Source organism: Malaclemys terrapin, chromosome 20 (assembly GCF_027887155.1).
Source record: "Malaclemys terrapin pileata isolate rMalTer1 chromosome 20, rMalTer1.hap1, whole genome shotgun sequence".
NCBI classification, from domain to species: Eukaryota; Metazoa; Chordata; order Testudines; family Emydidae; genus Malaclemys; species Malaclemys terrapin.
The window spans coordinates 16,780,632-16,920,009 of NC_071524.1; the positions used below are offsets into that span (position 1 = coordinate 16,780,632).

At 55.5% G+C, this 139,378-nt stretch overlaps 4 protein-coding genes and 1 long non-coding RNA gene across 5 annotated transcripts; 2 read left to right on the forward strand and 3 right to left on the reverse strand.

The window, feature by feature from the left end:
• The first annotated feature begins 7,731 nt into the window (after positions 1–7,731).
• GGN (gametogenetin) lies at positions 7,732–14,834 on the forward strand. The gene is made up of 3 exons (XM_054010227.1): positions 7,732–7,810; positions 11,281–13,624; positions 14,682–14,834. Exons 2-3 carry the CDS (start codon positions 11,295–11,297, stop codon positions 14,809–14,811), a joined length of 2,460 nt encoding a protein of 819 aa, XP_053866202.1. The 5' UTR covers positions 7,732–7,810; positions 11,281–11,294; the 3' UTR covers positions 14,812–14,834.
• A 2,910-nt stretch (positions 14,835–17,744) lies between these two features.
• On the reverse strand, positions 17,745–26,181 carry PSMD8 (proteasome 26S subunit, non-ATPase 8). The gene is made up of 7 exons (XM_054010274.1): positions 26,000–26,181; positions 23,210–23,282; positions 22,706–22,808; positions 21,353–21,518; positions 20,610–20,710; positions 19,124–19,235; positions 17,745–18,448 (listed from the first exon to the last, which is right to left on the reverse strand). Exons 1-7 carry the CDS (start codon positions 26,153–26,155, stop codon positions 18,311–18,313), a joined length of 849 nt encoding a protein of 282 aa, XP_053866249.1. The 5' UTR covers positions 26,156–26,181; the 3' UTR covers positions 17,745–18,310.
• Positions 26,182–27,199: 1,018 nt separating this feature from the next.
• On the forward strand, positions 27,200–68,301 carry CATSPERG (cation channel sperm associated auxiliary subunit gamma). The gene is made up of 30 exons (XM_054010286.1): positions 27,200–27,287; positions 28,664–28,902; positions 30,077–30,130; positions 31,625–31,769; positions 32,692–32,818; positions 33,809–33,878; positions 35,945–36,100; positions 37,279–37,450; positions 37,724–37,861; positions 38,871–38,936; positions 40,868–40,984; positions 42,527–42,577; positions 44,399–44,528; positions 45,602–45,713; positions 46,613–46,771; positions 48,050–48,168; positions 49,262–49,475; positions 49,769–49,831; positions 54,434–54,617; positions 55,525–55,652; positions 58,140–58,220; positions 60,907–60,963; positions 61,680–61,836; positions 62,526–62,589; positions 63,328–63,426; positions 63,500–63,601; positions 64,437–64,529; positions 65,468–65,567; positions 66,245–66,371; positions 67,397–68,301. Exons 2-30 carry the CDS (start codon positions 28,696–28,698, stop codon positions 67,462–67,464), a joined length of 3,360 nt encoding a protein of 1,119 aa, XP_053866261.1. The 5' UTR covers positions 27,200–27,287; positions 28,664–28,695; the 3' UTR covers positions 67,465–68,301.
• Positions 40,704–47,746, reverse strand: LOC128826796 (uncharacterized). Its single transcript, XR_008442888.1, has 3 exons — positions 47,668–47,746; positions 46,400–46,693; positions 40,704–40,923 (listed from the first exon to the last, which is right to left on the reverse strand). It is a non-coding gene; the product is annotated as an uncharacterized LOC128826796 (long non-coding RNA).
• Positions 68,302–82,910: 14,609 nt separating the features above from the next.
• On the reverse strand, positions 82,911–116,778 carry MEIS3 (Meis homeobox 3). The gene is made up of 13 exons (XM_054010268.1): positions 115,982–116,778; positions 113,118–113,320; positions 104,992–105,139; positions 104,293–104,343; positions 103,231–103,281; positions 98,658–98,807; positions 94,605–94,716; positions 89,959–90,104; positions 86,672–86,748; positions 85,471–85,529; positions 84,931–85,017; positions 84,048–84,136; positions 82,911–83,632 (listed from the first exon to the last, which is right to left on the reverse strand). The coding sequence occupies exons 1-12, from the start codon at positions 115,991–115,993 to the stop codon at positions 84,078–84,080; spliced, it is 1,155 nt and encodes a 384-aa protein (XP_053866243.1). The 5' UTR covers positions 115,994–116,778; the 3' UTR covers positions 82,911–83,632; positions 84,048–84,077.
• Between the last annotated feature and the right edge of the window lie 22,600 nt (positions 116,779–139,378).

Sequence of the window (139,378 nt, forward strand, 5' to 3'; positions counted from 1 at the left end):
TTTGTATGTCATCTCCAGCTCTAGCAGGCCAGAACCGGAACTGTGGCCCGGAACATGCCTGAATCAGGGGTTAGATCGGAATTAAATTTCTCATGCAAGAGAAAGGACAGTCCTGTGGGTAAAGAACTGACTGGGACACCAGCGCTCTGGGTTCACTGCCCAGGCGTTGCTACAGACTTGCTGAAGGACAGCGGGCATGTGCTTAAGTAACTTCCTGCATCTGGGCTTGTGTGTGTGCGTCAGTTCCCTAGCTATAAAACCGGGAGAGTGAAGCTAAGTCCCTTCAGAGAGGGAGTGTGAGGATAAACCCATCAGTGTTTCTGAGGCTTGGTTACTATGGTGATGCCAGAGAAGAACCTACCTTGATCCTAATTTTGCAACTCATGAGCCAAACTGGTTTTCCCAGTGGTGGGAAAGTTTGGTTCTAGATCCAGGGTTTGTGCCTAGGACCCTGGTCGCCAGCTCCTGTTATTTTTTTTTTTTTCCAATTGATTGATTTAGTATTAACCCAGATTCTCAGCCCCTCAGGGAATTTAAATTCTAAAAAAACAATCCCCAAACCCTCTTTTCTTTTAAATGCACAAGAAGAACAGGAGGTTTGGTTATTGCCACAACAAGGGTTGAAAGCCCGGGAGAGGGATAAATGAGTGGGACTCGATGTTCCTACTGGGGAACCACATGGATTCACAGGTGTGTGCTTCGAGGAGGCAAAGGATTCAGCCTGGCATTTAACACTGCCCGGGACAATCTGGCTATCTACCCACGGTGCTTATACGAGGAGGCAGGAGACCGGGGTTCTATTCCTAGCACTGGCCTGCTGGGTGACCTTGGGCAAGTCACTTCCTTGTTCTGTGCCTCAGTTTCCCCATCCGTAAAATAGGGATAATAATGCACTTCACAAAGGAGATCAGTATCAGCATCTACTGATAAGGGTTAGGGATTATTACATGTTCCTCCTCTTCCCAACGTACCTGCGCACCTCACAATCTTTAATCTTGTTAGCTTCACAATGCCCCTGGTAGGCAGGACAGAGCTATTATCCCTATTGTACAGATGAGGAAACCGAGGCACAACAAGGTTACAGCTCAGATTTTAAACGGTGTCTTAATGCCTTGCAGATTCAGGAGCCTGTATCTCATTATCGTGTTGGCACTTAGGAGCCTATATCCAGTCCTCTAGGCCTTGCAACACCTAAATACCTTTAAAAATCTGGGCTTGAAGGACCTGGTCAAGGTCATACCGGTGGTCTACAGCAGGGCAGAGAATCCAAGGCCGGCCTCCCAAGTCCCAGGCTAACGACTTTCCCCAAGCGGCTGCACTTTCCCTGGACCTACGTCCCCGGTGTGGCTCCCCAGCCCAGCCAGCATGCAGCTAACGCCTCACCGCAGTCAGCAGCTCTGCCTGGCCAGATTTAGGAACAAGCCCTGGTCTTGGCTGGGGTGGAAAGCTTCTGTGCATGGTGCCCTGGGGGCTGCATGGGATGTGGCGAGGGGGCAGGGGCAGAAGGCTCATTGTACGGGGGGGGGGGCTCAGTAATGTGGAGGAGTGGGAGGGGATGGTTCTGGGGAAGGGGGGCAGGGTGTAGTTGGCTGGAAGGGGTGGATTTTACACTGTGAGAGGGCTCTCCTGTCCCTGGTGCCCAAGGAAAGGCAGATGCAGGGGGACTGCACTGGACTTCAGGGGGGTCAGTCTCATTGTATAGGGGGATGCACCTGGTCCTGGGATGGGGGTGTCTGTACTGTGGGGGAACAAGAGGGGGGTGCACCTACCTGGAAGGCGGGAGTCATCTTCCAGGAAGGGCAGACAGATGCGCTGTGCTGGTGGGGAGGGGGCAACGTCTGGCATTTGGGGAGAGGAAATACTTAGGGGGTGGAGGAAGGAAGATACTGGGGGGAGGTCTGCATCTGCCCCCACAGGGAGAAGGTGCTCCAGGGGATGCCGTGGGTGGGGAACACTGGAGTTGAGCAGGAGTCACATGAGGGGCAACTGTGCCCCTCAAGGGGTGGGGAGGATACACGGGGGGGCAGAGGCTGGCTGTGCCCTGGGGGCTCCATGGAAGGGGGCACTCTAGCCTGGGAGGGGGTTGCATGGAGGGGGGTTCTGAGGATGGGGGGGAGGGGGGAGAGTCTGGACCAGGAGGATCATAGGAGGGGCTCTGGCTCAGGCGTGTTGCATGAAAGGGGGGCTCTGGGGATGTGTGGGGGGGGGCTCTGGCCTCGGTGGTGTACAGGGGATTCTGAAGCGGTGAGGGAGCCAGGGAGGGGAGATTTTGAGGGGGCTCTAGAGGCAGGGGGCGCTTGTGGGGGCAGAGGTGTTCTGATGGGGGGACTTGCGGGGATTCGGAGGGGGCAGGGCTGGAAGGACATGGGGGGCCTGAGGGGGTAGGGGGCTTGTGGGGGCTCTGAGAGGGCGGGGCTCACTGGACGTGGGGGATTCTGAGGGGGCAGAACTAGCAGGACACGGGAGGTTCTCGGGAGGGTTGCGGGGGGCTGTGAGAGGGTGGGGCTCAAAGGACATGGGGGTTCAAAGGGGGCTATGGGGGGCTGAGAGGGGGCAGGGGGCTCGCAGGGGTTCTGAGGGGGCGGGGCTTGAAGGATGCGCGGGATTCGAAGTGGGGCTGAGGGGGCACGGGGCTCGAAGGACGCGGGGGGTTCGAAGGGGGGCTGTGAAGGGACAGGGGGCTCGTGGGGGTTCTGAGGGGGCGGGGCTTGAAGGATGCAGGGGGTTTAAAGGGGGGCCGTGAGGGAGCTGTGAGGGGGCGGGGGCTCACGGGGGTTCTGAGGGGGCAGAGCTCCAAGGTCACGGGAGGTTCAAAGGGGGGCCATGTGGGGGGCTGTGAGGGGGCGGGGGGCTCGCGGGGGTTCTGAGGGGGCAGGGTTCAAAGGGGGGTTCTGAGGGGGCAGGGTGCTCATGGGGGTTCTGAAGGGGGCGGGGTTCAAAGGGGGGATGTGGGGGGGTTCTAAGGGGGTGGGGGGCTTGCGGGAGTTCTGAGGGGGCAGGGTTCGAAGGGGGATGTGGGGGAGTTCTGAGGGGGCGGGGGGCTTGTGGGGGTTCTGAGGGGGCGGGGTTCGAAGGGGGCTGTGGGGGGGGTTGTGAGGGCGGGGGGCTCGCGGGGGTTCTGAGGGGGCGGGGTTAGAAGGGGGATGTGGGGGGTTCTGAGGGGGCGGGTTTCAAAGGGGGATGTGGGGGTTCCAAGGGGGCGGGGTTCGAAGGGGGCTGGGGGGGGCTGTGAGGGGCAGGGGGCTCACGGGGGTTCTGAGGGGGCGGGGTTCGAAGGGGGGATGTTGGGGGGTTCTGAGAGGGCGGGGGGCTCATGGGGGTTCTGAGGGGGCGGGGTTCGAAGGGGGGTTCTGAGGGGGCGGGGGGGCTCGCGGCGGTTCTGAGGGGGCGGGGTTCGAAGGGGGCTGTGAGGGGCAGGGGGCTCGCGGGGGTTCTGTGGGGGCAGGGTTCGAAGGGGGCTGTGGGGGGGCTGTGACGGGGCGGGGGGCTCGTGGAGGTTCTGAGGGAGCGGGGTTCGAAGGGGGTTCTGAGGGGGGCGGGGTGCTCGCGGGGGATCTGAGGGGGCGGGGCTCGAAGGGGGGATGTGGGGGGGGCTGTGAGGGGGCGGGGGGCTCGCGGGGGTTCTGAGGGGGCGGGGCTCGAAGGGGGGATGTGTGGGGGGCTGTGAGGGGGCGGGGGGCTCACGGGGGTTCTGAGGGGGCGGGGTTCGAAGGGGGGTTCTGAGGGGGGCGGGGGCTCGCGGGGGTTCTGAGGGGGCGGGGCTCGAAGCGGGGATGTGGGGGGGACTGTGAGGGGGCGGGGGGCTCGTGGGAGTTCTGAGGGGGCGGGGCTCGAAGGGGGAATGTGGGGGGGGTTCTGAGGGGGCAGGGGGCTCGCGGGGGTTCTGAGGGGGCGGGGCTCAAAGGGGGGATGTGGGGGGGCTGTGAGGGGCGGGGGGCTCGCGGGGGTTCTGAGGGGGCGGGGTTCAAAGGGAGGATGTGGGGGGGTTCTGAGGGGGCGGGGTTAGAAGGGGGGATGTGGGGGGGGTTCTGAGGGGGCGGGGTTCGAAGGGGGGATGTGGGGGGGGCTGTGAGGGGGCGGGGGGCTCGCGGGGGTTCTGAGGGGGCGGGGTTCGAAGGGGGCTGTGAGGGGGCAGGAGGCTCGCGGGGGTTCTGAGGGGGCGGGGTTCGAAGGGGAATGTGGGGGGGCTGTGAGGGGGCAGGGGGCTCGCGGGGGTTCTGAGGGGGCGGGGTTCGAAGGGGGGTTCTGAGGGGGCGGGGCTCGAAGGGGTGATGTGGTGGGGCTGTGAGGGGGCGGGGGGCTCGCGGGGGTTCTGAGGGGGCGGGGCTCGAAGGGGGGTTCTGAGGGGGCGGGGTTCGAAGGGGGGATGGGGGGGTTCTGAGGGGGCGGGGGGCTCGCGGGGGTTCTGAGGGGGCGGGGTTAGAAGGAGGGATGTGGGGGGGGCTGTGAGGGGGCGGGGGGCTCGCGGGGGTTCTGAGGGGGCGGGGTTCGAAGGAGGGATGTGGGGGGGGCTGTGAGGGGGCGGGGGGCTCGCGGGGGTTCTGAGGGGGCGGGGCTCGAAGGGAGGTTCTGAGGGGGCGGGGTTCGAAGGGGCTCGCGGGGGTTCTGAGGGGGCGGGGTTAGAAGGAGGGATGTGGGGGGGGCTGTGAGGGGGCGGGGGGCTCGCGGGGGTTCTGAGGGGGCGGGGTTCGAAGGAGGGATGTGGGGGGGGCTGTGAGGGGGCGGGGGGCTCGCGGGGGTTCTGAGGGGGCGGGGTTCGAAGGGGGGGATGTGGGGGGGCTGTGAGGGGGCGGGGGGCTCGCGGGGGTTCTGAGGGGGCGGGGCTCGAAGGGGGGTTCTGAGGGGGCGGGGTTCGAAGGAGGGATGTGGGGGGGCTGTGAGGGGGCGGGGGGCTCGCGGGGGTTCTGAGGGGGCGAGGTTCGAAGGAGGGATGTGGGGGGGCTGTGAGGGGGCGGGGGGCTCGCGGGGGTTCTGAGGGGGCGGGGTTCGAAGGGGGGATGTGGGTGGGGCTGTGAGGGGGCGGGGGCTCGTGGGGGTTCTGAGGGGGCGGGGCTCGAAGGGGGGATGTGTGGGGGGCTGTGAGGGGGCGGGGGGCTCACGGGGGTTCTGAGGGGGCGGGGTTCGAAGGGGGGTTCTGAGGGGGGCGGGGGCTCGCGGGGGTTCTGAGGGGGCGGGGCTCGAAGCGGGGATGTGGGGGGGGCTGTGAGGGGCGGGGGGCTCGCGGGAGTTCTGAGGGGGCGGGGCTCGAAGGGGGGATGTGGGGGGGTTCTGAGGGGGCAGGGGGCTCGCGGGGGTTCTGAGGGGGCGGGGCTCAAAGGGGGGATGTGGGGGGGCTGTGAGGGGCGGGGGGCTCGCGGGGGTTCTGAGGGGGCGGGGTTCAAAGGGAGGATGTGGGGGGGTTCTGAGGGGGCGGGGTTAGAAGGGGGGATGTGGGGGGGGTTCTGAGGGGGCGGGGCTCGAAGGGGGGATGGGGGGGGCTGTGAGGGGCGGGGTTCGAAGGGGGGTTCTGAGGGGGCGGGGTTCGAAGGGGGGATGTGGGGGGAGGCTGTGAGGGGGCGGGGGGCTCGCGGGGGTTTTGAGGGGGCGGGGCTCGAAGGGGGGTTCTGAGGGGGCGGGGTTCGAAGGGGGGATGTGGGGGGGGCTATGAGGGGGCAGGGGGCTCGCGGGGGTTCTGAGGGGGCGGGGTTCGAAGGGGGGATGTGGGGGGGGGCTGTGAGGGGGCGGGGGGTTCGCGGGGGTTCTGAGGGGGCGGGGTTCGAAGGGGGCTGTGAGGGGGCGGGGGGCTCGCGGGGGTTCTGAGTGGGCGGGGTTCGAAGGGGGGATGTGGGGGGGGCTGTGAGGGGGCGGGGGGCTCGCGGGGGTTCTGAGGGGACGGGGTTCGAAGGGGGGATGTGGGGGGGGCTGTGAGGGGGCGGGGGGCTCGCGGGGGTTCTGAGGGGGCGGGGTTCGAAGGGGGGATGTGGGGGGGGGCTGTGAGGGGGCGGGGGGCTCGCGGGGGTTCTGAGGGGGCGGGGTTCGAAGGGGGCTGTGAGGGGGCGGGAGGCTCGCGGGGGTTCTGAGGGGGCGGGGTTCGAAGGGGGGATGTGGGGGGGCTGTGAGGGGGCAGGGGGCTCGCGGGGGTTCTGAGGGGGCGGGGTTCGAAGGGGGGTTCTGAGGGGGCGGGGCTCGAAGGGGTGATGTGGTGGGGCTGTGAGGGGGCGGGGGGCTCGCGGGGGTTCTGAGGGGGCGGGGCTCGAAGGGGGGTTCTGAGGGGGCGGGGCTCGAAGGGGGGTTCTGAGGGGGCGGGGTTCGAAAGGGGGATGGGGGGGTTCTGAGGGGGCGGGGGGCTCGCGGGGGTTCTGAGGGGGCGGGGTTAGAAGGAGGGATGTGGGGGGGGCTGTGAGGGGGCGGGGGGCTCGCGGGGGTTCTGAGGGGGCGGGGTTCGAAGGGGGGGATGTGGGGGGGGCTGTGAGGGGGCGGGGGGCTCGCGGGGGTTCTGAGGGGGCGGGGCTCGAAGGGGGGTTCTGAGGGGGCGGGGTTCGAAAGGGGGATGGGGGGGTTCTGAGGGGGCGGGGGGCTCGCGGGGGTTCTGAGGGGGCGGGGTTCGAAGGAGGGATGTGGGGGGGGCTGTGAGGGGGCGGGGGGCTCGCGGGGGTTCTGAGGGGGCGGGGCTCGAAGGGGGGTTCTGAGGGGGCGGGGTTCGAAAGGGGGATGGGGGGGTTCTGAGGGGGCGGGGGGCTCGCGGGGGTTCTGAGGGGGCGGGGTTAGAAGGAGGGATGTGGGGGGGGCTGTGAGGGGGCGGGGGGCTCGCGGGGGTTCTGAGGGGGCGGGGTTCGAAGGGGGGGATGTGGGGGGGGCTGTGAGGGGGCGGGGGGCTCGCGGGGGTTCTGAGGGGGCGGGGCTCGAAGGGGGGTTCTGAGGGGGCGGGGTTCGAAAGGGGGATGGGGGGGTTCTGAGGGGGCGGGGGGCTCGCGGGGGTTCTGAGGGGGCGGGGTTCGAAGGAGGGATGTGGGGGGGGCTGTGAGGGGGCGGGGGGCTCGCGGGGGTTCTGAGGGGGCGGGGTTCGAAGGGGGGCTGTGGGGGGGGCTGTGAGGGGGCGGGGTTCGAAGGGGGGCTGTGGGGGGGGCTGTGAGGGGGCGGGGTTCGAAGGAGGGATGTGGGGGGGGCTGTGAGGGGGCGGGGGGCTCGCGGGGGTTCTGAGGGGGCGGGGTTCGAAGGGGGGGATGTGGGGGGGGCTGTGAGGGGGCGGGGTTCGAAGGGGGGCTGTGGGGGGGGCTGTGAGGGGGCGGGGTTCGAAGGGGGGATGTGGGGGGGGCTGTGAGGGGGCGGGGTTCGAAGGGGGGCTGTGGGGGGGGCTGTGAGGGGGCGGGGTTCGAAGGGGGGCTGTGGGGGGGGCTGTGAGGGGGCGGGGTTCGAAGGGGGGCTGTGGGGGGGGCTGTGAGGGGGCGGGGTTCGAAGGGGGGGATGTGGGGGGGGCTGTGAGGGGGCGGGGTTCGAAGGGGGGCTGTGGGGGGGGCTGTGAGGGGGCGGGGTTCGAAGGGGGGGATGTGGGGGGGGCTGTGAGGGGGCGGGGTTCGAAGGGGGGCTGTGGGGGGGGCTGTGAGGGGGCGGGGTTCGAAGGGGGGCTGTGGGGGGGGCTGTGAGGGGGCGGGGTTCGAAGGGGGGCTGTGGGGGGGGCTGTGAGGGGGCGGGGTTCGAAGGGGGGCTGTGGGGGGGGCTGTGAGGGGGCGGGGTTCGGAGGGGGCTCGCGGCCGTTGGGTTCCAGCCTCCCGGCGGTTCCGGCCCGACCCGGCCGCTCCCTGCGGCCCCGGACAGAGCCCCCGGCCGGGCGGTGAGTGCGGGCTGGGGCCAGAGCGGAGGGGTCAGGGGCCATTAACCGGGTGGAGGGGTCAGAGGGGAGAGGTTGGAGGGGAAAGGTCAGGGGGCATTAACTGGGGGAGGGGCCAGAGGGGAGGGGTCAGGGGCCATTAACCGGGTGGAGGGGTCAGAGGGGAGAGGTTGGAGGGGAAAGGTCAGGGGGCATTAACTGGGGGAGGGGCCAGAGGGGAGGGGTCAGGGGCATTAACCACAGGAGGGGTCAGAGGGGAGGGGTCAGGGGGCATTAACTGGGGGAGGGGTCAGAGGGGAGGGGTTAGGGGGCATTAACCAGAGAAGGGGTTGGAGGGGAGGGGTCAGAGGTCATTTACTGGCAGAGGGGTCGGACGGAAGGGGTTGGGGCAGTAACCGGGGGAGATGTTGGAGGGGAGGGGTTGGAGGGCATTAATTGAGGGAGGGGGCGGGGACATTATTCTGTTAGGGCAGGAAGGGGACATTACCTGGAGAGGGAGTTGGGGGTACTAACGGGGGGGGGGGTCGGAGGTTATGAGCCAGGGCAGGGATCTGGGGGCAGTCTGCGTTTGGGGCAGTACCCAGGTGGCAGGCAGCAGAAGCATTAAGCTTGAAGTTGGGGGGTGGTTCCAAGGCTGTTTCCCTGTTTATTTGGGGGCAGAGGCAGCTCGCTCAGGAACAAGCGGCTGGGGTAGATACGGGTGGCTGGAGGAAAAGGCATTTCTTACCCCGGGGGGATGTGCGTTCATCAGTAGGTGGCACTCTAGTCCCCAGCATTTTCAACCCTGGTGTCAAGACAGGAGAACGATGGAGAGCCAGACTTATAGAATGATCCAATAATAATTAGCGTTCAGTGACTCAGGACTCCTGGGTTCTATTCCCAGGTCTGTCACTGACATACTGGGTGCCCTAGCATGTCCCTCACCTCTCTGTGCCTCAGTTTTCCCTCCCACCCTTTGTCTCTTTAGCTTGTAAGTTCTTGGGGGGCTGGGACTGTCTCTTACCCTGTAGCACCCATCCCAATGGGTTCCCCATCTCTGTTGGCCTAGAATACACATAATAGGAGTCAATACATTCATAATAATTCAGATTGATATTTAAAAGGTAAAATATGGGTTAACACAGGGAGTGGAGGGGTTGGTTAAAAACCAGCTTTTCAGAACCTAAGCCTCAGCAGAAATTGTTCCCATTATATTATTGTTTATTTGTATCACTGTCGTGCCTAGGAATCTCTGGCACTGAACAAACACACAACAAACACATGGGCCTTGCCCCAAAGGACTCTCAATGTAAGAGACAGCAGGTGGAGACAGACAGACAGACAGGAGAGTACAAGGAAACAGACCACAGTGGTCTGAGTGACGACCAGTGGTCCCAGCACACTAGCGGCCTAATTGTTGCCAGGTTTAATTTTAATCACCAAACTTCTCCAGTTTCTTTTTGTAAACAAGTAACCTTTCTCCCCCCATTGGCAGTGCAGCTCAGCTGCCCCCTCGTGGGAGAACCCCGAGACAAAAGGTCTCTACCAAGCAAAGAGAAATGCGAACAACAGACAAACCATCACCTCTTCCCCAGGTTAAAAAAAAAAATGGCTTGAAGAAAGGTGAGGATTGGGGGTGGGGGAAGAAATTAGATTTTTAATTTGTAACAATCTAGGATGTTAATTGCCCATAACAATCCCTAGCTTGTATGTCGTGCTGTACAAAAGCACTCTCACTATACCTAAAACGCTCATTATCCCATTTTACAGATGGGGAAACCGAGGCACAAGAGAGGGAAAGTAACTTGCCCCAGGGCACCCGGCAAGCCAGAGCTGGGAATAAAACCCAGGTGTCCTGACTCCCAGGGCAGGGTTCTATCCACTAGGCAACACTGCCTCCCTATCTTTCACCAGCTCCTGTGATGATTATATAGGGGGCTTGATTATCATTTCCCTTATGCTGGGTTTACACCTGTGTAACTTGACTGCAGTGGAGTCACTCCTGTGCTACATCAGTGTAATTTAGGGTAGAATCGAACTTGCTTTTTTTAACCCAATATTGACCCTAAAAGGTTTCTCTTTATAAAATATCCTTTGCACCCCAAACCAGGGGTGGAACCCCATTTGTAAATTCTTTGGGGGGCAGGGACCATCTTTTTGTTGTGTATTTGTACAGCACCTAGCGCAGTGGGGTTCCGGTACATGTCTGGGGCTCCTTGGTGCTACCATAATACACCTAATAGCCAATGGGTCCTGGTCCATGCCTAGAGCTCCCAGGAGCTACCATAATACACCTAATAAGAATAACAGGAATCCCCTTTGCTAGAGGGAGTTAGTTTAAAAATCTGCCTTTGAAATAGGCAAAATGAGCAACCCTGGGGATGGTGACTCTGCCTGGGCCTCATCCAGTGGCCACTGAGGTCAATGGAAAGTTTCCCCTGGATTTGAATAGGCTTCGGATCCTGCCCCATGTCTGTGTCTAACCTTCCTACCGTCTCATAGTACCTGAGTGACAGTTTTGCTGTCTTCTCTCGAGCAAGTTGGTTCACCCCATTTTCCCCCTCTGTAAACTGGGGGTAGCTGTTGTGACCCGGGTGGCATAATTCATTACTATTTATAGCTTCTAAGGCCAGGAGTCGGACCTCCTGCATAGCCCAGGGCATAGGGCGGCCCTGGATTAATTCCTCTTTGAACTAGATCCGATCCTTTAGAAAAACAGCCAGTCTTGATTTCAAAATGGCCAGGGATGGAGAATCCGCCTTGACCCTTGGTAAATTGTTCCACTGGCTAATTGCCTTTCCTGTTAAAAATGTGCCCCTTCTTTCTCTATGAGGTGCTCAGCTGGAACAGTTGTCTACTAGCATTGTAATTCTTGTGTATATTCCAGAAGGGCGTATTCGCTCCGCCCAAGAGAAGAAGGGTTGCCCAAGCGTTAGGGCAAAAGCCTGGGACTTGGGAGACCTGAGTTTGAGTCTCTGCTCTACCACAGAGGCTCTGTGTGACCTTGGGGTCACTTAGGGCCAGATCCTCAAAGGGATTTAGGGGCCTTAACTCCTACTGAACTGAAATCCCTGTGAGAATCTATCTGGGTCTTAGCCATGGCGTGCCTCAGTTTTCCCATCTGTACAATGAGGTGTTGGGAGGATAAATCCATTAAAGATGGCAAGGGGCTCAGATGCAGTGGGGCAGGGCTCATATAAGTACCTTCGGTAGATAGATAAATAACCAGCCCTCCGGGCCCAATTGTGCTAGGAAGAGACAGTCTCTGCCCACAAGATTCACAGAGCTTATGGCCAGAAGGGACCCATTAGATCAAGAGTTAATAATCTAACTAGACAAGGGCAGGGAGGGGAATCAGAAGCCGGGAGAGGAGAAGCTACAGTACTTAGGCAAGGTCACCTGACAGGCCAGTGGCAGAGGTGAGACTCGATTGCACACCTCCCAAGTCTTCGTCTGCTAGGCCACGCTGTCATTCTCTCTTCTCCCGCTCACAGGATGAACGTCGAAAATGGGCAACGTGCAGTCGGAAGCATCCCAAGATGTAGACCCTGCGCAGGGCAAAGACAAGGAAGGCAAGCCAGGAGCAGACGATGGGTGCTTGGCTGGCACGCCGAGCGGGGCCGGGAGCGAATCGGGAGCCCTCCCACCTCGTCCCGAAACCTTTGCAGCAAAAGAGCCTTCCCAGCCACGCAACAGAGAGCCAGGGAGAAGAGGAAAGCAGGCGGAATCCTCAGAGATGTGCAAGAGTTGCTCCAAGAAATCCAAACTCAAGCTGTCTTCCATGTGGGTTCAGAATTCCAGCAGCCTCAGCAGAGATCCAGGCCTTGGAGACAATGACTCCGCTCCGGAATTGGGGCGAGGGAAGGCAGGGGAAGCCGGATTGACCTGCCTAAGTGGTGATGCCAGCTTGGGCAAGGAGCCGAACCCAGCACTGGCTATTCCAGGCACCCACCAAGGGGAACCCAAGGGCCAGAAGGCGACATCCGGGTCTCAAAACCCGCCCCCCGAGCAAGACTTGCTGAGGTCCAAAAAGACAGCGCCCAAGGGGAAGAGCAAAGGAGAGACCGTTTCCATCATGAAGCAAGGAGGCCAGGGCGACCTTCCAGGCAAGAGTGCCGCTGCCTCAGTGCTGCTGGAGCGGGCACAGGAGATCGGCGCGCCCAAGGGCACGTCGGGACCAGAGGGCTGCAGCCAACCAGCCCTGACCAAGACACAGACACAGAGTTCAGTCCTGGACAGCCCCGCCCGTTCGGATGCTCCGAAGCCCAATGACGAGGGCGGGCCTAACGATGCAGCAGAAAGGAACCCGACCAGGACAGCTCCCCCAAGGCCCCTGGCTGTGTCAGGAGGGAAGAGACAGCCCCCGCCTCATGAGGAAGGCTCACCCGGCAGCCACGGCGACTCAAAGGCGCCCACCAGTCCCTGCCAATCGCCCACCGGCCAGGCCAAGACCCGGGGCAGCAGAGCAAAGGAGCCCCCGGGGAGTGAGGAGGATGGGGTGAATGCAGAGGGGGTGCAGGCCCTCCTGGAACATGGCCTGAGCTTCCTGTACAAGGTCACCATCCAGCCTGGGCAGCGGCCGCCCAGTGTCAAGGCGATAAAGCAGCGGGCCGGCCTGATCTCCTCCGGCATCTCCTATGCCGACGCCCTGAAGCAGTGTCCCCAGAAGAAGGCCCCGTCCAGTGTCTCTGGGTCGCCCAAGGTGGCTGAGAAGCTGCCGTCGCTCAAGGGGCTGGAAAGGAGAGATCAGGAGGATCTCAGCTCCTTGACCCAGGCCTTTTTGGAGCAGTTCCAGAAAATGGGCACTAAGGAGCAGGCCTCACCCACCACCCAGCCCCAGAGCCAGGCCAAGCAGCAGCTGCATCTGGTCAAGATCCTGGACGACCTCACCTCCTTCAACTTCAGGAGCCTGGAGGGTCAGAAGCCCAGAGTGCCAACCCCGTACCCGCAGCGGCGCAAAGGCCAGGGCAGAAATAGCCCCAGGTTCGGATCAGACGTGTCTCGGCTGGTGTCCTTCTTGGGCAATGCCCCCAAGCTGGACGAGCTGAGGCAGGACGAGGGCCACCCGCAGCCCGTCAGGGCCTGGCTGGCTGACGATACTAGGAAGGACCCAGGTCCCAACGGAGAACCCCCCGGAGAACCCCCTCAACTTAGCCCTGCCTTCGTGGGGGAGCCGGAGCAGCTAACACAAGCTGGAGCGACCCAGCCGCGGAAGCCAGAGACACCCTCCCCAGAGGCAAATCCACCAGCGAGGGCTCCTGGTCTACCCACACCAGACTCGCCTGCTTTGCCTTCGGCAGAGGCTGCAGCCGCCAGCACAGTCCAGCCTGGCAAAGGGGAGGACCAACCCATGGCCTTGCCTGGGCAGGAGGCCATTCCTCCCACCCCTGCCCCTCCGGTGCCGACGTGCCCTGCGGGAGCTCAGCGCCAGGCAGTGTTGGAGCAGAGCAGCGCCTCCAAAGGGGCGCCAGGCCACGTCAGGACGAAGGCAAGGAAACAGGCCACGACTAAGCTGCAGTCCCGGTCCACGTGGCAGCCCAAGGTGGCAGCTAGCCCCACCCAGAAGCCGCAGGAGAAGCTCAAGGCCCACGGACAGCCGAAGGCCAAAGCGCAGAAGATCAAGTCGCAGAGGCAGGGGCGGGAAGCCCCGGAGCCACAGGTTGCCCCAGCTGAGCCCTGCCTGGACGCAGCCTCAGAGCAGGGTCCGGATGGCTCTCATGACAAGCCCCAGGCTTCCGCTCGCCACTGGCCGCCGTTCCAGATCATGGATTCGTGCCCCAGGAAGTGCTACTGCAAGCACCAGGATCAGAGGAAGCTGCCCAGGAACATCTCTGCGTGGTGAGTGGGCGTGGGGTCTAGATCCCAGACACCCCCAGCGCTCGGAGCCGGCTGTTCCAAGCCCTGCCTCCATAAGTGACCCGGGCCCCACATCCTCAAAGCCAAGGGGAGGCAGGGCCGGCTCCAGGGTTTTGGCTGCCCCAAGCAGCCAAAAAAAAAAAAGCCGCGATCGTGATCTGCGGCGGCAATTCGGCGGAAGGTCCTTCACTCCGAGCCGGAGTGAGGGACCGTCCGCCGAATTGCCGCCGAATAGCTGAACGTGCCGCCCCTCTCCGGAGCAGCCGCCCCAAGCACCTGCTTGACAAGCTGGTGCCTGGAGCCGGCCCTGATGGGAAGTAGGTGCCTAAATACCTGAGGACCTGAGCCTTGGAGACTGGGGAACCCATAACCTCTAGGTCGCCCATTCAGATCCAGCCCAGGGGGGTCGTGGTTGAAAATCCCAGGTAAATAATTTCACACACTGAGATAGCTCTAGTTTTCAGCCACCATGGAGCTTGGCTGGACTTGAATAGGAGGATGGTCAGGGAGCCAGTCCCCCGAAATTCTGGCACTGGTCACCGTCAGAGACAGGATGTGGGGCTAGATGGACCATTGGTCTGCCCCAGTATGGCCGTTCTTACGTTCTAAGGCTCACTAGCCCGTTAGCAATCCCTTCGAGCCACACGCTAGCAGAGAAGCAGCCTGGACTGCTTTACAATGGGCTAGCCGGACAAGCAGCCCCCCCGATAGCTGGGGAGTGGAAATCTTGTCTTGCCTGTCTCTGGCACTCTGATCCTGACGATACCGCCCCGCCTTGATGGGGAGCGGGACCAGGCCTGCACCAGGAAAGCTTTGCCGATAGAGCTCGACCGGCAAACCCTCCTGCTGGAGAGGCAGCTCCCGCTGGCAAAAATGTGTGTTTGCCGACGTGGCTTGTGCCAGTGCCCCGAATGGAAAAAGCTGCCAGAGGTGGTGGAACTGGGGGTTGGGTGCCTGGGGACAGATCAGCGATGACTGAGTGCCCGCCCTATCCAAACCACTGCCCCTGCCTGTCCTCTCGTTTAACCCTTCAATGTAGGCTGACTCCCTCCGCCAACCACCTGGCTGAGCCGCCCTGGGTCTCCACTGCCATCCTGGCTGGATCACTGGTTGCCGGCACCAGGTTCTTCCTGGATTCATATGAGCAGCAGACAGGAGACGACGACTGAGAATCCCCCCGTTTTCCCGTCAATAAACCACGTTGGGCCAGCTCTGTGGATTGGCTTCATTCACACGCCCATCCGCGCCGGAGCAGCAGCAGGCTGGACAGACCTTGGGTGAATTCCCCCTCACGTGACTTTCCTACCCCAGAGACAGCCGGCCCGATTCTCAGCTACAGTGGCCCCCCTGGGCCGCTCCTGGCCATATAAAGGGGCCCTAAAGTGGGTGGAAACAGCCCCCTGGCAATCCTCACCCCTTATGATGCCATGTGGGGGGGACGATGACACAGAGGAACGCTGGCCTGGGGAAGGGCTGCACACAGAGGCTCTGGGGGGGGGAGTGGACATGGGGGATACAGCCTGTGCCATGGGAAGATGGGGGCACACACAGCCCCTGGGGACATGGGGCAGTGCAGGGAGTCCTTGAAATAGAGGGGGAATGGAGGGTGGTGCCCAGGGGGCTTGTGGGGGGAATGGAGGGTTGGGAGGATCCCCAGGTGCATGCAATGCGCTCGGCTGACAGACACCACAAAGCGTGGGTCCCCCCAGTGGGAGGTGCTGGAATGTGAATTGAAGGTGCATTGGCAGAGCCGACCAGGCAGGAACGGCGTAACAGGGACGTTTTGGGGCCCAGGACTGGCGTAGCCGGGGCTGCGTGTTGGGAGCGGAAGCTTGCCCGGCTGCGCCCAGCTCTAGGCAAGGGCAAGCTCCAGTCTTGCTGTCCCCCGCCTGCTAAAACCACCTCTCAGCCCAGCACAAGTTCCTGGATGGCCTAGGCAGGAGTTCCAGCTGTTCTCCACCCAGGAAGCAGCCCGCCCCAGCAGCAAGGAGGGAAAACGCAACGGCCCAGGGCAAACCTCCATGTTAAACATTCAGGCCTCATGTTGCAGTTTGGGTTAAGATCTTGAAAAGGGCCTGAATTTTCAAAGCACGTGTCCACCCAGAGAGATTTCCCAGCACAAACATAGAAAAATAGTTCTTCTGCTATTGCTGTTCCCTCTCCAGTGCGGGCGCTGCTCCAGAATGAAAGCAGAGTCGGTACTCCAGGCTAAGTGACTTTATTCCAGACTAACGGCCCAGCTGCCAGGGGCACTGTGCCCCGCTACCCCTACGATAGTTATACCAGGAGATTCTCCCCAGCTGTGAGGCTGTAATAAATACATTAGACTGTCAAGCGCTTCGAGAGCTACTGCTGAGAAGTGCTAGATACGAGCGAGGCATTATTTCAGTTGCTCAGTCCCAGGCCAGCCAGCTACGGCCGCTAGGACCCCGGCGTGCTAGTACAAACACAGACCAAGGAGAAACGCCCCATCCCGAATGAACTTACCTCCTTACGTTTCACATTTTCAGTCTTAAAGGTCACTGAAAAATGGGGGGGGGGGGAGTTGAAGTTTTTCTTTGCAGCATCGTGCAACAGCTTCAGGGGAGTGGGAAGCAGTTCTCCGGTGCAGTCACTGACACCCGTGCAAAAAGCGTGACTTCTGACCACATAGCATTTCACACCCGCTTTGCCAGGTCCATGCTGTGAAAATCCTGCTAACCTCTGGGCCTCGCTACTTCCACATAGCGGTGAGTTCCAAAGTTTAGCTAAACGTTTGCATTGCTCCGTTCAGTGAAGTTTCTGCCTCAGCAGGACGCCTGACTTTTAACAGCTGCAATTTGTGTTTGCTCCGTCGCAGTCACAGACAGCAGTACCTGAGTGGCAGAGGCGCCCGTGCAAAGGTGCTTTAGAGAGACAGGGAGCTAATAAACGAAAGGTCCTTCGAAACCGCCCTCACAGGGAAGCAGGAGGATGGCTGGTTTGTTCCCCTTCTGTTAATGATGATGACAGCTCACAATCATCTTCAGACTCAAGGTGAAATTCAGTCGTGGAGGAACCAGCTTTTGTCTGGGCAAGGTGCGCACCTGGGGACGGCTCCTGTGGTGTCTGGCCTTCACCCCAGTGTATGCCGGGTGGGTGCAGCCCTGTACAGCCTCCCCCGGGGAGCTCTGCAGCTGGACACAGCAGCCCCTACACGCACCAAGGCTGTAATCTGATGCATGCCGCTTTCCCCTTGCGGGGTATTACCACCCTCCTCAGAACAATTAAGACAACTGCCCGTTGCGTTTGTATTTGATACTGAATTCCAAGGGAAGACAGAGGCCTGGGGCTTGGTACCAAACCCACTCCCTTTGGTCTAGTCAGGTGAAAAACAGAGAAAGGTGACCCAGCAAAGGGGCACCAGCTGAAACTCATGTGTTTTAACTAGGAGGGGGCAAGGTAAGGTCTGGTATTCCTGATGGGAATGTTTTGGGCAGAGCCAGGCTGCCAAACTGTTAAGGAAGCCAGCCAGGACTGCTGGGGGGGTTAGGTTTTAACTCTAGAAGATTTTACAAACACAAATATTTCCAATATTTACTTTATTTTTAAGTCCGACAAAAAAAACTCCTCCAGTCTGTCTGGCTATAAACATGCCCCTGTGTTAGCTGTAGCCAAAGCCTGCAGCCTTGGAGAACCCAGAGAAAGGGCTTAGCTGTCTACAGTACTTACATGGTCCCTGTCACTGTAGTACCGGAGCCCCGCACCACCCCTGAGGCAGGGCAGAGCTGTGATCTCCCTTTTAGAGGGGGAATTGAGGCCCAGCACCTCAAAAGGTGTATTTAGGTGAAGTGGCCAAGGTCACAGAGGGATTCTGTAGCACAGCAGGGAATGAACCTGGGTCTTCCAAGTCCCAGCCAAGCACCTTAACCCCCAGACCATCCTTCCTCTACAGTCTCATTTCATTGCCCAGAGAAACAAGATCAAACAGGGAGCAGCAGAGATTTCCAGCTGACCTTTCACAGCCACCTAAAGTGTTAGATGTCTGCTTCCCAGTCACATTAACTGGGTGCCCAACTCTCTTCAACCTTAACGTTATGCGGTGTTAAGCTCAGGGGGTTCCGTACCACCACAACCGAGGAAATGCATTTGTACAAGAAACGATCGTTTTATTTAAACTGACACAGTCCCTTTAAACTGACACAGTCCCTTTAAATGACTCAACAACTGGAGCAGGGAATACGAAGCAAAACACTTTAATGATGGCTCTTGGGGGCTGCTTAACCATTTGTTGACTAGAATCTGACGTGCCCCCGCTACCCTGCTTGACAGAGGCGCGTAGAATAGAGGCCATCACCCGTACCACAGCATCCAGAACACGGGTGTTAATGGCTGTGGGCTGGAAAGTGGGTCCACCACATGGAGAAGAGTTTGGGTTTAGAAGGGTTTTAAAAAGGGTCTTGCCCTCCACCCATGCTGCTGAACCAGAGAAGCCCAGAGCAGTGTGACCCTTTAGGGCCCTTCCTGCTTATGGGACATTTCTGCATAAAGGAACAAGGCAGCCTGGCTGCTCACACTGTAACTGTGCTGTCCTGGAGAAACCTTTTAAATAGTTTTAAAAACGGACAGGTTGATGGGAACCAGGAGTAAGACACTAAAATAACAAGGGGACCAGGGCGGGGGTGGGGAAAGAGTCCCGGCGGAGCTCAGCTAGACGATCATTTCTAGCTGCCTGGCGTATTCAATGACTTGTTTAGCTAACTCTGTCGACGGGATGGTGGTGTCTTCGGGTTTCTGCTGCTGGCTGCTGAAGCTGTAGTAGTTGTGTGGACCCAGAACCCAACCGCGCTAAAATAAAGGGAAAAACACATTTTATTCGAATTTTAGGAGTTTCAAGCCCTCTCCTGATTTATGGGTTTCAAGGCTGTGCGTTATTTCCTCTTTACAGGGTGGCTTGAAACCCTTCCACCTTCCTGGAGGCGCAGGGCAGAATCCCAGCCAGTTCAACCCTTCCAGATAGGTTACGCCATGGGGATTTCAGATCTTAAGAACCACCGCGTAGTCTGGCTGGACTACATCTCCCATGATACACCACAGCCAGGAACTCCCGCAATTCACCACTCCTTACCAAGAGGGGAGAAGGTGGTGCATCATGGGAGATGTAGTCCAACCAGAAAGCCTGGGTCACAGAGGAGGCGGGGAGCAAAAGACAGGCAAACTACAACTCCCATGAGGCACTGCGGCACTGGTTTTGAATAGAGGGTTTTGGCCCAAGTGTTTTGTGGGGAAAAACAAACAGCCCTGTATTCGCACCAGCTCTAGTGGCTAACCATCCTGCCGATATACGAGCCAGGCTCGAATCTGGCTCAGCCTGCCAGAGCTGTGGCAGCTTTGAAGGACTAGCAGGAATAAAGAGTAGCAGAAATGGACTTGTCAACAAAGCCAGTAGGTCAGACTCTGCTGCCCACACGGCCGCAGGTCAGCTGACAGTGGGGTTCTCTTTAGTGACAGCGGCTCACACACCTTCTTGGCGTATTCCGTCATTTTCTTGGGGGTGTTGAAGAACAGAACCCTGGTGGCTTCGTTGAAGAGGATTTTCTCATAAGCCTTCTCAATGCAGCCAGCGATTTCATCCCTGACACCAGAGGGAAACAAGGTGGTTAGACCTCTGCCTTCGAAAACAGCACGAGACATACAGCAGCAACAGAACTCAACGGGCTGGAAGACTGGATTTCTACAGGCAGGGAGGAAGGCGGCTAGGCCAAGAGGCTCACACACATGGGGTGATTTGGAGAGCCCAACTTGAGACAAGGAAGGATGGCCCAGTGGTTAGGGGATTAGCCTGGGACTCAGGAAACTGGCGTTCAATTCCTTTGAGTCAGAGTCATAGGGTTTAAGGCCAGACGAGACCACTAGATCAGCTGGTCTGACCTGTCTGGCACAGGCCATCAGCCCCACCCAGCACCAGCATGCTAACATGAGACCAAAGTATCTCAGCCCATAGAAGACTAGACTATTGTATGCCAGAGGAGGGCACCAGTGCCCAAGGCCCCTGCAATGGCAGTGAAGTGACTGAGATAGACGCAGATAAACCAGGCCGGGAACCCACACCAGAAAGAGGGGAAAAAAAATCCCTTCCTGACCCGGTGTCTGGCCGAAACACAAGCCACAGACTTGCTGTGTGAACTCGATCACTCAGTGCCTCGGTTTCCCCATTTGTAACAACGGGATAACAGCCCTGCCAGAAGGGGGGATGTGAGGATTAATCCATTACAGCCTGGGAGGTGCTCAGACACTATGATAAAAGGGACCAGAAAAACACCACAGATATGAACAGATATTTTAAAGGGCCCTTTGAAAAGGGGGCTCAGGTGGGTCACCCAGAATCAGTGGGCACTTAGGAGAATTTTTGCCATACTGCTGTGGCAGGATTCACACAGTTACTTTCCAGTCAAAAGTATCTCCCTCCACCCTTGCATTCCAGCCGCTCCTAACTTTCTCAGATCCTAGGTTGTTCCATGCTTGGGCTCCCTGAGGTTAGCCCTTTCTGAGCTGTGGGCATGTGCTGGGCGGGAGGGGATGGTGATTTGGAAAGTGCTAAGAGGTTACAGGAAGTATGTATTACATGCTATTTCCTATGTGAGTTTGTTTCACAGCAGCTAGATTGTATGCTTCTTAGGGCCAGGGGTTTTGTTCTGTGTTTGTACATCTCCTAGCACAGCGATCCATGACTCGGGCGCCTCGGTGCTACCATAATACACCTAATGGAAGAGAAGCCACTTCCATTACAGCGTGCACCTTGCAGCCACTTGGAAAAACTCCAATTTCCCTGACACGTTCCAATGGGAAAATAAATTCCTCTGGACCGATTCATGATGGCAAGACGCCGATGCCCTAGCTTGTTAGCTGCTCTTCATCTTATCAGGTGCTTTCCTGCATGCTCTGGGTTCCCTTTAACAGCCCACGCTGAGGGTGGATCGAAAAAGCCAATAGGAAAAGAAAGACTCACCGAATGGTGTCCAATAAGATGTCGATGAAGAAAGTGTAACTCTCAGCAGGGATGTTTCCTTTGGCCAGGAACACTTTGTTGTAGCTGCCTTCCATCAAGTACTAGCCCAGGAGAGAAACAGAGATTCAAGGAGTTTGTCTTGGGGGTTGGATTAATTGCTCCTGAAGCCAGGCCCACTTTAACCTTACTCCCCAATGCAGTTATGCCATGCATGCACGTGCCTCCACCCACTGCTAAGATGCGACCACCTCTAGGCTGCACCGTGGCTGCTGTTTAACAGCGCACAGCAACACTGGCCCAGAAGCTACGACTCAGTGAAACAGCGAGAGAAGTAGGATGGCACTGTATTTTTCGAGGGGTAACGCTCCAGTTCTACCCAAACGCATGCTGGGAATCTTTCCTAAGCGGTCAGGGCCTGTTTTACAGCTCATCCAAAAAGCTGGCAGCTGTAGCAGCACCGTGTCCCCTAGCCCCAGGCTGGGGTGTTGGCTCACTGCTGCCAGGCAGATGCTACTGGTGTTAGTACCCCTCAGGCTTTCGCTGGATGGCTCCCATCCATGCAGTGACACAGCCACGCACTGAGCCCACCCCACAGTAAGCCGGAAAGGCCAACAATGCATAGAACAGGCACAAACACCAGTAACCCAAAGCCATGGGCAGAAAGGGGGTAGGCCACCAACACTGCAGTGGCAGGGCCAGCGGCAGGCCGAGCAGGCCGCGGTGGGAGCAGCCGAGGGAGCTACCTGCTCTAGCGAGACGGGGTGTTTGATGTACACGTTGGTCTGGATGTCCTTCGCTGGGAGTCTCTCTAGCTCGGTGTGGAACTCAGCCACGCGGTTCTGGGACAGCAGGAAGAGCAGGTTCAGTCCTAGCAGCTGATGCTTGTAAGCGGAGTCCGGTAACTCATCCCTACAAGGAACAGCCGTGTATTCATTTCAATAGAGGCCCAAAGATGTTAACAGACCCAGTCACTGTCTAACATTAAACAAGGATCCCGAGAGCTCAGCCTGCTTAGTACCCTGGCGCACACACCATTAAGCAGCCTGTTACCCTTTTGGTACAGGTAAAAGAAGGAAAAACCCTGAAAAGCCTTGGAAATGTAAAGCATTAAATAAGGGTTTCATTCTAGCAGCATCCCTTGGTCCCTTTCCCTCCAGCCGGCTGACAGAGCAGTGGGTGAGAACGCTCCTTTCTGGGAAAAGCAAAGATGTTCGCTGGAGCCGCCGCTGTTAAAGTCTGATCCTGTTTTATCCCAGGCAGTGGCTGAGGTGGTGCTATTATCTGGCCCCTGTCCCTCGCCTGGCCATCTCTCAGGAGCAGGATGAAGGAGTGCAGAGGTACCAGCTACGATGAAGCTCGCTCCAGTAGCCTCTGTCTGTTTTTGCTTATCCCCCCTTTTCTCCCCCGCCCCCATCTCTTTCTTTAAGGACCAAAAAAAAGAGAATGACAGGTGGAATAGCCCACCCCCTCATTAATTTGGCCACCAATGAGGACTAGTTTCTAACACACCAATTTTGGTTTATTAATTTCGGGCCCATGTTTTCTGGCTCACAGGCATTATTTCAACATAGTCCTTGAGCGATAGCAGGAAGCTTTTGGTTCGGTCTAATTCAGTTTTTCTGTTTGGCTTTTTTGCACCCGTTTAGAACATTCTTTATTAAAAGGGGACTAAGATCTGGGAGACTTACCCGAGGCCTGGGAAAGGATCGCTCCCAGGGAACAGCACGGTGCTGCTAGTTGTGTTGTGCCCGTGCAGTGGTTTTGTTTGGGGCACCTCTCCTGGGCTGCTATCAGAGACAGGATACCTGACTAGAGGGCCCACTGATCTGAGCCATTCACTGCAGCAGGAGATTGGACCAGAGCGTCACCGGGATCCAATCCAGCGTGGCAGGAGACAGGATTTTGGACCAAAGGGGCCACTGGCATCAAATATACCAGACTAGCTGAACCAAACCATGTGTATTCACACTACCAGCAACGAAAGTCTAAGGAGGTCAGTACTCCCAGGTATCGTATGATGGGAACGTCTCCCATCCCACAGGGGTCAGTGGTTACGCTACGAAATGCTGGGGGTCCGAAATGCTGGGGCTACTCACTTGTAGTCAAAGTAGTAGCATTTCAGCTGAGCCATGTATCTCTCGAACGATGGGATGTCTTTCTTCAGAATGCTCCACTGGGCTCCGATTTCCAGAATATCCCCTGGCACAGAGAGAGATGGAAAGGCAGAGTAAGAGAGCTCGACTGGCGGAGAGCAGTGGGGCTTCTCGCCTGACCGAGATCTCAAAAGGCTCCCTTTTCTATTCGCAGCACTGCAGCGACGCCAGGGCTGAACAAATCTCATTCGCCAGGGGCGCGTGGTCAGGAAGGAAACCCCCTCCGCCACATATAGCCAGCCCCCTTCATCAGGGAAGTCTGCCCTTTCACTAGAAGTATCAGTCAGGAGGCGGATATCAGACCCAGTGCATTTTGGCCATTTGCCACGCAACACAGAGACAAACTGCAGCTAAGCTTGCATGGCCTGCTAGTCGGGGGAGGGACGGGGGGGTTGGAGAGACAGGACAGGACAAGCTCCTTCTAGGGAATGCAGAGAGGATACTCACTGGCTAATATAAGCTGCTGCTTCGTCAGTTTCGTGCCTGTAGTAGGCAGGAAGTTGAGCTCCAGCAGGGCTAGCTGGAACAGAAAAGCAGAGCCGCGTTACACGAGACCGGACGCTAGGACAACCAAGACGTAGCATTCCACCAAGGGCCGTGGGGGCCTGAATGCAATGGGGCTCAGTCCAGTTCCTTGCAGCACAGGTGGCCACAATGGGAGACTCCCTCAACACAACTGGGTGGCAGGCTAAGGCTGAGTACACCAGAGTCTTTGGCAACGGAGTTGCCAGGTTGGGCCCCTCTTGGCGGAGGGGGTGGACGGCAGGCGTGCTTACGCTGGCTGTACCTGTCCTGGGGGCAAAGAAGCCTTTGGTATTGCTCAGCTCGCCCCTTTCAGCAGTGCTACGTTCAACCAAAGCGTTAACAAATGCACACTGACGGTGGAGCACCAGCCCTGCTACAGCTGAGGTGCAGAACAGCTCTCGGTTTAAAGCTGGACTTTCCAAAGCGCTCAGTTCTGCCAATTGATCCTAAGCCTCAAACGCTTACAGCAATACCAGGGGTTCCTTCACATCAGCCACTTCTGGGGTGGAATGCTACAGCCACTTACCAGCACCACAATTTTGGGCAGGAAGTGAAGAAGAACCCAACATTTAACCGAGACGGCGGTGGTCAGGAATTTAAGGAGGCAGGATGTAATTAACCCAGTAACTCTGGCTGAATTCCAACCTAGGTAACACCCCAATTCTTACCAACAGTCCCTTGGGATCTTTAACAGGTGGCCTCAACCTTGGGTTCCCCTCAATCCTACCTTAGCATGATGCTGGCGCACTGGGCTGACTAGCGACTTAGCGGGCACGACAGCAGCACTTGAGCAGAGATTTGTAAATATTAAGGCACAAATGGCCCGTGGGAAGCAGACAACACCTTCTGACTCACCAACCCCACCTCCTGCAGGATCCCACGATTCTCTCCCCCACACCATTTCTGACACAGGGGTACAGCTCTAGGGTCCGGCCTGCTCAGGTGGAGACAAAGGTGCCAAGTCTCCTTGGAAAAAAGGCACTTTGAGGATCATTCACCAAATCTCTCAGACATATTTTAAGAAGGAATCAACTGGGCCACGCTCCAGCTCAGATTCCAAGTTCCATCTTGGCCTCCCTAAATTCTGCTCGCCTTCAGTCCGATACAGGATTCTTCTTCACCTCCCATGTCTTAAGCTACCATGCTGCACTGCCATGGGGTCGCTCAACAGCTACCACCCCAGAGGTGGTTGCATTTCAGTGGACTTCGCACACAGTGTTCTGGGATCGTTCCGTCCAAGGGACCCTACAGAAGCACAGGAGATACGGTGTCTTCTGCTGGGACCCAGACTCTGTTCAGGAAGCAGCAGCCACACCAGGGCCAGAGGATTTTACACCACACTGGATGCCCACATTATTATTCTTGCCTGGACCAATGCGTACAAGACATGCCGCCCTCCAATAAGGCTTCTTTCCTACTGTCTCCCGGATGACATTTCCCTCTCCCCAACTAACCCGCAGTCCCAATTCTCCCTGGCCTGCCTGCCATCCAGCCTCACTACTCCGTAGGGACAAGCACCCTGCCAAAGACCGACCAGGATCCCCACCAGCCTCCTACCCTGCCCTGCCCTCCACCGGGGCAGTGGCAAAATCACAGGGGTGAAGCCGAAGGTGGTACAGAGGAGCGAAGCTAAACCCAGGGGATGGAGAGATGCCAGCCCCTAGAGCACGACAACAGGACCCCTAATGGGGAAAAGTGGGGTGAAGGGCTCCCCCTCCAGCAGCAGAATGGTCCCCACCCTCCCCCTCGGCAGAGGAGCGGCCCCTCTCCCTGCGCCAGCCCCATCCTGGGCAGGGGGGTCCAGACCCGACACCCCCCCCCCCGCCCCCAATTCAAGGGATTCCAGCCCCTTCCCCAGCTCCAAAACTCCTCGCCCAGTCAGGCTCCCTATCCCTGCACCCCCCATCTCCCTCTCAACCCCATCCTCCCTCTCAGCTCCTCCCCCCAGCCCACAGCTCCCCCCCGCATCCTCTCTCCCCTCCCAGCTCCTCCCCCACCCCTCATCCTCTCCCCCCAACCCCATCCTCCCTCTCCGCTCCCCCCGGCCCACAGCTCCCCCCCCGCATCCTCTCTCTCCCTCCCCTCACCCCCCATCTCCCCTCCCAGCTCCTCCCCCACCCCTCATCCTCTCCCCCACAACCCCATCCTCCCTCTCCGCTCCCCCCAGCCCACAGCTCCCCCCCGCATCCTCTCTCCCCCTCCCCTCACCCCCCAGCTCCCCTCTCAGCTCCCCCCAGCCCACAGCTCCCCCCCGCATCCTCTCTCTCCCTCCCCTCACCCCCCATCTCCCCTCCCAGCTCCTCCCACACCCCTCATCCTCTCCCCCACAACCCCATCCTCCCTCTCCTCTCCCCCCAGCCCACAGCTCCCCCCCGCATCCTCTCTCCCCCTCCCCTCACCCCCCATCTCCCCTCCCAGCTCCTCCCCCACCCCTCATCCTCTCCCCCCAACCCCATCCTCCCTCTCCGCTCCCCCCCGGCCCACAGCCCCCCCACGTCCTCTCTCCCCCTCCCCTCACCCCCCAGCTCCCCTCTCAGCTCCCCCCAGCCCACAGCTCCCCCCCGCATCCTCTCTCCCCCTCCCCTCCCCTCACCCCCCATCTCCCCTCCCAGCTCCTCCCCCACCCCCCCGACCCTCCCCCCTCGTCCTCCCTCCCGCTTCCCCCCAGCCCCCCCCCATGACCCCGGCCCCAGCTCCCCCCGCCCCCCGCACCTTGAGGCGGCCCAGCGCCTCGCCGCACTTGCTGAGGTTCGGGCTCTTGCGGTTCCACTCGCCCTTGAGCTGCTCGTACATCCCGGCCGCCGCCTTCAGCCCCGCGGCCGCGTCCGCCCCGTTCACCACCAGCCCGGCCGCCGCCATCGCTGCCATGAATCGGCAGCCGCGCCGCGGCGCCGCCCCCTTTACGGCCGCCGGCGCCGCGCTGCTTTACGGCCGTCCCCCCCCATGGCAACCGCGGCCTGCAGCCAACAGGGCGGGCGCGCGCCTCGGTGACGCACCACGAAGCCGCCTGACCGGACGAGGGAGGGCGCGCGCACGACGTCTGACGTCATCAGCAAGGGTCGGGCGGCGCGCGCGCGCCGCCTGAAAGCGGGAAGGCCTTTGCCTTAGGGTGTGTGACATCTTGGGGCAGTGCGTGACGTCAGGAAAACGGAATGCGTGACGTCATAGGGATCGAGGATGGGCCCCCGGGAGGGGAGCGGATGTGACATCATTGGGCGGGAAAGAGGGGGGGAATGATACCCTGAGGGGAACATGAAACCCTAAAGGGGGCGGATGTGACGTCATGAGGGGGTGTGATGTCATGAGGAGATGCGCCGGTGTCAGAAGGGAAGAGGATGTGATGTCATGAGGGGGTGTGATGTCACGAGGAGATGCGCCGGTGTCAGAAGGGAAGAGGCTGTGATGTCATGAGGGGGTGTGATGTCACGAGGAGATGCACCGGTGTCAGAAGGGAAGAGGCTGTGATGTCATGAGGGGGTGTGATGTCACGAGGAGATGCGCCGGTGTCAGAAGGGAAGAGGCTGTGACGTCATGAGGGGGTGTGATGTCACGAGGAGATGCGCCAGTGTCAGAAGGGAAGAGGATGTGATGTCATGAGGGGGTGTGATGTCACGAGGAGATGCGCCGGTGTCAGAAGGGAAGAGGCTGTGATGTCATGAGGGGGTGTGATGTCACGAGGAGATGCACCGGTGTCAGAAGGGAAGAGGCTGTGATGTCATGGGGGAAATGTGGCATGGAAAGGAGGGCGGGTGTGATGTCATGAGGGGAGGGGAAGTGACATCATAGGGCGGCACGGGGCATAATCAGGCTGGGTAATTCCAAAACCGTAAATCCAGCTTCAGAGCATCATGAGATTGTTTGAAATGATAATTACTGGGCTCTCTTCCTTTGCCTGCAGCTTTCTGAGCCTATAGCGGGTGCGCAGGCCACACTTTCCAGCTGTTCTCCACAGGCGAAGGCTAACAATGGGGTTTTTAAAAATGAAAGTGGAGATTCTCCTGTAAGTCCGTTCTTCAGGACCAGGGGCTTTTAATAAATTTATCAGGAGACTCATGATGAAATCGTGAGAATTAGCACAATGGGAAACTGAGGCACACGGGGTGTGTGCGTGTGACTTGCCTTCTCTGGGTCTCTGAGTCCGTGGCAGAGCCAGGAAGAAAACCCAGGAGTACCAGTTCCAACCCTCGGCTCTAACCTGTACAACACGTGCCCTCTTAATCCTGTGCTGTGCCAAATTATTTTGTGAGGTTACATTCCTTAAATGTTTAGAAGGTGTATTGGGTCCCTTGTGGGGGGAGAGGCCGAGGCTATCATTGTAACTACACATTACGGAATCTCCTTTAGGTCTTCCCACTATGGTTTTCCACCAGGTGGCGTCCCATACCTGCCATAACATCAGCCAACCCTGATTCTAGCTGCTCTCCCCACATCCCGTAGAGAAGGTTTCATATAAAACTTCCTATCTTCCAAAACCTAGTGGATTTCACACACTTGTGCTGCTTAGTTATCTCCTGTATTAACACCCTCCAATAGCACAGCACGAGGTTTGTTTCTGATCCCTAGAAAAGAGCCACAAGATTTACGTAGAACTCCAGTTTAGAGCTGGTTTCGGGTCACATGGGCTTGTGATGAGTTTAGATTCACAGCCCCTGAGATTCACGGGGAAGTTTAAGTTCAAATGATCTCAAGACAAAACCCAGCTAGAACTGGTGGTTCTTCATGTTTTTAACACAAACCCCAGTTTGTGTAAATTGACGTAGGTCCATTGCTGTCAATAGAGCAATGCTGATTTACCCCAGTTGAGCAACTGGCCCCAAAACTGAAATCCCTCTGGGGATCCTAGGGAGTGGGAGGCAGTTAATTCCGAATTCAGGCCCAGATGCACAAAAGTATTTAGGTTAAGTGCCTAAAGACTCCTCCAAGCTGTGACCTCCAGTTCACTCTGAAACTCTTCCCTGACTGCATTCCAATTCAGTATTTAAACACTGCCTCCCAAAAATCCTCCTGCAGTTTCAGCTGGATAGAGTGGTATTCTTCTTCACTTCCCATCCCAAACTGCTGTGAATTACTGCTGTGTGCTGGTAAAATCAGCAGCTATGCTCCATCCCAGAGCTGGCTGCATTTCATTGCTGGGAGAGCAACCATGGAAACAGCTACTGCCTTTCATGCCTTTTACTAGTAGATAAAGTGCTCCCTTCTAGAAGAGCTGCCATGTCCCACTCCAGAGGTGGTTGCATTTCGGTGCTGTATGAAGTAATCCCTGTATTTATATCAGTTTCATAGGTAGCTCAGTCAAGTGTTTTACTATATCAGGGTTAAATATGATTATTCTTAATGAAGTGGATAGAAAGCGTCAATGTTTCGTTTATTCTTCAGGGTCCCTGTGTAGAAACCAAGAGACGCAGAATATGCAGCATCCTTTTGCCCTGCTGGTGCCGCTGCACATACAGGTTTGCCTGCTGTTGAAGGACTGCGAGTGGAAAGTTGTGCTCAACGATTTTGACAATCTAGGTGGGGACCAAGCTGTGTTTTTTAGGCAGCGCCCAGTCACTAGCATAGCGTCTGTGTTCCAGAATCTGACAGACTCGGCCATAGACCTGAATGATAAAAATTCGGTGAGTGTGACTTTTTCAGAAGGCTTGGCGGGGGGATGAGGGGTGTAGAACAGGGCTTGATTCTGCTCTCACATCAGCTCTGATCCATTGGGCTCAATACTCCCTTTTTTGTACAGGCAAATTTGCCTGTGTAAGGTTGAGATGGTTTAAACCTTCCCACTAGTAAATTTTACCTACTCGACGCTTGAACAAAGCTGGAGCCTGATTCTTTTCACGCTTATCTTGGCGTAAATCAGGAGTAACTCCACCCAAGTCAATGGAGTTACACTGGTATAAAACCGTCACAGCCCCCGAAAAGTCATTGATTTTGAAAGTTTATTTTTTCGGTGGCAGCATGAAGACGCTTCCCCAATAGTCTTCATGCTTAACAATAGCTGTAGGATCAGTGTGGTCGGGGTCGTTTTTAGATAGGCTTGGAAGGATTAGATTTCCGTTGGTAAATGTCAGCACATGTAAATATCATACACATATAAACTGACAAAAACAGCCATTGATAACCATCGAAATGTACAGATCAGCAGAGTAAGAAAAAAGCTGCTTGAGAACGGATTAGAGTTTGGTGTAAGGCTACACCCTTTGCATAGTTTGACATGTGATGTTGACAGTTTGTGTTTTAACAGCTAGAAAGCTTGAATGTTTTGAATCTCAACATCTACTGTCATTAAGTAATTATTGTCTGACCCGCCCCATTGGCTGACCTCCCGAAATTTCCCGCAGCTGTGAAAATTTAAATCAATAAAAATTTTAAAATGCTTAAAAATCCACATTGATATTATCCGTCAAAATTATCAAAAAAATCAAAATCGAATTCTGCCAAGCCTGTTTTTAGAGCAGGGGACTCCTGGGTTTTGTTTCCTGTTCTGCCACTGGAATGGTGGAAGGTGATCCACTAGAGAAGAGTGTGGTATGCTGGTTGGAACAGGGGAGTAGGATGTATTCGCAGCTCTGGGAAGGAGAGTGGTCCAAGGCAGGGGAATGGGAGTCAGGATTTGCAGGGTCTGTTCCCAGCTCTTCTGATGCTGGGAAGTGGACAGAGAACCAACAGCCAGTTTCACCTCGACTGTTAAACAGCCCTGCGATTTGTCTTTGAACTAGAGGAAAAGTCCTGGTTAGCACCTGTCGACCCAAAGTTTCAAAGCTTTTTTCTGAACTGTCTGCTTCTCCTTTCTGACAGCACTACCTGGGCTTCCCGTACTACTTGAAAATCAATCTAACCTGCATCACTCAGGTACAGTAAAGAGATCGCGTTGCAATTGGAGTGTGCAGCCACCAGGGTCTTCACATGCCACTGCCGTTTTTAAAAATTGGTAGAATTAGTAATAACCGTGTAACATTTGTGGTATAATTCATAGTACATGTTATTCTTTACACTGGAAAAATTTGTTATTTTATTTACATGACACTTCCGGATAACCATGTGACTGGACTCTCACTAGTCTAACATTTTAACTGTCACAACTGCGGCTGCTGGGAATTTGCTATGGCCGCAAAACACCGTGAATCCGGAAATGACTGAAAAAACAGCCCCACCTGGTGTTCTTTGGCGGTATCGGTCTCAGGCCTAGTCTATACTAGAAGTGCTTTGCACCACAGCAGGGGTCGGCAGCCTTTCAGAAGTGCTGTGCCGAGTCTTCATTTCTTCACTGTAATTTAAGGTTTCGCGTGCCAGTCAGACATTTTAACGTGTTTAGAAGGGCTCTTTCTATAAGTCTGTAATATAGAACTAAACTGTTGTTGTCTGTAAAGTCAATAAGATGTTTAAAATGTTTAAGAAGCTTCATTTCAAATTAAATTAAAATGCAGAGCCCCCCGGACCAATGGCCAGGACCCGGGCAGTGTGAGTACCACTGAAAATCAGCGCACGTGTCGCCTTTGGCACGCGTGCCATAGGTTGTCTACTCCTGCAGCACAGTATAGGAATACAGGTCCACAACACCGACAAGGCCCTTGTAGTGTGGAGGCAGCTATACTGGCAGAGCTGTGTTTTGTTACAGTAAACCCACCACCGCCGGTGAGGGAAACAGGCTGTAGTGGGAAGGGCATGGTTTTGTTGGCAGAGCCGTGTCTAAGCTAGGGACTTCTGCTGGCCCAACTCTGTCAGTCAGGGATCACTCCTCTTCCCACCTGCATGGCCTGGCCTCAGGTACTTACATGGTGCCCATCACTGTAGTATCTGAGCATCTCATAATATTTAATGTGTTCATCCCCACAACACCCCTATGAGGTGGGGAAGGGCTGTTTTCCCCATTGTACAGATGGGGGAATTGAGGCACAGAGCGGCTAAGGGACTTGCCCAAGGTCACATAAGGAGTCTGTGGCAGCACCAGGACCAGAACTCATGTCTCCCAAGTCCTAGGTAAGTCCTTTGCCCATACCACTTGGCCCTTCTTCCTCCCCTCATATAATATGCTGCCTCCATCAGTCTCAGGGCATTTTACCAACAAGGGTAAGTGCCTCTATTCTCATCTCATATGTGGGGAAACTGAGGCACAGAGCAGCAACTTGCCCAGTGCCACATAGCAAGGCAGTGGCAGAGCAGGGAATTAACCCCATGACTCCAGCATCCCAGGCTAGCGCCCCCAAGAACTGCACCAGAGGGCGTCAAGCAGCGATTGCATGTGATCCTCCAAGCCGACGAAAGCTGCGCTGGTTCAGTGCTCGGGCGGGGAGCTCAGCCCCTCAGCACGGTAGCTCCTCTCTTTCCTCTCTTCCTTCCCACCAGGACGCGGCGAAGGTCATTCGCAATGCTCACCTGACCGGGCTGAGGCCCATTGTGACCATAACGTTTGAAGCGCCCGTCAACACAGAGCATCAGAAACCCGAGCAGCTGCAGATTGAGATGAAAGGCGCCCCTTACCGGCTCAAGGGTATTCTGCTTCTGTTCCCATTTCAGTGCAAATAACAGGGGTTCCCTCTGCAGGTGATTGCTGGTATTACAGCCTGGCAGGCCCGGGGCTCTACTCTCTTGTTACCTGAGTTACTTTGCTCTAGGGCGTGAAATTACCCTGCCCCTCCCGCCCCCGGGTGCTGAGAGATAGGCCAAGGTTCAGGCACTGCTTAAGTTTCCTTTTGAGGGTTTAAATGGGACTTAAATGGCTCATCAGGTTTTGTGCCAGGCCCCAGAGCCGAGCCCGTAACCTTGCTCTGGGAATCCACCTAGAGAGAAAGGAGTTAGGCACTTCCCTTTAGTCCCTGGCTTCTTCCCTGTTTGTTGGAGGAAGTGAGGAGCTGCTGCAGCCATGAGAGCAAGACAGATGGCTGGGGAGGCAGAGGGGAGGACAGAGAGAAATTGCGGAGGGAAAGACGGAGAGATGTCTGCCTCCACCCATGGCTGTGGTCAGATTCTCGTTTATGGCAAGGCCCTGCTGTGGGGAGCTCTGGCAACATGAAAGGGGCGCTGGGTGGGCAGAAAGAACCCCATGGAGAAGGAATTCTGCAGCTAGTGTAAGGGACCTATACTGGCCTGTCCTACCCGGGTGTAGGGGGCAGATCAAGCCTTTCTGCCCTCCCTTCCTCTCGGATCCAGGGAATGGCCAGAGTGCACTGCGCTATGGCTGTTCTCTGCTGTCATCAGCAGCAGAGCATAAGTCACAGCAGCCCCAAGGCTGCTCTAACTTACCCCAGCGGCTGGGCCAGGCCTGGTGCAGCCCCAGAATATAGGTAGCCCAAAGGGTTTAAAGCCGCCTTTGCCCCGGCCCTGTCCCAAGCGCAGGAGTGGAATGACTGAGAACTCATGTGAGGGTGTCCACGCCTCGTGGGGGTATCTCTTTGTCTCTTGGGCATCGACAGGGCCTTGTGCCAGCGAAGAGGTTTGCCGGATGTGCTGGTACACGCCCATGCCAATGACGAAGAGGAGCGTGGTGATGGAGGTCCTGGTGGAGAGCAATGGCCTGGGCTTTGAGGTGGACAGCAAGAGGTGAGGAGGGCTGGCGCTGCCCAGGGGCAGCCCAGGATCCCCAGGGCTGCCTCAGTAACCTGCAAGGAGTCGGAGAGCTGCCCAAAATGGAGGGAGATGGCAGCTGCCCTCCTCCCTAAAGGGGACCTGCAGAGAGGGAAAATTGGGCTTCTGCCCTTCGACCCTCTGGGATGACTCTGATGTAATCATTTACGGCATGTCACCCCTGTGTGTAGCGCTGTACAGCTGGAATACAGACCTGAGGAGATCCATCCGTCCATCCACACACACACCCCCCGGACATCTGTGTGAGCCGTGGTGGTCTTAGGATAGATAGATAGATAGATAGAGGGGGTGTGTGGGGATAGATAGATAGATAGATAGATAGATAGAGGGGGTGTGTGGGGATAGATAGATAGATAGATAGATAATGTATGGGGCTAGATGGATCTAGCTATATTAGGGGATACATAGATGATAAAATTATTCTATCTATCTATCCCGATACATGGCTTTCTGTCTGTCTGTCCATCCGTCCATGCTCCCTGGACATTTATACTTATCTATCCTGGACATTTATACCACACTTGACTTTAAAGACGGTTGGTGGTACTCAGTTCCTCTGAGGGGTACTCAGAACCTCCCTGGACTGGGCCCTTTGAGGAATATGTGGTGCCCTGAGTTTAGAGAGAGAATACAGCTCAGACCCCTAATACGGCAGCTGGCTGGGGGGCGCGGGGGGGGGGAATCAGCTTTTAGCCTTGCTGTGGTGGTTCTCAGGAGCAAATGTTTGGCCTGTGGAAATCTCCAAACAGCTGGTGATATTAAGACAGGTGGTCCATGGGAAGCAGTTGGGATCTTCCCAGATGTGGGCTAGCCCTGCACCTCAAGATATGACTCCATTCAAGCACAGAAGCATTGTGGGAAACGCCCCTGGCCCGTACAACAATTTTTTAAATAAATCCAGGCAAAGATATTCTTTATAAATCAGTTTTTCTTCGCTGTTTACAGATTTTTTATGAATATTAACGGCTACATGAAGGAAACTGAGACAGGTTTACAGACTTCCCTGGGAGAGAAGGTAAATTGTGGTAAAGGGTTTGTCTTTGCTACAAAAAAAGCGGTGTTCTTAACTCGTGTTACTGAATACGAGATAAAACCCTAGAGAAGACAGAGTAGTTTTAACATGAGCTAGAATAACAACACCAAACTCTTTTATGGTGCTTTTTATCTGTAGTTCTCAAACTGCTTTATCCCCATTTTAGAGATGGGAAACTGAGGCACAGAAGAGGGAATGTGACTTGCCCAAAGTCACCCAGCCGGCCAGGAGCAGAGCCAGGAATAGACTCTAGCTCTGTTAAGTGCCAGTTTAGGGCTCTAACCACTAGGCACCATTGCTTCTCTACCAAGCCTGGTTGGAAGTCTGGGTGTTTACTCAGGCAGCTAGTCAGTTCTGATGCTCATCCTGCCACAGCTTCCCTGCTATTGGTCCCTGTGCTAGCTAGATTACAGCTAGCTGGGGTGTGCTGTGCGAGCTACGGTCACACACCCCGGCTGCGGTGTAGACGCACCATTACGCCACGTCCACATTAGCGACCTTACAGCGGCGCCGCTGTACCGCTGCAGCCGAGCCACCGTCAGACCGCTCATGTAGCTGCTCAATACCGACAGGAGAGAGCTCTCCCATGGACATCATAAACCCACCCCCATGAACGGTGGTAGCCATGTCAGCCGGAGACTCTCGGGGGGGTGTTTCCCCCCCTCCCCCTGAGTGCCCTAAGCAGTAGTGTAGACATGAGCTGAGTGCCAAGGTGAGAAACAAGAAGACATGCACCCTGGCCTTTTCTCCTCTGCTGCCTTTAGCACCTTCTGGGTCAGTGTTTCCTGAACGGTGGGTCCTGACCCACGGGTGGGTCGCGGGAAGGTTCTAGATGGGTAGAGGGCCCGGTGTGAAAGGTGACCCCCAGGGTATGTGCGGGAGGTTGGAGAGCAAGTGTCAGGGATCCACCGGATCAGTGCTAGGCCCCCAGCTTTGCAACAGTCTCTAGGAGGAACCCCTTCGGCGTGCCAGACCCCCACTGGGTCCCACTCCACAGGGGAAGCCACACGGCTTCCCTGCCTCCTTGACCGAACCTCGGGGGCACCGGTCCCCCTACTTCATCCTGTGCGCTCTGCCCAGCAAGTCCAGCTGAGAAAACTGCCTGGTAGAGAGTCGCCCACTCTACAGAGATGAACGCACCTCACCCAGCATTTGCAGTGACACTCAAACGGCTAGGTCCGAACAGCCCAGGAAGTCCTTAGGGCAGCCAGAGAACTGACCCCATGTTCAAGCGCTGTTCTCTCTCTATCAATTCCCCGGGGAAAGCCCCGACTCCTTCCAGCAGCTGCACTTCTCCTACCGCCTCTCCAGTCCTTTGTTCTCCCGCTGGGGGATATTGCCTCGCTGCCCTGCTGAGAGATGGGAAAATCCATCTCCCTCTGTGCTGGGGGTTGCAGGCATCAACGTCCTGTGATTGGATTTGCCTGAGAAGATTTTCCATTGATATGGGGTTAGCCAAGCCTGTCCTTTTGTTAATGACCCATTCATGCTCGGACAGCCAGGCCGCATTCATACCTAGTTGGGGTTGGTCCTGCTTTGAGCAGGGGGTTGAACTAGATACCTCCTGAGGTCTCTTCCAATCCTGATCTTCTGTGATTCTATTCTATGATTCTGTGTCTCTGAACCTGCCCTGAGAGCAAACAGTCCTTTTCCCCCTGACTGCACAGCCATGTGGAATACGAGGGAAACTGAGGCACCCGTCGGCTTCATACAAATATTACAGAAAATTCCCACTTTGTCACAGCAAGCCCACCCTGTATTCACCCCGCAGCAGTGGTTCCTGTGGGCGTTACCACCTAGGTCACGGCCCCGCGCAGGTTTGGCCTGGGCATGTTGGAGGAGCGGCTGGAGTTGCGGTGTCGGGGCAGAGGGTGCTGCCCTTCATCGGGGCGAGGAGGAGGCGGAGGTGGCAGCAAAGGAGAAGAAGGATGCTGGTGTATGATTGTGGGGACCTCCCCCCACAAATTTGGACCCTGTGTGGGTTGCAAAACTAGCCCAAATGCAATTGGTGGGTGACCGTGGTAGAGAGTTTGGAACTGCCGTTCTAGGTTACATCACTGGTGGAGACGATGTCATTTTACAGCTCGTCCCGTCCCATTTGGTCCACCTTCAATCAAGCCCCCGTGCTGATCCTCGCGGGATTCCAGGCTTACAAAATCATCCTGGTTTCAGACTCGGAGTTTGCGGATTTCACTGCAGTGGAGGTAGAGAGCCGGGAACGGGGGCGTTGGGTCGCTTCAGAAGGCAGCCGCAATGGCACCTCTCTTCCAGTTAGGGCTCGATCCCGTTCCCATTGAAGTAGGAGGGACGTCACGGCAGCTTTACACCGGTGGCAGGCACAGAGATCAGAATCAGAGCCCTTGTCTGAACAGTGGTTCCTAGGCTGATAATGCTGCTGTGGCGTCACGTGTCTATGTGCATGCGCTGATTTCACATCAGGGCGGCTCAGTTTACAAGAGAGGGGAGGGGAGATAGAAGCAGGGACAGGGAGTCAGGACTCCAGAGTTCCATTGCTGCTCCTGGAAGGGAGTTCCCTCTAGTAGAGAGCAGGAGTCAGGACTCCTGGGTTCTAGTCCCAGATCCAGCGAGGAATGTGGTATAGTAATGAGAGGCATGTGGTGAAGCACCAGCAGCTAGTAGAACGGCAACCTAGCCTCTGGTCCCTTACTTTTGATTTAACAACAGCAATGTAACATTTATTTATTTTGCCCCTTTCATCCGGAAGCATATTACACACTTCAGTCGATCTTCGCTGCCAGCTCTGGTTCCGCTCTCATTCCCTTTGGCGCGAATCAGGAGATAGGCCCCCTGAAGTCAGTAACGTTGCTCTGGCCTGCAGTTGCCAGGAGGTCGAAATCTGGCCTTCTTTCTACAATGATCGTGTTTCCCAGGGTTGCTGGCTGCAGGGGTGAAAGTCCCTGAATAGGAATCTGGACTGAATGCAACAGGAGTGTTTTGCAACAAGGGATTTACAGCGGTAAAAACCAAGTTAGCCGAAGGGAACAGTCAGAAAAATGGTGCGTGATCACCTCCCTCAAAAGATTACAGAGCTGGGTAGAGAGAGGGGCAGTTAAACAAGACCCAGCCAGTGGGACAGCTAGAGAAGTCTGGTCAGCCCAAGAATTGTGGGCCAGACCCAGGCGGGGTCCCCAGAGGGAGTCTGTGCCTTGTGAATTTCTTTACAGCAGTGCAAAGTGAGCGTGGAATGCTGCCTTTCGGACCTGGGAATGCCCGCTTGGCACTGCTGTCCATGACAAGGCTTGGGGAGACGGAGGAGCAGGCCCGGGGAGCTTTATCGCCAACTGAAATGGGAGCAGGATCGGCCCCTAGCTGAGATCAGGATCGGGTCCGCTGCCCCTCATTTGTCCTCTCTGTGTTTCAGGTGGGGATCGACAGCTGCTGGATCGGGTCCCGGAACTGCGCCGCGAACGTATTCTCCTCCTCTGTTGTCGATGCCATTGCTACAGAAAGCGTGCTCTTCCTTCGCCAGAACCAGCTGGTCTATTACTTCACTGGGAACTATTCGGTCCTTTCTCCTCGTGCGCCGGGATCCAGTAAGAGACGCTGGAGACGGCCAAGACCCAGCAGCTTCCCCACCCAGAGAAGGAGGTCTAGTGATTAGGGAACCAGCCGGGGAGGTGGGAAAGTTTAATTCCCTGCTCTGTCACAGAGTTCTTCTGTTACCTTGGGTGTCACTTAGCTTCTCGGGACCTTAGTTCCCCGTCTGCAACACAGAACTGATAGCGCAGGGGTACCTCGAGGCTCAGCGCATCAAGGACTGGGTGATGGGGCCGTATGACCTAAGACAGTCTCTCTCTTCTCTCTAGGCCTCTGGACCCGTGTGCTGAACAACATCTGCGTGTCACAGTTAAACCCTGTGCACTTCCCCCACAACGGCTCCGAGTATGTGATTGCTCTCGGAGGGGGCCTGCAAGAAGGGAAATTCTTCCTTGGCACTATTCGCGGTATGACGTGCGGGCCAGATCATTCGCCCCGGGAGCAGTGCTGTTTCACACCAGCTGAGGACCTGACTCTGTGTCCCACGAACTGACAGCCGCCCCTTAGAGTGTTTATTGCTCCGTCCTCTTTGCACGGGCAGCAGCTGGTGCAACATTTAGTGCTGGTGAAGGGAGCTGGACTGATAGCCAGGGGAGAGGAGCCCGTCCTGCATACAAATAAGTGGCAGCTGTTAAAGTTTTGCAACTTGCGTTGCCTGAAGGGCCACCTCTGTTATTATGATTGTGTGTATCAGGCCCCTCATTGTGCCAGGCGCTGCACAGACCACATCGGCGATCCGGGCCCCCGTCGTGCTGGGGGCTCACAGACCACAACCGAGATCAGGGACCCTTTGTGCCGGGTGCTGCCCAGACACACACTGAGAGACAAGGCAGACCTGGAAGGGACCATTATCCCCACGTTATAGGTGGGGAACTGAGGCCCTGGTAGATGCAGTGACTAGCCCAGGGTCCTATCTCCTGAGTCCCTGCCTGAACCAGGAGACAGCTAAAGTGCTGAGTAATTGATAGGTACAAGCCAACTGCACGCTAAGGGCGTAGCCACAGGTGGGTCTGGGTGGGCCGTGGCCCGCCCACTTAGAATCCAGGCCCACCCCCCAGCCCCGGCTCTGCTCTGGCCCAAGCACTTGCCCCACTCCGCCTATCTGCCTGGCGCTCCAACCGGGGAGCAGGATCGGGGCACGGGGCTTGCTCCACCTGCCTGGCACTCCTGCCGGGGCTGGGTGGGTGGAGCGGGGCAAGACTCCACACCCTGGCTAGAATGCCAGGCAGGTTGGCGGAGCGGGACATCCAAAGCCGGCTGCAGGGGGTGCGGGGAGGTGGGCCCCCCATTCCTCCTGCCCTCCCAGCCCCCTGTAATTGCTCGCCCACCCAAAGTCAGGGCCCACCCAAATATCCCAGGCTGGCAATGCCACTGGCCCGACTGGCTGAAATCCTGCAGCTCTTTTCTCCCCTCCAGATGGAGTCGTTCAGTTTCGCGAATCACACGGCAGGGGGAGGAAGACAGTGTGCGAACATTTGAAGAGTATGTGCCTTTTGGGTCCTTGTGTTCCTCAGGGTCCCTACTTAACAGATCCCCAGCTGGTATTAATGGGAGTCGCTCCACTGGACTCAGTGGGGCCAGATCCTCATCGGATATAAATTGGCTATAGTGCCATTGAAATAGGCAATGGCTTAGCGCTGTTCTGATTTACATCAGCTGAGGTTCTGGCCCAACGTTTACGTGGTGCTGTGCAGGAGCCTCACAAAATTATAACATTTGGGTCTAGTGGTTGGAGCAGGGGGGCTGGAAGTCAGGACACCTGGGTTCTGTTCCCAGCTCTGGAAAGGGAGTGGGGCCTAGTGGTTGGAGCGGGGCGGGGCTGGAAGTCAGGACACCTGGGTTCTGTTCCCAACTCTGGAAAGGGAGTGGGGCCTAGTGGTTGGAGCAGGGGGGCTGGAAGTCAGGACACCTGGGTTCTGTTCCCAGCTCTGGAAAGGGAGTGGGGCCTAGTGGTTGGAGCGGGGCGGGGCTGGAAGTCAGGACACCTGGGTTCTGTTCCCAACTCTGGAAAGGGAGTGGGGCCTAGTGGTTGGAGCGGGGCGGGGCTGGAAGTCAGGACACCTGGGTTCTGTTCCCAACTCTGGAAAGGGAGTGGGGCCTAGTGGTTGGAGCGGGGGGGCTGGAAGTCAGGACACCTGGGTTCTGTTCCCAACTCTGGAAAGGGAGTGGGGTCTAGTGGTTGGAGCGGGGGGGCTGGAAGTCAGGACACCTGGGTTCTGTTCCCAACTCTGGAAAGGGAGTGGGGCCTAGTGGTTGGAGCGGGGCGGGGCTGGAAGTCAGGACACCTGGGTTCTGTTCCCAACTCTGGAAAGGGAGTGGGGCCTAGTGGTTGGAGCAGGCGGGGCTGGAAGGCCGTCAGGACTCCTGTGTCCATTCTCAGCCCTGCCATTGACTGGCTGTTCGACCTTGGGCTAGAGAGCCTGGCTGTTAAGGTCTGGGGTTCCCGTTGTGTTGGGATTCATTATGGGAGGGGGAGTCTGTTACAGAGAAAAGGCTCGGCTGTGAATCCCCAAACAAATCCATGAACGAAGGCCCCAGCTCCCAGCTGCAGGAGTAAAAAATTATTTAAACCACAAAACGCGAGCCGGCTCATCAGCTGCTGCCGCCTCCCTGAATCAGAGGCGCACAGGACTGCAAGGGGCCTCCTGCCATATCACCCTGGTCAGACACCAATCAAGCTCCATCCTCCAGCCAGTTAGGTTCTTTGCCCCTCACTGCTCCTATCTGAAGGCTGTCCCCTCCTCGGAGGGCTAGACACCTTCTTCTCATCTCCAGCCTCCTGGACATGTTCTCCCCCTCCATTTCCGATGCCACCGCTATGGGAAGCAATCCAATCCTACACTGAATGGCTATGTGTGAAAAACCCACACCCCCAAGAGACCTAGTCCAGGTGACTTCTCCCCCAGTGTAGACAGTGCTAGCTCAAGGGAAGAATTCTTCTTAGCTACCACCTCTGGGGGAGGTGAATTGACTACAGGGACTGGAGAACCCCTCCCATTTTAAGTGTAGACATACCCTCAACCTGCCATTTGCCAGGCAAAACAAGCTCCCTCTCTCCTCTCAAAAGATCGGCTCTCCAGTCCCCTGATTATCCTCTTCTTCTGCACCGGTTCCCATTTGAATCCATCTTTCTTGAGCATGGGTGACCAGAATTGGAGCCAGTGTTCCAGATGACCTCATGTGGAACTCTGGCTCCAATTCTGGAACACTGGTACAATGGAACACTGGTGCAATTCTGGAACACTGATACAGTTCTGGAACACTGGCTCCTCACCTGGAACACTGGTACAATGAAGCAGTGACATGTTATACGAGGAGACTGTTGCTTATTCAAAATCATCGCCACAGAGATGTTTAGAAAAAGCCGTTTGGAAAGATTTTCTGCCTCTCTCTTTCTCTCTCTCCACTTTCAGTTTCTTGCACGATCCTCTGGACTGTCTACATCACGGAAGAGGAGATGATTGTGCTGCTGGTGAAAGGGAAGAAAAAGAACAGCGAGCCCGATTACTACCTCATGGCCTACGATCAAGGTCGGGCTGTCGTTCTGGACCGATACAAGCGTAAAGCCAGCTGCTGTGAATCAGCGTCCTTCCATCAAAGTCCGTGGAGCGACGCTGAGGTTCACATGCTGCGAACCGGGTCCCTACGTGGGCTGTGCTGGGGGAGGGGCAGTGGGGGCAGAATGTGTTGTCAGATCCTGCTAGCCCCAATGCTCAGCAGGGTCGGGCCTTGGGAGGGAGTTAGCTCGCAGAAGGTGTTGGTTTATCTCATGTGTGAGAGTGATGATCTAATAATTGGACCATGGAGGAGAACTGAATGGCTCTGGGGCTGCCTTTGCCCGCCTAGATGATTGGTTCAAGTCCAGCCTAGGTCAGTAGCAAATGAAAATGTTTACTGGCTACCAGCCAGTCCAGCCCCTGGTGAGGAACTGTTCCTATCGCTGCAAACTGTCCCAGTCGCAGTAGAGAGGCCAAGGACGGAATGGTGACAGGGACTGAACTGCCCACTAGAAGTCATCTTTCTAGGTCTGGACTAAGAGTGTGTCTACACTGCCATCCGGGGTGCGACTGCCGCTTGGGTAGACTTACCTGCGCTCGCTTAACCCATGCTAGCATGGCTAAGAATAGCAGTGGAGGCACACATTCCCCATGTGATCTTGGGCGAGTCACTTAGCTGCTCCGTGACTCGGTTTCCCCATCTGCGCAATGGACGTAATAGTACTGCCCTACCTCCCAGGGGGTTGTGGAACTAAACCAGAGGTGGGCAAACTACGGCCCGCGGGCCACATCCGGCCCACAGGATTGTCCTCCCCGGCCCCTGAGCTCCCAGCCGGGGAGGCTAGCCCCCAGCCCCTCCCCTGCTGTTCCCCCTCCCCCGCAGCCTCAGCTCACCACGCAGGCAGCGCAGTGGCATGGCTGGCTGCGGCCGGGTGGCGTGGCTGCCAGTCCTGCCACTATGAGCGGCATGGTAAAGGTGTGGGGAGCGGGGGGGGCATGGTTGGATAAGGGGCAGGGACTCCTGGGGGGCAGTCAGGGGACAGGGAACATTGGGCGGTTGGATGGGGGTGGGGCCCCGGGGGGGCGGTTAGGGGTAAGGGGTCCTGGGAGGGGGCGGTCAGGGGACGGGGAGCGGGGGGGTTGGATGGGGTGGGGGTCTCGGGAGGGGGCAGTCAGGGACAGGGAGCAGGGGGGTTTGGATGGGGGTGGAGTCCCAGGGGGGCTGGTCAAGGTGTGGAGTCCCTGTCCCCAGTGGTCAGGGGACAGGGAGCGGGGGGGTTGGATGGGTCAGGGGTTCTGAGAGGGACAGTCAGGGAGTGGGAAGTGGGAGGGGGGGGATGCGGGGGGCCAGGCTGTTTGGGAAGGCACAGCCTTCCTTACTCAGCCCTCCATACAGTTTCGCAACCCCAATGTGGCCCTTGGACCAAAAAGTTTGCCCACCCCTGAGCTAAACGCAGGAAAGATTCTGATTCTGTGGTAACGGGGGCCATGTACGTACAAAGATTTAACAAGGTGAGTTCATGTAATAAACAGACTCCGCTGTAACTTGTCATTTCCATGTCTGTTTGCTCGCAGTCGGTGCAACTTTCTGGATGTTGTACTCCATACCTCGCTTCATACCCAAAGGTAAGAACCCACCTTGGAACATTCTAACAGGCTTTGATGGGAGCGGCAGAGATATCCTGGTAGACGCCCTAGATTGGAATAAAAAGAAGAACAGGAGTACTTGTGGCACCTTAGAGACTAACATCTCCGAAGAAGTGGGCTGTAGTCCACGAAAGCTTATGCTCTAATAAATTTGTTAGTCTCTAAGGTGCCACAAGTACTCCTGTTCTTCTTTTTGTGGATACAGACTAACACGGCTGTTATTCTGAAACTAGATTGGAATGTGCAGCCTGCTCTCCCAGTTCACCCCCCCAAACCCAGAGCATGATTGTTCCCTGCAGGGCTCTGCCCAGCCTCTCTCTCAATGCCTCAGTGTCTCTCTCTCAGTCTACCCGGCTTTGAAGGGGAGAAGATCACAGCGCACTGGGGAATTTGTGGAGCGAGACAGCAGGAGAGTTAGTGCACGGCAGGCTAGTGTGGGGTAGATTTACACCTCAAGCTGCCTGTTTGTACTGACAGGCCCTTGGTTAAAGTGCATTAAACCCCTGTGTGGATGCTCTGATTCAGAATAAAAGTGGCTTTGATTTGGATTCACTGAACTCATTTCCAAAGTGAAATTAGAGTCAGGCCTGATCTATACTTCAAATTTCGGTCAACAGCGATGGCGCTCTGAGATGTGAAAAAATACACTACTATTGTCCCCATAGTGTAGACGTGGCCTTACGTTAATTCAGATTAAGAGCATCCACACAGGGGCTTAATGCATTTTAACTTATTCACATTAGAAGTTAATTTGGATTAACTTTCCCAGTTGTCCCCATGTAGACAAGCAGAAAAAGGTACTCTTATTCTAGAATGAGTATCCATGGGGAAATTGACCGGAATTAGCTAGGGCAAAATAGCTACCATGTATAGACAAGCCCCTCATCTCCCGCACTGATTATCCCACCTCTGCAAGCCTACTTCACCACTGCCTTACTCCTGTTTTACACCACGTTGACAGGGTTCCACTTGTGCAAACCAGGAGCAACACGGCGGTGAATCAGAGAGAAAATAGCTACTCGCTCTTGGGTCACAGATCCTAGATTGTGAGCTCTCTGGGCAAGCCTTGTCTTCTCTGTTACATGACTGGGCAGCCCCTAGCGCAGGGTGGCCCTGATCTCATGGGCCTGTTCTTAGGTGCATCTGTAACAGGAATAAAGTTGCCTCTTTGACCTGAGCATTAGCCTTGCAGAACTCATTATGAGGAGAAATCGATGCTATGAATCAGGTCTGTTCTCAGTGCAACCTTGTTTGTTTACAAAGAGTGTCCACAAAGTCTTGTTTCCCTGAAACAGCCTGCAGCAGGCTGCTTTCCTCGCTCCAAAATCCACACATCTGCCCCTCCAGCGGGCTCTGTGCCCAAGAATCAGTGTCTCTCTACTTCCTCCTAATGGTCATGCCCACAAGTGCTTTGCTCAGTTTTCTCCTCCAACACACAGACTGCAGACTAATCTCCTAGCCCCTGCTTTGGCAGCCAGGTAACCCCTGCCTCTGACCTGCCCCGTGGCTTGGGCGGTCCCTCCTCATTTGTAGCTCTCTGTTACTTAAAGAGATTCAACTGCTGCTTCCATTGGGTCTGAAAGACTGCTTGGCTCCCCTGTTAGCTTTAATGAGGCCCAGGATTGTCTTTAGATCAAAGCCTTACCTCATGCCAGCCATTACCATCTTTCAGCGTAACAATACCCCGGAAATCTCCTTGCAGCCTAATCCTTTTCTTTTGCTGCTCTTCTCTGAACTCCGACCTCGCGACTCCTACAGAAGACCCACTCTGACCAGGTTTCTCCCACTTTTCCTTTGCAGACACTGACAAAGGGTTTGTGATGTTGCTGGGACTGGAAGAATACACGGATTCCCCGCTGATCCCAAGGGGGCTGTCCTATAACCCGTTCAGCACGATCCTCTACATCTGGGGCAATGTTATTTTACAAAGGTGAGAACAAAGTCTGTATCGATCTCTGGTTTTCGGGGAGGCAACTGATGAGTTGGTTCCACACTTTGCTCATTTACCAGGCATGATTTTAACGGATTTAACAGATTCCTTCAGTTCTATCAGTCGGCCTTTCTCCTGGGCTCATTCAGTCCGCCTGCCTTTCATTCCTTTTCCCATTTACATTTGTCATTATAGGTTATTGTGATGTCTTCTGAACCTAACTCACTTTTTAGAGTTGAACTCACAACTCGGGCACATTTATAGGCCCAGTTATTACATCCGGCACCATTCACATGCATTAGGGAGTAGGTGCACATGGACCTAGCTGCAGGACTGGGGCATTAGGTGCAGCCTCAGAATCACAGCTCGCCCCAGCAGTGCGAAGTGGGTAAGTCGAGTGTCATGCTCGGGCCCTTCAGATGAGACGTTTTAAAAACCAAGGCTGACATTTTCAAGAGATGAGTGATTGCAGGGGCCCGGCCGGAGGCACCGTAAAGAGGTCTGATTTTCAGAAAGTGACGAACCCTCTCTCCCCCGCATTTGATTTGGAAATCAGCCCCAAAACTGGGGCACTCAAAATCACTATGTCAAAGAATCGTGACCCAAAGCTCTGGACCCAATTCTGATCTCAATCGCATCGGTCTGCGAGATCCCTCCAGAGTTGCACAGCACCCCAAGGATGAAATTCACCCACCGTGCAGAGTCAGCACAAAGTATGCGCCGCACTTCCAATACAGCTGAAATGGAACTCCTGTCCTACCCGAGGCGTTTGCCGGCTCAGGGGGTGGGTTTCACCCTGTGGCGCGTTGGCAGAGCTGTGTGGGGAACGACCCGACCATTGCAAAACAATCAGCTAATTGTGAAGGTTCCAGATGTGGCGTTACAGCCAATACAAATGTAACAGATCAAGGGACAGACCAGAGGGGCCACTGTCTGCTAGGAGAGCCAGACCCAGAGACAGTGCCAAATGTAAAGGTTTCACTACCAGGCTTTTCATCCTCAGGGAGAGAATGAAAGGGGAACGAAAGCAATGGAGTGTAATGTTTCCTACTTCCCTTGTGCTTTCCTTGCAGCTACGACCTGGTTAATTACATTCACCTCTCCGGCTTCCCCCAACAATCCCCCATCAGCTACTTCGTTCTGTCGTATGTAGGGGAATTCGTGTGTGTGACAGACTCGGAGGAGGTACGGTGGCGTGAATGGGTGCATCAGGCGGGCGCATCGTTTGACTGGCTGCAGTGTGGCCTAGGGGATAGCACCCTGCCCTGGGGTCTATTCCTGGCTCTGCCCCTGGTTAAGCTGGGTGACCTGGGGTGAATCATGTCACCTCTTTGTGTCCTAGGGTATACATGGCAACTAGATCCCTGCAACTGATTTGGGCTCTCAGGGCTTGGGCTGGTCCGCGGCTGTGTATGTCTGGGCTCAGGCTGGAGCCAGCTCTGTAGAACCCTGTGAGGTGGGAGGGTCCCAGAGCCCGAGCCCAGAAGTCTACGCTGCAATGTGTGCAGTGTACACTGCCCATGTGCCCGAGTCAGCTGGCACAGGACAGCCCCGGGTTTTTCTTTGCTGTGGAGACGTATCCTCAGTTGCCCCATCTGTAAAATGGGGATAATGTTACTGACCTGCTTTGAGGTCTACTGATGAATAATGGTCGGCAATGTCATGGATGGCTGCCTTTTTGTGTAGCGTCTTTCATCTGAGGATCTCAGGGCACTATTCGGTCGCTAACGCTGCCTCCTAACCTGTCCAAAGAGCTGCTAAATATTCTTATCCCCTTTACGAGTGATTAAAGCAAGGCACAGAGAGAGCAAAGGCCTTGCACAGCAGAGGGCACACAGAACCCAGGAGTCCTGCGGGGGCGCTGTGCTCACCATTAGACCACACTCTCTCCCCACTCGAGAGGAACTCCGTGCTGGCTGGGCGAACCCTGTATAAACAGCTGCCACGCTCCATCCCTGCAGAGGTGGCTGCATCTCAGCAGCAGGGAGGTAGCAGCTCCTTGGGAAAGTCCCCTCCAGCGACCCCTTCCAAGACTTCTGCTCCCTTCGCCCGCTCTTCACATCTGGCTCCGTTTGGCTCTCCAGATCTGGTTTTCGGTGGAAGGCAGCTCGGTCGTCATTCGGCTCTACCCCTCCGAGGCCTGGGACACGTACCTCAGGCTACAGCTAATGAGAGGGTCAAAGGACTTTAGCTTCAACGAGACGTTCATGAGCCTCTTTTTTAACAAGGAGGGGCTGCAGCAGGTGAGCTCGGGCAGCCGGAGTCACAGATGCATGGTGGGTGGCGCAGGGAGTGGTTAATGGTCTCTAGAAGTTTGAATCTAGCCCTGGTCTATAGTGCTGGGAAGCCGTTGACAGCTGCTGATTGGCCAGTAGATTCATTAGCCGTCTCAGCCCAGTTTCCAGGGCCAAGCGGCCACAGGAGAATTGGCCCCCTCATTAGCAGACACCATAGAGATCGCGTTTCCCCCAGGTTACGTCTGAAACCTGTTAGTGGTGAGTGTGGGGCACCTGCTCTGGGCATAGAGACAGGCCTTCATGCTTCCACTTTCAGGGCCTTATGCTTATCCCACAGTGGAGTAATTCCATTTACATGAATGGGGCTACTCCTGATTCGCACCCATGTCAATGAGATCAGAAGCAGGAGGCACCTGCAATGCTCACGCAAGCGAGAGGTGGCAAGGGGTGTGGCCACACAGGTTAGGGCCATGGCCGATCTGGAAGCCAAATGCCGTCCCATTTCCACACAGGGAAGAAAATGACCCCCAACCATGGGGGCTGTTTAGGGTGACCAGATGTCCCGATTTTGTAGGGACAGTCCCGATTTTTGGGTCTTATATAGGCGCCTATTACCCCCCACCCCCGTCCCAATTTTTCACATTTGCAGTCTGGTCACCCTAGGGCTGTTACTGCTTCTGACCCAAGCAGCCAGACAAAAAGTCCAGGGCTCCTGGCTTGTTCCAGTTAGCAGGAGAAATTGGTGCTAGTCAAATTTTGTCTTTGCCGCAAGCTCGTTCATTTGCACGGAACGCACAAAGGCCTCATTTCCTTGAACACCGTGGGAATCAACCAACAGCGGACCAAGGCTTCTTTCCAGCCCGCACCCGGTCCCCGGTAGCTTTCTCTCAGGGCCCCGTTACCAGCTTGTTCCGGTCCGCCTGGCTTTCTCCCACGGCGGCAGCTCTTGTCCCGGGCCTCTCATGCACACACAGAGCAAAGTCCTGGCCCCTGCATTCGAAACTCCTCCTCCTTGTGCCACATGATTCAGTTTCTCTTCAGCTTTTCCATGGGTGCTACTGGCTTATTTATTTATTTGCAGCAGTGATTCACTGCTACCCCCAAGAGCCCCAGTCACAGGCCAGGACCAGAACAAAAAGACAAAGAGCTTACAGAAAACCAGAGGCAATAAACGGGTGTTAGTTTCAGCTGCTGGGTGACAATGGCTTCTTTCCACTTCTCCTGAATAGCAGGGGTTGAACTCTACCTTTCCCCCGTATTTTCTGCTCTTGCCTCTCCTTTCAGGTGGTTTACATACTGGATGAACAGGGAGAGGGAAAACTGATCAAGAGGAGCTTCCCTCTCCATTATATATTGTCGTACCGGCACCTCATCGTCCATCAGTACCATCTGGTGTATTTACAGTGAGTAGTGGCAGAGGACGGGCAATGGTGGGAAAGACGGTTCCAACGCTTCTGGTGCAGACGGAGCCGGCTCCAGTCCTGGGGCCACGCCAGTGCGCATGTACCAGGGCTGAGCTGTCAGCTGGGTCTAAGGAATAATTCCTTGACACAGGAGAACACTCTCCTTACTCTGTTTGACAGAGGGGGAAGCTGAGGCACGACGCAGGGATGGGACTAGCCCACAGTCACCCAGCAAAGCAGCGGCAGATCCGGGAATAGAAACCAGTTCTCCCAAGCCTGGGAGCCAATTCCGTGGGTGCTCCGGGGCTGGAGCACCCATGGGGGAAAAATGGTGTTTGCTGCCCATTGGCAGGCCCCCGCTGATCAGCGCCTCCCTCTCCCGCCCCGCACCTCCCGTCCGCTGAGATCAGCTGTTTTGAGGCGTGCAGGAGGCTTGGGGAGGGAGGGGGAGGAGCGAGGGCGTGGTGCACTGGGGGAAGGGAGTGGAGGCGGGGCGGGAAGAGGCGGGGCGGGAGTGGAGCCGGGGTGGGAAGAGGCGGGGCGGGGGCAGGGCCTTGGGGGAAGGGGTGCAGTGGGGGCAGGGCCGAGCCCCCCCCCCACCCCCCCCGGCACATTAGAAAGTCAGCACCTGTGCTCCCAAGTCCAAGTCCATTGCTCTATCTGCTAGCCAGCACTGTGTCCCTCGGAGTGAGATCCTAGGCGCCTGATCCTGCCTTGTGCTCAGGCCCTGGGAGTGGTCCCGAGGAGCGCAGCATGCCCAGATCCAGGCAGGATCTGGCCCTGTTCACATCAGGCCAGATCACAGGTGCAGCACTCCACCTCAGAATCTCCAAGGCAGCCTCACGGCCTCTTCTGTGTTTAGCTCTAATTCTGCAGCTCCCCTTAGCTATTAGCAGTATAGGACACGTGACACACAGCCGAAAGATCCTGATTCCATCCAGCACACAGGCTCCGCCCAGGCTATCAGAGTTTACAGATCTGTTTCACCGCCCAGTCCACTGCAGCATGCCAGAGCACCGCCCAACCTTGTGCTGAACCAGTGCATTTCAGTGCCAACCCACACTCACTTCCTGTCTCCCCGTTTCTCCCTCAGAGATATTGAGTACATCAGGTTCTTCCATCCCTGCTCCTTCTCGGTCATGCGCCTCGAGGACCTCCCAGCCCCTCAGCGCTTCACCCGGATGGAGCACTATTCCACCGAGCCACCGGATGTCATGGACAAAACAGGCTTCCACAACAACGTGTCTCTGGCTGTATACCAGGGACTGATCTTCCAGCTGCTCTGGCTGCACGCGGACTATAGCAGGGTGATTTCTTCTCGTCAAGTCTCAGCTGCTTTACGGTGATGGGCTGGGGGAAAGGACATTGTACCCACAGCGCTAGGTAGGAAGGTTGGGAGTTCTGAGCTAGTGCTGTCCACGCTGGGAGTGAGGTCGTAGAAGTGCCTTGCTCAGGGATGTGGACTTTCCCACAGGTAACAGGGATTATAAGAAAGATGTGGATAATCCACAACAGGACCATGTGCTTTTCAGATGAGAAAATCTTGTGTTTTCAGATGACTTGTAATTTAGCAAGCTCTTTATTTTATTTTATTTTTTAGCCTTATGCTGACCCGGTCCATGACCCAACTTGGCGGTGGTGGAAAAACAGAAAGCAATATGCAGTAAGAAAAGTTTCTGAACATTCCCTTTTGACCAAAAACCCAACCGATCACATTAAAAGAGAACTGGATACATTCATGGTGGTTAAGTCCATTAATGGCTATTAGCCAGGACGGGTAAGGAATGGTGTCCCTAGACTCTGTTTGTCAGAGGGTGGAGATGGATGGCAGGAGAGAGATCACTTGATCATTGCCTGTTAGGTTCACTCCCTCTGGGGCACCTGGCATTGGCCACTGTCGGTAGACAGGATACTGGGCTGGATGGACCTTTGGTTTGACCCGGTACAGCCGTTCTTATGTTCTAAGGGTGTTGGTTCCTTGTCTAAATTGTGTTATATTCTCATAGACTCATAGGCTAAGTCTACACTACCCGCCTGAATCGGCGGGTAGAAATCGACCTCTCGGGGATTGATTTATCGCGTCCCATCGGGACGCGACAATTGATCCCCGAATCGACGCTCTTACTCCACCAGCGGAGGTGGGAGTAAGCGCCGTCGACGGGAAGCCGCAGAGGTCGATTTTGCCGCCGTCCTCACAGTGGGGTAAGTCGGCTGCGATATGTCGAATTCAGCTACGCTATTCATGTAGCTGAATTTGCGTATCTTAAATCGACTCCCCCCTGTAGTGTAGATGTAGCCATAGACTCATAGACTTTAAGGTCAGAAGGGACCAGTACGATCATCTAGTCTGACCTCCCCCATGATGCAGGCCACAAAAGCTGACCCACCCCCTTTCCCTTGACTCAGCTGTTGAAGTCCCCAAATCCTGTGATTTAAAGACTTCAAGTCGCTAGCGACCCCCGCCCCATGCCTTTGTCAATCCACCCTGGAGGAAAATTCCTTCCTGACCCCAAATATGGCGATCAGTAGAACCCCGAGCATGCAGGCAAGATTCTCCAGCCAGACCCTCATTGACCATTGATACTATTTGCCAGCGATGGCACGCTGTTGATTAATCTTTTAGAAACAGATCTGTAAACTCTGATAGCCTGGACAGATTTTAGTTTGGGTACCTCCAGCCTGTCTCCAGACATTCCCACTGCAGTTCCACAATCTTTCTCCTTCACTTCGTGTCCCAGACGATTGCAGTTAAACAGCTGCTGAGTTCCTCCCCAAAGGTGGGACAGAGAAGGTAGATTGGCCATGTCTCAGAAACAGTTCTAATGAATAAGAACTTTAATTGCCTGTGGTAGGGAGCCCTGAAAGTCAGAAGGTGGCAGACTTGGGCCAGTAGTTGCCATGGGCTGGAATACGTCTGTAATCTTCCAGAGGGAATAAATCAGCATTATGTATCCGGTGACAGGAAGGAATTTCCCATGCGGTCCCTGCCTCCCGGCTCTGCCGCAGCCCTTGATCTCGGAGCTCCCTGTGGCTGCTGGGTTTGCAGTTGCATGGAGCCGGCCCTGGGTCTCGTTGGACGGACGTGAGGAGCTCTGGAGGCGGGAGGAGGAGGCAGAAGCTTCAACTGGGCGACTCGGCGCAAGCTGTAGGTTGGGCCCAGCGGAAAGGCTGCCAGGAAGCCCCAGGATGGACAGGGTGGGGAAGGTAGGGGGACCTTGGCCCTCCCTCTCCACCAGGTCCGGGCCTAGGGCCCGAGGGAGGGAGGTGTGGACTGTCTTGATCACCTCTCCCTGGTACACCTGACCAGCCTTCAGAAAAGAGCCATATTGGGTCAGACCAGTGGTCCGTCTAACCCAGTATCCTGTCTTCTGACAGTGGCCGGGGCCAGATGCTTCAGAGGGAATGAACAGAACAGGGCAGTTATCGAGTGATTCATCCCCTGTCATCCACGCCCAGCTTCTGGCCGTTGGAGGTTTAGGGACACCCAGAGCATGATGGGATTGCGTCCCTCACCATTGTGGCTAATAGCCATTGATGGATCTATCCTCCAGGAACTGATCTCATTCTCTTTTGGGCTTCACAATATCCCCTGGCAATGAGTTCCACAGGTTGACTGGGCATTGGATGAAGTCCTTCCTTTTGCTAGTTGTAAATCTGATGCCTGTTAATTTCATCGGGTGACCCCTGGTTTGTGTGTTCTGTGATGGGGTAAATAACACGTCCTTATTCACTTTCTCCACACCAGCCATGATTGTATAGACCGCTATCGTATCCCCCCTCAGTCGTCTCTTTTCTAAGCTGAACCGCCCCAGTCTCTTTAATCTCTCCTCATCTGGAAGCCTTTCCATCCCCCTGATCATTTTTGTTGTCGGTACCTTTTCCAATTCGAATGTATCTTTTTTGAGATGGGGCACCCAGAACTGTGCGCAGTATTCAAGGGGTGGGTGCTGGGCCGCTCCCTGCCTCCCCACTCTTTCTGCAGTTTGGGGCACGAATGCAGGCTTACCCCAGTTCCCAATCAGTCTCAGCGACTCAGCTGGCCAAACAAGTGTCCCCCAGCTCTCTTCCCTGTGTTTGGATAGGCTCCCTCAGCAGGGAGTTGGGGCAGGGAAGAGGACCGTGCCCCCACCCTCCCAGTTGAGGTTTTACCCACAATATTCAGCCCCTTGTGGATTGCTCTGTTCCCAGCAGCTGCAAACTGGCTTCCTCCTCCCAGACAGCGTCTCCTTCACTCTCCCCCTTGCTTGACTGTCAAAGTCTCCTTTGGAGCAGATCCTCCATTTGGAGCATGCTCCACTGTGCTCCTTCACCCCCTTAGTCTCCATGGGGGGGGTCTCTAAACCCCCTCCCAATGCCAGATGTGAGTCCCCCTTAGGGCTAAGCCCATTTTGCGTCTCAGGCCTTTCCTGGCGCGCTGCAGTGAGCGGAACCACTGTTAGTTTGAAGCTGTGACGTCCATCATCCACCAAGCCCCTGTACCACCAGCGATTCACATACCACAGCTTGGGGTCCCTTGTCCATGCCACCGCTTCCTCCTCTCGGGAAATGGTACAGGCTGGTGCTTGACCACGCTTTGGTTCGGTTATGAAATATATCCAAGAGCCCAGTCAGGGGGGTTGCAAAAAGTCAGTGAGAAGCTAGGGCAGGAAAGAGGCTCGGTCGCCACAAAGCTGTCTTGGGCAGCGTTAAATTCCCCGTTCCAAAGTGACACCCCCAAAATTGTCCTGTTTATACTCCACCTGTTGACAAGCACACGGCCCTGTGGGCGTCATTGAGGCTAGATTCCCCCCATCAGCTTTCTGCCTGGGTTTCCTGGTACTATGGGGTACCCAGGGCTTACATTAACATAAGAACATAAGAATGGCTGTACTGGGTCAGACTACAGGTCCATCCAGCCCAGTGTCCTGTCTACCGATAGTGGCCAAAGCCAGGTGCCCCAGAGGGAGTGAACCTAACAGGCAATGATCAAGTGATCTCTCTCCTGCCGTCCAGCTTCACCCTCTGACAAACAGAGGCTAGGGACACCATTCCTTACCCATCCTGGCTAATAGCCATTAATGGACTTAACCTCCATGAATTTATCCAGTTCTCTTTTAAACTCTGTTATAGTCCTAGCCTTCACAACCTCCTCAGGCAAGGAGTTCCACAGGTTGACTGTGCGCTCTGTGAAGAACTTCCTTTTATTTGTTTTAAATCCGCTGCCCATTATTTCATTTGGTGGCCCCTAGTTCTTGTATTATGGGAATAAGTAAATAACTTTTCCTTATCTACTTTATCCACATCACTCATAATTTTATATACCTCTATCATATCCCCCTTAGTCTCCTCTTTTCCAAGTTGAAAAGTACTAGCCTCTTTAATCTCTCCTCAAATGAGACCTGTTCCAAACCCCTAATCATTTTAGTTGCCCTTCTCTGAACCTTTTCTAGTGCCAGTATATCTTTTTTGAGATGAGGAGACCACATCTGTATGCAGTATTCAAGATGTGGGCGTACCATGGATTTATATAAGAGGAATAATATATTCTCCGTCTTCTCTATCCCCTTTTTAATTATTCCTAACATCCTGTTTGCTTTTTTGACCAGCTCTGCACACTGTGTGGAGTGTCCCATAGAGTATTTCCTGGAGAGTCCCACATGTCCCCCCCATTCGGGACTCCGGGCTTCAGCTGCGGCGCAGGGCGCACCGGGGCTTGGGGCTTTTCTCTTTGTTCTGAACACATGCATGTCAGGTACCAAGGGGCGTGAAGGCACTTCCTCGCCTTGTGCCAGGGTAACACAATCATATGTCCTTTTGGACATGCCGCGGCTGGCTGTGTGCAAATAACCCCCTGCCTGTTACTACGGGAAGAGAGAGACAAGGTAGGGGAGGTGATCTGGTTTATTGGACCGATCCCGTCGGTGAGAGAGACACACTTTTGAGCTCACCCTGAGCTCTTCTTCAGATCTGGGAAACAGACTCAGTGCGTCACAGCTAAATGCACAGCGAAACGGCTGTTTAGCATAAGCAGTTAACACACATTTCAAGCAACCGACACCCATGTGTCCTGATCCTGACTGTTTTCCTATCCGCCTACGCCGAAGCTTAATTCAGCTAACGCAAGGTGTTCTGGGAGCGTCAGCGAACAGGATTATAGAAAGACATAGGCCAAATTAGGCCAGGTCACTGCTCGAAATACACACATAATGTTATACTGATAGTGTAGTCTATTAATATGCATTAAGCACATGCTTGATAGAGATGAAATCCACCTCTCCTTTTTCAGGAGTATTTCTTTTACGTAGCGAGCAACGGCAACTCCTCCGGAGGTGTCTACGTCAACATGGAGAGCTACGTGAAGATCTATGACCTGCAGCCCAATAACCAGCTGCCCAGCAAGATTTACCTGGACAAGAATAACATCTATTCTTTCTCAGTGTTCCTGAGCATCAGGACGGCGGCAGAAAGCAGTAAGAGAGGAGAGTCTTGGGACGGGGATGTGAAAATAACGGGATTTTAACGGCTAGATGAATTTGTAGGAGATCAGAGGAGCCGGCGTTTCCTGAGTTAGAGCAGGGGGACTGGCCGTTGATGATAATAATAATAATAATAATAATACTTAGCGCTTTTCATCCGTAGACCTCAAAGTGCTTCACAAAGGAGGGCGGTAGCATTATCCCCATATTCCAGATGGAGAAACTGAGGCACGGAGTGGGCAAGGGACTCGCTCAAGGTTACCTCATAGAGCCCAGGTCTCCTGAGTCCCAGTCCTGCCCTCTATCCACTAGGCAAAACTGCCTCCTGTCAGAAGGGTCTCTATCCCCAGCTCTGGGGAGTGGTGTCTAGTGGTTAGAGCAGGGGGCTGGGAACTAGGAATCCTGGGTTCTGTTCCCAGCTCTGGGAGCGGAGTGGGTCTAATGGGTTACAGCAGTGGGGACTGGGAGTCAGGAGTCCCCTGTTTTACTCCCAACTGTAGGAGGGAAGGGAGGTCTAGTGAAGAGAGCAGGATGTCAGATCTGCTTTGACCTGGAGAGATCCACCTTGAAGGGGAGAGGAGCATTATATCTTTGGCCTGTTTGATCCTCGCCGGTTGAGGCCAGTTAGTGCCAATCAAAAATTCTGTCACTACCCACCTGGGTGAGATTTGAACCTGTGACCTTCAAGCAAAAGGGTCCCTGTAGTAGTTGTAAGTCTACATCCTTAAGCCACTCAATGCCCTTGCCTTTGCTGATGTGTGGATCTGATGACTATCTACCCAGAGCTTCTCTTAACTGGTTCAGCGATTGCATTAAAGGTCAAAGGCCCCTGTGCAAATGCAGCTGCTTGCCAGTGGATCTGTTTATGGCTAGTGTGATTCAAGGCTTTTCTCTTCTTCAGTGGGGGAAATGCCGGAAGAGAACTCCCTTGATTTTGTGTGGCTCACCGTCGTCTTAGCGCATCCGAAGTTTGTGGTTTCAGACCTCCACCGGCACTATCTGATCGGCCGGGGCTCCGTACTGTATACGGTGAGTACACAGGGCCGGCTACTTTAGAAGGGTCGGTAGTGCAAGGGTTCTGGTTTTGCAGCCGTTTCGATGTATTTCCCCACCAGCTGTCTTTCAGTGTTGGGATGGATTCAGCTACTCGGGTAGGTATCACTGGCAACGTTCAAGTGTATTGCAAGCACCCCTTCAAACCACCTCCATCCTGACCTGTAGCAGGCCCTGCTGGACCATAGAAAGATATTCTTGATTTAAAAACATCAGTGATGGAGAATCCACCACCTCCAGGGGAAGTTGTTCGAACACTTGATGACACTGTTGAAAATTCACATCTTATTTCTACTCTGATTTTTGGCAAACTTTAATATCCAGATGCTGGCCCTCACTCGACCTTCTTCTGCTAGATTAAAGAGTCATCTGCCATCAGAAATTTCTTCCCCACATAAGGACTTACAGAGCGTGTGATCAAGCCATGGGCTGCACACACACTAACTCTGGCTGCAAACTTTTCAGCAAAACGGTCACTTGATGAAAAATGCCGGTTCCCTCCAAATCGAAACACGCGTCAATTTCCACCACCTTTCATTTCGAGACACCCCGAAATGAAGTGTTTTAATAATACCTCAGCGTCCTGTTGCGACATTTTCAGAACTGAATATTTCCATGGGTTGGGGGTTTTGCAGTGTTTCAAAATGGAATTCATTCTTTCGGTTTAAAAAAAAAACCACATTTAAGTAAAAAGATTTTTAAAATGTCAAAATCGGAACGAACCGTTTTGATTTTATGGGAATGAAACATTTCGATGAAAATGAAATTGTGAATGTTTTCGGTTTAGTTCCGGAATGGCAAAAAGGTTGAAATCACGGAACTTCCTGTGAACCTGAAATTCCTCTTCAGCAGTCCCAGAGCTCTGCCCGTGTCCTTCAGTCCTCACCTGCAGCCAGCCCTGCTCTTCCAGGCCTAGGCACCCCCTTGCACAGCTCTGCCATCAGTCCTGGATCAATCCACGACAGAGGAATGATGAAATGCTTCCACTGGTCCCCATCTTCAGGGCTGCTCTGTCTCTTATGGAGCAGGAAATAGCCACAGCGCAGTGCGCTCCAGCCATAGCCCCGATCTGCCCCCTGTCGGCCCTGGGGGGCAGGGAATAGCCACAGCGCAGTGCGCTCCAGCCATAGCCCCGATCTGCCCCCTGTCGTCCCTGGGGGGCAGGGAATAGCCACAGCGTAGTGCGCTCTGACCACACCCCGATCCGCCCCCTGTGGGCCCTGGGGGGCAGGGAATAGCCACAGCGCAGTGCGCTCTGACCACGCCCCCGATCCGCCCCCTATGGGCCCTGGGGGGCAGGGAATAGCCACAGCGCAGTGCGCTCTGACCACACCCCGATCCGCCCCCTGTCGGCCCTGGGGGGCAGGGAATAGCCACAGCGCAGTGCGCTCTGGCCACACCCCGATCCGCCCCCTGTGGGCCCTGGGGGGCAGGGAATAGCCACAGCACAGTGCGCTCTGGCCACACCCCGATCTGCCCCCTGTCGTCCCTGGGGGGCAGGGAATAGCCACAGCGTAGTGCGCTCTGACCACACCCCGATCCGCCCCCTGTGGGCCCTGGGGGGCAGGGAATAGCCACAGCGCAGTGCGCTCTGACCACGCCCCCGATCCGCCCCCTATGGGCCCTGGGGGCAGGGAATAGCCACAGCGTAGTGCGCACTGACCACACCCCGATCCGCCCCCTGTGGGCCCTGGGGGGCAGGGAATAGCCACAACGCAATGTGCTCTGATCACACCCCGATCCACCCCCTATGGGCCCTGGGGGGCAGGGAATAGCCACAGCGCAGTGCGCTCTGGCCACACCCCGATCCGCCCCCTATGGGCCCTGGGGGGCAGGGAATAGCCACAGCGCAGTGCGCTCTGGCCACACCCCGATCTGCCCCCTGTCGGCCCTGGGGGGCAGGGAATAGCCACAGTGCAGTGCGCTCTGATCACACCCCGATCCGCCCCCTGTGGGCCCTGGGGGGCAGGGAATAGCCACAGTGCAGTGCGCTCTGGCCAAACCCCGATCCGCCCCCTGTTGGCCCTGGGGGCGGATCGGGGTGTGGCGGATCGGGGTGTGGCCAGAGCAAACAAAAAACCAAATCCTTTCATCTGGAACGGCTGCCTCAAAAAAGGGCCAATCCTGGGAGAACCCGGACAGGTGGCAACCGTACCCTCCATCCACGCCGCCGATCTGCTCCCTACACTGGGGGGTGGGAGCAGGGAGTGTGCAGACCCCAAAGAGCAGCTCTGTGCTGGCCAGTAAAGGCACCCCGCGTAGGGGGTGGTTCTCAGATTGTCCCTGCTCACTTGAAGGCCCCTTTATGCTTCAAGAGAAGCAAGGCCCCAAATGCTGATAAACCTCTGACCTTTATTCAGGAGCCCAATGCTTCTCCCAGTGCCCAAAGGGAGTTGGATCAGACCCTTTCTTCCTCAGTTACGGAGCCAGCCTGACCAGCACCCTGCAAATTCTCCCCACCAGGTGACCATCAGTGACACCGGACAGTACCCGAAACAAGAGCTGAGTGGGACGAACCTTCTGAAGAGTTCAGTGGCTTTAAAGGTAGGCTCAAGGGCTGGACTGTCGCCCAGCAAGGCACTCGGGAGCGAGGACAGAGCCACCACGTTATTAGCTCCTCGGCACAACTAGTTTCATCAGGCACGTCCCTGGGTGGTAACGGATGCCGTGCTGGGAAAATCTGCCAAAGGGTTAACAAGGCGGCTAGGAGAGTTTTTCCTTGTGCGGGAATGCGGGGCTGGGAGCGACACCTCAGATCACAGGCCAGATAGCAGTGGATCACTCTGCAGATGGAATTATTTCCGAGTTGATTCATGTTCTCAAAATTGTTTCGGCTAGGGTGATATCCAATGGAGTTGTATCGATTTATACCAGCTGGGGACCTGCCCAGTAGCTCCAGATAAAGACAGTGCTGCATGTTAGTGCAAGATACATCGGGCCAGATGCTGTATATCGGCCACTGAGAGCCCCCCCAGAAGGGGAGCTCTCAGCTGTCAGGCCTGAGAGCGAGGGCTGTGGGCAGGAGAGGGTGGCCAGCATAATCTAGAGCTGCGTCAGAGCGCCAGCCCCTGGTAGGATTGGGGAGAGCGGAAAGACTTCCCTGCCTGTTCTTCACACCCTCCACTGCGCACCGCATGGCCCAGCCCAAGGATCGGGCCCTCTGATTCAAAGCAAACATGCTGACAACTCCCTGTGCCTGGAAGGAGAAGCTTCTGACAAATCTATAAGAGGAGGCCATTCAAAGTCCCTCCCTAACGAGCTCGTTAAATTAGGCCGAGTGACTGAGATTGCCTCACCACCTTGGCTGGAGACAGGTCTCACGCTGAGACAAGTCCCTCCCTGAAGGTTCTGGTTCTATCCAACATCGGAGGAAGAGACAGAGCCCAGCCTCGAGACAGCCCCGGTATAGAAGCAATTCGCCCTCAGATCATCTGTGAGATCTGGCTATATAACATAGGTTTACACTGGCTCGCCACACGAAGAGGTGTGATTCTGAACTGATACCAGATTGAGCCTGATGTCACTGGAATTGCTCCTGATTTAAGCCGCTCTCAGAACCCCCACTGCTGTAATGGCCACAGGGCTCCGTTAGTGCTCTGCCGATGCAGAGTAAATCCACTGACTTCCATGGTGTAAGTGACGTAAGAACCTAGCCCTCGATACTTAGACACGGAGAAATGATATTGGTGTCCCTTCTGCCCTGAGCAGTTAGCCAAAATCCAGGGGCTTGCGGCTTCTTTCCAGCAGAAGGAGAAATTGACGATGGTACAATCCTGTTTATTTACAAACGTCTACCGAGGTTCCGGCGCTCCTGGTGCCAGCCCAGTGCTCTGTCCACTAGGCCATGCTGCCTTCTAGGAGCCAGGCTCTGTGCTAAGCCCCAGCTTTTAAACAGTCCCTTAGAGGACTCCCGTCAGTGGGCCAGATGCCCAGAGGGTCCCATTCTGCCTTCAGTGGAGGCCACATGGTGTCTGGGCTCCAGCCCTCCTGCCTCATCCCGGAGCTCTGCTGGCAAGTCCAACTGAGACTGACTCCTGGTCAGAGACTCGTACGCTCTGCAGGGACCTGTGCACCTCGGCAGGTGCTCACAGTGATGCCAGGCGGCCTGGGTTCATTAGCCACCTGGAACCCAGAACCTTGGGTTACAGAGAAGCAAAGATTGAGATATAGTCCATCCTGACCAAGCCACAACTCCCCTGAGCCATCCTCTTAGTCTCTGTCCCTTTGTCTGTCAGTCCCAGGTGAGCCCCTCACCCGCCTCTCCTATTCCAGCCTCCTGTCCCCTCCTGAGCCATTGTCTTCCTGCAGATCCCTGCTGAGTTCACATGTTCCACCTGCCTGGCATCCCGGTTCCTAGGTGTTCAGTCGTTGGGGTTCCCGTTGTCTCTTCTCTATTGATCTGGGAAGGGTTCAGCCCGTCCTTTAACGACCCCCGGGTCCCACCCCAGACAGTCATGTGACACAAACACCTCCATGTCTCCAGCTCTGTCAGGTAAGTCCTTGCCATGCACATCGATGAGAACACTATTACAGAAGGGTCCCGCTTCGTCACAGCCTGTGTCTGGCAGCAGCCAGAGCAGAGGAAGGTGTAAGAAACCAGCAGTAGCAGGCACAGGATAATCTGTCCCCCACATTAGGTCTCACGCTGACCCCTCGTCACTGGCAATTGGATTAAAAGGTTTAATAGCCCTTCTTCCAGATCTCGGTTAGCATTAGCGATGATAACGCTGGGTGACCTTGTTATCCATATGTACGGCCAGTCTGGCTTAGTTCTTCTCCTCAATGACATCCTGTGGCAAGGAGTTCCACAGGCCGATTACAGTCCAGTGAAAGCCTCAGATTCTTTCCTGCATTGAGATCGGCTCAGTTCAGGAGTACGGGGGCTGTCGGGTCTCTGCACCTGCACAGCTTCAGCCCCAGCGTAGGTCAGAACAAGGATCCTGAAGGTTCCCACCATGTGTTTGCTTCGGAGAACAGGTAGTATTGGACATAGCTGGGAGTGGGCCGGCTCCGTGGTCTGATCTGCCAGGGCAGCAGCCGGGATATCAGGCGAGACGGGGCAGTGATGTGAGCAAACACAGCAAGAGGCAGGATCCCGGACTCCATGGGCCAGTGGGCTGATCCAGCGGGACGGCCCAGTGACCTTTGACTCCTCTTGTCAGTGACAGGACAATGGACTTTTCCTTTGTTTGGTCCTAACAGACCTTCATTTTCGATTTAAACATTCCAGGTTATAAATGCGGCAACAAATTGTTACCACTACACAGCGTCCGGCCCAAAACTCCAGGTAACTATTGGGTCTGAACCCCTGGGAAAGGCAAATTAATGAGACTTTATTAACATTTTGTTTGGGATAATGGAGCAATAATATCATCTAATCTATCTATCCCCATACACCCCCTCTATCTAATATATCCCCGTACACCCCCTCCATCTATCTATCTATCCCCATCCACCCCCTCTGTCTAACCTATCCCCGTACACCCCCTCCATCTATCTAATCTATATATCTATCTATCCCATCCACCCCCTCTATCTATCTATCTATCCCCATCCACCCCCTCTATCTATCCCCATACACCCCCTCTATCTATCCCCATACACCCCCTCTATCTATCTATCTGTCTATCTATCTATCTCCATACACCCCATCTATCTAGCTATCTATCACCATACACCCCTTCTATCTATCTATCACCATACACCCCTTCTATCTAGCTATCTATCTCACGCTCTTTCCAAATGTGGAGAGAGCTAACTACCGCCCCCCACCAAGGTTCCCTTAACTCTGCCCCACTGGAGCAGGCAGTAGCCACTGGGAATGGGTCAGTATCGGGGGAGCGGTACCTTAATAAGCCGACAGGAGCATTGGTTGCATTCCACAGATTGGAATTCCAGCGTTTGGCTGTATGCATTAGACCCCCCACGACCATCCCTGGGGCACCTTACAAACTCCAGAGTGAACGAGTGTGTCTTTTTCTCGCCCCCTCCCCTCCTCTGCAGGGCTATGCCATGGTGCCAATCTTTATTGGCTGCCCCCCGGGCAAGAGGCTGGCCTTTGACATCACCAAGACCCTGAAGTACACCACCAAACAGAACAAGCGGTACTTTGACTGCATCCACAAGAACCCAGAGATGCCCTGTTTCTTCTTTAACGATGGTAAGGAGAGGCAGATGAAGGTGTCCACACAGGGGACCAGATCCTGGCTGAGGCCCAGAGACCGATTGAACAGGACCCTGCTGGTAAAACCCCACTTAGCTTGTCTGGCATGGACACTAGCTTGACCCTTTTGCAGCGGCGGCGGCTGCTGGCTGTCACTGCTGGAGTCCGGGAGATTCGGGAGTAGATGGGGGGCGGGAGGGGATCCCGGCTAGATCCTGGCTTGATTCTGATCTGAGCCTTGATTCTTGGTTGTGATCCAAGGCCCGACTGTGGATGGCCTGAGCTGCCCAGAAATCGGCCTCGGTTTGGCTATTCCAGTGTCTTAGAGTCGTGGGGCTGGACTCGGATGCAGCCTGCTGATCTCTATGTTCTCAGAGCCCTCCATGGAGCAAAGCCACCGCAGCTTCCCCTTAGCCCAGTGGTTCTCTTCTCCCCCACTTCCCACCTAGCTGGGTTCCCCTCTTCCATTCCCATCGAGCTGGGATCTAGCCAGAACTCCCCCCTTTTCTCCAGCCAGGATGTCACCGGGATCCCCTTCCACTTAGCCAGATGGGCCGGACAGGATGGCCTCGCCCGTTCAATACTGGTTTCTGACTGCAGCAGCAACCCCTGGGGGTGTCATGCTGTCTTTGGGGCGAGGTGCACAGTTAAAATGATGAACTTTGACATTCTTCTCTTTCCCGCAGTATTGTATCCCTTCTTCTTGATCCAAGACATGGTGACGGGGGACTCGGGACCTTTCCTGGGCAGGTGAGGGTTGGGCAAAGCCACCCCCTTGGCTTTAGCAAAACTCACCCAGGGCTGGGAGATCGGGTGGGTGAGGTCGTGTCTTTTATTGCTAGTGGAAGAGACGAGCTTTCGGGCTTGCACGGAGCTCTGCTTCAGGCCCCTTCAGGAGCTCAGAGTAAGAGCCAAAACTCTCCTCTGTCAACAGCAGAAGTTGGGCCAGTAAAAGATGCTGAGCCACTAGAGGGCGACAAGGACCCAGTAGGCGTTACACCAGGGGTCGGCAACCTCTGGCACGCGGCTCGCCAGGGTAAGCCCCCTGGTGGGCCGGGCCGGTTTGTTTACCTGCCGCGTCTGCAGGTTTGGCCGATCGCGGCTCCCACTGGCCACGGTTTGCCGCTCCAGGCCAATGGGGGCGGTGGGAAGCGGCAGCCAGCACATCCCTCGGCCCACGCCGCTTCCCGCAGCCCCCATTGGCCTGGAGCGGCAAACTGCGGACAGTGGGAGCCGCGATCGGCCGAACCTGCGGACGCGGCAGGTAAACAAACTGGCCCGGCCCGGCAGGGGGCTTACCCTGGCGAGCCGCATGCCAGAGGTTGCCGACTCCTGCGTTACACTGAAGCTACTGGTCTTGCCCTTTGGGGTGAGCGGGGTGAGGAGGGCTCCCCCCAGCTGTCTGAGCCGCGTGGCTAGGAGGACTTGCCCCCTTAGTGAGGCCGTTGGGCTGGTTTTCACGGCAGCGTGTTCTTTGTTCCGCTGCAGCTACACGCTGAGGATCATTGGCGGAGGGCCGTACTCGGAGAGCCGGATCCGCATCTATAGCCCGAGCGAAATCCTCGACTATAACACGGCAAACGGCAGGTAGGACACAGCTACCCCCAATGGAGGTCTGTAACCGCGCGGATCTGTGACTCTGGACACTTTCTCTCCCCAGCACACCGCAGAGTCTGATCTGGATGAGGGCTAATCGCACAAAACCTGCCCTTACCGATCCCGAAGGCTTCAATATCTTCTCCGGAACCGACTGTGGGATCAAGTAAGGAAATATCGGAGTGGGTACGCCGCTTTCCAGCCCCTTCCCTGCCATTCTCCACCAGGACCTGGCTTGTTCTCTTTTCATCCACTCCCAGGGCGGTTTATTCCCTGTACATTATCATTGTTCATCTGAAAGGTGCCATCGGGTAGAGCTTTGATCACAGACCGCATTAAAGCCAGCGTCCGTGCAAAGCACTCTCCTGCAGGCTCAGTGGCAGGAGCAATGAAGCCCCTTTATGCAGAAGAGATAGCTACAAAGAAAGAGGGAGTGCCCAAGGCAGAGCTCAGCTGTGCGGGAAGGCAAGTTTGCCTGGTTGCCAGCCCAGGGCTAGGACAGCGAGCCTGGGGAAGCAGCTGTGAGTGTGACCCTGGGAGGGAGCAGAGAGACAGGGTTTCTTGGGCACAGAGCCCACTGGAGGGGCAGATTTGGGAATTTCAGAACAAGAATCTGCCTGCGGCTGTTTGAGATGGGACTTTGTGGGGGTCTTTTGCCAATAAACCAAGAATAGACCTGATTCGTATCACTGATAGCTCATCCTAACCGAAAAAGCCCTGCGAAGCCCCAAATATTGGTTACCTGCTCTGGCCGAAGGGGCGCTGTTACGATTCATTTGTATCACGGTAGCACCTGGAGGCTAGTGCGCCGTTGTGCTGGGCACTGTGCCGACCTGTAACCACAGAGACAGCCCCTGCCTGGAACAGCTGAAATGCTTTGCACTGTGCTTCGGGAGGTGCTGGATTCCTAGGGGACAAGAGTGGTCATCACCAGCACTGAAGGCTTCCCGGCAGGCGGGCCACCCAGGGCCCACGCTCATGGCGTCTTTCCCCTCCTGCAGGTGGGTCTGTGAGCAGAACTCCCCCTGTTACGATGTGGTTCCCTTAGACCTGACAGCTCCGGATTACTTCTTTTTGGTGGAGGTGTCTAACAGGTGAGCCTTACGTGGCCCTTTAAAGCCAAGGGCATTCGGCGGCGGTGTACGCTGGGTTGCCGACCCTGGCGTCTGTCGACAATAGCCCCTGGCTCTTCTGCAGATCCCATAGCGACTCGCCCAAAGTCACCCAGCTTTCCTGAGTCCTAGTCCAGAGCTTGATCCACTAGGCCACACTGTCCCTCCCAGGCTCCACCTCCTGGACCAGCCTCAGGGCTGCCCCAACTCACGCTTCCTAGGGGATGTCGTGAGCTGCTCTGGCAACGATACGGGCCCTTGGAGTGAGTAGAAGTGGCCCCTGGAGATCACGCTTGCGCAAAGGGCTTCCTCTGCTGGCTTTGCCCTCAGCCCGTCCCAGTGGGTATGTTAGGGATGGGCATGGCCAGAACACCCTCGGCTGCAGCCGTTCTCAGCTCCTCAGGGTCTTGGGACATGGAGGATAAACTAGAGCAACCTCGAGGCTGCTCTAACTTAAACTGTAGGGCAGGCCCCTGCACAGCCCCGTAATACAGAGAGCACAACAGGGGCAGAAACCCACCTTTGCCCCCTGCCCCAAGTCCAGGAATGGAGTAACCAAGAGTCAGGACCCCTAGTCTAATGTTAAATGTCCCCCTGCCGATCTCCCCCAGCACCGTATCCAGAGCCTGGCCCTGCGCCCCCACCAGGAATCTCTCTCTCCATGTCCTGGCCATCCTTGGCTTGTTAAGAGCTCTTGCAAACCCATTTGCAAGCCACCGCTGCAGAGGCAGCGCAAGGGACGCTGGGATACCTACCCTCACCGTCCTGCGTGGAATGGGACGCGGCGGGTGGAGGCCGGCCTTGGGATGTCCCGGGGGTGGCCGCGCTCACCCGAGACGGCTGCAGGGCTTGAATGACAGCGACGGCTGCCCCGGCGACGGGGCGGCCTGTGCCCTGAGCCCCCAGGTCCGTCCCTGCAGGGCCGTGGACAAAAGCACCTACTGCGACTACGACCTGGAGTTTGTGATCCACATTCACGGCCTGCGGCTCAGCCCCTCCCGGGCAATCATCTTCGTGAAGGTACGGGGGGACGGGACCGGAAGGTGATCCAGGGACCTGATCCTGCTCACTCCAGCCAGCAGGATTGTCATGCCCTCTCCAGGGACTGGTGTCGGGAGGCCAGCCGACAGGTGGGGACCACGCTGGCCCCAGTGTCGGGGAGCGCAAAGGGGCACAACCGGGGAGGTGGCCCATAGCTTTACTTGGCGATGGCTAGGAGCTGTGACAGCCTGTACGCGCTAGTCACCGCAGAGGGGCAGCCTGGAATGGCGGCCGAAGCACAAGGTGGGAGAAACCTGATGGCCGGGCCACACTGGGAACAGAACCCAGGAGTCCTGACACCCAGCACCCCCACTCTACCCACTAGGCCCCACTCCTTTCCCAGAGCTGGGATAGAACCCAAGAGTCCCGACGCCCAGCCCCCCAGCCCATGTGCCCTGCTGCTCTAACCACTAGACAGTACTCTCCTCCCAGAGCTGGGATAGAACCCAGGAGTCCTGCCTCTACCTGCTAAACCAGACTCCACCTCCTCCCAATTCTGTACACCCAGAGCTGTCCCGGTGCCAGCCGGACGAGTCTCCCCAGGCACCCCACACCTGCAGTTGAGACTGGCCCTGCCTTTTTCTCAAAGGAACCGTAGTTCTCCATAGCCACAGACAGGGGTAACGGGACGTCTCCCCCCGCTTTTCCCCCGGCAGATGTCCATGGCCGTTCTCACCAGCATTGTCGTCTTGTACATCCTCCACCAAGTCCTGGGGCCCATGATCTGGGCCGGCTTCACCCGACTGATCCAAAGATTTGAAGAGGCCCTAGCTATTCGGACAGGTGAGCTATTGCTCCCACACAGTTACCATCTTAGGAGAACTCAGCCGACCTAGCTCCCCCCTGGCCATTGTTAGACTGTTGAATGGGGACATCATGACAATCCCATGGGGTTTACAACACCCCCAGCCAGCCACAGCCCGGTTCTAACCCACCATAAGGAGTCAGCTAGCCCCGGTCATAACCCACCCCCAGCTGGGCCAGCTAGTCCGATTTCTAACCCACCCTCAGCTGGGCCAGCTAGTCCGATTTCTAACCCACCCCCCAGCTGGGCCAGCTAGTCCGATTTCTAACCCACCCCCCAGCTGGGCCAGCTAGTCCGATTTCTAACCCACCCCCCAGCTGGGCCAGCTAGTCCGATTTCTAACCCACCCCCCAGCTGGGCCAGCTAGTCCGATTTCTAACCCACCCCCCAGCTGGGCCAGCTAGTCCGATTTCTAACCCACCCCCAGCTGGGCCAGCTAGTCCGATTTCTAACCCACCCCCCAGCTGGGCCAGCTAGTCCGATTTCTAACCCACCCCCCAGCTGGGCCAGCTAGTCCGATTTCTAACCCACCCCCAGCTGGGCCAGCTAGTCCGATTTCTAACCCACCCCCCAGCTGGGCCAGCTAGTCCGATTTCTAACCCACCCCCCAGCTGGGCCAGCTAGTCCGATTTCTAACCCACCCCCCAGCTGGGCCAGCTAGTCCGATTTCTAACCCACCCCCCAGCTGGGCCAGCTAGTCCGATTTCTAACCCACCCCCAGCTGGGCCAGCTAGCCCGATTTCTAACCCACCCCCAGCTGGGCCAGCTAGCCTAGATTCTAACCCATTTCCAAGTGCGGGTGCGAGGTTGTTTGTGTGGATGGGAGGGGCTCTGGCTGACCCCCGGGGGTTAGCTGAGCAGTGCAGATGGATGCCTATGCTGGGCCCCTGGTATGCTGGGATGTGACAGCCCTGCTGCATGTCACTGTCATTGACACAGATGTCACTGCCTTCCCCTCCCTGCCCACCAGCTGTTCCAACTCTGCCTTGCTCTGTTCTTCCAGAGTCCAGCATCACCTTCACCTCTTACTCCAGCCAAAGCCAGGGGAGCTCCCACCACACGCCCCCCTAGTAGACCTGCATCAGTGACAACGGCCACCTGCCCCGGAGCAGCACGGAAGAACTGGCCCCCCAGCGTCCCATCTTCCCTATCGCGAGTCCCCGCCTGTATCCAAACGTGCCTTTCCTCTCCGCGGTCCCCAGCAGCCCGAGAGCCCCTAAGCCTTCCTCCCCTGCTCTCTGCGTCTGGCCGGGACCTTTGTCACGACTTGTCTGACCATTCCAGGCTCGCTAGACCCAAGCCGTGGTGGGTGTGCTATTGCTCAGATCTGGCATCGCTCTGCCGCTTTTCCTGGCTAAAGCAGAGGGGATCAGGGCTTTTCACAGTAGCCCTTGAGCCAACGATAGCCAATCAGAACTATAAAGACCTGAACCCACGGGGCGTTGGTCTAAACGCCGCAGCTAGGCTCAGACCGGTGGAGAACGGCGGCCGGTATTCCATCAGCAGCTGGCCTTTCCCAGTTCAACTGGAACAGGAGCGCCATTTGACCGCCCATTTCGCTGCCCCCGGCCTTAGCCGTGATGGTACCCAAGCTCCAGGCATGATTGTAAGGGCAGCGAGCGGCAGGTCCGCCGCGCCCGTCTGAGCAGGACCCGGAGCTCCCGCGCGGTGAGCGGGACCTTTGGATACAGGAATTCCCATGTCGAAATCTCTCGCTTTGCTGAACGAATGAAAATCTTCCTGTCTCCTTCCGGTTCCTTTTGTATTTCCCAGCCTTCAGCAGCAAGGCACGGTTGTTTCTGCGTGTGTGTGCAGGAGCGTTTGCTTAGCTGGTCCCTGCACCAGGCTCCATGGGACTCTCGTCTTATTTCGGTTGTTCAGTAAACTCTCTCGTTGTCTAAGAGGTGATCCCGAGTTGGGGAGTTGAATCTCTTGCTTCCCCCAGAACTGGCGCCAACCACTCCAGGGGAAATGCTCTGCCCTGGGTTCTGATTTCCATGCTCCCTGATGGTCTAAGGGACGGATCTCCAGCTAATGTAACTCAGCATCTCTCCGTTGGGGTTAATGGGCGAGATCCCCAGCTGGCGTCAAGCGGTGCGGCTCATTGGACCTGTTCCTCACCTGCCGTGGAGCTGGCCGAGAGGCTGGCCGGGTCCCCGAGGAGCAATGCTGGGTGGGTAAATTCACCAGCCAAGCTGACATTTTTCCACCCAGGCCTTGGTTTCTTTCTCAGTAGGATACTGGGAGCCAGGACTCCTGGGTCCATCCCATGTCCTGCCACCAACTCACTGAGCTCACAACTTGGGGGTGGGGGGCTTTGTGCTGCCCAGGATCCTACCCTGACACAGGGAGAGTCCTAGGGTAGGGGGGCAACAAACTGGCTCTATGCCACCCTTCCCCCTTCCAAGAGGAGCATGCTGGGATGGGGCCCTGTCTGGGATGTGATCCGCAACTGGCATAACTAAGAGCAGCCCTGAGGCTGCTGTAAATTACACCCTGGGCTGGTACAGGGCCAGCTTGGGGGGAGCGGAAAGGTGGCTTAAAACCACTTCCCCCCCCTCCCATCTCCTTGGCTTCAAGGAGTGTAAATTCAGCCCATCTGGGGTTTATTAATACCTACCTCTCACATAGCACTTTTCCTCAGTAGAGCCAGATCATTCCACCCATTTTACAGATGGGGAAACTGAGGCACAGAAAGAGGCTGCAACCTGCCCAAGGTCATCCAACGGGCCAAGCCAGGAATAGACACCCGCTTTCCTGAATCCCAGGCGAGCCCGCGACCTGCTCGGCCACCTGCCTGCACCTCATCCCCTGCCCTCCGCTGGGGAGGAAACAGCTGTCTGGATCTTTGCCGTGCTGCTTTCACAGCAAGGATAAGAGGCAGCTCCCGTTGCAACGTCCTGCTGATAAACGCGCATCGCAGCCTCCTCGCCACGCTGCCAGGATTATCTCCCCGCGGCAGCAGCCTAGCGTCGCCGGTGCTTTCCAGCCCTGACCCCAGAGACGCGGCTCTGCATTCAGCCGGCGCTGTCAGTCCCGGCCTCCTTTTGAACAGGAGCTGCCATTTATCGTCCTCGCGGAGAGATAAAGGTAGCTGCTTTCAGCCCGGCGGCCGGTAGCTTCTATTTCCACGCCGGCTTTTCAGCTGTAGAGACTAAGAAGCCAGCCAGGTCTGAATTCCCACCGGAAGAAACAAAGGCCAGAGGACAAACAGAGCCCCGCAGACGGACTGTAAGCTCTCGACCACCCCTCCAGTGTCTCCCCTCCCAAAGTGTGTCACCGTCAGGACCCACCACTGAAACAGTCACGATGATGCAGCTGCCTCTGGGGCAGGACATGACAGCTGTTTACAACAGCCGTGCCGCAAACCCCGCGGGACAGCAAGCGGGGAAGAGTCGCGTCTCCAACTGCCAGGAGGGAATTCAGGGAGGCAGAAACGGAATGAGCCAAGCTGGGATGAGGCCAGGAGGGAAGGGTTAAGCGTTGCTTAGGGGCTAGAGGGATGGGTAGTGGTTAGAGCAGAGCAGATGGGAAGCAGGGCGCCTGGGTTCTCTGAACTAGGGCAAATCCCAGGGCTAGACACGATTTACCTACTGGCTCTGTGTCACCCTACATCAAACGAGTGGAGAATGCTCCCTGCGTAATGTTTTACAGCCACGGAGCACTGGGGTGAATGGCTGGACTGGGTGCCAGAGAACAGAGAAACTCTGTGTTACAAGTACGATCTGGACCCGGTCACTCCAGGGGCCGGATACGGGGTTGGATGGCTTGTATGTTTCACATCCCCACTACAGGGCAAGTTACAACAGAGAAGGGGGTTCCCCTAGGCGGGGGGGACAGTAGCACTTTGCATCATGGGCCTGATTTTTCGGCTGCTGAAGTCAGAGCCATGTGGGCCCAATTGCCACCAGAAATGCTCCAACATGTGCTATAAATAGGTGATTAGCGCTAATGGCCCTCGTTAGGGGTAATTAGCCCCGCCAGGGAAAGCGGGACAGAACTGTGTCCTTTTGTGGGCTCCTTTGAAGGATGTTGAAGAATTGGCCTGGTTTAGCCAGGTAAGGCATTTCCGGCTTGTTACACTAAGATCCCTTCATGCTCTCGTGCCTAAGGAAGGGGAGCGGGGTCTAGCGGTTAGAGCAGGGTGGGTCTGGGAGCTGGGACTTCTGGGTTCTCTCCCCAGCTCTGAAAGGGGAGTGGGCTCTAGTGGGGAGAATGGAGGGATTGGGAATCGGGACTCCGGAGTTTTATTCCTCGCTTTGGCACCAGACTCACCGTGTTGATTTCTGGCTGGTGACTTTCCTGCTCTGTCCCTCAGTTTCCCATCTTTAAAGTGCCCCCCCCCCCTTCCGAGTCCACTATTGGGTAAAGATGGTCCTGGGCAAAAACCCTAGATCCCAACCCCCCTGAAATGTAGGGGCTTTATGGCTCGGGCCCTACTCTAACGACTTGGGGCTTGTCGACACGAGGAAACTTACCGGTATAATTATACCACTGTAATTATAGACTGGTCTAACTCTTATTCCAGGCTGAGTGCCTTTTCCCAGTTTAGCTTCTCACGTCTCTTCTTCTCCTGGCTTAGTCCCATCTAAGTGGGGTTGGCTCTGCAAGTCCTTCTACTCCATCCAGTCCGTCTTGATGCATTGCCTCAGAAATGCCCCAGCCGAGTCATACTGATAGCGCTATTTTACTGCTGTAATTCGGCTGGTAAATTTCCCCATGTGGACAAGCCCTTAATTAACGCTGGCAGGCTCTCAAGTGAGGAGATACCCCAGAGGTGGCTGTATTTGATCCCTGTATAAACAGCTGCCCTGTTCCACCCCAGAGACAGCTGCAATTCAGTGCTGGGTGAAGGATCCCTGTATAAACAGCTGCCCTGTTCCACCCCAGAGACAGCTGCAATTCAGTGCTGGGTGAAGGATCCCTGTATAAACAGCTGCCACATCCCACTGCAGAGGTAACTGCATCTCAATGCTGTGTGAGGGACCTTGTATAAATAGCTGTTGTACCACATTCCAGAGTCAGCCGCATCTCGGCATCAGGTGACGCTATCTGGGTGGAGAATTTGGGGGCTGAAAACACTATGTACATGTTATATGGATTATTTTAGGGATCAGAGTGCTGGAAAAACAGATGAGACGTTTCACCTCTGGCCTCTTACTGGAAAGTCTGACACAAAGCCTCTATTAGAAGAGAAAAAACCCACCCCACCAGTCACCAATTAGCCCAGATTCTTCTGTTTTCATCAGGATTACAAGCCCCCTTTCTTCCAACCCAGCATCCTTCATTCTCTGCTAATTCCATGTGACACCCGTGGCAAAAAAAACTACCTTAAAAACAGATGATTTTTCCTGCTTCAATTGGGGACACTTCTTCCCTTAATTCTCTTTAATTAAACAAATTGGCTCCGGCCTCCAGCATTTGCCCAGCTAACCTAGAAATGGGAGGCGAAAGGTTAATTGCGGCTAAAAATAGCTTTCTAGAAAGAACTTCATGGGGAGGAGCAAAAATCGAATAAATTATTTCTTAACTTGTAGCGGGAAGGAGCTGGGAGGCGAGTGCGAAGGTAAAATGCAAGTTTGGGAGCCCTCAGCACCTCGGATTCATCGCGTCTTTACCCTGTCTATCGGCAGAGCTCAATTCCATTGCGGAGTGAGTGGAGTGCAGGGGAAGTTAGGAAAGGCAAGGAGATGAGGGGGGTTTTCAGATGCGCCGTCTTCGGCTTCGCGTTGGTGTAACCCCGGCAGCAGGGTGGTTACTTGACCAAGCACGTTTATCCCTGCATAGCCTCTCGTGGGATTTATCGAAGCAGTCTCTCCTAGTGGGTAGAGCAGTAGGCCTCAAGTGGTCCCTTCCCCATCTGTGAAAAGGGGGCCGTGCTGGTGGGAAGCGCTCTCCAGGAGTGAGGGGTGGGTGCAGTTCTACTGGTACTGATTATTTCTCTGCCCAGCTAGGAATAATTTTTCCGAGTCCAGACAAAACCATCGGTGTCTTTGTTTACCTAAACCGGGAGTGTCCGTTTAGGGAGCCCCCTTATTTGGTTTAAGAGCAGCGTGCTTGGCGTTAGCTGGAATCCCTTCCTACGATCAACTTAAGCTAAACCAAAACATATCGTCATGTCCATGTGAGAGGCTTGGCTTCTTGGCCCTGTGCCACCCACAAAGTGTGCTTGGCAGAGGACCCTTCGCTTGGCACTTAGGCCTAGATCCTCAAAGGGATTTAGCCACCTAAGTGGGCTGCAGCCCACGAAAGCTTATGCTCAAATAAATTCGTTAGTCTCTAAGGTGCCACAAGTACTCCTGTTCTTCTTCCAGTGGTTTCAGTTAACCACCTTTGTGTCCACATGGCATCAGGTTGCATTGGCAAAGGTGTGTTGCACTGGGGATTGGCATCTCCAGGGGAACGGGCACATGGGTGCAGGGGGGAAATCAGTGCTGAGGACTGGGGAATGCCTGGCCCCCCACCCAGTTTAAACCCAAATCTTCCCTTCAGGGCTCCCAGCGCCATGCGATCCAAGCGCCCCCCGTCGGCCAAGCCAGGCCCGGCTCCGCTCAGCTGGACGGCGCTTCTCTACCCCTGTCCAAACACCTCGTCCAGGGCCAAAAGCCGTTTTCTGCCTGCCCCCCTGCCCCCCTCATCCTCGTCTGGATCTTTGGGGGGCGAAGTAATGCTGATGTTGTCCCAGTAGAGGGCACCACCAAACCACAGATAAGTACCATGCCCCTGTCCCGAGCTGTGATGGGGTTCGGGAACAGGAATCCCAGAGGAGGGGACCCCAAGAGAGGGCTAGGTGTCCTCAGCGCTCTTGTACCAGAGCCTGCGTGGCCGGGTGAGAGCACCATCTGATGTCTTATCTATCCCGTGCCCGTACCATTATTATGGGAAACCTCGACAAACAGCCAGGCCAAGCAGTCTGGTGCATTGGGTAGATCACTGGCCGGGTTGGGGGGGGGGGGTGTCAGGACACCTGGGTCCAGTTCCTGGCTCTATTGGGTGATGTCAGGTAACTCACTTCCCCACTCTGTGCCTCAGTTTCCCCTCCCACCCTTTTAGATTGTGAGCTCTTTGGGAAAGGGACTGTCTCTCCCTCTGTGCGTGTGGCCCCCATCTCGGTCAGGGTCTGTGCAGCGCTCGGCACAACGGGGCCCTGATCTCAGTCGGGGTCTGTGTGTCACCCACCAAAATTGGGCCCCGATTCCAGCTGGTACCTGTACATCCTCTCATGATGGTGACAGATCTCAGTATCTTCCTGGTTCTGTGCAATCGGGATATTGTGTGTGGATGTGGTAACGAGGAAGGTAGCAGCAAATCACCTTGACTCGGCTGTTGCTATGGTGCACATCATGGCAACCGCAGGGGATAGAACCCAGATCATCCTGTCCAGAAGTGCAGGCTTTGTGCGAAAGGAGGATCCAATGAAGGTAGCGGTATAGGGCATATGAGACACAGCAGAGGACTTCTCATTCCAGCCAGCAGAGGGCAGTGAATCAAATTTCACTTGGACAGTGGCTACAGCTGGTTGAAATTTAAAAGGAAAAAGGGGGAAATTTTCAGACACATTTGTGCGAAATTCCCCCCTTGTCCCCGTTTTCTGACAGTTAGAACGGGTTGAAATAGGCTGAATTTTGAGAAACAAATTCCCAATTTTGATTTTTTTTTTCTGAACTTTGGGGAAATTTAAAAAAAAAATCCAAATCTGGACAGAGTTTAATTCCCCCTCCCCGTCCAGAATTTAGGGAATTTTTAAAAAATCCTGAATTTGACAAATTTCAATTCAAATTTTGGGATTTTGGAATTTAAAAAAAAAATTCCAAATTTGGACAGAATTCCCAACACTCTTTTTGGGGGAAAACCAGAGATCAATTTCGTCAACACCCGCCCATTGCTAATTTCCCTCTCCGCTGTGTCTTTTTTTTTTTACCTGCCCTACTAATGGTACTTAACATCCATAGATCTCAAAGCACGTTAAGAAAGGCCTATCCCCATTTGACAGATGGGAAACCTCATACACAGAAAGGGGTTTGCTCAATGGCACCCAAGCAGGCCAGAGTGAGGAATAGAACCCCACATCTCCTGTGTCATAGACCAGTGCTGTATCCTGTAGGCAACACTGCCTCTCTGATGCCCGCCTCATTTAGAGAGATTAGGGTCAGATTAGAATTGTACTTCTGTGGGTTGGGACGGATGGAGCCACCTTTGTGGTTTATGCAGTAAGATCCCTGCATTGATTTGTTTACCTCTTCTTAGATTCCTTCGCCAGCCCCACCCTGCTAATCTGAGTCTATAAAATCCGTTGGAAATGATTGTACCAGAGCCTCTGATTAAAGTCTCATTAAGCAGATTACTCGGGGATGCTCCGAGCTGCGGGTGCGGGAGAGAACACACAGTGCTGCTTGGAGCACGGCGTCTCTGGGGACCAGTTCAGAAAGCTGCTGCTAACGTTTTCAAACCCGGGGGCTTAAAAGGGGGCTGGGCTGAGCCGCAGGGAAGCTGGGTTCCATACGTGGCTGTTGGGGGTGATCCCAACCCATGGAATGGCCCCCCGAAAGCCTGGGATTGTGAGACGCGCAGGAAATCCCTTTGTAAATTCTGTCTACGCGGCCGTCTCTCTGGGTGAGTGCCGCACTGGGGCAAGGTGGGGCCCTGATCTCAGCTGCCACTTCTGCCATACAAACACTCCTAACAGACCTGTGGCCATAGGTGGCTGGTGATTTTTTGGGGAGCTCCATTTCAGTTTCCTTAAAGGGGCCTGGCTTTCCGAGGGCACTTTCTGAACCTCAGGCCACTTTAAGGCATTTCAAGTTGGCCGCCCTCCCCCCCCCCCAAAAAAAAAGGCTGAGGCACCCAGAATTGCTTGTTGCTCTCGAAGTGGGAGCCATGGGAACTAAAGGTGAATCTCCAGAATCTGGGGAGCAGTAGAGGCACTATGACACACAGGGAGGAGAGGTTCTGTTTGCAGCTGGTAGAAGCACAATTCACTATGGTATTCAGTGCAAACTGGAGGGATTGGAGGCAGAGGAATAAAAGCCAAGGAAACCACAGGTATAATTCTTCAAAGATCTGTCAGAGAGAAGAGGCGGAACATGGTCCAGTGTCTTCTAACCATAGTGTTACTCCGGACTCTGAAAGGCACTGCTGTGAGATAATTAGCTCTGCCGTCCCCTCTTCCCTCCTCGCCGTGAGCTTAGGGCCCGAGCACTCGGATTGCAGTACTTGGATACAGTGGGGGACTAGGTTCTTAGAATTGTGCTGTGACTTTCAGCTCGTGGTAATAAGACGGTAGCATGTTAACAGGGAGGGTAACTAACCATTGGAGCAACTTACCACTGGCAATTTTCAAATAGGGTGACCAGATGTCCTGATTTTATAGGGACAGTCCTGATTTTTGGGTCTTTTTCTTATATAAGCTCCTATTACCCTCCACCCCCATCCCGATTTTTCACACTTGCTGTCTGGTCACCCTATTTGCAAATCAAGATCTGTTGTAGCTAAAACAGGAATTCATTCAGGGAAGTTCTCTGGCCTCTGTAGTGATCACCTAGCTGGACCTCCTTCTGGACTTAAAATCTAGGCATCTGTGACTCACATCACAGTTCAAAGCAAACTCCCCTGCTCCGTTCTCTACCTGGACGCTTGCATAAGAAAAATGAGTATGCAACATGTCTCCCGGAAACTGAGCACTTGCTCGCACATTGAGGGAATGAGCTTGAGAAAGCTGTGTGGAACCACGCCCCCTGGTGGTGCCTGTCATAAGAGCATAACCATTCCCCTTCCTTCCTAGGGCACCAAGCTTTTTGGGAATGTTCTCCCTGGGGAGCTTTGGCAGGCGATCCGACCTGGGTCCCAAAACGTGGATGCTCCTCCGCGTTCAGCGCTTCTGTCAGGATCTGATCCGGGCAGAGCGGACGCAGCTCCCCGCTATCAGCGGGGATCCCCTCCCGGAGATGGGAAGAGAACCCAGGCGTCCTGCCTGGGAGTGAGGCTCCGACTCTTTCATGCTGGGGGCGTGGGAGGGAAAGGGCAAATGCTCCTCCATCTCTCAGGGATGGGCAGCCCTGTGTAGCGCAAATCTCCTCTGTTGTGATTTGGCGGGATTGGCCCCCGGCGGGCGACTCCCTGGGCTGGCAAACCCCCTCCTGCTGTCTGACGATTCGAAGATCCTTACAGGGGCCCTGTCGGGAGGCTGAGCCGGCCCCCCTCGGGTCCCACGCTGCGTTTCTCTGCTCCGTCTCCGCCAAGGCTCTTCAGGGTGACTGGCGATGTGGGGGGAGCCCACGAAAACACTGCCAGTCTCGACTGGTCCTGTTAACTTTCCCCCTCCCCCTGGGGAGCCATCGGCAGGCTGGCCACAGGCGGCAAGGAAACTGCCTCTCTCCGAGGTATAGGGCAAGCCGTGAGTTAGCCAGTAGCTCTGGGAGGGGAGCGTTACCTAGCGGCTAGACCAAGGGCCTGGGAGTCCGGACTCCTGGATTCTGTTCCCAGCATTGCCACTGGCCTATTGGGGGAACTTGGGCTGGGCACGTCTCTTCTCTGTGCCTCGGTTTCCCCTTCCACCTTTGTTTACATTGGAAACTCTTTGGGGGAGGGGCAGTCTCTCTCTCTGTGTCTGTGCAGCGCCTGGCAAAATGGGGGGCCCTGATCTCGGCCGGGGTCTGGGCAGCACCTGGCCTTTTCCCTTCACCCCCGTGTAAGAGCTCTGTGGGTTTCCTCATTGAGGTCAGGGGCTGAGAAACGCACTGGAAACAGCTCTGTTGTTCACTGTCACACCCCCCTCCCCAATCTCTCCACGTGGGTAGCGGTGTGTGGATTCCAGCAATAGCGAGGATTGCAGTCCCTGAGTTTGTTTTAAGGCCGGTTTCCGCCCAGCACCCTTGAGGGGTGAAATTCAACACAGTCGGGATCCAAAATCACACGAAGCACTGACTATGGGCATCAGGACTCCTGGGTTCTCTCCCCAGCTCTGGGAGGGGAGCGGGGTGTAGTGGTTAGAGCGGGGGGGCTGGGAGCCAGGACTCCTGGGTTTTCTGTAGCTTGCTGCATGAGGGAAGTGGGGCTTAGTGGTTAGCGCCTCCGCTCTGCTCTCAGCCCCTTGCCCTCATCCATCCGCTCCCAAAACGGCCGAACTGACGGAGGGGCAGCTGGGCCGGCACCCCCGTGTTTAAACGCCAGCCGTGGGGTGAGAGCCGCTTTGTCCAACTTCCCTTCCTCCTCGGGTTTCAGCCGTCCCGTCCCCATACACCCCCCAGCTCCCTTTGTCGGGGTCAGATCTTTTGTGTCTGCCTTTGTGCCCCTCCGATTCGTTCTGCCCCCAGCCCTGTGGGCTCCGATGCCCCCTCCCCCACTCCCGGCTTTGTGTTGATGCTGACAGGTGTATAATTGGATGATTAATGTAGCTTCATTAGCCTCTGACTGAACCAGAGGCGCCGGCCCAACCCCTCGGCCGAGCTAAGCTGCGCCTCTCCCCAGGAAGAGCGGGGGTCTGGGAGACCAGGCCTGGCCCATCTGTTTCAGGCTTTTGTCCTGAGATGGGGGAGAGACGGGCCCGTCCCTCTAACTCCTGCCTTGCAGAACGCCAGCAGGACTGGACAGGGACTACATGACCCTCGCCTGAGTATTTCTAGGGACTACCAACTCTTGGGAGCAGAGCGCACCTCTTATGGGGTTTGGGGCTTTTCTTAAAAGCCCCAGCTCCTGGAGTCATGGGAATCTGTGAGAATCTCAGCTTTCCTTTTATGATTATTTATTATTTAAAAAAATGTTTCTAGACCCCAGGGGGCTCGGAGTCAGGAAGGAATAATTACAGTGCAGTGCACACGGGCTACACCCCTGATCTGCCCCCTATGGGCCCTGGGGGGCAGAGAATAGCCCCAGCACAGTGCGCTCTGCTTTTCCGCTCCATCTGCCCCCTTTGCCAGGGTAGGACAGAGATCAGGTCCCTTTCCCAGCCCCATGCTGTGCAGGGAGGCCCTGCTGTGGGGCTGTTTGAGGAACCAGAGCCCAGCAAGGAAGCCTGAGTGTGGCGAAGGCTCCAGCCCGTTCCATGCCAAGCCTCGTGTGGCGAGAACGCTCCAGGGCTCAAGTGCTGTAAAAACAGAACAACGTCCCCAGCCGCTCCGGGAGAGGAGAGAGGCGTCTTCCAGGAAAACGCTGTGACAATGCTTTATTTATGGAGCAGGCCTCCCTGGGCACACGGCCCTTTGCGAGCCAGGACTGCTGGGTTCTCTCCCTGGCTCTGGGAGGAGTGTGGGGTCTAGTGGTTAGAGCAGGGGGGCTGGGAGCCAGGACTGCTGGGTTCTCTCCCCGGCTCTGGGAGGGGAGTGGGGGCTATCCCCGGCCTTCCTTTCATGGTCCCCCTGTTGCTGGGCTCAGGCCTTCCCCTGCCTGCTCTCCGCCTTCATCCAACACAGCCGCAATGTTGCTTAAAAACCAGCTGCTTGGAAAACACTCCCCCCCCCCCCCGGGGCATCCCATCCCCCCCACTGCCTCTCCCCAGAAAACCCCCCCCGCCCCCCGCTTGAGTGGCAAGCGTCAGGCGATGATAAATGGCTTTATTATTGTAGTTGTTTCTGCGGTGCTCTGCTCCTCCTTCCCTTCTGCACAGCCCGGGTCCCCCGACACCTCATTCCTCTGCTTGGGCATCAGGCATCCATCATCGGCCTCCCCCCGCCCCCCCCGGCCCCATTGCCGAGCCGCCGGCCGTGAATCACGGCCCCACAATGGGATGCGTATGCCCGATAAATTAATCCAGCCGCCAGCCGCCTCCTCGCTTAGTATAAATCTACCCAGGCAGCGAACGAGAGAGGGATGCGAGGGGCTTGGGCCTGTTAACTCAAAGTGTGTGTGTGTGTGTGTGTGTGTGTGTGTGTGTGTGTGTGTGTGTGTGTGTGTGTGAGAGAGAGAGAGAGAGAGATGCTGCTCCCTACTGGAGGGGATGAGCCCTGCTGTGTGTGTGTGTGAAGTATCAGGAGGTAGCCGTGTTAGTCTGTATCCACAAAAACAAGGAGGAGTCTGATGGCACCTTAAACACCAGCAAATTTATTTGGGCATAAGCTTTCGTGGGTAAAAAACCCACTTCTTCAGGGGGGCGTGTGTGTGTGTGTTTGGTCAAGGTATGTGATTCTGTGTGTTTGGTTGATATATACACGATTATGTGTGTGAGTTTGGCTGACGTGTGATTGTGTGTGTGTGTGTTTCGTTGAGGGGGTGTGATTGTGTGGGTGTGTTTTGTTGAGGGGTGTGTGATTGTGTGTGTGCTTGTGCGTGTCAAGGTGTGATGTGTGTTTGCTTGGGCTGGGGGGCTGTGAGTGTGCTTGACTGGATGTGTGTGACTGAGAGAGTTGTGCGTTTGTGCTCCCGCCAGGGCGTGGTGTGTGTGTGGGTAGAGGGGGTGGTGTGGCTGGATGTGATTCTGGGTCTGGGGGGCTGCGGATGTTGTTATAATTATTAATCATTAATAAACGAGCCGTTGGTTTTATTTCTCTGACGGAGCTGCCGTGGGGCCCGAATGAGGATCAGGGCCCCGATGCTCCAGGCCCTGCCCCAACCCCGGGACGCCCCCTACCCCAGAACGCATGGCAACACCAGGGCAGACGGTTGGATGGGACTGACAGACGGGGCTGGGAGACGGGCAGACACGGCAGTGAACTGGGCGCATCTGAGCAAACGTGCGCTTGGGGGTGAGGTGTATTTGTGTGACTGTGTATGTACGTGCGTGGGTGGGTGCAGGGGTGTTCGTGGGAATCGAGAGACCTGTTTCCGTTCCCAGCTCTGGGAGGGAAGTGGGGTCTAGTGGTTAGAGCAGGGAGGGCTGGGAGCCAGGACTCCTGGGTTCTCTCCCCGGCTCTGGGAGGGGAGTGGGGTCTGGTGGGTAGAGCAGGGAGGGCTGGGAGCCAGGACTCCTGGGTTCTCTCCCCGGCTCTGGGAGGGGAGTGGGGTCTGGTGGGTTAGAGCAGGGGGGGGGGGGGCTGGGAGCCAGGACTCCTGGGTTCTCTCCCCAGCTCTGGGAGGGGAGTGGGGTCTAGTGGTTAGAGCAGGGGGGCTGGGAGCCAGGACTCCTGGGTTCTCTCCCCGGCTCTGGGAGGGGAGTGGGGTCTGGTGGGTTAGAGCAGGGGGGAGGGGGCTGGGAGCCAGGACTCCTGGGTTCTCTCCCCAGCTCTGGGAGGGGAGTGGGGTCTGGTGGGTAGAGCAGGATTTTAGGGGTCGGTATCCAAACGCACTGGGCCAGGGTCTGGTATCGGATCCTGCCTGGTGCCCTTTGCAGTGACGGCTGGAGATGCAGGAGCCGGGCAGCGCTGGGCTGGTACCGTCAGTGCACGAACTATCAGGAGGGAGAACGTCATAGGAAAGCAGGAGGAAATTAATCTGTAGAGCTGGCAGGAGCCGATTCCTCATCCCGTGTCAGCTGCTTGATTAGGGAGGGTGGGCAGCGGCTGCGGGGGAAGGTGCCTGGTGGGCAGCGACTGGCCTCCAGTGCTTGGTCCCAGCTCACTTCTCCTGGGGGACTGGAGCCAGGGAAATTCCTGCAGGCAGGGGACTGTTTAATCTCGGGGTGGGGGAGGGAAGCGTGGCACTGCTCTGTGGCATTGGAAGGTGGCTGGAAGAAGCGGGACCATACGGACGGCCAGACTGGGTCAGATCAATGGTCCATACAGTTCAGTGTCCTGTCTCTGACTGTGGCCGGTGCCAGGTACTTCAGAGGGAATGAACGGGACAGTTACCGAGTGATCCATCCCGTCGTCCACTCCCAGCGTCTGGCAGCTGGAGGTTTAGGGACACCTAGAGCATGGGGCTGCGTCCCTGAGCATCTTGGCTAACAGCCATTAGGGTGACCAGATGTCCTGATTTTATAGGGACCGTCCCGATATTTGGGGCTTTTTTTTATATAGGTGCCAATTTCCCCCCCCACCCCCGTCCCGATTTTTCACCCTTGCTATCTGGTCACCCTAACAGCCATTGATGGACTTCACAACATCCCCTGGTGAGGAGTTCCACAGGTGACTGTGTTGGGTAAAGAAATACTTCCACTTGTTTGTTATAAACCTGCTGCCTGTTCATTTCATCGGGTGACCCCTGGTCTGTGTGTGACATGAAAGAGTAAATAACATGTCCCTCTTCACTTTCTCCACCACCAGTCATGATTTTATAGATCTCTGTCGTATCCCCTCTTCTTCAATCGGAACAATCCCAGTCTTTATCATCTCTCCTCGTACAGAAGCTGTTCCATCACCTTGATCATTTGCGTTGCCCTTTTCTGTACTTTTCCCAATTCTAATATATCCTTTTGAGATGGGGCGACCAGAGCTGCACGCAGGTGTGGACATACCGTGGCTTTATATAGAGGCATTATGATATTTACTCTCTAGGACCTAGGGGTCACAGTGGACAAGAAGCTGGATATGAGTCAACAGTGTGCCCTTGTTGCCAAGAAGGCTAACGGCATTTTGGGTTGTATAAGTAGGGGCATTGCCAGCAGATCGAGGGACGTGATCATTCCCCGCTATTTAACATTGGTGAGGCCTCATCTGGAGTACTGTGTCCAGTTTTGGGCCCCACACTACAAGGAGGATGTGGAAAAATTGTAGAGAGTCCAGCGGAGGGCAACAAAATTATTAGGGGGCTGGGGCACATGACTTATGAGGAGAGGCTGAGGGAACTGGGATTGTTTAGTCTGCGGAAGAGAAGAATGAGGGGGGATTTGATAGCTGCTTTCAACTACCTGAAGGGGGGTTCCAAAGAGGATGGAGCTCGGCTGCTCTCAGTGGTGGCAGATGACAGAACAAGGAGCAATGGTCTCAAGTTGCAGTGGGGGAGGTCTAGGTTGGATATTAGGAAACACTATTTCACTAGGAGGGTGGTGAAGCACTGGAATGGGTTCCCTAGGGAGGTGGTGGAATCTCCTTCCTTGGAGGTTTTTACAGTCAGGTTTGACAAAGCCCTGGCTGGGATGATTTAGTTGGGGTTGGTCCTGCTTTGAACAGGGGGTTGGACTAGATGACCTCCTGAGGTCTCTTCCAACCCTGAGATTCTAAGATTCTCTGAGTATTATCTACCCCTTCCTAACAATTCCCAACATTGTGTTCGCTTTTCTGCCTGCCTCTGCACACTAAGTGGATGTTGATATCCTGTCTCCTAGAACTAGAAGGGACCTTGAAAGGTCATCGAGTACAGCCCCCTGCCTTCACTAGCAGGACCAAGTACTGATTTTGCCCCAGATCCCTAAGTGGCCCCCTCAAGGATTGAACTCACAACCCTGGGTTTAGCAGGCCAATGCTCAAACCACTGAGCTATCCCTCCCCTGATCTAGCGCTAGGCGGTGTTATTATCTGTGCGCGCGCACACACACACACACACACACACACACACACACACACACACACACACACACACACACACACACCTGCTCACACACACACACAAAACTGCTTTTTTGGGATTTGTTTTTTATATCATAAAAAACAGATCAAACAAAACCCTTCCTCCTCCCCGCCCCCGAAAAACAACCCCAAACCAGGAAAAAAAAATGTACAAGTTAATTTACTTCCCCGTTCTGCGCGTCAATAATAATAAATTCATTCATAATTAAAAAAACAACCAAACCAAAAAACCCGACGGATTCTGTCGCCCCGAAAGACTCCGGAGCTTAGGGACAGTGGTGGAGAGGGGTGAAAATCTGAACCGAGAGGCTGTTGTTTCTTTCCGTTGGGGGAGTGGGGGGGTGTGCGTGCGTGCGTGGAGGGAGATAAGAAACCAGCCCCAAAGTAACACAAAAGAGCCCCGAATCCTTCTCTTAAATGCGACCGAGCAGTTCCTTTGCAGACAGTGGACGGGTCAGTTTCACGTTCTATTAAGTGCCCGAGTCTGGCTTCTCCGTCGGCCGCCTCTCGGAGCCTGCGATGCTCGACGGCCCGGCTTCGCGTCCTTCCGAGCGCGGCCCAGTCTGGCCGCTCGGGCGAGTGGTTCCTGGGGTGATGGCGGGAGAGGGGGGGCAGGGAGGGACGGGGACGGCAGCTTGGGTCTCTGTGTCCGTGGCCGCCCTGCTCTGGGGCGTCGGAGCGGGCGTTGCGTGCTGCTGCCCGGGAGCATGGGGGTGGGGAGGTGGGGCCATGGCACGGGCTGGCGGGAAGAGGGGTGAGGTATGGGGTATGGGGAGCGGGTGCCTGTACCCTGGCTGCTGCGTGAGTTCTGTGCCCGTGGGCCCAGTAGGATAATGGCCTGGCAGGGCCCGGCATATCCTGGAAACCTGGAAGAGATGGGGAACGGGGGGCGGGGGGGGGAGATTAGTGCTATATTGGTGAGGGGGGGAGGTCCGAAGAGGAGGAATGGGGTGGGGAAGGCAGGTCGGGGGATGGGCAGGTCGGAGTGGGAAGTAGGAGGGGAGATGGGCAAAGGGGATGAAGGCAGGAGGTTGGTTGGGGGAGGGATGGGGCCCCCCCGGACCCAGCCTGGCTCATGCTCCCCCCCGCCCCTCCCCGGCCATGACTGCTGGGCGATTCTACCACCGTCCCTCCTCCCCCGCCCGGCGCTGACCCCAGGTGGGACCAGTCCAGGACCCAGCGGATGCGAGGGGTGAAATGAGAAAACCAGGGGCAGACCCATCCCCTGCAGAGACCTACATCACCCCCCCCCACGCTCCCCTCCCCCAGCTCCATACTCACATCCCCCAGCATCGGTGTCAGCAGGAGAGCTCACATGTAGTGCCACTGACCCTCCATTCCCATGGCAATGCCCATGCTGCCCATCGGACCTGGCGGGGGAGAGGGGGAGAGGAGAGCTGAGACCCCGCCCACAGCGCCGGAGCCCTAGATCCCAGAGCCAGACGGGACCCCCCCCAGCCCCTACATCCAGCCGGTCTGGCTCACCCAGGCCCAACAGCCTCCCCCCGTCATTCCCGCCGCCAGCCCATAGCCGGTGGGGGAGCTAGAACAAACCACGGTTTAAAGGCTTCCCCCTGGGTTTGATGCGGCATGGAAGGGGGGGCATAAATGGCGTGCACAATGCCAGCCCTCCCTCCCCCCCAAAGGCTAAGGGAGGGACATGGAGTCGACCCGGGGCCTGGCTGGACGGCTTCAATCATGGCTTTTTCTGACAGACACAAAACACACTCAGGGGGGTGGGAGGGAATTGCTGGAATGGGGGGGATTTTTCCCCCCTCCCCCCAGAGACAAACCAGCCATTTGAGCTTCGATTCCAATCGAAACGAAAAAATATTTGTGGGAATTTAAAACCCTTCCCCCCCCCCCCCCAATGTTCACTCTGAATCGAAGAGGAATTCGTCCTTGCAATGAAAAATAGGAACCGGTGTGGGGTGAGGGGGGAGAGGGGGGAACGCAATATATGTTTTTTAAGGCTGTAGACGTTTTCGGAGGAAAGTCTATGTCCCGTTTTTTCGGTCCCACCCCCGGCGCCCCCTGGGGGGGAAAGACTGTCGCCAGGCCGTTGCGGAGGGAGGAATGACATTGGACTGGACGAAGGAGGCCGGAGAGTTGGGTGGGGGGGAACCCCACCAGCTAGTCCAGCCCTGCCCCGCTCCAGCCTTACCTGGGGGGCGGATGGCCATGTGCTGCTGCCCGTCCATGACGTACCCGCCCATGGGCTGCGCGTCGGGGCTGTAGGGCGGCCCCTGACCTGCGCGGAAGAGAGGGAGGAAAGGTCACGGTGAGATTAGCCGTGGGAGGGGGGCACTTTCAATGGTGGGAGCATTGTGGGCTCTGCAGAGTGGGGCGCACAAGCCGCGCCCCGCCAGGGGCAGGACACAAGCCCAGTGGGGAGGCCCCAGAAGCTGACCCCCCCCCATGCCACCCCCTCCTCTGTTGGGCAGCAGGGCGCTCGGTCCCCGTGGCCCATTCAGCCCCCATCTCCCCTGCAGGGGGGCTGGTTCATGCCCCGTTTCGCTAGCAACGCCCCAGCCCGGTGGGAAGCCAGCGGAGGCCCAGCGAGCTAGTCTCACGCGGCGGGGGGAGCAGGGCATCAGAAGGGGGTGAGCTCTGCGGGAACCGGGCCCCCAGGTCCAGGTCTGGGAGGCAGAGGGTTTCACGGGCTCCCCGCCCCCCAGACCCAGCCCCGCCAGCTGGGCCTCACCTGTGCGGTTGGACTGGTCGATCATCGGCTGTACGATGCGCCTCCGGGCGTTAATAAACCTGCGCCGGGCGGGACAGACAGACAGAGGGTGAGTCCCGGAGTTGCTGGGAGAAGGACACAGCCCAGAGACCCAGGGACCCCAGGGGCAAGGGGAGGATGGAGATCACAGGCCCCCCACCCCCCAGGGTTTTGTCTCCCTGGGTGGTTGCAGTGTGTCTATCTGGGGAAGGGACCACAACAGCCTCCTTGGGGGCATGTGCCCCCCACTGGGAGACAAAAATGCCTGATGGGGGACCAGACCCCCCCCCTCCAACCACCACCCCACAGCCAGGAATAGAACCCAGGAGTCCTGGCTCCCAGCCCCCTGCTCTAACCACTAGACCCCACTCCCCTCCCAGAGCCAGGGAGAGAACCCAGGAGTCCTGGCTCCCAGCCCCCCCTGCTCTAACCACTAGACCCCAGTCCCCTCCCAGAGCTGGGGAGAGAACCCAGGAGTCCTAGAGAAGACCACTCCCCATTCTAACCCCGAGCCCACCGTGTTCCCCAGAACCCCCTGCCTCCCCCTTCCCCCCAGTGTTCCTCACAGGGCCCAGGGTCTGCACGAGGGGAAAGGGGCCCCCAGCTCCATGTCTGCTTCTGCGGGGAGGTGTCGCTCTGATCATGGGGGGAAGGCAGGGATGTGGGGGAGGGGGAAGGCAGGAGGCCCATAGGTAGGCAGGGGAGACAAGGGGCATGGGGGGGGGCTGCAAGGTGGGAGATTCCAGGGGCATGGGGGGATGCGAGGAGGGTCAGTGGGATAGGGGTGTGAGGGGGTAGGGGGAGATGCTGGGATGGGGGGGGTTGCGAGGTGGGAGGGGGAGATGCTGGGATGGGAGGGTTGCGAGGTGGGAGAGGGAGATGCTGGGGGAGGTTGCGAGGGGGGAGGGGTGATGCTGGGATGGGGGGGGTGCAAGGGGGAGGGGGAGAGGCCGGGGGAGGTTGCGAGGGGGGAGGGGGAGATGGCGGGGTTGCAAGGGGGGTGAGGGAGATGCCGGGATGGGGGGCTTATCAGGAGGGGTGCAAAGGGGGAGGGGACGTGCAGGGGAGTGGGATGGGTCATGAGGAACATTGGTGGGGGTAGGCTGAAGGGGGTGGAGGGATGGTGGGAGGGCACGGGAGGGATCACCCCCCCCCACCATGGCAGCTTCCGGGCCGATCTTACCAGTTATTGACCTGCAGGATGGTGAGTCCCGTGTCTTGCGCCAGCTGTTTCTTCTGCTCCTCCGAGGGGTACGGGTGCTGCGGGCCAGAGCAGAGAGCAGTGTGACTCCGGGGGCGGCCCTGGCCACGCGCGCCCCCGCCCACAGGAGGATCTCAAAGCCCTGGGCCGGGGGGCACCAGGCCCTGTGAGCCGCCTAGTGACAGGGACACTTTCATCCCGTTGCAAAGATGGGGAAACTGAGGCACAAAGGGGGTAAGTGGCTTGTTCAATAATTAGGTGAAGCTTGTGCCAGAGACAAGGAGAGAACCCAGGAGTCCTGGCTCCCCTCCCCTCCCACGGCAGGGAATTGAACCCGGGAGTCCTGGCTTCTAGCCTTCCCCCAACCCCGCTCCCTGAGCAGGGGCTAGAACCCAGAGTCCTGGCTCCCACTCCCCAGTTCTAACCACGAGACCCACTTCCCACCGTTGGAAATGGAACCCAGGAGTCCTGAGCTCCCTACCTAATAACAAAAGGTGGCCAATATTTGTCAAGTGCTTCGAGACCCGAAAAACAGAATTAACACGAATTATTTTCATTTCCCTACACAAAATGCCCAGCATTCCCTGACACGGATGCTGCCAGCCCTGGGGCCTCGGATCTGTAGTGAACGGGTAAAAAACTTCCCTCTAGTGATTAGAGATGTGGGTGAGAGCAGGGGGCTGGGAGCCAGGACTCCTGGGTTCTGTCCCCAGCTCTGGGAAGGGAGTGGGGTCTAGTGGTTAGAGCGGGGGGGGGGGGGGGGGGGGGCTGGGAGCCAGGACTCCTGGGTTCTATCCTGGCTCTGGGAAGGGAGTGGGGTCTAGTGGTTAGAGCAGGGGGGATGGGAGCCAGGACTCCTGGGTTCTATCCCGGCTCTGGGAGGGGAGTGGGGGCTGGTGGTTAGAGCAGGGGGGGCTGGGAGCCAGGACCCCTGGGTTCTATCCCGGCTCTGGGAGGGGAGTGGGGTCTAGTGGTTAGAGCAGCAACCTCAGGACTCCTGGGTTTATTCTAGGAGCCTGAAGAGCCAGGCCTAGAACCTACTCTCCCGAGTCCCAGTCCATTGCTTCATCCAGTAGCCCGCACTGCCAACAGAATTAGCCCATTCAGTCTGTCATAGCTCCCCAAGTGCCAGAACCTCAGGCCTTGAGCTGAGGGGGCGACTCCATCAGCCAGTAGCAGTAGAAGGCTCTTACCCTCTGTGGACCAGACACTGAAGGGGGGAACGTGGTGCATGTAGCCACTACAAAGAGTAAATGTCACCATCTAATGAATGATTCCTGCCCGGGCCAGATCCTGATACCGAATTAACCTGGCCAGACCCTGGGCCCCAGTGGAACCCGGCCCAGATCCTGGCCCCGAAAAAAACAGGTCTGGCCCAGATCCCAAATGGACCCTCCCAGCCCAAACTGAACCTCAACTGGCCCAGATCCTGGCACTGAACGGACCCGACCCAGCCCCTCCTCGTCTGTGGTGCCTGGGAGTCTAACCTATTTTTTGGAGGCATCAAACCTCCCCTGGGAGCTCTGAATTTGCCTCCTAGCAACTGCCCAGCTTGCGGTGACCTGGGCGGCCAGGGAAGGCCGCCTGTCATCTGTCACCGCGCTGTCAGGGGCAGAGAGGGGAGCTCGGCAGAGGTCTCGGGGTGACCCACAGAACGATGCCGCCTCATCCATCATTGGGGCCTGGCAGGGAAAGCACGAGGCTGCCTGGCCTTTGATCGGCAGGACCTTTGCTGCCCCGCGGGATGGGAGGACGAGGTTTCTGTACCAGGCCATCTGGCGGGAAGCTGAGGAAGGGGGAGGCTAAGGGCAGGAAGGATCCTAGAGCTGAGGAGAGAACCCAGGAGTCCTGACTCCCAGCCCCCCCTGCTCTAACCACCAGACCCCACTCCCCTCCCAGAGCCGGCGAGAGAACCCAGGAGTCCTGGCTCCCAGCCCCCCTGCTCTAACCACTAGCTTCCCTCCCCTCCCAGAGCCAGGAGAGAACCCAGGAGTCCTGGCTCCCAGCCCCCTGCTCTAACCACTGACCCCACTCCCCTCCCAGAGCTGGGGAGAGAACCCAGGAGTCCTGGCTCCCAGCCCCCCTGCTCTAACCACTAGCTTCCCTCCCCTCCCAGAGCCAGGAGAGAACCCAGGAGTCCTGGCTCCCAGCCCACCCTGCTCTAACCACTAGACCCCATTCCCCTCCCAGAGCCGGGAGAGAACCCAGGAGTCCTGGCTCCCAGCCCCACCCTGTTCTAACCACCAGACCTCACTCCCCTCCCAGAGCCAGGAGAGAACCCAGGAGTCCTGGCTCCCAGCTCCCCTGCTCTAACCACTAGACCCCACTCCCCTCCCAGAGCCGGGAGAGAACCCAGGAGTCCTGGCTCCCAGCTCCCCTGCTCTAATCACTAGACCCCACTCCCCTCCCAGAGCCGGGAGAGAACCCAGGAGTCCTGGTTCCCAGCCCCCCTTCCCAAAATTCAACATTGACCAGCCCCGTTAACGCATGGCACAATTTCTGCCAACTTCCCACTCCACCAAAAGGCTCCCCCTGAAGAGTCTTTAGTTTCAGAAATGGGGGGAAAGGCCCACTGGGGGGGGGGTCCCCCCATCCCGCCAGGCTGGGAAAGGCCTCCGCTTAGCAGAGCCCTCTGCCGTGGCAGCGCCAGCCAGTGGGTTCAGGGTAATTGGCTAGAATTGATTACCCTTTCCCAGTCCCTAATAGGTTTATGGTGCCTTCAATTAGTGACTAATAGGTCAGCGCTCATTAACTCAGCTTTGTTTAACTAACCGGGGAGAGACGGGTGCTGCGGCTCCCCTAATTGCTCGGTGGCACAGCAGCGAAATGGCAGACGCAGGGGGCCAGGCCTTTCGCCGGCTCTCTGAGCTGTAACTTGGGGTCCGACAGCTCTGGTGAGTGGAGGCGGCACCTTTCCCCGCTCTGGGAGGCACTTTGCATGCTCACTGCAGGCCTGGTTCTCTTATGCCAGTGGCCCTCTGGGCTCCCCACCCAGAGCTGGTGATAGAACCCAGGAGTCCTGGCTCCCAGCCCTCCTGCTCTAACCACAAGACCCCACTCCCCTCCCGGAGCTGGGGAGAGAACCCAGGAGTCCTGGCTCCCAGCCCTCCTGCTCTAACCACTAGACCCCACTCCCCACCCAGAGCTGGGGAGAGAACCCAGGAGTCCTGGCTCCCAGGCTCTAACCATTACACTCCACTCCAACCCCACAGCTTTTGTCTCACTCACTTTCCCTCCTGGCCTTGCCCTGCCCCCCTCTCGTCACTCACCGACAGGTGCTGGAACAGCCAGGCCCGCATGATGTTGGTGGCTACTTTGGGGAAGATCCCCCGCTTCTTGTTGCGTTTTTTGTCCCGGTCCAGGTCGTCGTCGTCCCCGGTGCTGGGGGAGGCCACGCTGTTATCCAGGCAGTCCCCTGGGAGAAAGGCAGCCTGAGTGTCCAGGAGCGCGACTTGAACCAGCGACCAGTTCTACCGAGACACCTGCCCCTTGCTGCTGGAGCTAAAGAAGAGCTCTCGGCCCTGTCCCTGGCGCCGGTGCATAAATGTGGTTGAGCCACTAGGGGGTGACAAAGAGCCACAGCAGGGGCACGTGGCCCCCTAGGGGCGAGACTGAGAAGTGCCCTCGTTTGGGTGTTCTCCACCCGACTCCTGCACCTTGGGCAAGCGTCTTCCCCGGTGCGCAAAATCCTACTGCCCGTCTCCGCTTGCACCAGGCCCTGCTCTCTTCCCAGAGCCTAGGATAGAACCCAGGAGTCCTGGCTCCCAGCCGTCCTGCCCCTTTGCTTTAACCACTAGACCCCACTCCCCTCCCAGAGCCAGAACCCAGGAGTCCTGGCTCCTAGACTCCCCTACTCCAATCCCCTGTCCCCTGCCCTCGCCAGTGGCTGCTGCTGGATCCCTGCCCCACTGCCGCCTGGGCCAAGCCCCACCAGCCTTGGTTCCTTGCGGTGCTGGGCCCAGAACGAGGCCATTTGGGATCAGACAGACTCTGGTTTTTCTCCCAGTCCCAGCCTTGGGATGGGGACTTGAGTGACGCCAAGGCGGTGGTTGGGGAGAGCTCAGATGTGTTTAACCCCTAGGCCCAGATCCTCAGAGGTGTGGGGCACCTAAGCACCAGCACACCGTGAGGATGGGGCCTTCGAAGCTACAGGGGTGGGGTGGGGTGGGGTGAGGCCGGGGAACGGATGGACAGACAGAAGGGTATGACAGGAGGACGACTGCAACTGCCCCTCAGTAGGTCTGCTAGGCCCCCCCCCCTGCACTGCGAGCATCTTTCGGTCAACTCCCGCCTGGGGCAGGATTCGAACCCGGGACATTAAGGGCTGGTTCCCTTTGAGAAACAAACCTCCCCAGGGCTGAGGTAAAATGAAACGGAACCCGGGTCTGGTTGCTGGATGGGTCTGGGTTGCTCTTAATAGTGCAAGGGGCTGGCGTGCGTGGGTGGGCGGGCAGGCGTTTTACCTGGGTTTGCTGTGTGTGTGTGTGTGTGTGTGTGTGTGTGTGTGTGTGTGTGTGTGTGTGTGTGTGTGTGTGTGTGTGTGTGTGTGTGTGTGTGTGTGTGTGTGTGTGTACCACTGCCACCTCCTGGAAGGAACCGGAATTGCACTCCTGTGTGTCCTCGTCCCCCTGCCCTGCTCCCAACTGCTGGGGGTTCTCCTTTGGCTCAGGGTGCAAGGCACAGCAGGATGTGGGTTCTGATGGCTGCTTTCATTTCCTGCTCTCTTCTCCCCCCAGCCCCGACACGCTGCTCCCCCCCAGCAGTGCCGCAGCCTCCTCCAGGCCTCGGCCCTGAGCCTCCGTCCTCTAGAGGGCATGCGGGTCCATTGGGGGGCGCCTGCTAGCGCCGTTTGCAACCCTCTCCCCCCCCCCCCCGGAGAAACATAAATCCTCCCCCCCCCCAGCTGCTGATCTTTCATATCCTCCGGCTAAAAGGCAGCTTAAAAGTCTTGCCTGAAGCGCCGGTAAATTATGCATCAGAGAAGGTGCTGCTGGGGGTGGGTTCTCCCTCGGCCCCCCCTCCCTGCCCCCCCTCCACAGGCAGTCAGGAAATCCCAGAGAACAAAGGGAACAGCAGGAACAAAAGGGCGGGGGGGATTCTGGGAGTGGGGAGAGGGGTTAAGTGGGTCATAAGAGATTCAGGGGGGGAAAGGTGGGTGCAGGGTTGGGGCAGGGGGTTAGGAGCAGGGAAGTGGGTGGGGAGGGGCGTGCGGATGAGCTGGGATGGGGGTGAGGAGAAGGGAGGAGCGGGGGGTTGGGAGCAGGGAGGGGGTGGGGAAGGGGAATGGGGTGCAGGGGTGGAGGAGGGGAGCTAGGAGAAGAGGGGGAGGGGCCTTGGGAGCACGGCAGCCCGTGGGATGCACCAACTCTAAACCCCAGTTTGGGACAGGAAGTGACGGCGATCCCCTTGGCACTGCTGGGTCAATTCAGGGCCCGGCACCAGACACCTCAGGACAAGCAGAGTCGGCACCTCACTGCAGCGCAGCGCCCCCTAGCGCCGCGCTGGGGCAATGGGGCCAGCCCTGTCTGCACGGGGAGAGCGCCCCCTGTTGCCCACTCCCTGCTCCCTGCCCCACAGCGCTCCCTAGAGTCGCCCTGGGGCCAGCCCTGCCTGCCAGGGGAGAGCGCCCCCTGCTGAACCCCCCGCCCCACTCCCTGCCCCACAGCACCCCATGCTGAGCTCCCTGCCCCACAGCGCTCCCTAGAGCCGCCCTGGGGCAATGAGGCCAGACCTACCTGCCAGGGGAGAGCGCCCCCTGCTGAACCCCCCGCCCCACTCCCTGCCCCACAGCGCCCCCTAGAGCCGCCCTGGGGCAATGGGGCCAGACCTACCTGCCAGGGGGGAGTGCGCCCTGCTGCCCCCCCACTCCCTGCAGCGTAGCGTAGCCCCCTCCCCCCCGCACGCATTGTGCAGCTCTATGAATGATTCACAGCCCACTTGTACGTGTTGTACGGATCCACAGAGCGTGTAGATGTGCGTATGGAACACGTGTGGCTGTTGTGAGGTTGCATGATGCATGTGTGCATGTACAGCACACATACACACATGTTGTGTGGCTGCACGAGGCCCATTTTGTGCTGCAGGGTGGGTGGGTGTGCATTATGTAGATGCACAGCGGATGCCTGGGTGTGTTGTGTGGCTGTATGGGGCATGCATGTTGCATGGAGGTGCAGTGCACGCGTGTGTATGTTGTGAGGTTGCACGGGGTGCGTGTGGGTGCACAGTGCACGCGTGTTTATGTTGTAAGGCTGCGCAGGGTGCGTGTGGGAGCACAGCGCACACGTGTGTATGTTGTGAGGTTTCATGGGGTGTGTGTGGATGCACAGTGCACACGTGTGTATGTTGTGAGGTTGCGCAGGGTGCGTGTGGGCGCACAGTGCACGCGTGTGTATGTTGTGAGGTTGCGTGGGGTGCGTGTGGGTGCACAGTGCACGCGTGTGTATGTTGTGAGGCTGCGCAGGGTGCGTGTGGGTGCACAGTGCATGCGTGTGTATGTTGTGAGGTTGTGCGGGGGGGTGGCACACAGTGCATGCGTGTGTATGTTGTGAGGCTGTGCGGGTTGTGTATGGGCGCACAGTGCACACGTGTGTATGTTGTGAGGTTGTGCGGAGTGCGTGTGGGCGCACAGTGTACGTGTGTGTATGTTGTGAGGTTATGCGGGGGGGTGTGGGTGCACAGTGCACGCGTGTGTATGTTGTGAGGCTGAGCGGGGTGTGTGTGGGTGCTCCAGCTCCCCGCACTGTCCCTCCATCCCCCCTGCCTCTCCAGCTCCCGCCACTGCCCCTCCAGGCCCACACTGCCTCTCCAACCCCCCCCACTTTTTCTCCATCCCCCCCACTGCCTCTCTATCCCCCTCCCCCCTCGTTGCCCTCCCTCTCCGAGTTCAGCTCTATGCCACCCCACAGTCTCCCCATGGGGCTGCACTGCGCAGGGAGGAAGGTGACCTCAGTGACCCTGGAGCCAAAGGCAGCCACGGCCCCTTCCTCTGCCCGCTCTGCTCCGCTCCCCGGGTTCGTTCGCGGGGTAATCACCGTGCGCGCCCAGAGCCGGCGCGTTGCCTGGCCGTGAATAAAGAGCCGTCTTGCTCCACCCCAGAGGCAGTTGCATTGCAGGGTTGAACGGGCCACGCAAGGCAGGAAGCGGTTAACAGGCTACCAAAGGGCCAATCGGCCCAAACAGAGACCCTGGCAGGGAAAGTTTCAAAGGAAAAGCCCGTGGCCGGCGGGAGGGAAGGAAGATGGAGCTGGGGCAGGCAGCTCTGGCCCAGTGGAGCTCCTGGAGGACGAGGGAGCTTCCTGACGTGTTTTGGACTTGGGGTGCCCCGGAACGGGCCGGGGTCGAGACCTCGCTGCAGGGCTGGCTGGAGCCGGGGAAGAGCAGCTGGGAAACTGAGGCTGAGTGGCTGCTACGCTGCCCCCCACCGCTGCTGGGGAGACGCCCTCCTGGGGTTTGGGCTTGGCCCAGCGCGGCTGGGACTGTGTGGGAGCCAGGGGGCTGCTGATCAGTGACGCTTGCTGGGGCCAAATTCCTCCCCCCAAAAAATCAAACTCCAGCTACAGAGATTCTGTTCTGCCGGCTCCCAGCCCCTGTCATTTCGCAGGGAGTTGGGATCCTCCGTCACTTCCTGTCTCAAACTATTCTGCACCACTGTGGCTGTTAATCAGCCGGCCTTCTGCACCCCAGAGGTGGCTGCATTGCAGGGCCGGGAGAGGGATCGCTGAATAAACAGCGGCCCTGCGCCACCCCAGAGGCGGTTGCATCGCAGGACTGGGTGGCACCTACCAAGTCCTTCTCAGGCCGTAAAGAGGCTTTTCTCCCAGCCAGGAGATTTCTCTCTCCCGGCCCCAGTCCGGGCTTTGCCCCACAGGCTGGGCTGGTGCAGGGGTGGGGGTTGGGGGGGGGTGTCCCACCTTACCTGGCTCACTGGAGTTGTCCCCGCTCTGCGAGGCGATGCCCCCGCTGGAGGGGCCTGGTGTGCCCGAGTGCGTGGAGCCCGTCTCGTCATGGTCTCGGATCCAGGAGTTATTCTAAACACAGAGAGGGCAGCGCGGGGAGGGTTAGCTGGGTCTGGAGCGCCGGGTGGTGGAGCCAGAGCCAGCCCCCGGGCGACCCCACTGGTGCTCTTGGTAAGCGCCATCTCAGCCCAGTGCCTGGCCCGTGCTGCCTGGGGCCAGGCCTGGCGTGACGGGGTCCCCGAGCCGGGTTGGCCAGGGGTCCGGGCCATGCCCAGCGACATGGAGGGGCCGCAGATCTCAGCCGAGAGGGTCTGGGCAACCCCCTGGCACATCCCACAATCTGGGTTGTGAGGTCTGTGCAGCGCCCGGCACGGTGGGGGCCCCGGAGCTGGGTCGGGGGAGGCCCCAGTCTCAGTTGGGGCCTCTAGTTGCTACCACGATATCAGCACTAAAAGACCCTCTAACAAGACCAGACCCATGGGGGGGGTCCCCATGCAGCACCCTGGGGGCTGGCCAGCCTCAACCCACAGCAATGGGGCCGGGGGGAAGAGGATTTGCACACCTAGGCTCGTTGTGACCCCCCAGCCGCAGGGCAGAGTTTAAGGGGCCCCGGCTTTGCCCCCAGGAGGAACAATACAGCTCCGGTTACATCCCGCCCCCTCCCTGCACATGCCCCACCTCGTTAACCCCGGCTAGCTGATCCCAGGCCCCTCGGCGGGAGCCCGGGGGTGAGAAGGGTTAAGGAGGGACGGGCTGCAGGGGGGAACCCGACACGCGCCCCCCACAGGAGCAGGGGAGGGAGGGGAGCAAAGGTCCCTGGTTAAAGGCCCAGGAGACCGAGGCTGCAGCGCTGACTGTAACCCAACCGCCACACGGAGCGACATTCCCGCTGCTCCGACCAGCGCCGGCCTCCTTTAAACTGGAGTCACTCCAGAGTGACTCCACTCCCCCTAACAGAGCTGGGGAGAGAACCCCGGAGTCCTGTCTCCTGACCCCCCCCCCCTGCTCTAACCACTAGGCCCCACTCCTCTCCCAGAGCCGGGGATAGAACCCAGGAGTCCTGGCTCCCAACCCCCCCCTGCTCTAACCACTAGACACCACTCTCTTCCCCGCACCCAAACAGCTGTCTGCTCCTGCATTTACCGCCCTCCCACCCTACCTGTATTCCCGCTCCCTCTGCCCCTTTAAGAGGGTGCTATTGCCCGATGGAGCGCAGTGCACCGGGCTGGCTCCATGGCGGGGAGTTGGGGTCTCGCTTTACCTCAAACGCCAACAACTTGGTTCATTGCTCTGGGGGGGTTTCGGGGCTTTAAACAGCTGTTTTGCAGGCCCAAGAGCAGGGCTAGGTTTTCTCCTGTATCTAGCCTTCCTCTGCCATCCACAAGGCTGCAAATATTCCCTCGGAGAAGAGAGGCGTTTTGCAATGTGTGTGCGTTTGCAGGGTGTGTGTGTGCGTTGTGTTGTTTCTACTGACAGCAATTCTGTTTGTAGCGTGTGTGTGTATATGTGCAAAGATGAGGCGTGTGTTGGCCGCCCACACAGATCAGGCGTGTTTGCGGCATGCCTCTGTGCGTGCAAAGCTTATGCCTGTGTTTGCGGCATGTTCCGGTGTACATGCAAAGATCATGTATGTTAGCAGCATGTGCCCAGGCACAGCCACAGGCGGGACCTTTGCACGGCGCACACGGAGACACAAAGCTCATGTGTGTGTTGGCGGCGGCTGTGTCCCTGTGCGTGCACGGCTTGCTGGGTGTGTCTGTCTCTGAAGGCGTGGGTGGGTGGGGGTGTATTAGGAGAGGTAGGGTGACCAGACAGTGAGTGTGAAAAATCGGGACGGGGGGGTGGGGGGTAATAGGAGCCTATATAAGAAAAAGACCCCAAAATTGGGACTGTCCCTATAAAATCGGGACATCTGGTCACCCTAAGGAGAGGTGACCCCTGCCCTAGGAGGGGTCCCACTAACAGGCCGGACCCCCCTGTGTCTGTCATTGTCCGAACCCCAAGGACAGATGGGTCAATATGGGGGTGGAGTGGGGCGGGGGGGGCTGCTTCCCCTCCAGCTGCTCCCAAGTCCTGGTCTGGAATCGGGGATGGACTGGGGGGTGGAGGGGTCTATGCAGGGCCTTGATGCTGAAGCTGACCCCAAATCAACCCCCCAGGTGGGTAGGTGGGGCGGGGGGGGGGGGGCAGCGCCATCTAATTATAACAACAAAGTCCCGGCTGGGGATTACCTCCCTCCACCCATAGTGAGTAGCTCGGGGGCGTATTAAAAATGCATCAGAGTTGCTATAGGCAAATGACTGCGCCGGCTGCATTAGCAAGCGGGGGGCAGATGAGGGGGGCAGCAGGCGGGTGGGGCGGCCCAGACGCTCCCTCGTCACCAGCCGGACTCTTTCCAAAGCACGGCTCCGTCATTCCTATTTCCAAAGCAGGAAGGGTGCAGGGGAGTCTGGCGTCCTTTGGAGGTGGGGACCCTCCCACCCCGATCCACCCCGCACACCCTTCCCCGCACTGAGCTCCGGCTTCTGCCCGCGACCCCTGTCACCACAGCACGTCCCCCAGGTAGCAAGGTGGGAGGAAGCCACGTGGGGTGATCGCTTTGGGGGTGAGCCGGGCCCCCGGGAACGCAAAGGGGCTGGTCAGGACCAGGTTGGTGAGAACAGATGCTGGGCTGGATTCTCACATGCAACCCTGCAGCTGCTCCTCCATCCCGACCCGCAGCTCCCCCCCGGCCCTGGGCTCCCCCCCCATCCTGCTGCTGCCCCTCACCCCCAGCTATTCCAGTCTGAGCAGATGGCATCGGCTGAATGCCCAACAAATACCAGTTAGCTCCTCTGCTGTGCCTTTTATCCCTAGATCTCAAAGATGGGGAAACTGAGGCACGAGGCTGGGGGGAAAAAAGACTTGCCACAGGTCACCCAGCAGGCCAGAGCGAGGACTCAAACCCAGGTCTCCCGAGCACCAGCTCGGGGTTCTGTCCATGGGGCCGCGCTGCCTCGGGGCTGCCCTACCACCTGCTCTCCCCCCATGGGCCCCAGGGAGCAGAAAACAGCCTCTGGGGGCTCTCCCCCCACCCCCTCCTGGGCCCCTTCGTGCTGCCAAAGGGGCAAGGGGGTGCTGTGTGGGTGTGTGAGGGAGTGGGGGGGAGGCGCTAGCTGTCTGCAATCCTCCATGGGTGTTGCATGCATGTGGAGGGAGGGAGGGTGTCTAGCCCTGGCTGTTAACACACATGCTGACATGTAACGTGCTAGCCCTGGGGCTCCCCGTGTGTGTCTGGGGGTGCACGGTGGACATGGCTGCGCATTCGTAGCTGAGGGGCGCGCGTCAGTCCGTGTCGAGAACTGCTGCGCATGCCTGCGGGTGCGTGACCGGCGCGGCACGTCTGTTCCTGCGTGTCTATGCACACGCCCGCATCAGCGCTGGGGAGGAAAGACCCCGTTTCTCTTCCCTCTGAGCCAGCCAGTCCCCCCAACCTGGATCAGAGCCTTCTGGAGGGGAAAAGGCCTCGTATCCCACTGGATGGACGGCCGCACCCCCAGAGCGCCGGGAGAGACAATCGCATCCTGTGTTTTGGGATGCACGTGCCCCGGGACGCAGCCGCATCTCCAAGTGCCTGGCCGGGGCATGGGGACACGCGTGGATTGGCCGGAGCGGCGCCAAGCTCCCGCAGTCCCCATCCCCGAGAGGCCAGAGAAATGTCCCCGCTGCTCGGGGTGGGCTGACCTGGGGCCAGCCGGGGAGCCGCGTGCGAGACCTCGGAGCCGGGTTCTGGGGTCGCATGTCTGGTGTTAGCAACATGGTCTCGTGCGTTCTGCGCTGGTCTGGTTATGTTCCCAGCTCTGCGGTGAGACCGTGGGCAACTTCCCCATTCTGTGCCTCAGTTTCTCCTCCCACCCCTTGTCTCTGGAGCCTGGGAGGTCTTTGGAGCAAGGCCCGTCTCTCACAGTGTATCCGGGCGGCACCACGAGGGAGCCCCCCGATCCCTTGTCTAAAGCAGGCATCCGGTCTCCCACCTGGTCGGAGAGGCTGGCGCAGGACCCCGTGAAGTCCTCCAGGTCGGATTTGGAGCCCCCGTCCCGGTCGTCGATTACCAGGTCGATGGGCATCTTCCCCTTCAGGCAGGTGATGTAGCGGTGGCAGAAATTGTCGCACAGGTCGTGTACCTGCTCCCCAAAAAGGAGAACCGTTAGGAGGCGCGAGCCCAGGCGGCTGGGTCAGAACCCCGTTGGGCTCGGTGCTTTCCAGCCGCTCCCAATCAGGCCTGCCCATCTGGCCCGGCGTCCCGTCTCCCCAGCCCTGAGCTGAGAGGAACCACCCGAGAGCCTGACTCTTCGGTGCTTTAGCCCGGTTGGCTGTGTTGGCCCTCGCGGAGAAGATCCAGACAAGGGACCGGCCAGCCGGGATCAGAACTCAGGGGCCACCTCTGGTGTCGGACAGCGACAGACGCCACCAGATCCTTCAGAGGAAGGGGGAGAACCCCACAGCAGCAAACAGGGGGTAAGATCCCCCCCCGTGTTAGCTCTGCTCCTGAACCCTCATCCTCAGAGTTCAGCTAGACCTCTGAAGTAGGAGAGGGTGGGTTTTTTGGTGTTTGTTAGATGTATTACCGTAGCCCCAGGACCTCCCGGTGCTCGGCCCTGTCCGGTATTTGTCAGGAGCCCCCAGCGTGCTAGGGGCTGTACAAACACTGAGGGGAAAAGACAGGCGGTGGAGACAGACAGACGTTGGGCAGGGCCGGGCAGGTACGATGGGAGGGGGGGAGGGCTGTGCATGCGTGATGGGCGGAGGGTGTCTCTGCAGAGCCGGGCACAATGGGAACCCCACCTCGGTTGGGGGGGCGGGGCTGTCGTCTAGGCATTACCATAATACACCTCCTAGTGAGAAGACCGGAGCCCCGTCTGCCCTAGGCCAGGACCCCTCCCAGTGTATTTGCTGCGGGCGCTGTGGGTCCCTCCTCTGCCTTTCTTCTCTCCGGGCCTTCAGCTCTGAAAAGCCCCAGCTCCCGGCTTCCCTTTTCTTCCCTGCCCCTGGCAGAAGCCCTTCGCCGACCCCCCCAACCCCCTTTTATCAGCTCCCAGCAGGCGCCCGCTGTGGTGCTCAAAGGGTTAATTACCCCATTAACAAGGGGATTATCGAGTTAAAAACCGTGAGGGCGATTGTAGCTATAATGAGCTCATTACCCCGGCCTGCCGCTTGGCCGGGGCCCTGGGACCCCCTCATCCCTCCCCCTTCGCGATTGCATCATGCCTGGAATTGACCAGACACGCCGCCCCGGGGAGGGGAACGGGCCAGATCCACCCCCTCCGCGCCAGGCAGGGATCTAGCCCACGGATCCCCACAGAGCCCCGGCTGGTCGGCACGCGCTGGAGAATCCGGCCTGCCGATTTAAACCCCACCTCCTGCCCCCCGGTGAACCGATCTCTCTACAGCCGGCTGGGCTAAGCTAGCCACACACAACTGACTCCCGTTTACACCAGGGAAAGGGGCAGAGGGTCTGGCTCGCTAACCTCTCAACGTGTGACGTCCACGGGGCCCGATTCTGATCTCACTCCCCGTGTAAATCGGCCCAGAGCCGGGCGCCGATTTGGAATTCGGCCCTTGGAATAACTCCACTGACTTGCGGGATTCCAAGTCCTGATTTATTCCAGTTTAACTAAGATCAGAATCTGACCCTCTAGCCGATTATTACCACCCTACGTTAAATGGATTGCAAACCGTTGCAATGGCGTGCGTATTAGTGGTCAGAACTGGTGCAATTAGATGTTGACGGGGCAAGATTTCTAATTCAGACCGGTCCTTAAACTGCTGGAGAAGAGAACAGACAAATTCTGCCTGATGCCAGCAGAATTCAGCTGTCATCCACCCTCCTGGGACGGTCTCCTCCCACAACACCCCTCCTCTCTGAAGCATAGTTTATCCCGGGGCAAAATCTGAGTGCAGACGAGGCTTTAGACATCCTAGCGTTTCACTTGCACGAGACACGCTGCCCAAATGCAAAGTTTATCCCGATCTCCACGGGTGAGAGCGTCAAGAAATTTCTCCCGGCTTCTCTGTAAATCCAAACCAGCCGTTCGTAGGGGCATCATTTGCTTATCCCCTGGATGGGTCACTTTGAAAGCGTTTGGTCTAACTCCAAGCCTCGTCTGTATTTTGTTCAGACTCCAACTCCAATCCTCTGGCCTTGATTTTAAAGGAGCTATGTTGATTTACGCTAGGGGAAGGTCTGCCCGTGGTGGGGTTTTTTTTGTTTTTTTTTTAAATAAAAAGCTAACCCTCCACATGTTTCTTTAACAGCACGGAGCTGCGGCAGAGGCCTGTACTACCCTGGTTTCGTTACTTTCCCCATGACGCGTGCTACACGGGGCTTTGGCTACCGGAGACTGAAGTATTGTCAGAACTAGTTGCAGCTACCGTGAATTAACAGAGTCTATTTTACAAAGCAGCCCTACCGAGGTGGGGCGGCTCAGTGGATGGGGCCCTCGCCTGGGTCTCGGGAGGATCTAAACTGTACGTTTCTCTGTGCCTCAGTTCCACCTCTGTGATAACAGCACCACTCTATCTCGCCAGGGAGGGTAAATACACTGAAGATTGGGACGTGCCCAGAGGCTATGGTGATGGGCACCACAGACAGATTGATTGCTTTACAAAAAATTGGAGCGATTCCATGTGGCTTGGAATCAGGTCCTTTACCATCACGTCTACTGGAACTCTGCCACTGAATGTACTAATTAGCTCTCACTATGGGTCCGGTCCACTGAGGGGTATTGACGTCAAAGGCCTACCTAGGTGCTTAAAGATAAGCGAGGCCCTTAAGCCCGAGCATACTGCCAAGCAGGTGTTTAATTCTAGCCTTATTCTGCAAAGCATAAATCCAAGTTCAAGGGGATCTGGACTGGGTCTGTGCTGTTTAAGGCCCCAGCCCTACAAACACACATGCGTGGGAGTCACTTTATTCACCAGAGCAGCATGTCTATTGGAAATCAGTAATTATTATTCATAGTACCGGAGCGTCTAGCAGCTACAGCTCTCCCAATAATCAATTTTTTGGGGGGGAGGGGGGCTTGCTGGGCAGTTCAAAATTTAAAAAAAATTGTTTTGTGTTGACCTGAAAACAAAATTTCTTGGAACTTTTAGCGAATCTAAAAGCTTAAAAAAAAAAACAACCCCAAGCCAATTTGTTTTGATTTTAGACATTTTAAAACTAAAACTAAACCAAAGGAAAGGAAAATTCCACCAGAAATGTTGTTCCAACCCAAACAATCAAAACTCGCATCCAAAAATGTCAAATTGAAGCACTGATCTGTTTTTTTGTTTGTTTGTTTTTGTTTTTTAGAATTTTTCTTTTTTTCCAACCTCAACAACTCTCAGAAATTGCCCGGCCTTCGCGAAATGTTCCAAGCCTGCTTCTTTTGGAGAACAAACTTTGGGCTGCAAACATTAGCTCAGTTCTAGCTAGGATCCCCAGTCAGGGATCAGGGCTGCGTTGTGCCGGGCTGTGGGCGCTGTATGTTTTTATGACTATTAGGCGTGTTACGGGAGCCCTGGTGAGCACCGTGGCCCCGCCTCCACCATGCATCAGAACCCCATTGCACCAGGAGCTGTACAAATGCAGAACAAAACGAGAGTCCCTGCTTAGAGCTGGGCAAAAATAAATGACGGCAAATAGTCAATTTGGGTCGAATGCGGGGAATAGTTTTATCAGGGGAAAAATAAAATTTGGAAAAAGCTGAAACGGTTTGTTTAAGATTTGGCCAAAACATGGAATTTATACCCTTTGTTTTAACACACGTCCATTTATTTTCTCCTCTCTCTCAGGCCTGGCCTCTACTCTGAACCTGCCCCCTTCCCCCCGTCTTGCCAAATGAAAAATTAAACCTTCGCGGGCTGTTGTACCAGTGAACCAGGATAATAATCCCAAAGCCGAAATTCAGCCCCACGTGGGTTTAAAACCGTTTTATTTGGCCACTTATCAGCTGCACGTGGGGCTTAGTGACGGGCCATCCAGCTTTCACCACGGCAAGCAGCACGGCTTGGGTTGAAAACATCAATTAGAAGGGGTTTGGCTTTGGCGGGACTTTCTCCTTGCTCAGATGATTTGGTTGGAGGTTCATTTCTGCTGTCGTCGCATGAAACCTCAGATCCATCATCAAAGCAGCTGCGAACGGGCAAAAAAAGTTGCACCGTATTTAACTCAATGTTACTGGTGATGTTTGCAATGGCTCCAATTGGAGGGGAAAAAAAAAAAGAAAAACCATACGTCCAGAGTATAGATTGGCTGCAGCTCTGCCGGGGTCACTGGGGCCAGCTCCCCCACTGGTGTAAAATTGTGTGGCTCCATTGAAGTCTATGGGCCCAATTCCCCCCTGATGTAAACTGGCAGAACTCCCTTAAAATCAAGGGGACCAATCTCTAGCTGGTGCAAACCACCACTGCTCTATTTGAAACCAATGGCGCTGGGCCCGTTTGGATCAGCTGAGGGGCTGGCCGATAAGAGTTCCTTTTGCTTTTTAATAAAAAACGGTTACAAATAATGACCCCCCAACCCTGCGCTGGTGAGGGGGAAGGGAGGAAAACGTGTCGATTTACCTTTTCTAATTCCAAGAGATGGAATCGCAGCACCTGGATGGATTGAATCATCTGTAACGAGAACACAAAGGGAAATCCGTCTGAGGCGGCTTTATCTGCATCGCCGATAAGGGGCCGGAGCGGCGGAAAGGGGCCAGCGCATAAACCAAACTCATGGAGCTGCGGCCCCAGGTTTATTTCATTCGCTGGCTGGATTATACCCACATAGTCACTTGGACGGAGCCTTTACTTTTCCACATGTCTCTCCCCGGCCCTAACACGTCTGGTTCTCCGCGGCTCGGGGCACAGCACACGCCCGTGTGATGCGAGTGACACTCATTTGGCTCCCGTGTAAGCGTCCAAAGCGACAGAGAACGAGGCCTAATCAATCCGTTCCTCGGGAGAGTCTGAAAAGCCTTTCTAAGGGCTGATTCCGTTGGTGCGACGCCAGTGGGCCAGACCCTGCGCCGCCGTTACTCTGCGTCGCTTCAAAGAGCTGAGCGGGTGACTAAAGCCTGGCTTTTGAAAGGCCGCAGCGCCTCCGTCGCATTTCCAAGACGGATTTAGCAGCCTCCGTCCCCTTTGAAAACGACCTGGCCGTTGCAACGCGAAACGCGGCAACGCCAACGCCCCTTTAAAAATCTGGGCCTTCATTCTTAGATTTAGGAAATGAATCAATTCCCCCGCATGCAACATCTTTAGCCCCGAGCCTGCTAAGACTTCACGCATGTGCTTAACTCTGGGTGCACTGAATAAGTCCCAGTACAAGTCCTTATTGAGGAAAGCACTTAAACTCAGCTTGGAGTACATGCTTCCGTCTCTCGGGTCCACGCTGAAAGGCCCAGGCCAAACAGGAATGCAAGCTTGCATGGACGCTGAGCGGAAGCAGCTCACTCCCGGGGCATAGCTTTGCAGAACTGGAGCCACATTTAAATGAAGACGAGAAGCTGCCAACGGGGAAAACGAAAGAAAAACAACCCCCAGCCAATCGGACCAGCAGAAAAGCCATTTAAAAAAAAAAAAAAAAAAGATTATTTGCATTGTACACGGAATTATAGATTTTTTTTTTTTTAAGTTTCTTACCAAATTATCCAGCTCAGGATTGGAAGAAAATAAAGGTTTTTCTGTCCTAATCTAGAAAGAGAAAGACACGGACAAGCCAGCACAAATAAAACACAGAGAGGCAAAAGGTTAGCACGATTAACAAAAATCTGGTTTTCTCATTTCCCCAAAACATAAAAAGAGAGCGAGAGAAAGAAATCTCTCTTTCCCCAGAGCTTCCGTGACATCCCCACATGCGTATATTTCACTCTCGGCTCTGCCGTGTCTATGTATTTTAAAATATTCCCACCCCTGCTGCGGCCCAGCCCCTCCTATGCAAGATCAGATTTCACCCCGTCTCCTTTTTAAAAGTCCTTCCAAGCAAGCGTTGCTCTCTCTCTATATATATCTATCTATAATTTTTAAGCACGACGCAGCCTCATGTACGCTCTCGGCCTGGCCAGGGCATGTCTATAAACGCAGGATCAACACCAGGGTTTTTTTGTTTTGTTTTGTTTTGTTTTTTTGGCAATGATTAAGATAGCAGCTGGGCCTGATTTGCCAAGTCTGATTCAGCGCTGGGTCTTCCAAGTAGTTCCCTGAATCGAGCCAATCAATCAGTCGATTTTACCCAGGGATAACGCTAGAGCGAGTCGGGCCCCAGCACTGGCACGGCTTCCCCTGCGTTCCTCTGGCCTTAGGTGTCTCCTGCTTTGCCCCCCGCCGGCTCCAGACACTGACCTGTTTGGCGAAGACGGCTATGTCCTCGTTGAAGGAATCGGAGGAGCAGACGTCCCCACCGGGGTAAGAGCCCGAGGTATCCCTGGGGGAGCAGGTTGCCAGCTCACACTTCTCAAAGACCAGGGCCAGCAAGGGGAACAAGGGGTGCCTACAGCACAGAGGCCAGGTTAGAGCCGGACGCTAGGGTGACCACATGTCCCGATTTTATACGGACAATCCCGATATTGGGTCTTTTTCTTATATAGGCTCCTATTACCCCCCACCCCCTGTCCCAATTTTTCACACTTGCTGTCTGGTCACTCTACAGGACACACAGGGTGCAAGGCACACGCATTATGCAATCCAGACACCCTGCCGATCAGCGCCGGAACAAGGTTAGAGAAGGCCCTGGGGCAAGAATACATTAGCCCGTGTCGGCCCACCAGCCGCATCCGCCCCACTCACGGAGGGAGAGGTCCCAAAATCTGCCCCTCCCCCCAAAATCTGCTGCTCTATCGGTGGAGCGGCCTCTGCTGGCTGGGGCCCCATAACGTCCCGGGTCCTGACACAACTATCCACTTGCACCAACGGATTGCACACACGGGCACAAACGCCACGCGATCCGTGCAGACGCACGCACGACGCGGCGCATGCCCCGCATCGATGCCATGCAAATGTATACCCAGCCCATGTGTAACACACACACACACAGATCGTGTACAATACGTACACACCGCCTGCACCCCTCTGCACAAATATAAACACACACCCGCACACGTAGTCATTCATGCTCACGGATCCATTCTGTGTGGTGCACAAACAAAACTATACACACACCCATGTTATAAAGCACCTACGCCCGGTTGCACGCAGTGTCATTTGTAGCCGTGTCTGTCTCAGGATATTAGAGAGACAAGGTGTGGGAGGTAATATCTTTTATCGGACCAACTTCTGTTGGAGAGAGGGACGAGCTTTCCAGTTTACACAGAGCTCTTCCTCGGGTCTGGGAAAGGTATTCAGAGCTCCCGCCCACCCCTTGTTGTCCTAGGACCGCAGAGGTGTCAATGGGCCACGCTCTACCTTGAGCGCTAACTACTTCCACTAACCAATCTGGTCCACCTGGCTGTGACACTCGGAGGACCTTTCCCAGCCCTGAAGAGAGCTCGTGTCTCTCATCCACAGAAGTTGGTTCAATAAAAGATATTCACTCCCGGCCTTGTCTCTCTAACCCACCCAACGTGTAATATCCGCAGTGGTCATTGCCGAGCATCACGTACAAGCTTCCGGCGTGCACAAGGTAGGACACACGCTGGGTAATAAAAGAGGCTGTTGCACAGAAGCATGCACAGTGTGCAACACACGTGCTATACACTGTCTACACACAAGTGTAGACGCACCTACAATGTATCACGGAGACGGAGTAGAATCTACGCGAGCCAACTGCTGTTCACATGCCCGTGGGGTGCAATAGATTCTCTCCGCAACATATTGTGCAGAAGTGAGCAAACAAAGGCTAGGCATGCTAACAGTGTATGTGACTGTTACACAAGTGCACCCACTCAAAGGAGAGTTATACACCAGGGGGTCTCAAACTGGGGCTCGGGACCCCTCAGGGGGTGGCGAGGTCATTACATGGGGGGTTGCAAGCTGTCAACCTCCAGCCCAAACCCCGCTTGCCTCCAGCATTTATAATGGTGTTAAATATAGAAAAAAGTGTGTTTAATTTATTGGGGGGGTCGCACTCAGAGGCTTGCCACGTGAAAGGGGTCACCAGTAAAAAAGTTTGAGACCCACTGCTCTACACAGACTGGAACGGCATTAGTGTATATACACACTCAGAGCAAATATGCAAACAGAGGACCACAACCCATGGGTGTAGACAGACACAGGGCATATCATTAGGCTGGGCAAAATTAGATTTGTATTTTTTAATAATTTCGAGGTTTATTTTTAAGCATTTTTCCCCATTTTTATTTATTTTAAATTGTCACCGTTGTGGGAACTGGGGGTGGGGGGTGGGGGCGTCCGGCAATCACTATTTGATGGCAGTCGACACTGAGATTCAAAAAGCTTTATAATCATGAAAACGCAAACCGTCCATCCCGTGTCATTTTTTACTTTGCTTACCTGTAAATTTCAGTTTTTAATCGATGGAAATAGTTTGGTGGTGCACACGGTCCGATCAACATTTTCTGATGAAATATCTAATCCTTCCAAGCCTACATAAAGCACCCATACTGCATCTATAGTACGTGAATATTGTCTATAGTACATGTAGCCCTGGGGTAGGAATTGTATGTACATAATACACAGAGTAACGTCACTGGTGGCTACAGACACAGTGCGCATAATACACCAGACAGCATTATTACTGTGTGTGTAGATGCACATATATTACACACAGGCACAAGGGAGAGCATTATTAGCGTGTATACACACAGCGTATATAAGATACACACACATTAGCGGAGCTGGGGGAAGAACGGATTTTTCTCAATTCCTGGGCAACATTTAAGAGTGTGTTCGGGAGGGAATCATTTAGAGCCAAAGGTTTTGTTGAAATCAAATTGAAACGTTGTTCTGACCATTTTAAAACAGTTTGGGGAATTTAAAAAGAAAATTGAAGGAAATTTTGAAAGAAAAAGTCGTTGGAAACCGCAAAATACAAAACATTTTGGTCTGGAAAATGTCAAACGCACAAGGGGGAACGTTATGAGGGTGTATACACACGGCTAGGGGATGACCTCGTGCATGTGCCCACACACAGAGTGTGTATAATACATACGGGATGACATTTAAAGAGTGTACAGACTCACACACTCTTTGCACACTACACAAGCATAGACAGAATTTTAACCTGTGTGCATCATACGGACACGCACATCCCTTAGCCGTGCGATATGCCTGGTGCTACTGGACAAAGGCACCCGGGTTTCTTTCCTTGATGTGCCATCGCCCATTAGTGTAGTTGGACGGTGGTACCTTTCTGCACCAGAACCGACACCACTTCAGATAGAGGGGACACTGGATTGGGCTGGCAACATTCACTGCTGGCTGGCCTCTCTTGGTACCATTCTCTTAAGGGGAGCAAGGTCCAGCCCTAGGAGGGAGAAGGGGGCTCAGAGGAGGCAGAGGGAAGGGGTGGTTTGCTCTCTTCATTACGCTGGGTTCGCACAGCACCAGCTTCTATTGGTCCCTGGGCAACCACCATAATACGCCTGATACATTAATAATCAACATGCGTGTGAGAAGCAGGGAGCAGGAGACTGGGAGCATGAACCGGAGGGTTAGGGGAAGGGGGAGGAGAAAGGGAAGGAGAAAAAGAGAAGACAGAGAAATGCTGGGCAGGGGGAGAGGGGGGAATATACCAAGTACATAAAACGTACATACTACACACACACTCCCGCTCTATAATATGGATGCACTTTGCATAGTACAGGAAGGTTCGTAGTTCACAGGTATGCAAATCAACATACCTCTCAACACACCCTGATCCCGAGTGCCTCCGCATTGTACAGGACAGAAAGGCTGAGAACATGTTCATGGTGTCTATTTCTACATAGAAAATACTGTGCACGGCGAGTGCACATATCATATGTAAATAGCTTATGTGCCCGGGAATATTTCTATTCAATATCTAATGTGTATAGCAATATTACACACAGCTGTGTGGATAGGGGGTTGTGCATATAGATGCACTGCAGACTATAAAACTGATGCGTAAGCGTCACATAAGATACATACAAACACTGGGTGTGAGGATATCAGCATTGTACACTACCGTGTGTTTAAACGCACAAACACATATATTGACGTGCAATGACGTATGCTCACAAAACTGACATACAAACAGACTGATGGTGAGAATATCTTTTATAATATGTTTGTGTGTGTTGGCATTATACCCTGCTGTGCGTTTCTGCACGCATACACACCCGCACAGCAGCATATAACATCGACCCACAAAACACATGCTAAAAGATCTACTCACGCTCAGGTCTATACAATGCAACACCTAGTCCCACAGTGGGTAGTATTAATATGCATGGAAGATACCAATTCAGCTTTGACTCCTCCGTTGAATATGATTCCAGATACACTACACAAACTGCAGCCCTATGGTACGCGCTGCGTGTGTGCGGACATGTACGCGCACTGACAGCGGCCCAGATTTATGCAGCCACGGCCGGATCCTCAGGTGGCGTAGACTGACCAGTGGCCGTTAACTTCCCTGCAGCTACCCCATCGGAGGACCGGAGGACCATGCCACGAAGTTTCGTTTATGTTTAGATTTAAAACCGCCACACAACACAGCCACCATCCATATGTTGAAATGTGCAGTAAAGACATGCATACAAAGGCAGTGTCCTGTACACTGTGTGTACCCATGTACACACACACACAAGTCCATATATACAGGCACAATGTACCTCTGATGTGCGTACACACACGCAGAGCGCATAGATCGTTTATACACTAGAGACAACGGCTACTTATGCAGCAGTTACACGGGTGCAGCAGGAGGGTAAAGAGGGCGTAAAAACACTACCATTGAGCAAGTCTTTGCACTCACTTCACACTCACACAAACAAACAAACAAGGCAGTGGGGAACAGGGATTTGGGCCTAGAAAATGTCTGCCTGTCCAAACATACAGATACATTGTGCAACACTAATATACGTGTGTGTGTGTGTGTGTGTGTGTGTGACATCTTGCTCACTGTGTGTATAAATATATACACACACACACAGAGCATGACATACATACACCCACTGTGTAAATCTATATATAGACATGGATACAAAACTATTCTATATGTATATATACACAGTGTACCACATTGTTACACATGTCACAGTGTTACTGCACACACACACACACACACAGAATGACCGACAAATGAACAGCTATCCACGTATGCACATACACACGTACTATACCCACCGTGTAGCTAAAGATACACATTGGTACTGTGTATATCACAGCAGATTAAGGGCAGATTTTTAAAGGTATTTAGGTGCCATATTGACACCGCACGTATAGCTAGAGATACACCCATACACTCTGTGTGTGTGTGTGTGTGTGTCAACATTACACACTTTGTAGCTGTATATATAGAACAGTGGTTCTCAAACTTTTTTTTACTGGTGACCCTTTCACACAGCGAGCCTCCGAGTGCGACCCCCCCTTATAAATTAAAAACACTTTTATATATTTAACACCATTATAAATGCAGGAAGCAAAGCGGGGTTTGGGGTGGAGGCTGACAACTTGCGACCCCCCCCCCATGTAATAACCTTGTGACCCTCTGAGGGGTCCTGACCCCCAGTTTGAGACACCCTGATATAGAATATACCCAAAATCTGTCTACCCAGACACACCGTGCCGGCAGTTTAATGCTTTCTACGTGTGTAGCCCCCTGTTGGGCCCAGGATATTAGCAAGACAGGGCGGGGCGGGAATCGCTTTTGTCGGACCAACATCTATTGCAAGCTTTCCGGCTTACCCAGCGCTCATGCAATATCACAGCTAAGGCCCCGAGTGTGTAATATATCGATTATATCGCACTGTGGATACAAATGTTCCATAGACACACAGGGTGCAGCCCTGATCACGCTTTGTGGACACGTGCATATGCCACATATACACACTGATCAGGGCCGGTCTAGGGCAGTGGCTCTCAACCTTTCCAAACAACTGTCCCCATTTCAGAAGGCGGATTTGTCTCGCGTCCCCCCCATGTTCCACCTCACTTCCAAACGACTTGCTTACAAAATCCGACAGAAGACTACAAAAGTGTGACCGCCACACGATTCCTGACAAAGGGCCGACGGTCTCATTGTGACCACACAACTATCAAATACAGCGATTAGAATACCAATCTTGTACTGACATTTCAGTGTCCAGTACAGGCCAGTCACTGTAGGAAATTTTAGTGTGTCCTGACCTGGCCAGTGGTTTTTACGTAGCCTGTTATAGAACTAGGCAAATTTTTAGCTGAGCTGACGTCCCCCCAGGAAGAGCTGTGTCTACCCCCAGAGGGACTTGTACCCCTGGTTGAGAACCACTGGGCTAGGGTTACTTGGCCCAGTCTCAGCGCGGGGCCCTACATTTCTGTGATCGTTTCTATCTCCCCACTCACACACATATATATTATACACACCCACACACATCCAGATATATCCACATAGGCCCGAGCAGTCTCGCTCTCTCTCCCGCTCCATCTAGACACACACTGTGCATTCCCAGCCCGCTGCACAAGTTCACACAGCATATGCTATGTAAATATTTGCAGCCAACATAAGCCATGTTATCTCCTAAGTGTGTCTCTCCCCCCTGGAACTTGAGAGCTGGCGTGTCAGCCCAGCAGCCGAGACGAGAGTCTCCACAGAGCCCACGAGTAAAAACAACAAATAGTTGCAAATTGAAAGCAGCCTCCACTCTGGCAAAGGGGGCGCGCGCGTGGGGGGGACGGAGGGGGACTAGGGGCATTTTGGGGGAGGAAAATAGATTCGCTTCCCTGCTCCTAGAAATGTTTACATGGAGCCAGAAGACCTGGGATTCGAAGAAAGAGGCTGGCAAACTTTAACGCCCCTCGTAGCACCCGGTCCCTATTCCTCCAAAAGTGACTGCCAAAATCTTTGGGGGTAGGGAGGAAAGGGGTCCCGGGGGGGGGTCTGGTCTTTGTAGTGTTTGGCTCCTTCTGTCCTCCGCATTGGCTGCTAACCTTATTCAGAAGGGAGCCATTTCTCTCTCTTTCCCTCCTGGGTTCTTGCCTTCTATTTCTCTGCTTTCTATCTTTCCCTCTTTCTCTCCTTTCTCTTTCCTGTCTTTCTTCTCCCTTCCTCCTTCTGCTTTCCTCTTTCTCCTCTGTTTTCTCTCTTCCTTTCCCTCTTTTTCTCCACCTTTCCCTTGTCTCCCTACAAACGCTGGGTCCATGTCTGACACCTCAGCATTTTTCACTTCTTTCCTCCTTTCCAGGGGACAGTTATTCCCCGGGGGTGGGTTTAGGTTTCAGGAGTATTTCATGTCCCCTCCTTCCCTTCCCTTCCCGGGCTCGTCCCTGGCTTGTATGTCTGGCCTCACCTGTAGAAAAGCTCTGGACTTTCTCTTTCCAACAAATCAAGCGGCGCCTCTTCCGATGCAGACTTTTCTCCTGCTCGGAAAGGGCCCCCCCTTTTCCAGCACTGACCCCCCACTTCTAGGTCCTGAGCGCAAAATGCTTCGGGCTAAGGGAAATAACGTGGATGGCGGAGCCCGCAGCCCACACTGCAGAGCCCATACGAGACCAGGGCACCAAAGTGCTCACACCCAGCCGAGAAAAACTTCCTCTGTCTGGGCCTTCACAATCACCCCCGCGCCAGGGTCCCCGAGCCACTTTTCTCCCCTCCGCTTGGATCCAAACTTTGCTCCTTTTTTATAGGATTCATCCACAACCCCGCTCGGGCACTCTTTAGGTGGGGAGCCTGATCTGAAAGTGACAACCCGGCCTTTCCCTCTCCAAGTGCCCTTTGTTTTGTCTGGGGGGAGGAAATCTCTCTCTCTCTCTCTCCTGGAAACTACTAGGATGACAGGCGGAGAGAGATTCCCCCCTGGAAATACATGGTTAGAAACAAACAAATCCCCCAGAAACTGAACGGAGAGAAAACAGGCAGAAAATGGCAAGACAGACAGACAGACAGCCCCGGTCCTGCTAGAAATTAGACTGACCGACGTTCAGAAATCTCCACCGCAAATTACCCCCTCCCCCCAGACACACACACACACACACACACACACACACACACACACACACACTTGAAATAAAAGAGGAGAGACACAGATGGTCCCACCAGCAGTGAAACTGACCAGAGCCTCCTAGAAATCAAATGGCTCCAGGGATCCCCCGCTCATTAGAGGGATCCAGCCCTACATGAAGAGACGGACCCTCCAAAAAGACTAGCGGGCTCGCCAGGCAGACAACGCCTAGCTCCAACTAAAACAACCCGGAGGCTTTGCACCCCCACCTCCACACAGACAGACACACAACTTGCTTCTCCCAGCCAGCGATTGTCAGCAGCGCCTGGGCCAATTCTAGGGAGACCCCCCGCGCCCCCCAAGTCTCTGGGAGTCCCCGTCCCCCTGCCCAGCCCAGCCCCGGGTCCTTACCCATAGATCTCATCCTTCTCCCTCTTCAAGGCGTCCGTATTCCCCAGCCCCGGGGGCATGCCTGCCCGGTGGGCCACCCCGGCCGATCCATACGGCGAGCTCTGGTTCAGCGAGTGATGCGGCAAACTCCGAGCCGTGTGAGGGTCCCCGAACCCGGGCAAAGCGACTCCATCCATGGCAGGGTAATGCACCAGGTCATCGTACTGCAAGGCAGGTGGAAAACAAGGGGCGGGTGGGTGTCAGGGAGACAGCCCGCCGCTCCCAAACACAGCCACCGCAGCGGCCCCCGGGCCGGGAATGCACCCAGAGGAAGTGGGGGAGGGTTTTTTTTTTTTGCACCAAAAACATCTCTAGGCAAACTCAGACCCGGGGAGCCGGAGAAGTAATTTTGGCACACGCATAATCCGAACCGGAGGAGTTACTTTGCAATGGCCCTCCCCATGACAAGCCCCCCCTGAAGAAAACCGAGGCATCTGTCTGTTCGTTTGCTTTGTAAAGACGCTATTGACAAGGGGTTGATCTGATCTATATTGGGAGGGCGAGAAGTGGAGAAATATAACCCCTTAATCACAACATTGTGAATTGCATTGATTTGATTTCCAGCCAAGTTTTTGCTTAAAAAAAAATCAATACCACTCTTTACCGACCCCTTTTGTCATTTAAACATTCTCTCTCTCTTTTTTTTAATTAGTTCCTGCTCGGCAACATTTTGTTAATTTAACTCCAGCAACAAGAGCGGCTTTCAGGATCCGCCGCTGCAAAATGTGTTACTTTCACGCCATCAAACGGTGTGGTCAATTTCACCCCAGCACTCTTGTTCCTTTCACCCTAGCTGGGAAGTTTCCCCCTCCAACATCAGCATCTTTTCCCCCCTTCTCGCCTTTAAAAAAAGTTTCTAACGTTGAGGCGATCAATCTTGTTATTTTCTTGCCAACTTCGCCTTTAAAACATTATTTGTCTCGCTTTTTTAAAGTGGAGTTTGGGGGTTATTTTAAAAAAAGAAGTGACAGATATTTTCAACATATTTTCCAGGAGGAAATTTGACATTTAAAATAGGAATGGGCTCCTAGTTCTGAGATTCTTGCTTTAAAATCTTTCCTCTTTGGTTCATTGTAAATAAACTTTTAAATCCTCACTTTGCCCGTCCCTTAGATGTTGGTTTCTAACTCGAAATAGAAAGAAAATCCCAATCTCTTTTTTAAAAAAATGAACTCTGTGAACTGAGGTATAATTTATTAAACACGCTTTCCACTTTTTACCTTAACCAGACCTTTTAAAGGGGGAAAAAAAGGGACTGTGAAATTATTCCAACATGACAGCTATTCTTATTTAAATCTTGCCAACTTTCCTCCTCAAGCCCTTTCAACCAATTCAAACAAGCCATTTTTAGTCTCCATTAGCCGTTTGGAGGTTGTTTGACTCTGGACTGAGTTGAGAATATATATATATGTAATCAAAGGCTTCGATTTTTACGAGCAAGCGGGAAATCTGTTTTAAACACGTTTTAACCTTTTTTAAAAAATCTAAATAGAATTTCTGTAAACTCGGGAGAGTCGATGGGAGTTTTATTTGCCCTTCTTTTCAAAGTTGTTTATATCTGTTTTCGCTTCCAGAGCACACACTGGAGTTCTCACATAATAACGCTGCTCATCAATTTAATGTGCCTCGTTTTATTTTAAATTGTCTTCCCAGAGTTTCATGGCATTTTCAAAGCACACTGATCTTTCCCAGTCTTATCCCCCCCCACCCCTTTCTTTTTAATGACAAACTTTTCTCTTTCGCATGGAAACTTAACTTATGCAGGATGTAGAGAATACGGATAGATGATGGCTTGCATTTTTTTTCAAGTCTTTATGAAGTTACTAGTTTTTTTTAACGTTGGCATTAACTCCCCCCCCCCCCCCTGCTTTTAGCCGGATAGTGTTAGTTTGTATTTTAGCAGCTGGGCGGATATTTTAGGGTCGCGAATAAGATAGAGAGGCTGGGCTGTTTGTGTCTAAAAGTATGTATGCGTCAGATCCCGAGAAAGCTCCCAGCAAAATAGAAATGTGATTTCAAAATAGGAGGAAAATCTTTCAGGAAACGCTTGCTAAATTTCTAACAACTGGGCAGATTAAAGCCACATTAACTCCTGGCTCTGAGCACCAGAGCTCCTTCCACTCACTCCAAGGAGAGGATTAGAGTTGAAAAGAAGTTGTTAAAACTTCAGAAACGAAGCACAAAGTGCCCCCCAATTAAATGTAAACTCATTAAAGCCCCTAAATGAGCAGTCTCGGCTCTCCCAGCCATGCCGAGAGGGGAGAAAGTCGAAAATACAACCAGGCAGGAGCCTGTTTCGTTTACACGGTGCAAAATCACAACCAATCTCTCGATTCTGTAGACACACACATTCATCGCCCATCTCCCCCCGGCTAGGGCAGAGAGGAGGGTGCTAAGCAAACAGTTGTGGCAGAAAACGGAGCAATGCTAAGAGACAACACAAAAGAGGTTTCCAAGATCCTCTTTTTTTTTTTTTTTTTTTAAGAAAAAGTTGAGTATAAACATCTCCCCCCGCCCCCGGAAAACCCCCCAACATCTGGCACTTGCAACGCAAACACGGCACCAGCCGAAGAGAGATCTCCATGCAAAGCCAAGCGCCTAGGAACAGAAGGGATCTGTGCACACAGACAGAAACACTGGCTCCAGCACACAAACTAGGCTCTCTCTTTTTTTTGAGGGGGGGGTAGCTATTCAGAGCAACCCCCCTCCCCTTTCAAATCCCAGCTCCACTTCCCAAAGCCCTTCGGTAGACAGGACCCTCCAGTGCCCAGGCGGAGATGGGCCAGCCAGGTCCCAGGGAATAACTCAGTGGCCCGCAGACCTACCCTTTGTGCCATCGGATGCTTGGCGTTTGAGTCCAAGTCGGGGTCTTTTTTTCCTCTCGCTCTCCTTAGGAAGTGGGCTGTGTATGGGGGGCGAGGATCCGAGATCTCCCCCCCACCCCCCCCCAGCTCTGGGTCCAAACTGCTGCAAACAATTCAGTGCTCGGGGTGGGGGTCTCCTCCTCCCTGCCTCAGTTAACCCTGATGCAAGGCTGGCCAGAAAGCGAGTGCAAGGAGGGAAAGCATTGGTGGGGGGGGGGGGTCCTGGAGAAAGCTGGGGGGGGGGGGTTGCAGTCGATTTTTTCTCTCTCTCTCTTTCTCCCCAGTAGTGCTGGCTGCCTCAGCTGTCCATCAAGTATTCAGAGCTGTCAAAGGCAGAATGACTGATGGTCCTTTAAAAAAAAAAACAACCCACCCCGGTGCTGGGCTGAGGAAGGGGGGAATGGGGAGGGGGAAGGGGGGGGATGGAGCAAACACCCCCCTCCCAAAGCACTCTGCTGCTCGCCTTCCCCTTCCGAAAGCAGGGCGAGCCCCCCCTCCCTCCCCAGTCCTCTGCCCAGAGGAGATTTCTTGCCTTCCAATGGCGGGGGCCCCCCGGGGGGAAAAGCTGGAAGTGGGGTGGGGTGGGGGGGACAGATCCCTACATCCCCCACCCCCTTCAAGAGATCAGGGGCCCCCCCACCCCCAAAAAGCTGCAGAGCAGAGGAGAGGGGGGGCCGGGGAGGGGGGCCGAGCTGGGCTCGGTGGCAGGTTCCCGGGGCCGGGGCTCGCCGAGGAGGAGGAGGAGGAGGAGGAGGAGGAAGAAAGATGCTCTCTCTGCCCAGCCCCGGGAGCTGTGAGCACATCCGGAAGTGGAAGGGGCTTTTTCTTTAACCCCTGCCTGGCTCTCCGGCTCGGAGGCGGATCCCCCCCCGCCCAGCTCCTCTTCCTCCTCCTCCTCCTCCTCTTCCTCCCCACACGCTGATCTCTCGCTCCCCGCCTGCTGCTGCCCCGGCCGGGCCCCGATCCAGCCCCACCCCGGCTCCCACGGGTGTCTGTCTGTCCCCCCCCATATCCCCTCACCCCACCTCCGGCTCCCACGGGTGTCTGTCTGCCCCCCCCCATACCCCCTCACTCCACCTCCGGCTCCCACGGGTGTCTGTCTGTCCCCCCCCCATACCCCCTCACCCCACCTCCGGCTCCCACGGGTGTCTGTCTGTCCCCCCCCATACCCCCTCACCCCACCTCCGGCTCCCACGGGTGTCTGTCTGTCCCCCCCCATACCCCCTCACCCCACCTCCGGCTCCCACGGGTGTCTGTCTGTCCCCCCCCATACCCCCTCACCCCACCTCCGGCTCCCACGGGTGTCTGTCTGTCCCCCCCCCATACCCCCTCACCCCACCTCCGGCTCCCACGGGTGTCTGTCTGTCCCCCCCCATATCCCCTCACCCCACCTCCGGCTCCCACGGGTGTCTGTCTGTCCCCCCCCATACCCCCTCACCCCACACCTCCGGCTCCCACGGGTGTCTGTCTGTCCCCCCCATATCCCCTCAGCCCACCTCCGGCTCCCACGGGTGTCTGTCTGTCCCCCCCCATACCTCCTCACCCCACCTCCGGCTCCCACGGGTGTCTGTCTGTCCCCCCCCCATACCCCCTCACCCCACCTCCGGCTCCCACGGGTGTCTGTCTGTCCCCCCCCATACCTCCTCACCCCACCTCCGGCTCCCACGGGTGTCTGTCTGTCCCCCCCCCATACCCCCTCACCCCACCTCCGGCTCCCACGGGTGTCTGTCTGTCCCCCCCCATACCCCCTCACCCCACCTCCGGCTCCCACAGGTGTCTGTCTGTCCCCCCCCCATATCCCCTCCCCCCACCTCCGGCTCCCACGGGTGTCTGTCCCCGCCCCCCCATAGCCCCTCACCCCACCTCCGGCTCCCACGGGTGTCTGTATGTGTCCCCCCCCATATCCCCTCACCCCACCTCCGGCTCCTACGGGTGTCTGTCCCCTCCCCCCCCATATCCCCTCACCCCACCCCGGCTCCCACGGGTGTCTGTCTGTCCCCCCCCCACATCCCCTCACCCCACCCCCGGCTCCCATGGGTGTCTGTCTGCCCCCCCCCATATTCCCTCACCCCACCTCTGGCTCCCACGGGTGTCTGTCCCCACCCCCATACCCCCTCTCCGGCTTCCACGGGTGTCTGTCTGTCTGTCCCCTCCCTCCCCCCCATATCCCCTCACCCCACCCCGGCTCCCACGGGTGTCTGTCTTTCCTCTCTCTGCTCCCCCCCATATCCCCTCACCCCACCTCCAGCTCCCACGGGTGTCTGTCTGTCTGTCCCCTCCCTCCCCCCCATATCCCCTCACCCCACCTCCAGCTCCCACGGGTGTCTGTCTTTCCTCTCTCTCCCCCCCCATATCCCCTCACCCCACCTCCGGTTCCCATGAGTGTCTGTCTGTCTGTCCCCTCCCTCCCCCCCATATCCCCTCACCCCACCCCGGCTCCCACGGGTGTCTGTCTTTCCTCTCTCTCCCCCCCCATATCCCCTCACCCCACCTCCGGTTCCCATGAGTGTCTGTCTGTCTGTCCCCTCCCTCCCTATTTCCCCACACACACCTTCTCCGGCTCCCACAGGTGTCTGTTTGTCCTCTCCCCATATCCCCCCCCCACCTCTGGCTCCCACTGATGTCTGTCACCCCCCCACCCACATTTCAATCCATCGCACCCCCACTTTATACGGGCCTTTTCCCCCTCCCCCCGGTCTGTGTCTGACGCAGGTCAGGGGCTGTCCTGGGCAATGGCCCTGCACTGCCACATCCGGGGGGAGGGAGGGAAGAGTTTACAGACGGTTTAAACACTTGACCCTTCGGATTGTTCTGTTTCTTCTTTACGGATACACCCGCTTTTCCGTCCCCAACCGGAGATCGCCCAGAGCAGAACGATTTGCATTTACCACCAGAACCTGGGGAAAGTGGCCCCGAGGTTGCTGTGTTTTTATTATAATTACTAATTCCATCGAGTTCGTTAACGTCTGTCTTCTGCTGCCTTCTCAGGGGCTGGGCTGCTGGTTTCCCAAACCTCGGGGGCAGCGTGGACACAGTTATTTCAGGCCTTGCGCCAGTCGTGAAGGGGCAAATTCCCCTAGGGTGGGCACAGTTCCACCGGGATCCATGTGCTGTGGAGTGGAGGAAGGGGACATTGCAAGGACCTCGCTGCTTTCATCTGCAGATCTCAAAGTGCTCAACCAACAAGCCTGACAGATGGGGAAACCGAGGCCCAGAGCCGGGGAGACGACTGACTCCAGGGCATCGGTCAGGCCAAGAGCAGAGTTGGGGATCGACTACAGCTCTGGGGTCCCCTCCGGCCTGGGGTATAGTCACTAGGAGAAACAACCTCAGCACCTTTGGCCTACTCTGCGTCTACACTCGGGGGTGTAAGGAGGGTGGGGAGAAAGGACAGCCTTCGCTGCCGTAAAAACAACGAGGAGTCCGCTGGCACCTTAAAGACTAACCGATTGATTTGGGCATAAGCTTTCGTGGGGAAAAAACCCACTTCTTGGATGCATGGAGTGAAAGTTACAGATGCAGGCATTCTATAGTGACTCCTGAAGAGAAGGGAGTTACCTCACAAGTGGAGACAAGGCCAATTCAATCAGGGTGGATGTAGTCCACTCCCAATACTGGCTGAGGAGGTGTCAATTCCAGGAGAGGGAAAGCTGTTTCTGTAATGAGCCAGCCGCTCCCAGTCCCTGTTCAAGCCCCAATTAATGGTGTTAAATTTGCAAATGAATGTTAGCTTATGTCCAAATCAATCGGTGAGTCGTTAAGGTGCCAGCGGACTCCTTGTTGTTTGTGGGGATACCGATGAACACGGCTCCCCCTTTGATACTTGACTGCCGTAGTTACCCCAATGCGGGCTGACCAAGCTTCAATTCAACCGGTTCCTAACTCGGGGTTTGTCTCCACGGAGAAAGCGAGCGGGGTTAGCGCTTCGGAAACCACGACGCTGCTCTCGCCGTTCCAGGGCCGCATGGGGAGTTTATTCTCAACCAGCGCTAGCACTTGACCTTCACCCCCAACTGTCCCCGGGAATAACAAGCCCTCCAACTCCACGCCTGCGTGCACTGAAATCGACTTGGGGGGCCCGGGGGAGAAGCAGCTGAACGGGAGCTCCCAGTGTGATACGGTGCCCGAAGTCCCCATCCCGGGACTCTTGAGAGGTGATTTTTCCTCGGTGTTCAGCCCTGGTGTGACCGCTGCTGGGATCCTGCGTCCCATACAACTCGGGAAGGAGGTGGATCAATGGGAGAGGGGTCAGAGAAGAGCCAAGGACATGATTATGGGATTGGGACGCCGAGCTTACCCTGAGCCACTCCAGGAGCTCAGTATCAAAGAAAAGGTGTGGGGTGACTTGGACGTTAGCCTCAGGCAGGGGGCTGGTAACCTGAGCCCGGGGGGGTTTCGGCCCCAGGCCCCAGCAAATCTAAGCCAGCCCTGGAGACCCCTATTAAAATGGGGTCGCGACCCACCGTTTGAGAACTGCTGCACTAATACACTCCAATGGCTGGAAGTTGAAGCCGGACCGATTCAGACCGGCAACCAGCGGCAGATTTATAACAGTGAGCGTAATGAACCGTTGCAACAATCCACCAATGAGTGCAGCGGATGCTCCCGCCGCGTCCATGTTTAAATCAAGATGGGCTGGTTTTCTGAAAGAGTTGCTCTACTGTTTTTCATAGATTCTAGGACTGGGAGGGACCTCGAGAGGTCATCGAGTCCAGTCCCCTGCCCACATGGCAGGACCAAATACTGTCTAGTCCATCCCTGATAGACATTTATCTAACCTACTCTTAAATATCGCCAGAGATGGAGATTCCACAACCTCCCTAGGCAATTTATTCCAGTGTTTAACCACCCTGACAGTTAGGAACTTTTTCCTAATGTCCAACCTAGACCTCCCTTGCTGCAGTTTAAGCCCATTGCTTCTTGTTCTATCCTTAGAGGCTAAGGTGAACAAGTTTTCTCCCTCCTCCTTATGACACCCTTTTAGATACCTGAAAACTGCTATCATGTCCCCCCTCAGTCTTCTCTTTTCTAAACTAAACAAACCCAATTCCTTCAGCCTTCCTTCATAGGTCATGTTCTCAAGACCTTTAATCATTCTTGTTGCTCTTCTCCGGACCCTCTCCAATTTCTCCACATCTTTCTTGAAATGCAGTGCCCAGAACTGGACACAATACTCCAGCTGAGGCCTAACCAGAGCAGAGTAGAGCGGAAGAATGACTTCTCGTGTCTTGCTCACAACACACCTGTTAATACATCCCAGAATCATGTTTGCTTTTTTTGCAACAGCATCACACTGTTGAGTCATATTTAGCTTGTGGTCCACTATAACCCCTAGATCCCTTTCTGCCGTACTCCTTCCTAGACAGTCTCTTCCCATTGTGTATGTATGAAACTGATTGTTCCTTCCTAAGTGGAGCTCTTTGCATTTGTCTTTGTTAAACTTCATCCTGTTTACCTCAGCCCATTTCTCCAATTTGTCCAGATCATTTTGAATTATGACCCTATCCTCCAAAGCAGTTGCAATCCCTCCCAGTTTGGTATCATCTGCAAACTTAATAAGCGTACTTTCTATGCCAATATCTAAGTCGTTGAGGAAGATATTGAACAGAGCCAGTCCCAAAACAGACCCTTGCGGAACCCCACTTGTTAATACCTTTCCAGCAGGATTGGGAACCATTAATAACTACTCTCTGAGTACAGTTATCCAGCCAGTTATGCACCCACCTTATAGTGGCCCCATCTAAATTGTATTGGCCTAGTTTATCGATAAGAATATCATGCGAGACCGTATCAAATGCCTTACTAAAGTCTAGGTATACCATATCCACAGCTTCTCCCTTATCCACAAGGCTCGTTATCCTATCAAAGAAAGCTATCAGATTGGTTTGACATGATTTGTTCTTCACAAATCCATGCTGGCTGTTCCCTATCACCTTACCACCTTCCAAGTGTTGGCAGATGATTTCCTTAATTACTTGCTCCATTATCTTCCCTGGCACAGAAGTTAAACTAACTGGTCTGTAGTTTCCTGGGTTGTTTTTATTTCCCTTTTTTATAGATGGGCACTATATTTCAGGAATTAATTCAGGGAAGTCCCCGACTGGTCATATATAGGAAATCAGACCAGATAACCACCCAACGGTCCCCTTTCTGGCCTTGGAATCTCTGACTCTATGAATGTAATGAAACAGTGCGGATGTCACCACCTGGCATGGCTCTCCATATTGCTGAAAGCCCCAGCTCCTGGAGTCCTGTGATTCCATGAGAATTTCAGCTTGCATTTTGGGGTGGGGGAATGAATTTCTAGCCCCCGAGGTTGTGGACAAAAGTTTGACACACACCCCACCACGCTAAAAACCTAGAAGGTGGATAAAAAGAACATCACATCTATTATTTTTTAAATGGCATGGATTTTTAAGCCAATCTTGTGGTTTGGAAGGGGTGGGCTGTCATAGGGTGATTGGCCCCTTTAAGAGGGAGTGGGGCCCATGCACCTTGCCTGGTCAGCGGCCTCCCCATTGGGCTTCAGAGAAGGCAGCTGGGCCATATAAAGCAAGGGAGGGCTGGCTGGTTGGCTGGCCGATGGAGGGCAGTTCCAGACCGGAGGAGACCTGGAAGAAGAAAGTGCCTCTAGGACAAACTGCAGGAGAGCGGTAATTGGGAGTTGCTGGTGCTGAGGAGAACTGGCTGGAGCTGGCGATCCCCAGCCAATGGCAGGAAGGTTTTTGCAGGGGCCCCTAGGAATGAGGGGAAGAACCAGCTGGCTTAGGGCATGGAGGACGGAGCAGGGGGCTGTGGGAGGGGAACCCCAGAAGCCGGGCGGGGAAGACAGGAGTGGATCGATCCTGTATGGTTGCACCATGCACTCCCCTTGAAGCTCTGATGCTGGTCGCTGTTGGAGCCAGGATATGGGGCTGACCCTCACTTTCCGGAGACCTGCCGCGGGGCTATGGGAGAAGACTTGTGTGTGGTGGGGCTGTCTGGAGAGATGGGGGGCAATGGAACTGGGGCAGAGTGGCTGATGATTCTCAGGCAGGATGCCCCGATTCACGCACTGGGTTGGCGTCTCCGCTCGCGAGGCTGAAGGACGTTGCTTTCCAAACTCCCCCGGTCCAATGAGTGCGGCTGTGGTGCATAGACCAGGCCCAGGTGAGGTGGGTGGAGGTGGGACCAGGCGTCGTGTGGTTTGGTTGGTACTCTGGGCAGCTCCTGCTGATTTTCACCGCGTCAGCTGATTTCTCCTGTCTTTGCACGTGCGTGTGCAAACCCAGGTGTCAGCGTGTGCACATGCATGTGCAAACATATGTGCCTGTGTGAACCCACCCATGATTAAATGTTTTTTTTTTTTCAATCTGGTGCCGTTCCAGAAGGTCACAATTCAGCAAAAACTCCCACTTGTGAAAGCCAGCAAATCCAGCGTTGACGTACACGCCCACACAGCCTTCACTCGGCCCCCCTGGAGCTAGCAGCAGCCCCTGGGAATTATCTGCAGCCACCGTGTTAGGAGTAGCTGTGCTGGGCGGCGGAGGAATTAATTGGAGCAGCGTGTAAGGGTTGTGATGGTGACAGAATCCCTGGCTTCTCTCTCCCGCTTTCCAACCCTAGATCTCCGCGTGCATCACTATCTTTAATGCCATTAACATTACAACCCCTCCGCAAGGCCGTTGTGCAGATGGGGAAACTGAGGCAGGCAGCAGCAAAATGATTTGAGCACATCTAGGGCAGGGAATTGAACTCACACATTTTTAGCCAGCGCCCAAACCCCTGGACCCACGCCCACTGGGACACGGGAGAGGTGTGTCGTATTGCCACAGGGTTTTGTCTTGGGTAATCCCAGCCCCACTGTGTTAGGCACGGCGCAGACACGGAACGAGAGGCCAGCCCCTGTCCCGAAGAGCTCACAACAGAAATACGCAAACAGGCTGCGGGCTGGGTTGCTTTCGTAGGCCGAGCTATGCACTGTTGGAGGGAAGCTGCTGCCTGTGATATGTGCAGCTGACAACAGGGGGCGCCAGAGAGAGTCCTCTAGCTAGACAAGGCAAAGGGTCTGAGGGGAAACTGAGGCAGAGAGCAGGGCTCTGAGTTGCCAAAGGTCAAACAGTGGTCCCCTGACATCCCTAGCCACTGCATCACACTGTCTGTAAAAGGGACATAAAAAAATCTCTCTTGGGTCCATTTGGCCTCTAAATTGTTCACATCTTCAGGGCTGCCTCTGACTGGTATGTACAGCACCTGGCACGGTACCAGTTACGGTGATAATTATTTCATTAGCATCACAGCAGCATACAGAGCTCCCTGGTGGGGATCGGAAACCCCCCCAACACACACTGTGCCCGGTGCTGCACGAACACTGAACAGAAAGACAGCCCCCACCCTGGTAAGCTTGCCATCTAAGATGAGAGGTGACAAGAGAGGTTCAGAGGAGAGGGGGCAAAATGGGTGCTGGGATTCCAGCTGAAGTCCCATGTGGGGGCTATGGAAGCATCAGGCATCTGGATTCTTGCTCCCCCGGCGAGTGAAGTTGCCAAGCCCTGCCTAACTGGGAAACCCCGCTCCGGTGCTGACAAACCGCCGTCCCGTTCCGCTGGCAGCGCCGAGCCCGGGTCGGATCCTCCGCTGGGGTCGAGCAGCATCGCTCCGGGGGGCTTTCCCCCAGCCCTGGATCCGGGCCCAGCAAGCGTTTGATGCAACAGCGTCTGGCTGGACTGTCCGCTGCCGTCGGTCTCTTTTCCGACCCCGAGCTGGTGCAAACTGGTGCGGCGGCATCGTTGTCAGCGCATGATGCTGATTGACACCCGTTGGCCCATATGTTTTTCCCCGCAGCGTCATCCCTTCCCCCATACTGCTCACTCGGTCGCCACCTGACTGTTTACATAGGCGACCTCTGGGATCTAGAGCGAATGAAACTGGTTTCCAATGGGCTCGCCACTCAAGCCGCCTGCATGGAGCGCCGGGGAGCAGGGTTTGGTCTTATTTTCTGCCAGATCGAGGCTGGATTTGACTGAAGGGCTTTAGGGTTTTTTTTTTAAAGGAAGCTTAAGGCCAGTAGCAGAATTCACAAGGCAGCCGGCGTTACCGGCCCTGGAGTGGCTGCTGGATTTGTCAGCGAAAGGGCAGAGACAAAGGACTTTTTTTTTTAAACCATGGAATATTTTTGATTGGTGGCAAGGCCTAGTAGTTAGAGCAGGAGGGAATGGGGTCAGGACTCCTGGGTTCTATTCCCAGTTCAGGGTGGGGAGTAGGGTGTAGTGTAGTGGTTGGAGCTGGGTGGGGGACTGGGAGCCAGGACTCCTAGGTTCTATTCCCAATTCTGGATGGGGAGTGGGGTATAGTGGTTGGAGCTGGGTGGGGGACTGGGAGCCAGGACTCCTGGGTTCTCTCCTCAGCAGTGGGAGGGAAGTGATTTAGCAACCAAGGCACTCCACTGAAACTTGGGCCAATTCTGCCACTGGCCCTGCTGTGTGACCTCAGGGAGATACCATCCCATGGGGTAAGGGGGCTGTTCTGTCTGTCTGGAGGGTGAGATCTTTGGGGCTCGCCTTGTCTCTGGCTGTGGGAACATATCGGGCCCAGCTCAATGGGATCATGCTCCCAGCCTCTAGGTAGTGCTGTGATGTTAATAATATTGCCCCTTTTGGCCCCAGGAGCCAGCGCTGAGATCTGGGCCTGTGAAGAAAAGACATTGATGCTACGAGTCAGGTGCAAATCTGGTTTCCTTACCGAGTACGCACCCCAAGTCCCGTTTCCCCGAGTACAGTCAGGACAAACAGCAGCAGGTGGGTTCCTTGCTCCAGAATCCCCGCGCCTGCCCCTTCAGCCGGTTCTGTGCCCAAGAAGTCCAGTCTCTGTGAGCGTGTGAATAAGCGACTTCTTCCCGAGGCTGCAAACCACCCTCCTAGCCCCTGAGACGGCACTCAGGTGACCCCCTCGGCCCACATGTGAGCCTCGGGCACTCCCTCCTGTGTCTGCACGATGTAAAGGGGCTCCTTTTCCCCATCCCATGACAATTTTTCACATTTAAAAAAAATGTTCCCATGCCGAATCGGGACAAAAACTTTGCATTGTCAAGAAACGACACGAAGGGAATATTCCAAAAACGCCCCATCAATGGAAACGTTTCATTTCAACAACTTCAAAGCGTCTTGTTCTGATTTTGATTTTATTTTTTATTTTTTTTACTTTCGACCTAATTTTTTTTTTCAGTGTCACTGAGTTAAATTTCAATACGATGAGTCATTTCAAAGAGCAAAACCCCAAACTTGTCATTCTGAAAATCTCCAGACTTCCCGTTCGGACAGTTTTGAAAGGTTTCTTCTCAATGTTTTTTTTGTTGGTTTGTTTTCGGTTTGTTTTTTGGTTTGTTTTGGAGTCAAGAAACTTATGGAAACCAACCTTGTTCCTCAAAACAGTTTTGATTCTGCTGAATTGACGCTTTTCAGTGTGTGTGTTTAATTGAAAAACTTCTGACAAGTTGTACTTGGCTCCCACACTGGCTTTAGTGAGATCAGTCATCGTCACGCAACTACCGTAGTTTAGGTTTAGATCGGCTTTCTCTTTAAAACTTGAATCGTAGAATCATAGAATATCAGGGTTGGAAGGGACCTCACGAGGTATCTAGTCCAACCCCCTGCTCAAAGCAGGACCAATCCCCAACTAAATCATCCCATTCAGGGGCTTTGTCAAGCCTGACCTTGAAAACCTCTAAGGAAGGAGATTCCACCACCTCCCTAGGTAACGCATTCCAGTGCTTCACCACCCTCCTAGTGAAATAGTGTTTCCTAATATCCAACCTAAACCTCCCCCACTGCAACTTGAGACCATTACTCCTTGTTCTGCCATCTGCCACCACTGAGAACAGCCGAGCTCCATTCTCTTTGGAACCCCCTTTTAGGTAGTTGAAAGCAGCTATCAAATCCCCCCTCATTCTTCTCTTCTGCAGACTAAACAATCCCAGTTCCCTCAGCCTCTCCTCGTAAGTCATGTGCTCCAGCCCCCTAATCATTTTTGTTGCCCTCCGCTGGACTCTTTCCAATTTTTCCACATCCTCCTTGTAGTGTGGGGCCCAAAACTGGACACAGGCTCTTCTAAATGCTCTAAAATCCTCATGGTGACTTGGATTGTCTTGATATTTGGTGCACCGCATGAGGCCATGGGGTAAGGTGAGTGGTCCAAAATTGGGATTATTTGACCAGGGGGTTCCTGAGATACATACTTATGAGGCTGTAAGAACAGCTGTAGTGGGTCAGACCAATGGTCCATCGAGCCCAGTATCCTGTCTTCAGACAGGTGGCTGGTGCCAGGTACTTCAGAGGGAATGAACAGGACAGTTATCGAGTGATCCATCCCCTGTCGTCCAGTCCCAGCGTCTGGCAGTCAGAATGTTTAGGGACACCCAGAGCATGGGGCTGCGTCCCCACCATCTTGACGAATAGCCATTGATGGATCTATCCTCCAGGAGCTGTTCTCATTCTTTTTTGAACCCAGTTCTACTTTTGGCCTTCACAACATCCCCTGGCGAGGAGTTCCACAGGTTGACTGTGCGTTGGGTGAAGAAGGACTTCCTTCTGTTTGTTTTAAACCTGCTGCCTGTTCATTTCATTGGGTGCCCCCTGGTTCTTGTGTTCTGTGAAGGGGTAAATTACATTTCCTTATTCACGGTCCCCACACCGTTCATGATTTTATAGACCGCTATCGTCTCTTTTCTAAACTGACCTGCCCCAGTCTCTTAATCTCTCCTCGTACGGAAGCTGTTCCATCCCCCAGATCATTTTTGTTTCCCTTCTCTGCACCTATTCCAATTCTAATACACTCATTTAGAGCTGGGGTGACCAGAACTACACGCGGTATTCAAGGTGTGGGCGTAGCGTGGCGCGTCCTGGGAAAACACCGCTTTTCCGAAGGTCACCTACCAAGGTTTTGCCCAGACTTGGTTTTGCCAACCCGTGGCTGCGATCCTGGCCAAAATAGTCTCCTTGAGCCCATGCCGATGCAGGGCCCCAAAATGGGTCACTTTCCACTTTCTCTAGGGTGACCAGATAGCAAGTGACCCTTTGGGGGGGGGGGGGGGGGCAGGGGAATAGTTGCGTGTACAAGACAAAGCCCCTAATATCGGGGCATCTGGTCACCCTGACCAGGGGATTTAGGCATGTAGCCTCCCAATCCCGGTGTGTGCAAATCCCTGGGGGCGTGCTGAACATGCAGGGACGGCCTGGTTAGCAGGGGATGTTCCTTTAAGGCCCGGGGTTCTCTCCCCCAGCGGGCGAGCCGCCGAGGGATGTCTCAGTGGTAATGGTGACGGGTTGACAGGATGATTAGCGCTGATTGTAAGTTAGGGTTCGGAGGGGCTTGGGCAGATAACAGTAATTTGTGCCTGGAGCCTTCCATCACGGCGGCTTGTAGGGCTTGGCCGCCTCCCCCAGATGGCAGCTAAATATTCCTCTCTTCCTAGTACAGCTGGGAGGGAAGGAGTGACAAGGAACTCACTGGAGTGGAACCCAGGAGTCCTGGCTCCCAGCCCCCGTGCTGTAACCACTAGACCCCACTCCCCTCCAGAGTCAGGCGTAGAATCCAGGAGTCCTGGCTCCCAGCTCCCCTGCTCTAACCACTAGACCCCACTCCCCTCCAGAGCCAGGAGAGAACCCAGGAGTCCTGAAGGAGAAAGGAAATATCTTTATAGCTGCTTCCCTGCAAGGTGGTATGGTCCAGTGGCTTCTGGGTTCTCTTCCCATCTCTGCTACTGACCTGCTGTGTGATCTTGGGCAAGTCCCCTCTTTGTGCCCCTATTTTCTCTGCCCCCCCTCTGTCTGGTCCTTGGGCTCTTCCGTTGAGCTGAATCCAGCTCCTTGCATCTCGGGTAATTGTTTGGCCTGGCTTGTCCCAGCCCGTGCTGGGAAGGGGAGAACTCTTAGGTGGAGTGGGTGCGGGGCTGGCTTGTGTCGGCTGGCATTAGGGTGCATCCGACCGGAATGGAAGAGCCACTGGGTTGCATCTTCGACAGCCTCGGGTGCCAGAGGCACCTTTCAGAGCCGCCCGGGAGATCAGCGCTGATCTGTCGAGCTCCGGACCGAAGAGAGAGTGGTTTCCAAGGCCAGCCAGGCCCATTGTGATCTAACCTGACCCCCTGGACAGCCCAGGCCGGAGAACCACCCCGAAATTGTTCCCAGAGCAGGTCTCTTCGATTTAAAAACAGTCCGTGATGGAGGATCCACCACGCCCTGGGGAAGTGGTTAATTACACTCACCATTAAAACGGCGGCCTTCTTTCCAGTCGGAGTCTGTCCAGCCTCAACTCCCAGCCATCAGATCAGCTTCGACCTGTCGCTGCTAGAATGACGAACCCGTTATTAAATATTTGTTCCCTGGGCAGCTACTTACCGACAGCGCCCAAGCCACCCCCGAGCCTTCCCTTTGCTAAACTCAGCAGGCCGAGCTCCGAGAGTCTGTCACTCCAAGGCAGGTTTTCTAACCCTTCGATCATTCTCGCGGCTCTTCTCTGACCCCGCTCCGATTCATCAACATCCTTGAGTTGTGGGCATCAGAAGGGGACCCAGTAGCGGTCACGCCAGGGCCAGACACGGAGGGAAAATATCCTCTCTGCTCCGACGGGAGATTCCCCTGTTTATGCAGCCCAGGATGGGGTTCGCGCTTTTGGCCACAGCATCCCACTGGGAGCTCAGCTGGTTCTCCACCAGGACCCCCAAATGTTTTTCCGAGTCCCTGTTTCCCAGGGGAGAGCCCCTTCCCCCACATCCCGTAAGCATGGCCTGCATTCTTTGTTCCTTGCTTACGGATTTACATTGAGCCGTATTAAAAGGCACATCGGATGGGTGTGGAAGGGGCTTGGAGAAGTGGGGCTGTCAGATCGGGTGGCAATGACCAGAGAGGAACAGCGAAGGAGGAGGAGAAGAGGAGAAATAATAACACCTCTGTCCTGAAAAGTCCTTTTGTAATTGGCACTTTCTGGCATGAGACTTCATTATCGGTTCAAAGAAAGCAGCTCTTGGAGGTAATTTATCGCTAATTGCCCAATTATCTTCCTCCAGAGGAGTTTTAAAAGGAAACCACTTGAAATACTTTTAGTGAAACTTGAGGCAAATATTACTACGCCGGGAAAGCTCCCATTCGACTCCTCTTCTCAGATCTGGGGCGAAGGGGGTGGGGCTGCTCTCAGGACGCCTGGGTTTAATTCCCCAGCTTTCCCCATGCAATCTTGGACAAGTCACTTAGGGGGAGAATTTTAAGAGGGCCAGAGCCGCCAAGGTAGTTAGGTGCCAATGAAAATCCAGGAGGTGCCAATTTGCCTCTTTAGGTGCCTCCATCCCTGTGTGACTGTCTCTATTTCGGGCCCTAAAGCTACAGATCGTTCCCTACTGGAATTTTCAAAGCCACCTACGCGCCTAATTCCCAGTGGTTCCCAGGGGAGTTAGGTGTGTAAACGTCTTTGAGGCTCTGGGCCCTGAATCACTTATTAGGGCTTGTCTACATGAGGGGAGGATGCTCAAGAACATTAATCCGAATTAACTAAAGGTGTGACTTAAATTAATGGAGATAGCCCATCTCCTAGAACTGGAAGGGACCTTGAAAGGTCATCAAGTCCAGCCCCCTGCCTTCACTAATAGGACCAAGTACTGATTTTGCCCCAGATCCCCAAGTGGCCCCCTCAAGGATTGAACTCACAACCCTGGGTTTAGCAGGCCAATGCTCAAACCACTGAGCTATCCCTCCCCCCAAGTCCAATCCACTTGAAAGTGGATTAGTTAACCCCCTGTGTGGATGCTATTATTCAGAATTCAAATGATTTGATTTGATTTTAGTTTAATTCACTTTGGGCTTGTCTACAGGGGGACATCTGGGAAAGTGAATCTGAATTAGGGCTTGTCTACAAGATACAGTGGCACCAATGCACCGCTGTACTGCTTCAGTGTAGACTCTCCCCATGCTGACAGGAGGGATTGTCTACATGGGGATTTAGGTCAATTTAACTACCCGCTCAGGGGTGTGGATTTTTTACACCCTGACCAATGTAGTTAAACTGACCTAATTTTCTAGCATAGGCCAGGACTTAACTAGAATGTGTGAATGGTGTGAACGTGAAGTGTATTGATTAAACTGCATTAAATCCTTATTCAGAATTAAAGCGACCTGAATTCAGTTTATTTTAATACACTTCCAAAGTGAATTAAACTGCACCAAATTTTAATTCTGAGTTACAGCGTCCACTCGGGGTTTTAATGCAGTTTAACTAATCCACTTTAAAAGTGACGTTGGATGAATTTACCTGAGTGTCTCTGGGTGCACAAGCTCTTTAGGCCTTCTAACATTGAGGAGAAAAATGGCTAAGCACCTTTAAAGATCTGTCCTGAATCGCCCACTGCCTCAGTTCCCCCATCTTTAAAATGGGTAGAGATGGTTGGAAGATTTTCATCTAACCAGTTTTTTAACAAAACAGAAACTTTTAGTGAAATTCTCAATCCAGGTGAAATTTCATTTTGAAAACAATTGGGTGGCTGTGTGTGTGTGTAACGTGTTTAAAAAATGTTGGGGCATCCCGTTTGGATTTTATTATAACGTCTATAAATAATTTCTTAGTCTGCACTGAAATGAAATATTTCAAATGTATCAAAACGAAACATTTCCGTTGACTGTATTACTGACCATCAGAGGGCCCAACCACATCAGCCACACCACCAAGGGCTCGTTCACCTGCACATCCACTAATGTTATATATGCCATCATGTGCCAGCAATGCCCCTCTGCCATGTACATTGGCCAAACCGGACAGTCCCTCCGCAAAAGAATAAATGGACACAAATCGGACATCAGGAATGGTAACATACATAAGCCAGTAAGTGAACACTTCAATCTCCCTGGTCATTCTATTACGGATTTAAAAGTCACTATCATTGAACAAAAAAACTTCAGAAACAGACTTCAAAGAGAAACAGCAGAACTCAAATTCATTTGCAAATTCAACACCATTAATCTGGGCTTGGCTGGGAGTGGCTGGCTCACTACAGAAGCAGCTTTTCCTCTCCTGGAATTGACACCTCCTCATCTATTATTGGGAGTGGACTACATCCACCCTGATTGAATTGGCCCTGTCAACACTGGGTCTCCACTTGTGAAGTAACTCCCTGCTCTCCATGGGTCAGGATATAATGCCTGCATCTGTAACTTTCACTCTATGCATCCGAAGAAGTGAGGTTTTTACTCACGAAAGCTTATACCCAAATAAATCTGTTAGTCTTTATGGTGCCACCAGACTCCTTGTGAAACTTTTCTTGAAATTTCCCATAGCAAAAAATTTCAACTTTTTTTTTTTTTTTGTCCTGATCGGGGATTACATTTTTTCAAAATCTCAATTGTTTTCATGGGATGGAAAATCCATTTTGCAATTGGCTCTGAAAATGGCGATTCTAATCCTCATTTGTCCGTGTTAATTTGTAAACTTTTCAGGGCAGAGGCTGGGTCAGGGCAGTGCCTGGCACAATGGAGGGTCCTGATCTCGGCTGGGGTTTGGGCGGCGACGGGGCCCCGATCTCAGCTGGGGTCTGGGCGACGCCCGGTGCAACAGGGCCCTGATCTCAGCCGGGGTCTGGGCGGCGACGGGGCCCCGATCTCGGCCAGGGTATGGGTGGCGCCCGGCGCGACAGGGCCCTGATCTCGGCCGGGGTCTGGGCGGCGCCCATTGGTCTGACCCCATCTGGCCGTTCCTATTAACGACTGCTGATGGAGTCTATTGTGGTATTACTGCAGAGTGCTGTAGGACCAGTTTATCATAAAAGCTAGCAGGAGAAGCTTCAGACCTCCTGCCCTGTGTGCAATCTGGTGGGGCTTGGAGCGCCCATCCGGTCTGATGCCTGGGATTCACACCTCCCTGAGCGATTGTTCCAGGCTCTCTGCAGACTCAGGCAGACAGCAGCTGATAGTCACACATCATCACACAACGGCAGAAGCCTGGGTCCTAGACTCAGACCTAGGAGTGATTCAGAGCTCTGAATTCTTCGGAGTTCCACAAGGACCAGAAGCAATTTTAAAGATGTCAGTGCGCCTTTCCTTTGGCTAATTGTAATGGCTAATTACACCAGAAGGGGGAATCATGTGCCTGGGAGACTTGGGGGGAAGGGGGTGTTTATTTTTTGTTTTTAAAGGAAAATTTTGCTCCTTCCCTTCGGTGGGTTGAGCCTTTGATAAGGCGATAATGATCGTTTCATACCTTGATGGCTGCTAATAATATCAACTCGGTAAGAAGAATCATCACAGATCATGCCTCTGGGCTGAAGATGAATGACTGCCAGGAAGGGGTGGGAGTGAGGCACGTAGCCTGTGTGTGTGTCTGTCTGTGTGCATGTGTTCTGGTGGGTTCTACTCCTGGCTCCACCACTGTGGGCAAATCACATCTCTGGGCCTCAGTTTCCCTTCCCCTGTGTCCATTTAGACTGAGCTCTTTGGGTTGGGGCTGTGTTTCTGCAGAGTCTCTGGTGGGTCCGGGACGGTCACGCATTGTGTCTGTGCAGCGCCTGGCACAGAGGTGCCGATCTCCGCTGAGGCCTGTAGGTAAACCCGCGTTCTAATTCGTGATAGTGGATGTCTTGTGCAAGGGACATTACACAACCAATCCCTATTAGAGAGCAGAGGGCTGATTGCCCCACGGCTGGCCTTCTTGCATCTCTCTCTGCAGGGGGGGTGGGATAGCTCAGTGGTTTGAGGATTGGCCTGCTAAACCCAGGGTTGTGAGCTCAATCCTTGAGGGGGCCACTTAGGAAACTGGGGTAAAAATCTGCCTGGGAATTAGTCCTGCTTTGAGCAGCGGATTGGACTAGATATCTCCTGAGGGCCCTTCCAACCCTGATATTCTATGCGTCTCAGAGACAGAATAGTGGATTAGACGGCTCTTGGTTCTGATCCAGTCTGACTTTAAAGGCAGCTGAGAACCCTTTGAGGGGAAAAGGTGGAAGAACAGGATTGGGAGGGGCAGTATCAGGCTAGAGGCTTCTGTGATCATCCTTAAAGAGACTGTCCCATTGCACAGACTTTTCCACCTCTGTGATGCTTTCTCCAGCAAGTCCCTCTAGGATCTAGGCGGCTGGTGGGCAGGGAGCCATGGGCTGCCAGGTGACCATGGTAAACATTTAATAGCATCTCAGAACTAGGGCCAAACTGACCCTCCGCCAGCCCCTTTAAGGAGCGTTCAGAGCGAAGAGGGCGGCTTGCAAGCAGAAGGCTGGTTTGGAGACACTGGTGTCTGCCCGGGAAATCCGGTGAAGACTTGTGTAAACTCCCCCCCGCCCCCGCCACTTCCAACTGCTTCCCCCACGGGGGTGGCGTTGAATTCAGGGGCTTGATCCCAGCTTTCCTGAGCCCCCGGCCAATGCCTCAACCATGAGCCTGGCCTTTGATTTGCTGCGTTAGGGCCAGGCTGATGATAAAGTGCCCATCCCCGAGGTCTCTGGGCTGCAGATTAAAGGACTCCAGGTTTGTAAGAGAGGCCAGGATTCCCAGCCGTGCTAAGGCCCCGGGGCACCTGGCTCTGGCTGTGTAAAGGGGGGTTAAAGGAAACCCATAGCATAATAGAGAACCACGCCGCTCCCCTCGCCCAGCGCCCACCTCCCTGTTTATCTGCAGCCAAAGCTGAGATTGGACAAGGCCCCTGCACAGGAACTCGCAGGGGGGTGGATGGACGCTGTTTCCGAAGAATCTGGGGGATTCCCAGCTCCTTCTTTAACCACTAGACCCCACTCCCTTCCCAAAGCCGGGGCTTAGAACCCAGGAGTCCTGAGGCCCAGTCCTGTGCTTTGACCACTAGGCTCTGCAGCCACTGCTCTGGAGTTCTCAATTCCCCACAAAAATGAACCGGCGTGGCCACGCTCTCCTCGAAAGCCCTGAGCCTTTCGCTCCATCCCTGGAGGGAAAACTTTCTCCCTCCCCTCCCCCCCGCACCTCCCCTCGCAAGCCGCCAGTGGCCTGCTCAGCACAGCTCCCTGGGAAGGTGATTAATGGCCAGGCCGGCTCCCCGGCCTCTCTCCCCCATCCCGTCCCTGGCTCCCTTTCAGCCGCAGCCCCCACCAGCTGTTGGGCTCACATCTGGGCTGGAGCAAGAGGAGGAGGGCGGAGACGATTCTGCAGACGAAGGGGAGTAAGACTTAGGCTCCATCCACCCCCAGACTCACAGGCGGAGTCCAATGGGGACACAGCTCATCTGCTCACCTCGCCTGCCTTCGGCTCCCTCTCAGGCCAGTATCTCGAGCAGCGAGCCCCCAGCCTCTTCGTGCCCACTTCCCGTCCCTCGAGAGACTGCAGGAGGGGCGTGACTGATTTGTCCGAACTCGGCACCCAGAGGCTACGGTGACGGGCGGCTGCATAAAACTCCCAAGATCGATGGTTTTGTTTCTTTTGTTGGCCAGAGAACAAGGGAGGGCTGGATTTGCAGCTGCCCCAGCCCTGTGCTTGAGGGGGGGGAGAGGTGGCTTTAAAGCCCCTTGCCGCCCTGCCTGACCCATCCTGTGTTATTTAGAGCAGCCTCAAGGCTGTTCTAACTCATCCCTTCGGACCCTGGGGGGCAGAGAATAGCCGCAGAGCAGTGAGCTCTGCCCATGCCCCTGGTTTGCTCCCTATGGCAGGGGCTCGCAGGAGCAGACTGGCCAGGGAGCCCCCCCTGCATGTGGGGGGGATTCTCAGGGGGTCAGTCCCACCCCAGAGGGGCCTGAGGGTGAACCTGCTGGTCTCAACCAGGGGCTCCAGAGCGGGAGAACCTCCCACAAACCCCCTTCCTCCCTCCAGTCCCCGTCCCCCTTTTTCTCTCCCCCCCATCCCTCTCCTCCTCCCACCTCCCTCCCCATCAGACTTTATTCCCCATAAGTGTGGGGGTGGGGCTAAGAGGGGGAGATGCAATTGCAGGCCTAGAAAGCTGCTCCTTCCCCTTTAAGGGGATCCTCTCCCCATAGGGAAACACCCCCACCTCTCCTCCCCATCTCCCCTCCACCCCCCGCCAGGTGGTGGTGGGGAATCTCACTCCATCACTGTCAGGCACCGGTCCCCTGGGCAGGGAGCGGGAATTAATCCCCATCCAGTTTGAATTAAAATGCAAAAAAAGAAAAGCCCCATTCCCTCTGACCCCTGGCACTCCCCCTCCCATCCTGCTGAGCTCCGGGGGCGGGCCCAGACCCGGCACCACCAGCAGCCTGGAATAATGTCACGGGGCACCCCCTGTGCCTCGGGCGCTCATCCCCCCTGGTGCCATTGGGCTGCTGGGTGGGGATCGATGTCTCCTGGGCAGGTTGTGCAGCAGTGACACAATGCCGTCGTGTGTGCCGTACTTTTAAATTTTCTACCAGCTCTTACTGGAGCGGGCGGAGCGCCACGGCCATTCTGTTGGCGTAGGGGCTGCAGCCTGTTACATGGTGCCCTCCAAGGGGACTTGACCTTAGTTCTTTCTTGAGGCTGTTTTTCCTTATATAGAAAGGGAAGTCATGCCGCCTGCATGGCCACATGGGGCACTCACACATGTGCGCGCACACACAGTGCTCTCCCCCTGGGGCACTTTACTTTAGTTCTTTCTTGTCAGTGCTTTTCCTGATGCTGCAATAAGGTTGTGCTAGGCTGACAGCTCTCGTGATAGTGGGTGTGTGGAAACATGAACACACACACACACACACACACACAGAGTGCACTCTCCTCTGCCTTCAGTTCTTTCTTTTCATGCATTCGCCTTATTGTAAAATGAAAGCCACGCTAGCCTCAGAGCCCCCGCCCCACTCTCGAGCGACGCGGGGTGGAAATTTCTCTGGGTCTCAGTTCCTCCGTCTGTAAAAGGGGGAGATGCTTAGACGTTGAGTTATTTTGGGGGCAGGACCTGTCTCCCACTCTGTGCTTGCGCAGCGCCTGGCGTGATCTCGGTCAGGCCCTCCTGCCTGTCATGCAAATAAAAAAAAATATGCAAAGTATTATAAACGATGAGCAGATCGATGTTACATATTCTGCGCGGTGAGCGGTAGACCGACCAGACAGCAAGTATAAAAATCGAGACGTGGGTGGGGGGTAATAGGAGCCTATATAAGAGAAAGCCCCCAAAATCGGGACTGTCCCTATAAAACCGGGACATCTGCTCACCCTAGACCTGTATGCAGCATGTGTATTGTCGGTCAGACAATTTGTGTACACACACACACACACACACACACACACACCCCCTCTACATACAGAATCCCCCCCACACACCTTTATTTATTTTTATTTATTTTTAAAAAGCAACTTACCTATTAGACTGGACTTTTTTATTCCCTCAGCAACGCAGGCCGGTCGGTGGGATATAAGCCGCCTTTGCACTATAAGGGAATCCTAGCACTGGAAGGGGCCTCGAGAGATCATCTAGTCCAGTTCCCTGCTTTCAGTCCTGCCACGAGAACCTCTACACCGGCTCTGGGGCCACCATAGCCATCCCAGGCGCGAGCACTGACCCGAAGGCCTTGTGGCGTTACACCTGCGCAGAGATCACGCCGCGCTTTCGCTGGGTCCGGCTCCATCTGAAGTGGCCCAACACGTGAGGGGCCCGAGACACGAAATCTCTCTCTCCCCCGGGGAAAGCTGCGCTGGCCGATCGCTGGCTTTCGAACAGGGAGGCGAGTCTTTTCCCCCGGCTCCAAAAACCAAGCAGGTAAGAGCGTGGCCAGACTGCACCTCACTGGGGACCGGTGGGGCCATCCCAGGTCGTCATCTGCTGCTGCTACCAAGTGTGAGCTCGAGCAGAGCCCCCCACCTGAAAACATGGGGGTCATTCAATCAAAGCAGGGCAGTCTCTCAACCCTCTAAGTTAGATCTTCTCTGGTTATAACGATTCTGCTGACCCTGGCGCTCACCTCCACCTCCTTCTTCCCAGTTGTACCCGCCACTGCTCCCATGTCACCCCAACGCCCCCGGAGGGCTGTCAGTACGGGGGGATTGAACCGCAGGCCTTGGGGGTTGTAACAGATAAGTCGCTACTACTGGAACTAGAATACCTGTTGCAGGCCCGTCGATCGCTAGTCCCCTTGTCACCACTAGAGGGGGACAGCGGGCCGCCCGGCGTGGGCATCGCTTTAAATACCTCCTCCCTAGGCAGTGATGGGGTTCACGGGAGGAATTAGACAGAAAATTGCCTGCAAGGGCCCATCGGGGGAGCTCTGTTCATAAAGCCAGCGAGGGAGAGGCTGTTTTAAGGGGCAAGTGAGAGCTATGAGTCTCTACCTGCCGCGAGGACCGGGCCAAGACCCAGCCAGCACCTCTCATGCAGGGGAGGTGGGGGGTGGTGGTGACTGAATCGGTTTTGATCCCTGCTCAAGGAGGTTAGCTCTCCACTGGTGACCGAGAGGCAAAAGATTCTTCCAAAGCCTATTGACAGTGATTCATTGATTATAAAGCCATGAGGGACTGAAAGTATGGGGGCGTGGGGGCTGGGCCTCCGGACACCTGGCTTCTATTCCTGGCTCTGTCATTGATCAGCAGCAAGTCCCGGCCTCGCTCCGTGCCTCAGTTTCCCCACCCCACTACTTGTCTATTTAGAGCGTAAACTCTTTGGGGCGGGGACTGTCTTTCACTCTGTGTCTGTGCAGCTCCCAGCCTGGTGGGGACCCTGATCTCGGCCGGGGTCTGTGCAGCGCCCGGTCCAACAGGGTCCTGATCAGAGCTGGGCCATCTAGCTGCTACTTCACTATATAGAATAACAGATTATGTGTTTAAAGCTCGGCACGGGCCGGGCGTCAGTGGCGGTAGGATGGGGGACTAATTTTGTCCACCCCCATTTAAAAGCCTTTTTGTCTCGTTTCATATTTCAAATAATCCTTCTCCTAATCCCCTCTGTTGTCTCCCCAAGTCCAGCAAACAAGAAAGCACCAATCCTGGGATACTGTATCGTAAATTACAGGCCTGCCAGGTCATAAAATCAACAGGGCCTGGAGTGTTTATTTTGCTGCATTAGACCAGCCCCTCCATTATAGACAAGAAAACATGTGAGGAATGCCCCCTTTGAATTTCTCCGCTGCATAAAATATATTTATTACATGGCAGCTGTGAATTTAAAGGCACAGCGCCCGCATTTATGACCTCTCGTTACATACAATTTTCAGTTAAAAGAAATCTTTTTTTTCCCCTCTCCTCTCTCTCTTTCTCCCTGCCCAATAATTCATTCTGGGGCCAAAAGGGGAGGGAGTGGAAAGGATCACTTGAAGTCTGCGTCGGCATGCCGATAAATTAAAAAGGAGAGCATCTCTCGGTACGGAAACACAACACAACGACACTGAAGAATGATATTTAAAAGAGACACAAAAAGTGCATAGGTGGTTGCATCTGAAACGTGGGGTGATTAGTTTTTCAATTAAAACCTGAC

Excerpts from the sequence above, each read along its gene's own strand:
- PSMD8 (XM_054010274.1), bottom strand. The coding sequence starts at position 26,155 with ATGGCAGCGATGGCGGCGGCCGGGCTGGTGGTGAACGGGGCGGACGCG. Across the intron at positions 19,236-20,609 it reads ATCTTATTGGACACCATTCG|GGATGAAATCGCTGGCTGCA; the intron begins GTGAGTCTTTCT and ends CTCTGGTGTCAG. Across the intron at positions 18,449-19,123 it reads TGACGGAATACGCCAAGAAG|CGCGGTTGGGTTCTGGGTCC; the intron begins GTGTGTGAGCCG and ends CCTTTATTTTAG.
- MEIS3 (XM_054010268.1), bottom strand. Across the intron at positions 104,344-104,991 it reads TAGCCGTCTTCGCCAAACAG|ATTAGGACAGAAAAACCTTT; the intron begins GTCAGTGTCTGG and ends TTCTCTTTCTAG. Across the intron at positions 86,749-89,958 it reads GGCTGTTCCAGCACCTGTCG|CACCCGTACCCCTCGGAGGA; the intron begins GTGAGTGACGAG and ends TCTGGCCCGCAG.
- GGN (XM_054010227.1), top strand. The coding sequence starts at position 11,295 with ATGGGCAACGTGCAGTCGGAAGCATCCCAAGATGTAGACCCTGCGCAG. Across the intron at positions 13,625-14,681 it reads CCCAGGAACATCTCTGCGTG|GCTGACTCCCTCCGCCAACC; the intron begins GTGAGTGGGCGT and ends CCTTCAATGTAG.
- CATSPERG (XM_054010286.1), top strand. The coding sequence starts at position 28,696 with ATGCAGCATCCTTTTGCCCTGCTGGTGCCGCTGCACATACAGGTTTGC. Across the intron at positions 45,714-46,612 it reads GTGTGACAGACTCGGAGGAG|ATCTGGTTTTCGGTGGAAGG; the intron begins GTACGGTGGCGT and ends TTGGCTCTCCAG. Across the intron at positions 46,772-48,049 it reads ACAAGGAGGGGCTGCAGCAG|GTGGTTTACATACTGGATGA; the intron begins GTGAGCTCGGGC and ends CTCTCCTTTCAG.